At 32.7% G+C, this 144,179-nt stretch overlaps 6 protein-coding genes across 10 annotated transcripts; 4 read left to right on the plus strand and 2 right to left on the minus strand.

The window, feature by feature from the left end:
* The first annotated feature begins 7,228 nt into the window (after nt 1-7,228).
* On the plus strand, nt 7,229-9,306 carry Sc2 (trans-2,3-enoyl-CoA reductase Sc2). Its single transcript, XM_080161039.1, has one exon. The coding sequence runs from the start codon at nt 7,697-7,699 to the stop codon at nt 8,600-8,602; it is 906 nt and encodes a 301-aa protein (XP_080017165.1). The 5' UTR covers nt 7,229-7,696; the 3' UTR covers nt 8,603-9,306.
* On the plus strand, nt 9,293-13,166 carry spt4 (Transcription elongation factor subunit spt4). The gene is made up of 5 exons (XM_080161055.1): nt 9,293-9,365; nt 10,182-10,419; nt 11,235-11,429; nt 11,914-11,964; nt 12,426-13,166. The coding sequence occupies exons 2-5, from the start codon at nt 10,351-10,353 to the stop codon at nt 12,504-12,506; spliced, it is 396 nt and encodes a 131-aa protein (XP_080017181.1). The 5' UTR covers nt 9,293-9,365; nt 10,182-10,350; the 3' UTR covers nt 12,507-13,166.
* Nucleotides 13,165-29,735, plus strand: Fbxo42 (F-box protein 42). Of its 5 annotated transcripts, none has more exons than XR_013879710.1 (17): nt 13,165-13,404; nt 14,831-14,909; nt 18,700-18,742; nt 18,923-19,064; nt 19,305-19,472; nt 19,957-20,031; nt 20,872-21,021; nt 21,221-21,365; nt 21,513-21,565; nt 21,920-21,980; nt 24,149-24,259; nt 25,101-25,266; nt 27,113-27,230; nt 27,508-27,603; nt 28,216-28,298; nt 28,671-29,138; nt 29,542-29,735. XR_013879710.1 is itself a non-coding variant. In XM_080161011.1 (16 exons), exons 1-16 carry the CDS (start codon nt 13,226-13,228, stop codon nt 28,853-28,855), a joined length of 1,854 nt encoding a protein of 617 aa, XP_080017137.1. In that variant the 5' UTR covers nt 13,165-13,225; the 3' UTR covers nt 28,856-29,735. The 5 variants fall into 5 exon arrangements, 2 of the variants coding, with proteins under 2 accessions (XP_080017137.1, XP_080017150.1); XR_013879709.1 differs by having other exon boundaries at nt 28,671-29,133; XR_013879713.1 differs by having other exon boundaries at nt 27,511-27,603; nt 28,671-29,133.
* Nucleotides 29,736-33,214: 3,479 nt separating this feature from the next.
* Nucleotides 33,215-38,102, plus strand: LOC145319122 (cold shock domain-containing protein CG9705-like). Its single transcript, XM_080160986.1, has 6 exons — nt 33,215-33,427; nt 35,276-35,377; nt 35,857-35,931; nt 36,641-36,735; nt 37,321-37,484; nt 37,883-38,102. Exons 1-6 carry the CDS (start codon nt 33,384-33,386, stop codon nt 37,946-37,948), a joined length of 546 nt encoding a protein of 181 aa, XP_080017112.1. The 5' UTR covers nt 33,215-33,383; the 3' UTR covers nt 37,949-38,102.
* Nucleotides 38,103-38,830: 728 nt separating this feature from the next.
* On the minus strand, nt 38,831-65,330 carry LOC145319112 (sodium-dependent phosphate transport protein 2B-like). The gene is made up of 27 exons (XM_080160974.1): nt 65,224-65,330; nt 63,852-63,960; nt 62,991-63,030; nt 62,394-62,430; nt 60,670-60,734; nt 59,417-59,448; nt 58,268-58,291; nt 57,886-57,970; nt 57,275-57,294; nt 55,700-55,767; nt 54,963-55,054; nt 53,826-53,892; nt 53,053-53,086; nt 52,404-52,437; nt 51,385-51,451; nt 50,950-50,994; nt 49,761-49,854; nt 48,978-49,145; nt 44,934-45,034; nt 44,463-44,516; nt 43,034-43,141; nt 42,620-42,660; nt 41,931-42,046; nt 41,755-41,783; nt 41,296-41,417; nt 40,431-40,537; nt 38,831-39,281 (listed from the first exon to the last, which is right to left on the minus strand). Exons 1-27 carry the CDS (start codon nt 65,294-65,296, stop codon nt 39,170-39,172), a joined length of 1,944 nt encoding a protein of 647 aa, XP_080017100.1. The 5' UTR covers nt 65,297-65,330; the 3' UTR covers nt 38,831-39,169.
* A 1,677-nt stretch (nt 65,331-67,007) lies between these two features.
* On the minus strand, nt 67,008-82,351 carry LOC145319132 (GTP-binding protein Di-Ras2). Its single transcript, XM_080160997.1, has 7 exons — nt 82,146-82,351; nt 79,879-79,963; nt 78,655-78,755; nt 76,446-76,528; nt 73,289-73,393; nt 71,245-71,313; nt 67,008-68,262 (listed from the first exon to the last, which is right to left on the minus strand). Exons 1-7 carry the CDS (start codon nt 82,192-82,194, stop codon nt 68,164-68,166), a joined length of 591 nt encoding a protein of 196 aa, XP_080017123.1. The 5' UTR covers nt 82,195-82,351; the 3' UTR covers nt 67,008-68,163.
* Between the last annotated feature and the right edge of the window lie 61,828 nt (nt 82,352-144,179).

Genomic DNA, 144,179 nt, shown 5'->3' on the forward strand with positions numbered 1-144,179 from the left:
TAATATTGGGTTCTCAATTAGTCTACATCAAACAACCAATAATTAAAAACAAGGATTCAAATGTCCATAGATGAAAACTTTATACAAGGAAAATGACAGGTTTACAAAACAAAACAACATTCAAATCAAATCTACTAATTAATAGAACGGTAGCTTAGCTTTGTGACATTTTCAGGAATTCTAAATACTTGAACAATTTTTCGGTGTTTTCCCACGAAGTGTTGGTTGAGCACTGATTATACTCCCCCCCCCCTCTTTATTTTTAAAATACATTGAAAAAAAGGGGGTTGTTTCTTTAATTATGCCTAACCCATGTTAGCTTACATATACGTGGCTAACCTAATCTGAAGTATTTTTTCTCAAATATTTCAAAATTAGTAGGAGGTTTGCACCATAATGTCAGCACAGAAGCTGACAACTATTGAGATGCTACGCATCTAAAAATAAAATAGATTGTCTATTAGTCTATTGCATATTGGGTCATTTACATTTACATCAATTAATATCCAAATGATTTTCGATAGAATATTATTTGTCTACTTTTCAATTGGTTTCTAAAACCGCTGTACACCAAAAAAATAACTTCACAATTAAAATAATTATACTATTACAATTAGGATATGGTTTTTTGTCCATCCGCCGTTTAATTAATCCAACAAAATGAAAGATACGAAAATTATTTTGTTTACAAAGTACATCTTTCTATATCCATTTCCACAATTTCTCATACTGACCCACACTTATACCCATATAGGTCCGTACACGCATACAAATACACAATTGCTTGTTGCAAATTTTTGTCAATATGACTTTTATTAACTAATTAGCTGTATAAAACATCGACTTGTAAATATGTTATTGTATGTTTTTAAATAAACTGCACTATAGCAATATACATTTTTTTCAATTTAAGAATGTTTACGGCCCTTAGTGTTCTGTTTCATTCTATTAGTAAAATAAAATCCGTTGATCTTTTTAACTGTAGTTTTATTTTCTATTCTTTATTATTGTTTACTTGATTAAAATTGCTGTGCCGCTTTTGTATATTAAATATTCTTGTTTGGGTGCTGCAAGTTAATGTTTATTTATTTTTGTTTTTATATGATAGAAAGTATTATCAACATTATTATGTTTATTCAGGTATAAAACAAGGATGACAACATCCATAAGTAGCGAAGCAATAAAAATTCATGGAAGGAAAAATATTCAAAATGAATTATTATTAGAAAATGTTCAGTTGATAAATGTGCAATTATTATAAGAAATCACGAAACCTTATTGAAATATTAATAAAAATATTTCAATGTTTTTTATGCATGACTGACAAGCAGACGGACAAAGTAAATTATACACATAATGCTCATTGATACAGGGAATCTTCATCAAAAATTTTAGCCGTCTATATTCAATAGCAGCCGTGAAAATCGCATTTCCTCCATAGCGTTACGTACGGACTGACGGACAGGGAAGTTAATTATAGAGTAGCTTCGCTACTAAAAAATCTAATGCAATATGTACATTGTATATGTGAATTAAAGTCATATGTAAAATATGTACAATGTACATATTTTGATTGCATTTATTAAAAGTGAGGCTTTTTTGTAATTGGGCTGTGTACCTTTTTAACGTAAGTTGTAGTTGACATAAGTGAATCGCGAAGAAATTATAAACGATGCTTTCTAAACTTAAGGGTGAGGACAAGGTACGATAAATGTAGGGATGTATAGCACCCCTAATTATAATAAACAATATCACTCCTAATGTAGCTTGTTTGTTTGTTAAAAGTTTGGATACAGATAGTTCGTACAACCAATTTAAGATTAAATATATATACCCAAAATTTTAGGCCAACGAATGAGAGTCATTGTTTACATTCCACTCTCTCCCACTTGTCCTTTAAAAAAAGAAAAAAATGCTATGCTTTTTCTCCATATTTTAATCCTTGTGTAATATTCATCAAAAAAGATATTAAACAATAAAATAAATATTCCTACATAATAATAAGTGCATTCAACCTTTTTAGAAAGATTTGTTATCACTTGTTTTAATTTCAGTGAACATGTTTTAATATTTGTTTCCAGTAATAAAAATATAAACTCAAACTATTGAAAGCAAAGCTTTTCTACAACTATGATAGCATAAGTACATTCAGAAATATGTTATTTTTAATAATTCACACAATATTTCTTTTCTAATTTGGTTTAATCTGATAAAATTTTTAAAGTTTCCAATTAAATTCTTTTTTAATCAATTAAATGTTTTTTTTTTTAATTGCCCTTTCATTAAAACATTTTAGAATTACATTTGCAAATTTCTTAATGATTAATATCAGTTTTTAAAGTTTTTTTCTGTGATTTTTTATCCTTATTAATTAACCTTTTTTGATTTTAACAATAAAAAGTCATAAATTAAGAAGTAAAATAAATTGTACTTTGGATAAGTGCGTATTTCTTCCATGGCAGTCTAAACATACTTTTTATACAAAACCCATTTGCTTTCTTTTTATCTACATATCATAATTTATCATTTGAAAACATAATTTATTATTTGAGTAAGAAAATCATTGCTTGTCCTGTCCATTGATAAATGTCAAACGTTCTATATATGCTGTGTAGATATATATAATTTAAATATAAACATTAATGATTTAAATGCACAAAATGTCAGGATTAACATCACCAACCTTTTGATATTTCATTTTTTTAAACACAACAATAATATTTCCTGTCTTTTAATAACAAACATATCTTACAGTTTCTTGTTGCTTTTTAACTTTTAAAATTGTAATTTTTGTGTGCGTGGTTTAAGGCTATTGTAATGCATGTTTAAGACTGTCTCAATATTCGCAACTGTTCATGAAGTTTTCAGGGAGCATTTTCCCTTCCCTACCCTCCCCACGCTCCGAGAGGAGACATCCATCCGTGTGAGAGAGGATAGAGAGAGGCCCACCATCCTCCGGGAGCATTAAATCAGAGGGTGCCTTACTGCGGACACATATTCGTGTTGCTCACCTTCCAACACCCCTATAATGCATTACCACAGGGCCTACTTACTATTCTACCCAATTATTATTAAACTAACCATTACTCTTCTTTTTTTGTTTCGGGAAAAGGAATAACCACAGTGTAACTCTCTTTCTCTCTGATTGTTTCACCACTACCACTTTGCACTCTTCCACCTTCAATAGTTTCTTTTCATTCTAAACCTTGGTTAAACCACTTTCCAGCAAAAGATGTTTTGCCACACAGGCTCACAGTCCATTCCGCTGTCAAGTAAATGTTTGATCACTTCGAGACTTGGGGAAAGTGCAAAGGTAATTGCACAAAAGCACTGCACTGGGCCCGGCAAGGATATTGGCGAATAATTTTTATTTCGGGCCATTTTTTGGAATTATTTCTTTGAAAATTTGCAATAGCTTAAACTGTTGCAACAGTGTTTGATATTTTCGTATTTGTACATAAATACTAGTAATGGCTTGTTAGGGTTAACCTTGAAAAAATAAAGAAACCATTAAAAGAATATTATTCCTCATTACATATGAAAAACAGACAGGCTTCTTTACTAGTTATGTCTGCCCAGAACGCAGGGATCTAAAGGGATAAGACAAGGGCCGATAAATTGATGTACATCTACAATAATGATACCCCTTTTTCATATTACAATTAGTGGTTGAAACGTTTGGACATTCCACTCATTCTACCAACTAATCAAAATTCATTAAAACTCCCCAATGAATAAGAAAATGTTATTAAATATTTGGGGACTATTGTAATAAACAGCTCAATGTCCCCTTTCTCCCTGCCTAGAACATTAATATTAGAAAACTGTAAATGAATGATTATGTAGCTGTTTCTGTTTCTGCCTGATCCCAAGTTTGCCTCAGATTGGCAATAAAGATAAGCAAATCTTAAAAAGATATTGGAAATTAAAAGTTGACTTTAATCATAGCATTTTTAAAATACTTTCTCATTAATTTTAACTCATTCTCTTGCTGTTTTTAAAGATTTGAATAGAAGATTTGCTGCTAAAATAATGTGAAATAAGGGATCTTAAGGGATAAGACAATGGCCGATAAATTTATATATATCCCAAATGGTGATACACTTTCTGTATATTACAATTGGTGGTTGAAACGTTTTGACAATCAACTTAATAAACCAACCACTCAAAATTCAATAAAAGTCCATGTTGTTAAGCCAATGATTAAAAAAACGTTATCATAAAACTTTAGTGTTATAATCAGCTTAATGTCCCCTCCCTCGAATGTGTAAAAAACAGTAATACTACCATCTCTAGATACTGTTTCTTTGTTTATCATTTTTAAAACCGAATAATGTTATGCCTTTTATAGCTCAAATGAAATAAAATCAGACTAATCTAATATATATATACATAAATGTATATATTATTTTGTTGAAAGTTCCCCAATAAAGCCCATAGAAAAATGCATAAAAAGTTTAAACTCTCGTTTGGAGCTTGGCTTACCAAATTATTCTGTTTAAGCAAAGAGTGCACTAAAACAACTTTTTTTCAACAAAGAAAAGTTTAAATACAAATAAAGTGCGCATTCTTTGTACCCTTTAAACTGGCTTTAATCTCTTTTTATATGACGTGGTATGAATATATTTTAACATGAATTTTGTAATTTTAGTGTTAAAAATATTAAAACCTAATTTTTACCCATAATGAGTCCATTAAAAGTTACTAAAACCCTGTCAATTATAATTGTAATGAATATGTAATTTACATTTAGAGTGAGTTTTACTTTATGATGAAATGTAAATTACAGGTCGTTTCTTGTTATTTATGAACTATTACATATTTTGTAGCTTTAAAAAGTAATGGTTCATGCTTTTTAAAAATATAGGGATTAAGTTTGAAACGTCCATAAGGAAGCACAAATAAAACCTTTCTTGGGAAAAAATGGACAAGGTGATTTAAAGAGCAAATGTTTAAATTAAGAATAAGTTTCACGAAACCTTTTTATTTTACTTTTTCAATATTTATATTTTGTAGCCAGACTGACAGACAGGCGGACATAATAAACTACATACTATTTGCTTAAATTTGTAGAGGGAATCTTCACATAAAAATTCAGCCGACAAAATCACCATTCCCTCATATCGTTACGCACTGACGGACGGACGGACGGACACAGTAAATTATAGAGCAGCTCTAGTACTAATATGTTTTAATATAGCCTGGTGAGGGTTATTCATTACCCTTTTTCTAAATGTTATTGATCAAGTTTTAAAAATGATGGAGTTTACTTTGCTTTTGAGCGCGAATTTTTGGTATTTTTTTTATCAGAAGCTTGGGCTCTAAATCATGAAAGTTCATTTCGGTTAAAAACTCTTTCTTCTTTAATATAGGGTCTAGTGGTTTCGCCCCTAGCATCTGACTGCTTTGTGTCAAGTAATATCTCTCAAACTTATGCACTGCTCATTCTACAATTTTCTGGAAAACTTGGGTCAGAGTAGGCTTTTGGCTATAAGGATTAAGGGGTGGGATTCAAACAAGCTTGCAATTATCCTCCCCCCCCCCATAAAAAAATGATTTACACAAAGTATCTTCATATATAAATCAAACGTTTTAGAATAACACTATAGTTGTACTTAAACAAAAATTATAGACTAAGAATTGTTCAATTTACAGTCGACCCAGACAAAAAGTTTTGTTTTGTTTGAATATAAGTTGTTGGAAAACATCAAAACAAAGGACCAAACTAAATTTAGATCATGATCAATTAAAAGTCAAGTTTTATTTACCGCATTTTAATGCAGCGCAGCTACTTATAATTATCTATTTTTTTCATTTTGAAATTACGATTGTTTTATTTTACTCTTTGAAATAGTTATTACTAAAAATGAAAACAGTATTAAACACTGCAGCCAAAATTGAGTTGGATCTCCCTTCTATTTAATCGACCCGACTGTTTGAATCATAAAAAAAGATCAGCAGCATATAGCCAGTTGCCCAATTACGAATACTACTAATTAAAGTATCAGTCGCCAAATATGCCATTCTTCCAGTTGTCTTTAAAAAACAGCAGCTCTTGAACTTTCTGGAAAAGGTGGTTGTCGAGCTTTGATAATAAAATTTATGCAAATGATTAAAAATTTGCATAAATAATGATTAAAATATTTTTATGGATCTTTTGGAAGTTAACATCCTTGTTGTCAACAAGGGATGGGGGGAGGTGCATAATGGATCAGACTAAAACGTAGTGACTGGCTACGCCCTTATTTGCCGCATTAAATGATTATGTTGTTGAAATATATCCGCAGTCCCCATTTAAATCCTAATTATTGCCTTGATTTAATGGAAATAAGCATAATAGGGTGTAATAAGAGATAATACTAGCGGCTGCGCCCCTTTCATCTAGTGGACTTCAAAGGAAAAGGAAGAAAAATAGCCTAAAATCATCACAAGACTTAAATCTAGATATAAAATAGCCTAAAACCATCCAGAGCCCTAATGAAGCTTCACTGTAAAGGAGGACCATATCAGTTATGTAGTTAGCAAGATCCTTTGTTACAGACAAAAAAAGCTTGCTACTTTATATTAAGGAGGACTAGAACCATCCCTAGGATCAAATAAAAAATTAAATCTAATTTAAATATGAAATAGCCTAAAACCATCCAGGGGCCTTTATGAAGCTTCACTGTAAAGGAAAACCATATCAGTTATGTAGTTAGCAAGTTCCTTTGTTACAAACAAAAAAGCTTGCTACTTTATATTAAGAAGGACTAGAACCATCCCTACGATTAAATAAAAAAAATCAAATAGCCTAAAACCATCCCTGGAAGATTCCTTATAAAGGAGAACTCAATAAGTTTAGCAGTTATAGAAATCTTAAGCTTCAGACAAAATAAAAACCTTAGTAATTTATAAAATATGATATATTTTACCTTATCGGGCTAATGAGTTATTATTATTACAACTTTATATTAAGTCTTTTCTTCGATTTTTCTACTAAAAATATTATTTTAGAAATTAGCAAAAATGATGTAAATTCAAACGAAAAGAGTGTTCTGCAATTCTTCCACTTGTACTTTTTAAATCTTATTTATAGTTTTTCTTATCTTTGATAATAAATTATCTTCATTCTAGTCTTCATTAATCCTTATCTCAAAAGAATGTTTGTGCAATCAATCAATAACAAATGCGCGTGTGCCGCGTAGTCATATTTCCATCTATAGCAAAAGTAGTTGACTTGAAGCCTTACGGAATGCAAATATAGCGTCAAATTTCATTAAGAATTAGTAGGTTTGCATGTAATATTATACATTATTGCTTAGTAATAAGTTTCAAGCTGTCTATAATGTTGAATTTTTAACGTTTGATAGGTATTTTGTAAATGAATCCTAAAATTATATTAACATATTTATTCCCCACCAGTCCTAAATAGAAAAAATGACGATATCTTTTAGCTGATTTGTATTTTGATAATATTTTAGGTTTATACTCAGTTTTAACAATCGCTATTTAAATCACATCAAAAATATGAGATTTGGCCTTCTGTATTTCGAATATTGTTGAAAAAACTGTTATATTATTTGAATATATATTTACAAAATGAGTAGGGGGAAATAAAACGTACATTGGTATTTTTAACGTTTTTCTTTCTTTTTAAAGTTAGTGTTAAATTAGATATTTTCGATCTAATAACTCTTGTTTTTCAGAGGTGTAAAAAATGGATATTGAGATTGTACATGCCCGCTCTAATAAGCCGCTGGTCTCCTTGAATGACCAGGTCGGGACCAACACTGTTGGTGATATCAAGAGGGCCATTGCATCCAAGAAAGCAAAATATCGTGATGTTAATCGCCAAGAACTTAGAATGGAGCCTAAAGGCAAGGCCTTGAAAGATGAAGATACTCTTGCTTCTCTCAATCTCAACTCCGGTGCCATGTTATACTTTAAGGATCGTGGTGTTCAAATTGGATGGATTACCGTGTTCTTATGCGAATATGCTGGACCATTGTTTGTTTATCTGTGGTTCTACCGCAGACCTTGGCTTGCGTTTGGAGAGGTGGCTGCTGAAAGCTCTGAACAAGTTGTTCATATTGCTGCTGCCTGCTGGACGTTTCATTATGCCAAGCGTATTCTTGAGACCTTATTTGTGCACAGGTTCTCAAATGCTACTATGCCTCTGATGAATCTGTTTAAGAACTGCAGTTACTACTGGGGCTTTGCTGCCTATATTGGATACCACGTCAACCATCCTCTGTACACTGCTCCTTCCGTAGATCAAATGTATGCTGGCCTGGCAGGTTTTGCTCTGTGTGAACTTGGAAACTTTTCAATCCATCTACTACTGCGCAACCTACGTCCAGCAGGCTCTAAAGTTCGCAAGATTCCATATGCTTCTGCAAACCCTCTAACCTGGCTGTTTAAATTTGTTTCTTGCCCTAACTATACCTATGAGATTGGAGCATGGATTAGTTTCACCGTGATGACCCAATGTTTGCCTGTTGGATTTTTTACTCTAGCTGGAGGATATCAGATGGCCGTCTGGGCTCTTGGCAAGCATAGAAATTACAGAAAAGAATTCAAAGATTACCCCAACAGAAAAGCCATTATTCCATTTGTCCTCTAATTTGTAACATTTTGAATTTACATTCCATTTTTTTTTATCTGCCATATATTTGCATTTAATGAAGTTTTTTTACTATATTTTATTTCCTTTTTTATTCAAAGAGCTTTGTTCCATGACTTGAATTGTGTCATTGTCTAGTTATTGTTACATTTAATGCAGACAGAGATATATCGCAAATGAAGATAATGTGCCTCATTTTTTGCCAGTAAAAATATCTTAATCCAGTTATAGAAAAAACGTGATAACATGTATTAAATACAGATACAGACATTTAACAAAAACTGGTTTTAAATTTGAGGTTTTAGTTTTTTTTCAGTCGCTATATCTCTCTCCGTTTGAGTTTGTTTTGTTTTAGTCTTCTGAGATGTTCATTGTTTTTGTCCTTAGTCTTATTTTCAGAATTATGCTCAAAAATTCACAAGAAATAAATTGATAATTGTGCAGGTAATTAAACAAAAAATTGTATATAACTTTTATGTATTTTTTTCTCAATTATATATTTAGTTTAACAATTCAAAATAACTTAACATCTTAGACTTTAACTTTTAATATTTACCTGTATAAACAGTTTATCTAGTAATTTTATATTTCAAAAACTTGCTTGGGCATTTTAATTAAATAATACATAGATACATTTTATTAAAATTAAAACTAATTTTAATCAGTCATAAAACACAATACTCGTTTTTCAGATAATAAAGAAAGATGTAAGTTGCTTAAAGAAGAAAAATATGTTTTCATTTTGATGTAAATGTGCGTGTCCGTAAGTAAAAACTGCATTTCGTTTTTTCTTTATTCGTAACAAAGCTACTCTATAAATGTTCAGTTCGTGTCTGCCTGAACATTCTTCAGTCCTCATGCACTACCTACTAAACTACTAAAACTTAGTAATTCTTTCTCAAGGACAACCCTTAATACAGGGGTGTATATTCTCAAATTGGACTCGGCTGAGTGGGGGGGGGGGGGGATTTAAAAATTAAGAGGGTCGCCACTGTTGAACATTATCGCAGGGGTGTATATTCTACATGGGATCCCCTGCTCAGGGGGGGGGGGGGGGGAAATAAAAAATAAGTTGTTGGAGGGAAAAAAAATGTAAAAATTAAGAAAACTGAAAACATTTTTTCTATTTTCCCCCCTCCTTGGTGAAAAAAACTTTAAAAAATGTGTGGTAGGAGGGATAAAATAAATAAAATATGGAGTTCTTTAAATATTTTTCCATTTTCCCCCTACTTGGTGAGAAAAAACTAGGGGGGGGTAGAAAAATAAAAAATTTTGTAGCAGGGGAAAAAAAATCTTGTGCAGAATATACACCCCTGCATTATCGTCATTTTTTTATTCTTTTAGCTGACAGCAATAATGAATTGAAATTGGATTAAACTTAAGTTTCCTTACCTTTCTCGTCTATTACATTGTTGCCGTTTGAAAAATATTAATTATAGTTGAATTTTAAAATTCGTTTTATTGAATGAATCAAATTAATATTAATAAACAATCAGCAATATTTGTACTAATTACTGATCAGCATAATTTTCTATTGCATTTTAATATGTGTAAACAATTATTAAAAATTCTTATCTAGGTATATAAAAGATGATAAGGATTCATAAACAAAGTTCATATTAAAGAAAATAAATTACTGTTGCTATGTAATAGATTAAAGAAGGCTGTATTTTTTCTTCACTCTTCTTTATTTGATAATTGAGATGAATAGATAAAAAAGATTTTGTACTGTTTAAATATCTAGGAAAATGTTCCTTTTTCAGAGATACAAAATGGCAAACGAAGAAGTGAATGCGATGGTGGAAACTGTCCCCAAGGTTTTACCAATTTCAAAAACTTTTATTAATATTGTTCAATTGACAGGATTTAAGTAAAAGGTTTAGGCATGGGTACCTACTCTTTCTATTTATTGGTTTTGCTAACTAAGTGTATTGTTTACAATACCTACTTTAATGCCTGGAACTTATAAAATCGACGGTTACTCCGCAATTTCTTCACAGTCGCATTTTGTATTATAATATTATATTAAAGCAACCTCCACACGAAGTTATTGTTTTATAATTTATTGTCAACCTGAGTTACCTTAACGCAGGTTTCTAAAAGTGACAATATTGTCCTCCCGTTGTATGTCAATCTTTGATAATTTTGGAAATCGGGCGTTATCCTCTTAGAAAATTTTTTTTCAACTTTTTTCAATTTTGTACCCCCCCCCCCCCCCCCCCCCCCCGACTACCGACGAACAACTATTTTAGGTTAGGTTAGGTTTTAGGCTAGGGAGCCGAGCGCTGCGGCTAGGCAGGCAAGGGGGCCGAGCGCTGCGGCTAGGCAGGCAAGGGGGCCGAGCGCTGCGGCTAGGCAGGCAAGGGGGCCGAGCGCTGCGGCTAGGCAGGCTAGGGAGCCGAGCGCTGCGGCCAGAGTTCATAGTTCGCTGTCGGGGGGGGGGGGGGGTACTCAAATTTTCAATATTGAAAAAAAAAATTCTAAGAGGATAATACCGGAAATCGTGTTAGTGTTCTTTCCGAAACTTGGAATTCTTAAAAAATCTATGACTTGCCCCCCTTTTCCTAAGATCACCCGAATTCTTGTTACTAAGTAACTAGGTACCTACCTTTATATAGAATTACAATTTCAGGACATGAGACAGTTGCGTGCTTGTCTTGTATGTTCACTCGTGAAAACACCTGATCAGTTTGAAACAGATGGATGTGATAATTGTGAGAACTTCCTGCACCTGAAGCGCAACAGAGAGAATGTGATGGACTGTACGAGCTCCAAGTTTGAGGGCATGATTGCCTCCTGTAAACCTAGAGACAGTTGGGTCTGTAAGGTATTGGAATCTTCTATTTTAAACATCTACCTACTATTCTCAACCTAATAACTATGATAATTATAAAACTTACCTTTTTTGAATCGCCAATAGAAGTTACGTGATAAAAATAAAATCAGTTACATCATTGAATCATACAAATCAGTAGTTTTATAATTCATATTGCCCAAACAACAATGAAATTCAGTGATTTTAGAATATAGATATTTAAAATATGTATCTATCCAACAGATCTATAAGTATAGGTGTATATACAGATAACTAAACTACCTTCCCCCCTTTTCCAATGACCTTTTTCGTCTACCAGCAAATTGTTTTCTGCTACTTCTCTGTGTTAATATTCCAAACACCATTGGTTGATTTTCAATGACCCAATTGAGAGTCGGCACAAGGACATTGCGATAGGGAAATACAGTTATTTAACCCTTTCTCCCTATCGCGTTTTATTCTAATATATCTATCCAATAATTTATATTTGTTTTAGTGGCAGAGAATCAAAGACTTTGTACCTGGAATTTACGCCATCTCTGTTGAGGTTAGTTAATAGTCATGCGTGAATGACATTTTGTCAGGGGATGCGCGAGGCACCCGGAAAATTTCAAAATATAAAGTTGAAGTTTACTGAAATCATTTAAGGTTATGGGGAGCAGAAAATAAAAATGAAATGGATGTTTACCTTCAAAACAGCACGTATTAGGAAACAAATGCAAAAGATAACATTTTATTTGAATGGATCTTTTTTTCTATATTCAGTAAACAGCACTTGACCCGCCCAGAGCATAGTATTAGAAATTTCCTGGGTATTATTTATACCTACTGCTCTGTGAAAAAGGCATGCCTACCGATTCATTAGACTAAAAACTTAGAGCTTTTATATAGACAATCCCTAACTTTCTATGATACACTAAATCTTTATTATTTATAATAACTAAAAACTTATTTATGTCTTAGGTTTTTAAAAATGTTTGTATGATAAATATACCTATATTTTTTCAGGGTCGACTACCGAACCATATGATCAGAGATCTGAGAAGTGTTGGAATAGTTTACAGATCAAGAGACACCAGCAAGAGATAAAATAATACGACCTACTATTTATATGTTTCAATTAATTTTGTATTGTATCATAAACTTTCATTTCTTTATTGCATAAAAACCAAAAGACATCTAAACTCTTTTTTTATGAAAATTATATGATCATTTTAAATGGTTTTGACTTTTTAGAAGTAATCTCATTAAATTAAATATTTTTAATTTTTAAGGCAAAAAACTTACTTGTCAAAGTTAATAAATTGAAATGTCACCTGGAAAAAAAGAATTATTTCACCAGTCTTTTATTGGCGTTTTCTATTTGGATCATTGTTCATTTTTAAAAATTGTATTTCTGATTCTTATTTTATATTAATTTAGGTTACGTAATGGTTTAGATAGCCCTGCAGGGATATTATGCGGATGAAGAGGGCCACCGCAGAGGCTAGAAAAATGTTTTTCTTCCAGAATTGATATAAGGATGGCAAGGGGGGGAGGAGGGGGCTGGTCTAAAATTAGATATGAGTGAAAGCATTTTTTTTTCTGGCATCTTATTGTAGAATGGCGTACCTACTCTAAATATTGTTATTATAATAAGTTATGATAAGTAAATAGAATATTTTGGGGCCATTTCTTTACATTTCTAACAAATGTTTATATGGTAACTTAAAAATACCATTTTCAATCTTTTTGTTATATTTTCAGAAATGAAATAGATCAATTTAAATATAAAAGCCACAAGAGGTGGTGACGCTTGTTGGAAAAAAATGGCTGAAGAAAATAAAATAGAAACTAAAGAAAGAGAAGAATGCATAGTAGATAACACTGCCATGGAGGATGATGATAGTATTATTGATGAAGTTGGCATTGATCATTTACCAGATGAAATATTGGAATATATTTTGAAGCTTGTTTCTCCCTATCAAGATTTCAGATCTTGCTCAAGGTAAATTTATAGAAGCATTGTCTCATTGAATTATATAAAGTAGTAAGGTTTTAAGTTTGTCTTTAAATCTCTAAAACCAATAATAAGTTTTATTTCCTTGTTTTAGGGAAAGTATATAATGGTTTTAGGCTATATTACTCCTTAATTTAAGGCTAGGGTTGTTCGAAGGCAATATTAACCCTTTGATTACGGAGCCCCTTATTATGGACAGCTTTCCTTGGGTATCCAAATAAAAAATAATGACTAAAACTAGTTTTGTAAGGCCCTAGGTAACAAAACTGGTATTACTTTCATGATTTTTAGTTTAATATTATCTTGATTTACTGAAAGTACCATTTATTATTTTTCTCATTACTGATCTATTCACCAGGTTTTATAAGTAAATTAAGAAAGTTATTTTCCATAAATAGTTTTATTTATTTATTGACGAATAAAAATAATTACCCAGTTCTTGGCATGTTCAATCCAGCGTGATTATATGTTTTAATTATTTAATTATCCTGTTGCCATGTTGGTTCAACTGTCATTCTCATACTTCCCATTAATAATAGTTCTTACCATTAAAAAATGAAAATAATAGGTAATGTCATTTTATAAAAATCTTACGTTTTGACTAGGCTAAACTAACTTAGATCAAAAAAAGTGTGTAGTTTGGAACAAGCATTAAAAAAACATCTGAAATTAAACACGAAATTAGCCTTTAAATTGTTGACCAATAATATTTCCTTAGTTACTACCTACTGTCGTTTAATGAATTTAGGATAACACAAAAGTCTTAAAATATTACAAAATTAAAATTTTATGAGTACTAGGTACCTATATAATACGTTTCCTTCCACTGGTTTTTTTTTACTTACTTACTTGATACTAGGCTTGTTAATCTTCATTTTCTACTGGTGTAGCGAGTTGAAGATGTTGGTACTGATAATTTTGTTATCTTTTGCTAATTCATATATTTTTTCAATTTTGATCTAAAGCTGGCCACTGATGTGGCATGTTTGATATCACTTGGTAAACTATTCCATGGGTCGACAATTCTGAAGGAAAAGAAGTTTAGTCTGATGTCAGAATTAGCCCTTCCTTTCTTTAGGTTAAGAATATCAGAGGTTTGTCTTGTTGTGACTCTGTTTTGAGAAACATTTACAGTTTCAAGTCCACATTTAACATTTCCAATGTTATGAAGAATTTTGTAGCACTGGACAAGATCAGCAAAATTTCTCCTTTTTTCAAGAGTCCATAAATCAAGCTCTTTTAAACGTTCATGGTAATCTTGTGATTTCAGACCAGAGACCATTTTAACTGCTTTGATTTGGACAGCTTCGATGTTTTTAATGTCTGTAAGGTTCCAGGGGTTCCAGACAGATGAAGAAAACTCCAGATGTGGTCTCACATATTGTTTGTACAGCCTTAATTTGTAATTATTTAGGGTTAACCGTCGTTGGCGATGGTTATGTGAAAAGGCATGTAAATCGAAACTCTTGGCTTTCCACAACCAGATTTCTGAGGTAACAAATATTATATATGGAATATAAGAAATTAATTCTATAAAAACGCTTCATTGATTAACAATTTATATTAAAAAAAAACTAAGTTTCTCTGGTTAAAACAAAAATATTTGCGAGTTACTAATGCAACAAAAATACCTGTGACTTTGACGTAACACGTCGTGAAGGTGATAGGTTCGACACAGCGTCGGAACTTAAGAGTTAAAAATGGTTCTTTCTGCTGCTATGTCAGGTGTGCTACATAAAAAGTTAGTCGTGGGAATGCCTTGGCCTAAAACAGGCGCAACTCATAATCAAACCCCCAAGAGAAATCATCATCAACACAAAATAAAGTTAATAAGGGGGGGGGGCGTAATGACATAAGCTCTTAAACCGTGAGCAAAATGGTCTAAATATTGAGCTAGACCCTTCAAACTTGGGATATAAGCCTAGTCCTATAGGTATTACATCTAAATGGCAAAAAAATCCAAAATTTTTTATTTTTAGGTTAGGTTAGGTAAGAAAAACCCTGCGGAAATGGGGTTTTTAGGCTTTTTTTGGTCTATTTTGATGTGGAAACTTGCCTTAAATTGTTTTTTCTTAGGGTTTTAACTTAAATACACTGTATCTATTCATATGGACATTATTTAAGATGATTCAGCAAGTCGGGGACCGACCCCAGGGGGCTAGGTGGGTGGCCCGCAGGGGTTAAGTTCATTTTTCCCAATATATTTATTGTGATACATCAAATTATAGGTTTTTTAGGTCAAGAAACTCAAATTCAGAGCTAAAATAAGCATTAGACTAATCTGAAGCTAGCCCCAGCGGGCTAGGTTGGTGGCCCGCAGGGGTTAAGTGCATTTTTTCTAATATATATCTTGTTATATATCAAACTATAGGTTTTTTAGGTCAAGAAACTCAAATTCTGAGCAAAAATTAGCATTAGACTGACCTGAAGCTAACCCCCCCGGGCTAGGTTGGTTTTCTGCAGGGCTTAAGAGCATTTACCTAACCTAACCTAGAAACTTACTTATATTTTCACAGGTTTTTTTCTTGAATAAACTGTGTCTATTAATGAGGACTTTATTTAAGATGATCCAGCAAGTGGGGGACCGACCCCAGCGGGCTAGGTGGGTGGCCCGCAGGGGTTAAGTGCATTTTTCCCAATATATATGTTGTGATACATCAAATTATAAGTTTTTTAGGTCAGTTAACTAAAATTCAGAGCTAGAATTAGCATAAGACTAATCTGAAACTAGCCCCAGCGGGCTAGGTTGGTGGCCCGCAGGGGTTAAATGCATTATTTCCAATATAGATCTTGTTATATATCAAAATAAAGGTTTTTAAGGTCAAGAAACTCAAATTCAGAGCTAAAATTGGCATAAGACTTACCTGAAGCTAACCCCTGCGGGCTAGGTAGATTTTCCACAGGGCTTATGTGCATTTTACCTAACCTAACCTAGAAACTTACTTGTTCTTTTTGTTTTTTTCCTTGAATAAACTGTGTCTATTAATGAGGACATTATTTTAGATTATCCAGCAAATCGGGGACCGACCCCAGCGGGCTAGGTGGGTGGCCCACAGGGGTGTAGTGCATTTTTTCTAAAGTATGTGTTGTCATACATCAAATTATAGGTTTTTTATGTCAAGAAACTCAAATTCAGAGCTATTTTAAGCATTAGACTGACCTAAGGATAACCCCCGCGGATTAGGTGGGTGGCCTGCAGGGGTAAATTTTCCAAATTATGTGTTATTATACATCAAACTAAAAAAGCTAAAAAAAACACAATAGCAACCTGATGCTAGTCTTTTAGTGGTATGTGGTATACATTAAATGTATTAAAAAAATTGTATCCTATTAGCGTATTAAATTCTTCCACCGCTAACATTGTACTATCAAAATTGAAATTCTTTCAAATATATGCCATATAAATGTAGTTTAACCAATTAACCAGGAAAAATTATGCAGTTCACTAAATTAAGTTCAAATGCATTTCGTGAAACTACCCCTTTGAATTTCTGGACCTAAAAAACCTATAATTTTATGTATGACAACTAAAAATGTACTTAACCCCTGCGAGCCACGCACCTAGCCTGCTGGGGTCTTAAATCTTAAATAATGTTCTAATAAATAGACACAGTTTATTCCAGAAAAAAAAACCATAAAAAAAAATAAGTAAGGTTCTAGGTTAGGTTAGGTAAAATGCACTTAAGACTTGCAGGCAACCCACCTAGCCCGCTGGGGCTAGCTTCAGATTAGTCTGATGCTTTTATTAGCTGTAAATTTGAGTTTCTTGACCTTAAAAACCTATAGTTGGATGTATGACAACACATACTTTAAAAAAAAATGCATTTAACCCCTGAGGGACACCCACCTAGCCCGCTGGGGTCAGTCTTCGACTTGCTGGATCATCTGAAATAAGGTCCTCATGAATGGACAGTTTATTTGAAAAAAAAACCTAAAAAAAATATTAAATGTAAGTTTCTAGGTTAGGATAGGTAAATGCACTTAAGCCCTGTGGGCTACCTATCTAGCCCGCTGGGGTTAGCTTCAGATTAGTCTAATGCTTATTTCAGCTCTGAATTTGAGTTCTTTGACCTAAAAAACCTATAATTAGATTTATCACAACATATTATTATATTGGGGAAAATGCACTTAACCCCTGCAGGCCACCCACCTTGCCCGCTGGGGTCAGTCTTCGACTTGCTGAATCATCTGAAATAAGGTCCTCATGAATGGACAGTTTGTTCTAGAAAAAAAACCTAAAAAAATAATAAATGTAAGTTTCTAGGTTAGCTTAGGTAAAATGCACTTAAGCCCTGTGGGCAACCCAGCTAGCCCGCTGGGGTTAGCTTCAGATTATTCTAATGCTTATTTTAGCTCTGAATTTGAGTTCTTTGACCTAAAAAACATATCATTTGATGTATCACATCATATATATTGGGGAAAATGCACTTAACCCCTGCGGGCCACCCACCTAGCCCGCTGGGGTCGGTCCCCGACTTGCTGGATCATCTTAAATAAAGTCTTAATTAATAGACACAGTTTATTCAAGAAAAAAACCTGTGAAAATATAAGTAAGTTTCTAGGTTAGGTTAGGTAAATGCTCTTGAGCCCTGCAGAAAACCAACCTAGCCCGGGGGGGGTTAGCTTCATTTCAGTCTAATGCTAATTTTCGCTCAGAATTTGAGTTTCTTGACCTAAAAAACCTATGGTTTGATATATAACAAGATATATATTAGAAAAAATGCACTTTACCCCTGCGGGCCACCAACCTAGCCCGCTGGGGCTAGCTTCAGATTAGTCTAATGCTTATTTTAGCTCTGAATTTGAGTTCCTAGACCTAAAAAACCTATAATTTGATGTATCACAACAAATATATTGGGAAAAATGAACTTAACCCCTGCGGGCCACCCACCTAGCCCCCTGGGGTCGGTCCCCGACTTGCTGAATCATCTTAAATAATGTCCATATGAATAGATACAGTGTATTTAAGTTAAAACCCTAAGAAAAAACAATTTAAGGCAAGTTTCCACATCAAAATAGACCAAAAAAAGCCTAAAAACCCCATTTCCGCAGGGTTTTTCTTACCTAACCTAACCTAAAAATAAAAAATTTTGAATTTTTTTGCCATTTAGATGTAATACCTATAGGACTAGGCTTATATACCAAGTTTGAAGGGTCTAGCTCAATATTTAGACCATTTTGCTCACGGTTTAAGAGCTTATGTCATTACGCCCCCCCCCCTTTTAATTAGGTACCTAATAATAATATAACAATTAACAATAGGTAACTTTTTCAATGTTTTAGGGTGAACTTCTATGGAAAGGTGTCCTTACCGAGCAATCTCCAGGTATTTACAACTTAAAATATAAATAAAGGTATTCTCAGGGAGGGGGGGGGAGGGGGAGACATTGGGCTGTTTATTGACAATTCCCTCCCCAAAGTTTTATAACATCGATTTTTTATTCGGTGGCTCGACCATTGGAAATTAAAATAATATATCATAATGATCAAACAAAATTAATTTTAGATAACATCAGCAGACGTCACTCTCATTCTGCTGTGTACAATGACAAGTACCTGTCCATGTTTATATTTGGTGGATGTACGGCCAGTTCATCTACCTTCAATGATCTGCTTCAGTTTGATCTGTCCAACAGAACTTGGATTAGGTAAGAAATATTTGAAATTGTTTAAACTTTAAGACGACTAGGTATTCAAAGCAGTTGATAGATTTAAAATTCAGAAATTACATGAATGCTTTGAGGTTATGTATTATGTAAACTCACAGATTTAATAAGACACACATTAATATTGGTTGTGGCAAGGTATATTTTTTATTTTTCCTAGCTTTGGCTTATTATATCTGCATTCTATTTCTGAGATATTCTAATATTTTTATTTTATTTCAGGCCTCGAGCTATAGGTAGCTATCCAAGTCCGAAAGCTTTAGCTACCCTTGTAACCAATGATGATATTTTGATACTTTTTGGAGGATGGACTCATCCATCTATCTATCCTCTACACCAAACTTGGAAATTATTTTCAGAGCTGCATACTTTTAACATTGCAGAATCAAAGTAAGTTGTTTGTATTTTATTTTTCTCATCATGTAACCAAGCTGTATATACATTAAATATAAAAAAGTCTTGACATTTGGTTTTGAATATTACCTACCTACCTATTGTTTTATTTTAAAGAAGGGAAATTGGAGACCCACGGAGTTAGATCATTCGGTTCAAACAGAGAGATATAATAATACCTACCCTGACTAAAATATCCAATTGGATATAGAATACGTGGAGTGGGTGTTATGGGAGATTCTCGCATACCCTGTCCCTGATAAATTTTTACTCCCAACTGGCTAATAAAACGATACCGCCCCCTCATGACTTTATCCCGTCCCCTTCCTTTAACATGAAGGAACGCATTGATCAATATCTGAGGACTATAGTAGCAACCTAAATTGACGCCAAAAACTCCCTTGTCACAACATCCACGTATTTTATATCGATTTATATACCTGCATATAAATAATATTGATAAAAAGAATTTTAATTTTAGGTGGACTCAAATTAAATGTGATGAGAGGGACGCCTGGCCGCCACAAACCGCTGGTCACTCGGCTACGCTACACGGGTAAGTATTGTTATTGTCTAAACCACAAGTTTAGATCATATGAATAAATTAGTTATTGGTTTCCATATCTCTTTCGGTGCTGATATTATAATTAAAGGAAAAATATAAAACTGGCGTTTACAGCAACTCACCAGGGGGTTTGAAAGTATTGGAAGTCATTAAAAGGGAGGGGGGCGGAAGTGACACTTTTTGAAACCAAAACTATAAGTCAAAGGAAATAAACTAGATAAAGAGTTACAGCTCTGAGATTTAACATGGCAGATGCTTTATAGAGGTACAATATAGAAAAGTGAATAAACGGCGGTGGAATCGCTACTCCCGCCGAAAACCGCCGTTTTCCGCCGAAATTTATTTTGTCTTTTCTCGTCAAATTAGATAATTTTCAATCATCTGAGATAATTTTTTTTTCATAAAAATTTCCCTTATATTTTCACTTGACACTTGAAATATTTCAACATGTCAATACCTATTAAAATCGCAAGTGTCAAGTGCAAATATATTGACCGGCCTCATACTTCTAGTAAAACAACACTTCTCTTCTCCTGCATTAGCAGCCTTCCACTTTTTTGTCGTTCCTTATATTTGCATTTGGCGAGAAAAGTAAAAAAAAAATCAGCAAGAAACGGCGGTTTTCGGCAGGAGCGGCTGTTCCGTTTCTTCGTAGTTCCATATTATACCTTTTTAAAGCAACTGCCATTTGACTTTTCCTTCCTTTGACTTTTAGTTTTGGTTTCAAAAAGTGTCACTTCCCCCCCTGATATTTTGAAACGTTAAAAAGATTTAATTCTTCCACGGGTAGAATATCTGAATTACAATTGATATAAAACTGTATGTACCTAGGGACAAGATGGTGATATTTGGTGGACTAACAATGCAACGTGGATCTGAAAACCTAAGCTTTCAATGTTCAAGTAACCTGTGGGTGTTGAATTTAACCAGTATGACTTGGTATCTCCAACCCACGGCTGGTCAACTTACACCCAGTGGAAGGTAATATACCTAAAACTAGCAGTTTTTTTGGTAAATTAAGATACAACTTTAAAAACTTAAAATTAAACACAATTAATTATATAGATTCAGAATCGAAGCAACTTAGATCCCTTTGTCCTGTTTTATTATTTTAAAGATTTGGTCCTTTTACAAGTTTAAATTGTTTAAATCACCAATCATACCAATCAAACTTCCTTAGGTATGGCCAATCACAAATCTACCTGGACGACAGTCACCTGCTAATCCTGGGAGGGTGGCTGGGTACGAGCAATACTGATCTCACGGACGTCTGGCTCCTGCAGATGGATCATACCTCTGGTGACTGGAGGTGGCATGAACTAAAGGTATTTTAATATATGGAATTCAATTACTCCTTTACGTAGATTTTTTGACATAATGAAATGGGTGTTCAATATATATTTTGATTAAGAATTTAGGCCATATCGTAAACTATTTATAGTTAAGATAGTTTTTAAATATTTAATTTTTAGGTAGAAGGTGTTGAGCATAGACCAAAGGATATATCCAGGCATCCAGCTGCTAGGTAAGGAAAATAGATAGATTTAAATTCCACTGTAAATTTTCTAAACATCATGATAGAACACTGTATAACTACCTCAAATTAAAACACACTACCTATTTTAACTAATTCAAACCTACCTAATGGTCTAACATATAATCCATTTTTGAATATATTTTCCTGTTCTGTCACAATGTCATTCTTTAATCCTTTGAAAAGTTTTCGTGGCTAAGGACATCCAATTTTAATTTTAAGCCGTTCCGTGAAATAAAGCGTCTTTATAACTCTTAATGAAAGCTAATCTTGTCCGTGATTTTCAACCAAACCTAGGTAAATATCGATTGAGCGTTGTGTTTATTGTAAAGATATTCATTTTAGGGCAGCCAAAGATAGAGTTGTAGTGTTAGCCAAGAGTAAGATTGCTGCCAAGAAACCACAGGTCATTATTAGTAAAGTTAAATACTTTTTGGTTAAAAACAAGCGGCTGTGCTCCTAGCAACTGGGGGATCTGCATTCAAAAGGGTAAGAAAGGGGGCATAAAGAAAATTTAAAACGATTACGGGACCATCCCTATCAATGATAACTCATTTAGTTCAGTAGTTATCAAGTTTAACTTTAGAAAAACAAGGATGACAACATCCATAAAAGCGAAGCTCTGAAACGGTAGGACAAACGGACATTAACACTTGTGTAATGTCAGAACTGAATGATCATAATGCAAATGTATAAGAGTCAAAGCAAAATTGTAAGTAAATTTGTTGAAAAACTGCTTGATACAGGATAATGATTATGGACATACTTACATTTTTAGGACTTGATTATAGAGTTGCTTCGCTTATAATATTGTACTTTGTTGTCCCAGGAATCAGTATACCAAAAATCAGACCAATCAAATAATTAGGTCACATACAAATTTGTTGTTAAAAATGTAAAAAAATCAACATGTTTAAAATGGACGTACGGACATTCTGGTAATGATTATAGAGTTGCTACGCTTTCTAACTCGTACCTAACTATTACAGGAATCACCATGCAAAATTTGAAATCGATAGGACAATTCTAACATCCCTAAATTAACGAAAAAAAACTATTTAAATTTTGTAAAAAAAATCAACATGTTTAAAATGGACGTACGGACATTTTGGTAATGATTATAGAGTTGCTACGCTTTCTAAATCGTACCTAACTACTAAAGGAATCACCATGCAAAATTTGAAATCGGTAGGACAATTCTAACATGTCTAAATTAACGAAAAAAGCTATCCGTTACGGACGGACGGACGGACGTACGGACGGACCGACCCTAATTATAGAAAAGCTTCGCTTTTAAAAACTTTACTACCTTTTATCTATAATAGGATAAGGGACAAAGTAGAATTTTTAAAAATTAATCGTGAGATAACGAAACAAAGTAATTTTTAAGAAAATATACTAGGTAGGGTAAAGCGGGGCGATCTCGGTTTTGAGGCGAAGTCGGTATTTTTTTACACACCTTCATTAAATGACATTTTTCTCCATGTTCTAATCGACTGACAGAAAAAAACATAAAATCAAATTTGTTCCTTATTAAATTGCCTACAAAAAAGTATAGAATGAATTTTTAGGGTACTTATTGGGTCTTAAAGTCGGACGACAAAAAAATTTTTTTTCGATTTTTTTGCTTCGGTCGGAAAAACGGTAAGTTGGACAAAAACTGGTAAGAGCTAAGGCTTAGACGTCTTCAGGGGACTTATTAAGAATCTAATGAGCTATCCATTTCTGTTTTAAAACTTCAAAAAAGCTTGTATAGTTTTTTCTTAAATCGACTAAAAGTGAAGCGGGGCGAACTCGGTTTTTTCACTTTTTGTACTAACTTTTTCAATTTTATATAAAAAAGTGAAATTTTCGAGAGAAAAAAGTCAAATTTCTCGTACATTGAAAAAAAAAAAAAATTATTTGTAGAAAAAATTGTCCGATCTTCATAAATTTTTTTGTGAATGCTCTTTATTACATTTAGCAACTTTAACCTTTTGGGCATGCTGTAATTAAATCAATATGTTATAGGTTTTTTGAAGCTGGAAAATCGACCACAGATTTTGCCAAACTTTTCTTTTTTTCCAACTTGAATTTTTCAGGAAATTTTGCTAATAGAACTAATTTTTTTTGGCCAAATCTATTCAAAATTGCCTGAATTTTAAGGAACTGGCCTTAAAAGTCATAAAAAGTAATTTTTTCTAGTAGTATTTTTATGTTTTTTTATCAAAAAAAAATTTCGAAAAAAAAGTCAAATTTCGCGTACTTCGGATGCTGTATGCTGGGCATGCTGTAATAAAATCAATACGTCATCGATTTTTCGAAGCTTGAAAATGCCCTACCGACTTCGCCTCAAGGCGGGGCGAAGTCGGTGCCGTTTTAGAGATAAATTTTGACAAACTTCCCAAAGTCCTAGGTTTACGTCCTTTTAGGACCTGATCGACTTTTCCGAGATCTTTCTACTGGTCTTGGTCCCATTTAAAAAAAATAATTTTTACGATTTGCAGGTTCAAAAAACCGAAAAAAAACACCGAGTTCGCCCCGCTTTACCCTAGGTACTTATTTTCTCTCAATTTTATGGTAATATTACTTTAGAGCACAAAAAGTCGACCAACAATGATTGTCCGTAATGCTATTGGAGCAATACCGTCCAGCTCCAGAGGTCATCACCATCATACCAGCTCATCCAGTGAGGAAAGCGATCAGGTACAGTCATATTTCTGTGGTCTTTGTATTTGAATGCATAATGAGAAGGCTCTTTATTTGATCGGTCTTAGACAGTTGGAGCAGAATTAGTTATTCTTATTAAACTAGCGGGTATACCTCTGAGGTTTATAGGGCATATGGGGGAGGGGGGGGGTTTGGGGGTGATAATTTTATAAAGAAAAAGTAAACAAAAGAGTTTGTGGAGTTCATTTTTATACTGTTACTTTTTTTTCTGCTAGGACATACCAATGTTTTATTAAAATTTAATAGGTTTTAGAAGTGTTATGATGAGAGTTCGAGTTCTAGTCCCCAGCCCATGTGGCAACTCGAATTTCTCAGTTGAATACATTCACGCAACTTCCCCTGGTTGTGTAAGAAAGGGATTATTGAGTAAGTTTGGATACTTAATAGTCAAGTACATAATATCAGTACTACCCTTATCCCAAGCTCCTCTGCGGAGAGCGTCATTCATTACGGTGACTTAATTTGGGACACCTGCCACACTCGGCGAGGGTGAGGTAATAATGAGTAGCTCTCATGAGATAGCGGGTCAAGTCATAATGTGCTTGAACGTGGAGCTTGATAGCCCTAGTGGCTATACAAAAGTGTCTCAGCCTACTCTATGACTACTTAGGTCCAAACCCTAAGAGACTATGGCTAATCAATCAATCAAAAAAGTGTTACATTAATGACTTCGTTTGCTAACAATTTTAGTAGATAGCTGGATAGATTCCTATAATGTGAAAAAATCTTATTTTCTTAATTAGATAAGTACCTATATGAACAAAATGAGTGTTATCTTAATATTTTTTATTTTATGTTATTTATTATTTGTATAAAGGTTGAACCACGTCGGAGTAGAGCTATGCCCTCCCATCAGCAGCAAGGAGCAGCAGAACCACAACCTGGCGGCTCTGGCCTACAACAAGGGGGTGCAGTTGCACAACATCAACCAGTAGCCGGGCCATCAACCAGCAGCGGTGGCGCTCGGCTTCATCAACATCAAGGTACACATGTAAATAAAATATATAAAAAGGGAAGAGAGATATTATTTGTAGATGGAAAGAATCAGTGATGGACTGTTACTTACACTATAGTCCCCGAGGTTTTAAAATAACGTTTTCTTACTCGATACAACTTTTGGGACTTAAATTGAAATTTGATTGGTTCATGGTTAGTTCATTAAGTTGAGTGCCCAAACGTTTTAACTACTGATTGTATTATATAGAACTGGTAATTTTGTTTATCATCATTGGGGATGTACTTTAATTCATCGGCCATTGCCTTTTCCCTTAATATCCTCGGGAAGGAATAGAATGACAAATTGTAAACGAAGTAAGATAAGTTTGATGCTTTTTTAGACGCCGGGGAAAAAGAAAGATACAAATGATATAAAGTGTGTTACTTTTTTATAGGTTTCATCATTATTTTGCCACAACTCAGTCAAAAATGCTTACAAAACATAGCTTTTTCGACCTAAAGTACTCAAATAGTTCCTTTACAAGCCCCATCAATCAGTTTTGAGATATCTCCATATTTCAATGAAAATTGACAAAAAAGGCAAATTTGGGTGTTACCTTTTTATATGCTCAGATACCATAAAATCAATAAAAAAATACTTATTTATACTTTTCTCTCATTTTTAAAGTTTGCTTCTGTTAAAGTAAATATTCTTGAAGGGATTTATGCATTGATTTATACAGAAACATAATATTGGGTGGAAATAAATTGTATCCAAAAGTATTCTTTTTGGAAAATAAGAAATTTATCCTCCATCGCCCTAGAGGACAGCTGCTGACCTCTAGTGTTCATGGTTTTGTCAAATACATGTTAAAGAAAAAATTTAGCCAAAAAAGTACATAAAAAAGTATCTTAATGTGTTAGAAAATTAAATTGTTTAACTTCAAATTTGGGGATGCTGACCTTAAAGATGCTCTTACTGGTGGTGATGGTGACCAGGAAGGCATTGAAGTACATGAGCATTATGGCAACACAACTATTGATCTATGTTTGGATTTTTATATTCCTAGCAGCCTCCAATCAAGAGAAATCCCTAAATGATTTTTTTATTCTCAAATTCATAAGGTAAATACTGTGATTTTGAAAAGTTCTTGTTATATTTTTTCATTGGAGGCTGCTAGAAATTTAAAAATCAGAACATAGATCAATAGTTGTGTTGCCATAATGCTCATGTACTTCAATGCCTTCCTGGTCACCATCACCACCAGTAAGAGCATCTTTAAGGTCAGAATCCCCAAATTTGAAGTAAAACAATTTAATTTTCTTACACATTAAGATACTTTTTTATGTACTTTTTTGGCTATTTTTATTCTTTAACATGTACTTGACAAAACCATGAACACTAGAGGTCAACAGCTGTCCTCTAAGGCAATGGGGGTTGAATTTCTTTTTTTCCAAAAAAAAATGCTTTTAAAGATCATTTATTTCCACCAAATATTATGTTTCTGTAAAATCAATGCATAAATCCCTTCAAGAATATTTACTTTAACAGAATCAAACTTTAAAAATGAGAGAAAAGTAAAAATAAGTATTTTTTTATTGATTTTATGGTATCTGAGCATATAAAAAAGTAACACCCAAATTTGCATTTTTTGTAAATTTTCCTTGAAATATGGAGATATCTCAAAACTGATTGATGGGGCTTGTAAAGGAAGTATTTGAGCATCTTAGGTCGAAAAAGGTCTATTTTGTAAGCATTTTTGACTGAGTTGTGGCCAAATATTGATGAAACATATAAAAAAGTAACACACTTTACAATTAAAAACTATCTGAGTTATTTGCAGAAAAGATTTACCGATGAATTGAATAATCATTATTTTCTATATTTCGCAGATCGCGAAGGCTTTGGAGGGTTACCCAAGTCTGCTAAGCAGAGAATGCTTGAGAACAGACAACGTCAACTTGCTTCTCTCAACAGGATGGAAGAAAAACTTAATCGCATGGATCATAGGTATTCTAAATTCGTTAAAGTGGGGGGATTGGGTTGTAACTAAAGCTAAAACACAAAGAAACTACCATAAAGGATTTAATATGAAAGTTGTTGAAGATTCTTTTTTTTTAAACTTTCACTAGAACTTAACTGTTATTATTGGTCATTAGCGGTTGCGAAGTTATCAGTGCACCAGCACCTAAACCTGTCTTGAAGATAAAATTCAAAAAATGTAACCATCTTTTTAAACCATAAGACAGACATTCTAATTCTTTCATATAATGATCTTTTATTATAGTAGTATGAACAGAGTGCCCGGTGGTGCTGGTATATCACACCATAATGCTGCACCGTCCATACCAAGCTCACCATCTCCTGTGTGTCCAAACCACAGGTATTAGTTCAGTCATTTTAAGATGAACAACAAGAAAATTAATCTTATAAGCAATTAAGCTCTTAGGCAAAGGATTGTAAACAATAACACGACATTAAAAAAGCAAACAGGCAGACAACACACATCTAAAACTTGCAAAGAAGAAGATGTATTTTTGTCTGTATATTGCCACAAGATATCTTTAACTGCCATAAAAAAAGATTTGATTTGAGTAGGTAAGGTTTTATTCAGTTTCATTAAGCTATTTGCTTGACATACATACTACATAGTCTCTATTTTTTGAGAGTATCTAAGAATACTTTATTGTACGGGTAATTGTTTTGAATAACAATAATTTATTCACTATCCTAACATATGAAGTAGTAATCCTTTTTTGTCTATACCATACCTAAGATTTTAATAACTACTGAACTGATTGAGTTTTCCATTTGAGGCAAGTTTCACATAGGCCCCGAGATGGTTTAGGCTTTTTTTCTATTTAAGCCTTGTTATGACTAATGGCTATTCTTCTCATCTTTTCTAACCATTCAAATACAGAGACTCTAGAGTCCAGGGGCCCAGCCGCTAGTATAGTTCTAAGGATTAAGTAATTTAATCTAAATTATTATGTAGGATGATGATGAATATATTGGATACCTCCAGAGCAATAACTGAACACACAGTCAAGTGGCTTCCTCCTAACCCAAAACTTCCAGGTTTTTTAACAATTAACACAAGAAATATGAAATTGCTTAAAATGAACAGTTCTTTATTGTCAAAAATGTGTTTGAAAATTAGCAAGCTAGGTTTATTTTTTATAACTAATGTAAACTATTCTTTAACTGCCTTTAAAACAAAGAATCAAATAAAAGAAAAGATTTGTCAAAAAAAAAAACTACCTACTATTTTAAAAACTACGTGGTAGAAAATTGAAATTCTTTCAAATATATGCCATATAAATGTAGTTTAACCAATCAATCAGGAAAAAATATGCGGTTCACAAAATTAAGTTCAAATGCATTTCGTGGAACTATCCCTTTTTAAAAAGCTATCCTTCACTCGTTTCTTAACTTATTTTGTTTATTTAGGAGTTGATGTACCTCAAGAAGTAGACCTGTACAGCCTTGTCCAGGGACGGACAGAATTGATCCTATTCGGTGGACTGAAACGTGATATTAGCATACGAGGAGCTCCGCCAAACCACTCTACAAGAGATTCATCCAGTGTTACTAATAATCTTCATATTCTTTATCCACAAATACAAAATATTTAGAAAATATCCACGAAATAAAGATACCTATTATCAAAGGATGGTCTTATATCTTTTAATTTTTATATCAGTGGAAAACTATAATACCATAAGAGAAAAACATACACTAAATATACAATGATACATAGATGAGGGCAACTATTCTGAAAATTTGGAGATAAAAGAAAATTTCAATGATAACCTTAATAACAAAAAAATATAATATCGCATAGGTAGTTAATATTTCAATATACTTTATTTTGATGTCTTTAGAAAATTTACAACTCATTGATTTCATAAAAGTGGAGTATGTACGAACTAAAGCAAGAGATGATACGCAAACATGTCTATAGTGTAGATTTTATAAAGATAATTACCCGTCACGCTTTTTAAAGGACCATTTTCGTCTGCCAGCAAATTGTTTTATGCTATTTGGCTGTGGTAATATTCCCGACACTGTTGGTTGATTTTTAAAGACCCAATTGAGACTCAGGACAATTGAAATGTAAAAACATAGAAAGTATGGTTGGTGTATTTTGATTTTCACAGCATTTCATGATATTTTGTTGTGTTTTTTATTTTACACTCTGAACTCAACAAAACATTTGAGGACATATCGTCGAAAATTGCTTAGTATTTTAAAGTTTTTTCTTATGAAACTTATTAACTTGCTCTCGCTCATGCATCGTCCACTCTTTTTAATTTTAAAGGAAAGATTAATACAATTCAATTTAAGCTTTTAATTCTAAAATTTTATTTACTTAGGTTGCTGCTTATATTTTATGTTATGTAATTTGAATGTTATCAATTTAAGTTGATATATGTAAAAATTGAATGATAATTTATTAATAACCTAAACTGTATAAACCCTTCTATAACAAATAATAAATTTTATTTGAGATAATTTTTGTTTTTAGTAGCGAAGCTACTCTATAATTTCATTTTTTCTGTTATTCATACATATTTTGGGGGAATTTTGACTTTCTTGACTGATTTCATGTGTTACAACCAAATATCCCAGTCTTTACCTACCGTTGTCAGCTTATAGCGCTACGTGGTAATCAAATTAATTTTCATACTTTATATGTCATTCTTGTTAATTCACATCAGTATGGAAAAGATAAATTATTTTTTGTTGTCCATTGACGTTAGTCAGACTACGAGCATTAAAATAAGCTTATTTTGATTGCTGAATATAACTGCAGGGTGACCACTATGTACGTTATGTTCAATATGTTCATATTGAACACCACTTTTAGGTTTTTTGGTACGTTTTTGTTCGTTATTGATTTTTTTGTACAATATGAACATTTCAGCATACGTTATTGTACGTTTTTCTGTAATGTATGATTAGTATTAGTACCTAATCATTAATGTATTTGTATTTCATAAAAAAACTACCAACAAAATTTTTCCGCGCTACGCGCGCCATTTTACCAATTTATCCTGGGATTTATGACGTCATATTGAAGCTTCCATAAAATTTTTAAAAAATAAACTTAATCAAGCATTTCAGTAAAAATAAAAAATTCCTCCAAACTTATTACAAACCTTATCAAGACATATGAGAAGTTACACTTTAAAAGAGTATCATATTTGTATTTCATAAAAAACTACCAACAAAATTTTTCCGCGCTACGCGCGCCATTTTACCAATTTATCCTGGGATTTATGACGTCATATTGAAGCTTCCATAAAATTTTTAAAAAATAAACTTAATCAAGCATTTCAGTAAAAATAAAAAATTCCTCTAAACTTATTACAAACCTTATCAAGACATATGAGAAGTTACACTTTAAAAGAGTATCATATTTGTTCATCAGTTAGCGAGATAAATTTTTGTTGTTTTTTACTTCAAAATCTAACTTTAGAAATTGGGATATCCAATTCAATTCCCCCCTCCTAAAGTGCTCCTAGAGGCCTCTAGGGGCGTAGCCGCTAGTACTTAATTAAATGAATATAATACTCATTATTAGTTGGTACCTACTATTTACTTGATTAAATTTGGGTAAATTTTCTCAGGGGAGATAATTAAGGGGGGGGGTAATTAACACCCAAAACAGAATTCAGGGAGGTAGAAAAATTTTCGGCGCGCTTCGCGCGCCATTTAAAGATTTAATGTAGTTTACAACTTTTAATAATGTCTCCCTATATTTTTACATGATTAAATGAGAAAATTAAACAACTATGATTTTTTTCACATTGAAATGTAGAATAGGTATGATGTTGATATTTTATAGTTAAAGGGTTTTTTCCTTAAATTGATATAATGGGCTTTGCCCCAAGCGGTATTGGGAAGTCCCCATTTAGTAATTTGTAAGAAATAGCGAGAAAAAATTGAGTGGGAGACTTCTACACTGGTGTGTTATTTATTTTTGTTTACAAAAAGAAAAAAATTTCTTTTGTTTTTTTGTGAGGGGGGGAGGGTCCTTTCCCCATATAATATAGCTTAAAACCACTACAGGACCAGTAGGTATATTCCCTGAAGAATAGATCCCAATCAGTTCATCGTTTACCGAGATCTTAAGCTTCAGACAGACGGAAAGACATTGTTCTACTTTTTATTACAGATATATGTATATCATATGTGTTTTATGGTACGTTATTGTACGTTATTTTTTCAAAAAATGTACGTTATTGTGTTCATTGTAATTTTTTTTGTGGTACGTTATTTTCAATATTAATATCAAAAAGGCGGTGGTCGCCCTGTAACTGATCCGATTTGCGAGGGCTTAATTTTTTATCAGGATAGAAAATCTCTGGTTACGCTGTTACATCTTTCATCATCACTCAAAGTAACAGGATGTATAGACTGAGTGTATGCATATGTATCCGTTTGTACCGAAAGATCTCTATAACTGCTGAATCGTTATGTTTCTCCATGACAATGAGGCTTTTTAAAGTCTAGAGAAGGTTTTAAACAACTTCATTAGAGTAGAGGGGTAACTCCAACCTCCCGAGATAAAATCCCCGTTCTTTTAAAAAAATGTGTCTTTTTAAAAATATATTCAAATTGAGCGTCGACCTCCCCCCCCCCCCCTTATCTCAATCCCTTAATTACTTCTAGGGGCGTAGTCGCTGTTAACCTATAGCTCTTATCGTTAAGTTACCTACATTAGAATTGTCCTATCGGTTTCAAACTTGGTATGTTGATTTTCAGCTTTTATGTTTTAATAATTATCGAATTGATATATTTGGCAAGTCTCAGAATTTTGTAAGCAAAGCATCTCTACACTCATGTCGTAAAATATAAGTACGTCTATAAACACATTTGCAACTGATTTCTAAAGAATGTTTGTCAACCTTTCGAATTAGGGTCGGTCTGTCATAAAAATGAAAGTATCTATAATACAAAGTAGCTTGATGTCTGTCCGTCTGTCTGTCTGTCCCTTAAGATCTCGGTAACCACTGAACCGATCGGATTCTGCTCTTCAGGGAATATACCTACTGGTCCTGTGGTGGTTTTAGGCTATTTTCTTGGGGGGTGGGACACCCCCAACCCACCCAAAAATAAAAAAAAACCACCCCCCAAAATTTTTTTTTTTTTTTCATTTTTTGTAAAAGCTCAGTAACTGCTGCTCAAATTGGGCTCTACCCTTCTGGGAATATACCTACTGGTCCTCTGGTGGTTATAAGCTATTTTCTTGGGGGGTGGGACACCCCAACCCCCCCAAAAATAAAAAAATCCCCACTTCAAAAATTTATAATTTTTAAAAATTTTTGTAAACAAAAACCAGTAATTGGGGTGGGGGAACCCCACTGCAACATGGGGCGAAGCCCCCATGAATCCCCCCCCCAAAAAAAAATAAATTTTTTTTAATTTTAATTTTTGTGTATGCGAACAACATAGGTTTAATTTTTACGAATTGAAATTTTCATTTGTACAAATGAAAATATTTGTGCATAAAGCGCACAACCTGGGTTTAATTTTACCACAGAGTAAATAAACAAAGAATATTTTTTTGAATATTTCTATTAAGGAGGGTTGACTTCCCATAACTTTATAGGGCGAAGCCCCTAGAGGCTAGGGGCGAAGCCGCTAGTATCCTTTACTGCATCAGGTATTGGCACAATTTTGCAACATATTTATGTAGAATTTTGTTACAAATTAACCTTCTGCTTATTTTTATCTGACACTCCACAAGAGTTATTGTTTGTTTGTGTGGCTAATGTCAGACTTGTTGAGCTTTGCTTTTATGGATGATGACGTCCTTTTTAAATTTAAATCTGAATAATGAAACCCTTTACATGATACAATAAGAAAGCAGGTAAATCTTAACCCAAGCCGGCGAAAATAGGAGGAGGGGGGGGGTGCATAGAGGAGTTGGGAGTCAAGGGTTAATAGGACGGGTAAGGGTTAATTCAAATTGTACGTGCAATTTTAGTATTTTACCGCAATTTGTAGTGTACGTATGTCGTTCACTGATACATGTCTAATTTGTTTAAATAATGATAAGCTGTAATATTTAAGTGCAATTAGTTCAAATAGGGTATATTTAATGTTATTAAGATTAAAGGCATTTAAAATTGTTTTGATTTTAGAGTTTATAAAATGAGTACCGAAGCCTGTTTTTCTCCTCCTCCTGTATCACCCAAGTAAGTCAATTTTGTCAGCGTAGCCACCACTCTATAAACATATTGAGTACGTTCGTGTGTAGTTTTTAGCTCGTTAGGGGCCTCTCATTAGCTCTAAAATATACGTGGTCCGTGGATATAATGAGAGGGGGAAAATTGTCGTTAATTTAGGTTGCTATTTCCCCTGTAATTTATTGGTCACTTCGACGTTCATTTTATTGGAGGGGGTTGAGTTAAAGGGGGAATATCGTTGATAGAGAACTTGATAATCTGGTTTAAGATCAAAACCACAATAATTCGATTAATTTAAATTTATTCTTTTTAGATTAGTAAACATTTTTTGCTTAGTATAAGCCCTAGGTGGTCCAGATAAAATGCAAAAATAGGGCGATGGAACGGTACCCTCTTTAAACTATTTCTTTTTAAGAACTTTCCCGAACAATTAAGAAGAATGATTGTTTTTGTTAAGGAGATCCATATCTGTTAAGTGGTTAGTTTCAGACATGCGGATAATGTTTTTTTTCAAATTATAATTGATTCATATATAAAATTATACATATTTAAGCTAAAAATATTAATTTACCAGAAAAGAATGCGGATTAATTAATGTAATGACGTTGTAACATGATATGAAAAGAAAAACAAAAATGTTTTGTTTTATATAAAAATCCATTCTATATCTGTAGAGGAATTTTGTAACTTAATATCAGAAATAATTATACTTGTATATTACAGGAATTCTAAATATCTTTTTTGATCTTATCAATAGTGTCAACTCTTAAACTGTTTTTAACATATTTTTGAATGGGGGTCAAAAATATATTAGGACACCTATAGAATCAGAATGCAGAGCCCAAATTTGAATTAAGTCCCCAATAAACTTTTTTTGAGGGGATTTAAACTTTAATTTTTAATGTTGCTCTGGTCTATTTGACTAGAGCAAAAGGTCTTTTTTACTCGGGGTTATATTGTGGCTTTTAGAACAATTTATATAATTCACTTTATATTGATACAATAAAAAAAACATTACTCTGTTCAATGGAAATATTTTTTTTTCTAAAACAATTAATTTCATTTAAAAATCTAACATACAATAAAACATATAATTCTGAAGTCTGAACCAATAAGAAGTCTTCTTTCATTTCAATTCTTTACATTTTAAAAAAGAGTGTTGTAGTTAAATAATTTTTATTTAATTAAAATGAAAAGAATGAAAACCATACACATAAAAGATACATACTTTAAAAAATATTTTAAAAAATAAGTTTGAATAATCTTATATTATATCATATTTGTATATGATTAATTAAGATGAAATCAAAAGGCCTAATTTTACTTTATACCAGATTATAATATTTATGAAGCAAAACACTCTAAAAGCTATGAATTTTAACCAAATAAAAAAAGACCATTTGCTCTGATCAAAAAGGACCACAGCAACAGTAAAAATTAATTTTTAAATCCCCCCAAAAAAATTTATTGGGGACTTAATTCAAATTTAGGCTCTGCAGTTTGATTTTGCTGGTGTCATAGTATATTTTTGATATATGTTTTAAAAATAGGTTAAAAACAGTTTAAATGGAATTACAATTGGGAAGAAGGATGAATTAGGTTAAGATAGATATTTTAATGTGTATAAATTCGCAGTAATAAAAAAAAGTTAGGTTCTATGGTACAAACCATATTTAGATTTTCAGTAAACAAGTTTCTTTTCTTGGTTCATCATTATTACAGTAAAAAAGTTTTTTTTTCTTGGTTTATCATTATTACAAAACTTACAATGAAAGTTAAGTGTACGGACATACTTTAGCTGTGTTTTTCTTATATGTGGAGTTTGATAATCCTAATTTTTAATGACTTTTACTTTAGATCCCGTGAAAGGTTTGGACGCAAACGTTGTGATTCGTGCAGTGAATCTTCCTTCAACACTATTCTAGAGGAGTTTGGCGGTCAACTTGAAAGCCATGCCAGGTATAATTTTGCTTGAGTACTTTTTTGGAAGTTTTGGAACAATCCTAACTATATTATATAGAGAAAATGTAATTTACTTTACTGAAAGCTGGATTTTGTTGTTGATTGTGCTTATCTCTCATTTTAGTAAGTTGTTTAGATGTATGAGCTTCGCTATCTAACCCTGTATGTTGTCATACTTTAATTATTAAGATTTTACTGAATAATGATAGGGATCTAAATGGTTAAGACAATGGCCAATAAATTGATGTACATCCCCAATAATGAAACACAAATTATCCCTTCTGTAGATTAAAATTAGTGGTTGAAACGTTTGAGCACTCAATTAAACCAACCAATCAATCAAAATTCACTTAGGCCCCACAAGACATCGAATAAGAAAACGTTATTATAAAACCTTGGACTAGTGTTATTAACAGTCCATTGTCCTCTCTCTGGGATAATGAGCAACTAATTTAAAACCTGTTATTTTTATTAAGGCCAAAAAGATCACAATCAGTGTTGGAGAAATTGAAGAAATCCCGCCATCCTGGAACTGTTGTATACTTCTGCAGGTATCCCCTTATGTTAGTCATGCTACGACAACTTATTATACAGATTTGATAATATCTTTGCTAATATCTGCGTCGCCATTCTTGTAATAAACTTTTACTTTACCTTAAAATATCCTACAGTCTATCATTATTCATTATAAGTAGGGTTGGTAATCCGAATCCGAAATCCGCCCAATTTTTTTTTACCCATTTTGAACCCAGAATCTGAATCCGCATTTTAAATCGAGGATTTGAATGGTTAATTGTATGACTTTGTAGAATTAAAAAATTTATATTGCGGCAGAAAAAAATCAAAAAAGTATTTTATTGTATAAAAACTTCTGTTAAAATGGTTTGTAGAATTCAAATGATTTTTTTTCACGGTAGCTTTTTAATTTTTATGCTTATTTCATATTAGGTTAGGTTAAGTAGGGGTTAGTAAATGGCCGCTGTAGGGGCTAGAATTTTTTATTTGTAAAGACCTTTAAAAACATTGCTAGAATCCATAATCCGAAAATATGCAACAACAAAAAATAAGAATCCGAATTCGACCCAAAAATTGGGCGGATTGCCAACCCTAATTATAAGAAGAGTAAGAACATCTTTTATACAGTTTACTAAATCAACTAATACCCACCCATGGGTTCAGCGGTTAGCGAAATCCTTTTTTTACACACACAGACATCCTGTAAGTTTTATGTGAAGATGAACATTATTTTATTATTTTAAGATCTCGCGGACATGGTTTTATTCGTCCTGACCCGGAAGAAATTGCCAAAGGAGAAATTAAACCACAAGATATTTTTATGCATATCTCTGATATTGGTAAGTTCTTCAATGTAATTGTGCTAAGATTATCTAATAAAGGGCTACAAGTATAGAATAGGACAATCTTATTAGGTATATAAAATAGCGAGGCTGTTTTGTCTGTAGCTTAAGTTTTCGACAGCAATTGAACTGATTGAGTTCTACATTTTAGGCTTTATATGAGTGCTAGGTTGATTTTAGGCGATTATAAGACGAGTCTTGGGATGGGTTTAGTTTATTTTTCTGCCCTTTCCAACCCCTTCCTATACAAAGCACCTGAATGCTAGGTGCGCATCCGCTATTAAGTTTTGATTGATCTTTAACACAATCCTTAAACGTTAGAAACTTACGTTTAAATAAAGAAGAGTTCTTTAATCCTGAAAATGTAATATATAAATAAAAATTTTTAAAAATCTTATGCTGCACTTGAATGGAGACAGTAAATTAATTTTCCACTTGTTCCCCCATATACTTATTCAGCTTATGAATAGACGGAATTTAAGAAGTCTCTAATTTATCCATCAACCTACTGACAAAGTTAGTTTTTGAGTAGCTTCGTTACTGAAATATTTATCAGATGATTTTAAAAATATTTATTTTCAGACAGCGATTTTGCGCCTTGTGCTGGTGACAAAGTAACCTTCCAGCTCCAGCCCCTGCCGCCAAAGTTTGATAAGGCAGCGGCCGCCCACGTCCGCGTGGTCAACATGACCGACGAACCGCACAAATTCTGGAGCACGCCACAGTCGCAAGAAGAGATTAAGGAGGTATATATAGTAAATGTTAGTATGATCTGAAAATACGCTGGACAGAAATAAAATTTTAAAGAGAGTATCATATTAGTCTTAGGCATATTTAATGAGGATGACCTCTCAAAATAGAATGAATTACCCTCTACTTTCATTTTAGTTATTTGCATCGTATTATGGTCAGTTTGCCGCGGATAGTTAAATATATTAAAATGGTACTTTTGTTGTCTGCTTAGCGAAGCCACTTGACTTGAAAAATAAGAATTAATTTAAGATTTTTTGTGGAAAATTCTCGTTGAATTGGAAAGTTTTTGAACTGCCCAAAATTGGTTCTAGTCCTTCGGAAATTAATCTGATTCGGAGCATGATAGGAAATTAATTCAGTTATAGAAATTATGACTATAAAAATATTTTAGGAGCAAAAGATTGGCAGATTAGAAGGTTCTCCCACTCGTACAACTCCGGCTGCAGCTGATGTTTAGTTCTTCTATTTGTCGTACAACCTTACGAAAGTATGACGCGCGCACAATTCAATGCAATGTTTTTAATTATACCTCATGTTTTAATATATTGTAATTGGTTTTAATCTGTTTTTTTATGTATCTAAAGCTTAAATAAATTATAGACAAATTCAAATATTCTTTTTACAACGAAAAAATGCAGAATAGTTCTTTAGATATAGCATTAGGGATGGCAATCCGTCAAATTTTTGGACCGGATTCGGATTCGATCTTACAAGAATCCGTCCAAAAATGGTGGATTCCGGATTCGGAATACAAATTCTAGTAATATTTTAAAAGGAGTTTTTTAAAAATTAGGTGCTACATATGTCCTAAAAATTAATGTTCTTGGTGTTCTTTATGATTCACTTCCGAGAATCGAACCAGATTTTAAAAGATTTTATATATAATATATAATGACGATAATCTTTGCCTTCAAAAAGTGTGAGTTGAAAGAAAAACTCAAGACGCTAATTTTAGCCTACCAATTAAGAATCTGAATCCGCTATTAAAAAACGGATTCCGGATTCGGATTCCAAAATTGACCAAAATTTGGGCGGATACGGATTGCCAACTATATATAGCATGTTACTTATCTTTTCGATATTTAAATTTACATGATTCCTCTAAAAATTAGGTAAAATTTTAAAAAGACTGATTTTTAACTTTTTGGACAACATTTTTTGTTTATGATATTCTTATTAATTTCATTTCTAACATTAAGGTACAATGTTATAGCAAAGCATCTCTATCGTAAAGTCTTAAAAAGCAAGTATGTCTTGTATTTATGCAATTTTGCAAGAAATTTATTTTCAATTTAATAACTTTAATAATAACTTAATATTCTGCTCATTAGTACTGAATTCTAAAGTGTTAGTTCTCAATACCGTATAAAGCTTCACAATTTCTTGAGGTTGTCATCCTTGTTCATTTGATTTTTAATGAATGTAACAAAGTTCCTTCAGAGACAAAAAAGATAAACTAAACTAGTATTCTATATTTAAAAACTATTTTCTAATTCCTTTTTATGTGCAAATGAAATTATTTCTTTAAAAAGTTTTTAATAAATATACAAATACCATGAAGCTAAAATTGTTTATTTAAAATTGAAAATTAAAAATTAAGTAAAAGATTTACAGGGAAAAGGGATTTGATTCTGACAAACAATTCTAAGTGAAAATTTCTACTGAATAATTGAAAGGTTCATCTTGTTTCACTCTCAGCTACACTTGTGACAATATCTTTCATACCAAATGAGCTCCTGCCTTCTAAATCAATTGCATCGCAAAGATGTGGAATTCTTGTCAAACTTGTCCTATAATAAAGAGAATCTAAAATGATGATATTTAACTTGTTTGTCTTTCAAAACTTTAAAATCTCTGTAACCGCTACATCAATGTCATACTATGGTCTTGAGCGATTTTCTTATATTTCATTTTCCTTTTCTTTCAAAGATAAAGTTAAATCTAGAAGGAATCCTACCAAACCCCTCCGATTTTAGTTTTTGATAGCGGAGCTACTCTATAACTCACATTGTCTCTCCATCCTTAACACTATTTGGGAAACATGATTTTCTTGGCTCCTATTCAAGATAGCCCGCTAAAAATTTTAGTGAAGATATGCCCATCTAATTTATACATTGTTTTGTTCATCTGTGTTATTTGGGGTGCAGTGTTGGATTGATTCCTAGATTTTCAAGTTTTCGTGTTTTTTCAACTTCTTTTCAAGATAGAGGGCTGAAATTTTCAAGAATTCAGCTTTTTTTTTTAAATGGAACCTTTTTATTACATAGATGAGTTGATTAGCCACCCCATATTTCATTTTTGCACTTTACTTCTAGGGGCTTTTGGGGTAAAACCACACCCCCAAATACAAAATTTGTTTTGAGCTTACAAGCCCCTAGAGGTAAAGTGCAAAAATGAAATATGTGATGGCTTATAAACTCATTTATGCAATAAAAGCTTCCATTTAAAAAATCAGCTCGATATCTTTAAAAATAAGCTCATAACTTAAAATTTAAGTGTTTGGGGGGTGGGGGGTCTTTTGCCCAACTAGCCCCTAGAAGGAAAGTCCCAAAATTAAATTTTTAAAGTTTTACAGGTAGATCCAATCATATAAGAGAGCTTACAAAAAGAATTAGGTTGATAACTATAAAAACAAGCCTAAACGGCCAGGCCAAAATTTGATACTGAATTTTCATTTCCTATAACTGTACAAACTTCCCCCCCCCCCCTTAATTTACGTTCTACATGTTTTCAAGTTTTATTAAAATTAGTCCATTAATTGGGGTTCCATACTTAATAATCATGTATAGCATGGTAATACAGACAAATTTCCATAATTATTAAATTATAAATTAAAATCAGTTTCGGTCCCTCGTGCTAACAAAACTGGTTTTAATATTTAAATTTTTCCTTTTAATTTAATATTTGTGGAAAGCTGTCCTAAATTAAATAACTATTACCATGTTTCCATGAAGAAATTGTGAGCCGGATCAAAGCTTCTCATCCAGAGTGGTAAGAAGTTCCAGTTTTGTATCCAATATGGCAGGTACCTTCCATTCTGGTATACCTGAATATTTTAGTGGATTTCAACAACAATAGAGGGGACAAGGGGCTGTAAACTCAGGTATCCAAGGTCTAATAACCACGTTATCTTATCATAGAAACTTTGGGTACTTTTATTAGATTTCAATTGGTTGGTTCAAACTAGAAATGGCGTCTTTAGTATTAAAAAATATTCTGTTCATCTACACAAAGAGCTAGTTGGGCACTGAACCTCCCCCCCCCCTATTTTTAAAAATAAATTGAATATAATTAAAGGCCATTGCCTTATGCCTAAACCCTGGGGAGGGCTATACTTGCAGTGCCCTAAAATTTCTATGCTTCTCCGTTCTAAATATACATGCCAATTATAACTTAACTTACTTAAAATAATAAGGTACAAAAAAGCAAAGCCCCACCCTTTATTTTCAATTATCTATTATTAAAGAAATGGGGAGAGTCTCTATGCTCAACAAGGTACTAGGTGAGAAAGGTCCAAAATTTCTTAATAGTTATTTCTCGCATCGTATTATAAACGGCTTTCCGCGGATATAGAATGTACAATTATAAGATTAAAACCAGTTTTAATCTTATGATTGTACATTTTTATATTCGTAGAAAGCTGGATATAATACGATGATAGACATAGTTTTTTCGTATGGATGAGAACCGGTTCCTATCCACCGGATTCGAATGAATACGAGAAATTACATTACCTTTTTGAAATGTTAATTTTTAGAAGTCATAAAATTATTTGATATCATCACGTACTATCCTAATGCTGACCTGAAAATAGTTGATGACAAAGATGATGGCAACAAAGAAATCCCAAGCAACGTAGAATATAAAGAAGATGAGTGGAGAGGCCATGGAGAAGGGAAGGTTTATGAGGGGAAAGACAACGTAAACTATATTTTAAAATAAAAGACTTATTTTATATTTTTTTTTTTCCGTAGCATAAATGAAAATATTTAGAGAAGTTATAAAATTACATGATTTTTAATGCAAGTATTCTCTAGCAAAGCTCTTATGAAATGACGATTGTCAAGACATTTTTAAAGATGAGTGAGTAGTTTTGTGAGAGGGCATATTTGTGTTATATAAATCTGAAGCAGGTCTTGCTCCAGAAAAAAATATGAAAGTTCTTACAGGACCTGAACGTGGTTTGCAAGATCTTTAGGGACTGACAGACAATCAAAATCAAGCTTTTGAAAAAAGTTAATTTATAATAAGTCTTTTATTTGCCTAGGAGGAAAAACACTATTACCAACCATCTAAAATATTAAATGAATTATTACTAAATTTTGGGGTTAAAAATAAGCTAATTCCAGAAAAATTTTCCGTTATTTATTTTCAAATAGATTAGGTAATACCTAATCAATTTGACCTAATTGTATTTTAATATTGTTAACATATTGTACCTGTAGGCATCCACCTGGCCAGCAATGGCACGACCAATCCTGTAGGGGGCTTGGAATACAGGCAAACAGAACAGTATACAACCACATAAGTTAAATAACAGGTGTGCCATAAATATCTATCATACAATTTTATTAAATAATTTAAGGCTTTGGCAATATTTTTGGTTAAATTAGTAAAAAAATAATGCAGGATGTCCCAAGTAAATGTTTATTTTGATATCTTAGTAAAATAAAAAGAAATTTGGCAGTTAATACTGCACATTCTTTGGATAGTAGTGAAAAATCTGCAAAATTAACAGAATAAAATCTACTAGGTAAAACATAACAGGAAGATTTTGAAGAAATTTAGACTGACTCACATGAAAATATTGGCTTGGTCAAGATCCATAACCTTGCGCAATGCGGAACCTATACCGTCGTAGAACGCTAACACTGCGGGGTTAACCAAGAATCCTTACCTTAGTAAAAACACACAAAAGTAAATTACTCCCTATCTCTGAGCTGCACTACAAGTGATCAAGCTGTAAAAGCAACCACTCTGTTTGGCCATCAGCTAGTGTTAAAGTTAACTGAGCCAAGAATTTGTAGTGGTTTAGTCTTAAATTCAATTAAATCATCCTGTTATGTACTACCTCAATTGACGGGATCCCTAATCCCTCTTATGTCACTATTAATTTTTTAAATATTTCCTGGAGATATCCTTTTGAACAAGTCAAGCTCTCAATGTCCTCTAAAAAAGAAATTTATATTAAAAATTGAAACAAATAAAATATTTAAAAGCATTTGTTTTTATAATTTGGAAGATCAAGGGTCTCACTAGTTATTTTCAGCCATACTTGTTAAGGAGAATCATATCGGATCAGCGATTAGCAAGATTCTTTGGTACAAACAGACACAAAATTTAGAGACATCCTTTTACTTTTATATCAGGAATAGCGGCTCCACCCCTAGAGGCCTCCAGGTGTACTTGTTGTAAGGGAAGGGGGACGACCACCAATTTTATTTTTTTTTATTTTACAAAAACGTTTAGCGGATTGAAGATCTCTTGGTACAGACAGACAAACATACATACTGAGAAACACATAAAGATTAAGGTTTCTTACCATAGAGTTCATATGAGAAGATATCCGTGATAGTGGTGCCAAGATTCATACCAAGAATAACAAAGTAGGCATTCCTTAGGTTCAGGTATTCCTTCGCTACTGGTATCACTTACAATAATAGCGGATCATGGAAAGAAAACGAAGAAGCGGGTTTCGTCGTATTTTCACAGCAGCTTTGATTGGTTATTTTAGGTTAGGTTTAGTCAGCTATATTAAATGTTAATGACTGTCCCGTAGGGGCTAGAAATAGGAGAAAGGCAACTGTTAAAATACGACGAAACCCTCTAGTTCTTTTTCTTTCAATGATCCATAATAGCATATGTAAATTATCCTATTATATACAGTATTCTTTATTATATGTTGTATAAACACATTTAATTTTTTAACTATTTATTGGCGGAATACATATGTTTCTCTATAAAAATAGATCATCAGTTCCAATTAAGATGTATAAAATAAGAGTTAAAAAGATATATGTCCATGCATTTTGAATCTTTTTAAAAGACTAAATGAGAAAGTAGTGTAAGAAAATTGTGCCCCCTGCGGTTTTTTTTTACTGCTTGTATCCTCTTGGGGTTGGGGGAGAATTAGCATCTTTATATAAAAAGGGGGAGGTGTTTAAAGAGAATCTTTAAAGAGACAAAAATAGGTCATATTTATCATTTGCAGTTTTACAAATTAATACATATTATATAAAAATACTGCTTTGAATATGTTTCACGTCGTGCACTTTGAAAGAAGGAACTTTTCTCTGTGTGACTGTGGACACTTGCTGGAGATTTCATTTCTGGTGTTTAAAGTTTGTATGTTAGATTTGAGTAATCTTTTTTTGTCTATTGCGAAGGATCTCGCTAACCACTGAACCGATATGGTTCTCCTTAACAGTGAAGCTTCATATAGGTCCAGAGAAGGTTTTTAACTATTCTTTTAACTGCCCCCCCCCCTCATTTTTTCCCTAGAGGCCTCTATGGGCGTAGCCGTTAGTTACCTATATAGTATAACGATTTTTTTCTTTCTATCCCTTCGTTCGTCCCTAAATATCTCGCTAACTGCTGAACCGATTTGTTTGTACTTTTTCGGGAATATACCTTATGAACTTCCAAAATTTGGCCCATCCCACCATCAAAAATGAAATCATGCAAATTTTGTCTTAAGCTTAAGATCTCGGTAACTGCCACTGTTTTTCATGAATGATAAGACACACACCCTTCATACAATGAAATGAATACTATTTTATTGTTTTTAGGGGCACAGACGTGACTTATTCAAATTCTATATATGTATATAGATAAGAGAAACTATTGAAATTCATGACATCAGCGGTTAAGCTGTAGCTGCAGTTGTAAAAACTGGAACTATGAATGACTGTAGCTAAAGCTGAAAGTTATTTAGGCTACGTAGAAATTGTATTAATTCAATATTAACTAACCTAATAGAGAAGTAGCTACGGATGATGACTGCAACCCAATTGTAACAAACAAACCTAGAACATAGGATATTTGATAAATAAGATAAAAAAAATAGTAAACTTTTAAAGTCCTTTTCGTCCTTATTTTGTGTTCTTGTCTCTTAGTATTTTTTTCATGACAACATTATGAAACATCATTGTTGTTTTTTATAACTTTAACATGTTTATGCTACAAACCAAAAGGAACCCTGCAAGAAATACACCTCTTTAACTGCTGAAAGACTGCCACGAGTAGACCCAATACCCAAAATTTGAAGCCTTTAGCTTCAATAAAAAAAAAGTTACAGACATTTCAAAATGTTTTTTGGCTGATTTAGATAATGTTGCTCTACATTATCTTCATTAACCCAATTAACCTAAACAATCTACTTCATTTTTACAAATTCATAAAGAGTGTAAAGTAGCTTTGCTACTTAAAATAGTCAGACTTACCCAGCAAAAACATGATGATATTGTTTAAATGGTCATTCAGTATTATGTTGTTACAAAATCCTCGTTCTTCAAACCTTGTTTTTATAGGTAACACACATTTCCTAAATATTAATACAATCCTATAGTAACTATCCGTATAACAATATTTTTGCTGTTTGTCTGTATCTCCAACTGCTTATTATTTCTTTTCAGGAAGGGTACATCAAGAGTAGCTTTAATATTACCTCAACAAGGATGTCAACATTCATAAAAGCAAAGCTCTAAAAGCGTAAGGAAGAACAATAAGCAGAACAATAATTTCTAAGTCTAAATGTAATTTTACACTAACTTGTTGCAAAATTGCTTACTTACAGGATACAGCGTCACCAATAGGACGTACTTTTATTTATAGGATTTAATTAAAGAGATGCCTCGCCTATGACATTGTACCCTGTTTTTATAGGAATCATTATTCCAAAAATCATATGTATTGAATAACCTTATCATACAAAAACATGTTGTAAAAAATTTAAAAATAGGAATTTTCTAAAAGGACGTACAGACTTTCTGGTAAGGATTATAGAGTTGATACGCTTTCTAAATCATACCTAACTGTGATAGAAATCCTCATGCAAAGTTTGAAATCGATGTGATAATTCTAACATGTCTAAATTAACGAAAAGGGCTAACCGTTACGTACAGACGTACGGACCTATCCTAATTATAGAAAAGCTTCGCTTTTAAAAAGATTTGGTTGCATGACTAACATCCAGCCTTCACCCCCCCACAGTGGGTTTTTTGGCTTTTTTGGGGATTTTTTAACTTTACCAGTCACAAATGCTAACAAAAGCTTATTTTATCTAAAAATAAAGTTAAAACCTTTCACCTACAGGTTATTGCTTATGTAATATAACATATTACATACATAGTATTGTGATTTTAGATAAGAAAAATGTCCCTAGAACTACTCTACTCATACCGTAAAAAATTCAAAATTTCCGATAAAAAATGTTGTGAAACAAAAATGATTTTTATGCACTGACTTAAGACTTAAGACCTAATTAACACTTATTGAAAGGTTTTTAATATGTATTTTATATAATAGATTATTAAAAAGCAATATAACTTCCTTCTTTGTTGACTGATTTTAAACAATCAAAAATTGTATTGTTTTGTTTGAAGTTTATCTCAGTTTAAAGTTTTGTTTCATGTTTTTTTTTCATTTACTTTTGGATATTACCATCCATTGACCTTATTTGAAGCATACCCAAAAAGAACCCTATCGGTTCAGTAGATATTGAGAAATTAAGCTTCAGACAAAGTATACTTACTACTTTTATATAATATGATTTTTAAAAAAAATTTCAGTAGGTACTTTCTACAAAAAAATCTATTTAGTAAAATTCAAACAATTGATTGAAGTATTTTTAAAGAATCAATGTAATGCATGTCAAAATTTTGAAGCAAAAAATAATATTCTGACTAGATTTTTTCATTTAAACAGGTCTTGCAATTTCGAGGTTTCTAAATTTCTTTCTTTGTTAATTTTGCAACTTATTGTAGTGTGTCCAGCTTCATTGCAGCTTTGACACAATGGGCGACCTTTATCCCTTTCTACAGCAACTAGCGGATCTAATAATGTTAGTATTAAAGGGTATAGTATAGTTATATATATTTAAAATTTTGCAAAACAAATGACATTTTTATAAGAGAAGCTTTGCTATAATTAAAGTCGATTTGTCTGTCCCTTATCGTGTATTTAAGCAGTTTTGAAACAAATTTACTAACAATTTTGTGTTAATTTTTATATTTATATTCTACTTATTTCGTTGTGACACTCTACAAGTGTTAATATCCGTTTCAGAGCTTCGCTTTAATGAATGTTGTCATCCTTGTAATAAGTAAATTAATGAAATACAAAGATAGTTAAATTATTTTTAAAAGTATTGGAATATTAAGAATTTTATTAGTTATATGAACAATTTAAGTAAATGAAAGTGAATTCAGGAAGAACTATTAGATTTAGAAACCAAGGGCATTGAAAGGAAAGAACAATATGAATTAAGTATTTCAAACAAAGTTAAAGGACAGACAGAAAAAATAGTGGCTTAGAAATCAAATTTAATTTAAATGTTTCAGAAATACAGAAAGGAAGACATACGCACATTTATAAAAATTGAGCAGCTTTGTTACTAAAACTATTTCATAATAATCATTGTATATATGTTTTCAGTATATCCCATAATATAAAGTACTAAGCTTTTTTTGTGTGTAGCGAAGAATCTCACTCACCACTGAACCGATATGGTTCTTTAGAGGGAAGCTTCTTATAGGATGGTTTTAGGCTATTTCATTTTTATAAATAAGCCTGGGTATTGTTTTAAGCTATTTTTTTGCCCTTCTATATCCCTTCGAATATCCTAGATGCTAGGGGCGCATTACCATCAATGAGGTAAATCTTCCCCCCCCCCCCAAAAAAAAAGCTGTCTATCTAAAATTACAGCGTAGCTTTTCTATAATTAGGGTCAGTCCGTACGTCCCTGCGTCCGTAACGTTAGCTTTTTCGATAACTTAGGCATGTTAGAATTGTTCTATTGATTCCTGCATTAGTTCTGTACGATTTGGAAAGCGTATCAACCCTATAATCATTACCAGAATGTCAATACGTTTATGTTGATTTTTAACTTATATTATAAGTACAATATTATAAGCGAAGCATCTCTATAATCAATTCCTAACAATGTCCGTTTACCCTTAAACAGTATTTTATATTTAAGAACTTTTGCAACAAATTTAGGCAAAATTTTGACAAGACTTATTTATATATATTTTACATATTCACGCAGTTTGTCTGTCACCCCTTTTCAGAGCTTTGCTTTTATGAATTTTGTCATCCTTGTTCAAATATAAATCAACTGGTTGTCAGACCATTACCGATAGACTGAAGGACTTAGTAATTTATAATCTGGATGCTTCTTAGTATTGTAATAGGGTCTTTTAAATAGCAGCCGAGAAATTCACGTTTTCCCTAATAATGTTTCTAACGGACAGATGTACCGACAGCCGGACGTATCATTTACAGAATAGCTTCACTATTAAAAACGGAAAGGTAACCTTTAAAGATTAAATATGTGTGTTATTAAATTATATCAATTTTTAGTAGTTTGACTTCATAATGGTATTTAATTTATATTAATACAACTTCACAGTATCTATTTTCTAAGCTGGATTTCTCATTTGGGGCTACGAGGTGCCAAGAGTTATGAACTAATCTTGAATTATGAATACTTGAATTTAATCAGGGCCTAAATAACTTTTGGCACCTCGTAGCCCCAAGTGAGAAAAACCTTTAAACGTAAAAAATACATGTTATTTTAAGATGCAATATTAGGTGTTCTTGGATTTTAAATTACAGATTTATGACAACTTTTCTTATTTTTCTTTGCATTTTAAAGTAGAAACATCTGTATATATCAATGAAATATTGTTACATATCATTTAATCAGATTTTTACACCAATTTATTCTAGGAAAAAGTAGGAAAAGCAATGTATGATGATTTTAATGAAAAAAATCACTTTTTAAAAATATTCCTTTGACCACGTTCAGCAAAACGGCTGTATTTTGCCTAATTTTGTAGTATATAAAAAAATCTGTTGCATGGCAACTTTTGAATGGTAATACTAGCCCCTGGGACATTTAACTCAAAATTGAGGAAATTTAAAAAATGACCAAAAATCCCACTGTGCCCCTCCCCCCCTCCCTCTTGAAAGTTCTCCTAGTTGCCTCTATGGGTGTACCAATTGTAGGTTTTCAATAAAGAATTACTGATTTCTGTTTTAAATTTTCTTTGAAAATTGTTTCAATAAAAATCACACGAAATTAATAGCAGTTTGACTTTATCATAGTATTAAAATTATGAAAAGTGACTACTCAATCTGAGATCTAAATGGATAAAACAATGACGGAAAAATTGATGTACATCCACAATGATAATACACAATATTACCCCTTTTGTAGCTTAATGTCCCCTCCCTAACTGGCTCAATAAACCCAATATTGTTACCCTAGCTTGTAGAGGACAAATAAGTCCAGCATGAGTAGTATGGCAGCAATACAGAAAATAATTACACCAGCTCCTAAATCATCTCCGTATCCGTACCAATCACAGAACAAATGATTAGCTTCCTTACATTCTGCTATCATGGATTTGGTGTTTGTTAAATCTGGCACTCTGAAAAACATTTTAGAAATAAAAGATTGACAACATCCAAAAAAATAAATTTTAACAATTTAGAATGTCAGTCACACGTTACGAATATTAACAAATACAGAGTAACAATGCATTCAATTTTTAACATCATTTACAAGCATGAACAAAATTATGTATGAGTCTGTATTCAAATTACTTAAGTACAGAATGCTTAATATGGATTCTTACATTCTAGGTCTTCTTCCTATAGAGATGCTTCGCTAAAAATATTATTCCTAATGGTCCTAGAATTTGTATTCTAAAAATCAAATGAATAGGTTTCTTCTATGATTTAATTTTTTTAAAGCCAATCATCGTGTTTATAATGTATGTACATACAGACTTTCTCTGATAATAATTCATACATTGTGTCTGCGATTTCTAAATTATACCTAACTATTAAAGTAATCATCATGTAAAGTTTGAAATCTTAAAAATGTCTAAAGTTGATTTTATTGGTGAAGTTAAAATATACATTCATCACCTGTCTCAAACCAGGTTGAATCTTGTGTTTCGTACACTTAAATTCAATATTTATACCTTAGTTCATTTGTTGGTGCATAAGTATATAAGTATTAAAATTCATATAAAACTTACCTCATAGTAAATTTTACCAACGGCAAATGATATTTTTCATAGAGCGGAGCTTTCAATCCAATTCTTGTTTTGTCCAAAATACCTTCTGTTATATCTAAATATTATAAACATGGATATATTATTACTTGGATGCAGTAGTAAGACAAAGTGACACAAAAATCAGCCATGTGACGTCATACAAATGAGGGAGATGAGAGGAGAAGAGGGAAAGAAAACACCTAAAAAAGAAATGGATAATCCCTCATTTTTATGACGACGCATGTCTGATTTTTGAGTCACTTTGTCCCACTACCTTGGATGTTACACAAGATTTTCATGTTCTCTAATAAACAAAAACTCGCAATTGGCTGAAATAAAGATAACCACCGCCCCCATACATCCCCTTTACCACCTCCCCTTCCACTGATTAGCCATCTTACTAATAATCGAGTTCTATATTAGCAACCTTAATTGACTACATTTTCCCCCTACCTTAATGTCCACGTATATTCTATATCCATTGTTTATATTACATATTATTTGAAACTAGTGAACAATAATCAGGGGTTGTTACATATTATTTAAAATTAGTGAACAATAATCAGGGGTTGTTACATATTATTTGAAACTAGTGAACAATAATCAGGGGTTGTTACATATTATTTAAAATTAGTGAACAATAATCAGGGGTTGTTACATATTATTTAAAATTAGTGAACAATAATCAGGGGTTGTTACATATTATTTAAAATTAGTGAACAATAATCAGGGGTTGTTACATATTATTTGAAACTAGTGAACAATAATCAGGGGTTGAAAACTTTACAAAATGTCCCTAAACTGCTATAAGGACATACTGACATTTTCGAGAATTGATTATGGAGATCTTTCGCTAATAACTTTGTACGTTGTCGTCCTATTAATTATATTCCAAAATTAAACTGAATAGGACAAGTGTGTTATGTAAAATCATGTTGTTAAAAAAGATAAAATACCAAATTGTTTTAAATAGACGAACATGCCAATCAATTGCTCAATTGTAACATGTTTAAATTAACGAAAAGATATGAGCAATCCGTTACGGACGGATCGACCCTTATTATAGAAAGGATTCGTTTTTAATAAGATAAGACCACAGTATTTGATAGAGAAGTAGAGTATTGTTGGCTAAGCTTTACAGAACATTCTCAGCGTGTGAATAATATGTTACTTGTAACTTTTGGACATCCAGTACACGTTACATTCTTGACATAATCTACGTAAAAAAACGACAATTATTAAACAAATAGTTCTGCAATAACAATATGAAATTTTAAACGAATAAATAAAAGTTGTACTATTAGTTTAGGATAGGTTAAGTAAGATAAATGAATAATAGGTGCTATCACACAAAGTATCCACTTGAGCAATTATACCCTCCCCCCTCCTCCCTTATTATGGAAAAGTTTTTCGTTTGTTTGTTTATTAATTTAGGCCAGGTTAAGTTAGATCAAATTGGGTACTTGGTAGCCCCTCGAGATTAGGGCGCCCCTTGCATAAAGAAGCCCCCCCCCCTTGTTATTTCAAATTTTTAAAAATTGTTAAAGAGGGTGGGGCAATTATTGCTCAACCGGCCACTTTTGGGAGAGCATCCAATAATACTTACGGTCGTACCGACAGTCTTGAATTTTGTCTATAAGCATTTCAATTTCTGTATCATATAAGCCTGTTCTCTACAATAATAACTTCAAAGTAAAATGATGTCTTTCTGTCTATTTTTTTGTACCAAAGGATCTCGCTAACCGCTGAACCGTTCGGGTTCTCCTTAACAGGGTAGCTTCTCATAGGTCCCGGGAGGGTAGCACCACCCTCCCTAGAAAAAAATTACCCCCCCCCCTTCAAAAGAAAATTTTAAATATTTTTAAAAACTAAATAAAATAATGGGTTTTTGGATACAACTCCCCCCTCCTCTAGTGAACCTAGAGGCTTCTAGGGGGCGAAGCCGCTAGTTTTATTACAATGCATAAAAAATGTACAAAAAAGGTTGACAATAGATCATAAGAAGCGAAGCACAAGAAAAAATCATGAAAATACAAATGGCAAAAATAAGTTACAAAGCAGGTGTACAGTGATCATAAAAAAGAGGGAGAGGAAGGGGGCACCGTAGCTCTGTGGTAACGCACTGAGTCACGGTGATGAGAATTTGAGTTCAAACCCACTCGTGTTGCAATCACAACATGTTGTCTCAAATTCTATAATGTGGATTTACGCAACCTCCCCCAGTTGCGTTGGAAGGGAGATTGTTAGGTAGTTTGGATGCCTAATAATCAAGTGTATAATACCAACACATCCCTTAATCCCAGGCTCCATTGAGGAGAGTGTCATTCATTACGGTGACTTAATCTGGGACACCTGCCATACTCAAAATCGGCGAGGGTGAGGTAATAATGAGGAGCTCTCATGAGACAGCGTGTCAAGTTATACTTGAACGTGGAGCTTTAGCTGGCCCTGGTGGCTATACAAAAGTGTCTCAACATACTCCAGGAGTCTTAGATCCAAACTCTAAGAAACTATGGCTAATCAAAAAAAAAAAAAAAGAGGGAGAGGAAAAGAAAGAGATATACGCAGATATGCCAAATTATTTTAAGATTTTAAAAAGTGATACAATATGACAAAAAATATCACCTGTTCATTCGAATCTCTAAAACTGATCTCATCACTAAAATTAAAGATTTATTTTAAAAACAACATAAAATTATCCATAGACCAATATAACGCTCCCCTAAAATGTAGAACTCAATCGGATCAGTATTTACCGAAATATTAAACTAAAGACAAAAAACTTACCACTTTATAAAATACTAGCAATTTCGCCCACTATATTTTTTTTAATTCTCAAAATCATTTTTTAAAAAAATAAGATCCTTCGGTTCAAACAGACATCGTTCTACTTTGTATTTCAGATGATATTGCAAGGTGCATACAATCAAACAGCCAAGCAACTCTTTAATTCTTAATGTGTGTTAGAAATGTTATCTTCTTCTATTTAAGATTGCCTTCTGAATTGTTTTCGCATATTATTCGCTGTTTCTTAAAATAGGCGGCTGACATAGCTAATGAAGATTTCCTAATTAGCATCTTCTTTTAACCATATAATGTGATGAGAGCAATAAGATATCTGATATCTCACTATGCCTGTCCATCTGTTTGCAGAAAATAAATATATTTATTTATTTTATTTCACCACTTTTGGATGTTGGATTGTTAATTTTTGAAAGTTGGATTGTTGATTTTTACAGGAAATATTCTTTTAATAAGTAAATATACATTTTACCTACTTGGCTTCGTTCCATTACCAGAAATCATTTCTTAATTAAAAATTATATAATTAAAGGGGACTATCCACGAACAAGAACAAGTGATTCTAAGCACCTTCCAACATTGATCCATAGTATTTTTTTTAGTAAATATGCTAGGTTTAACTTTAATATTTGGTTTATCGACTAAAATGTTAGGTTTCACCATGGTTTTATATGAAAAAACTTTGAAATGTTAAATATTTTTAAGTGCAATATCATCAAATGTTTTGATGAGTTCAAACTGTTGTTTAAAAGCCTTGACACAAAAGTATATTATTTTGATTATTATTTTGATCAATGCTAGAAGGTGCTACGAATCACTTGCTCTTGTTCGTGGATAGTTCCCTTTAATAGCAATATTTTTAGTAGAAATGAAATAGAAATCCTAAATGATTTTATGAGATCTAACTAGAGGAATCTAAAGGCACTTAAGGTGAAAGGTTTTTTTCGATCTATTTTTTAGATTTAAAAAGAAAAAGTAGAAGATTTTTTTTTTTTTGGGGGGGGGGGAGGGGCCGAGTCGACCATCCACCATTTTTAATTTTAGTTTAAAATTATTTTTTGAAGTGGGATTTTTTGCTATGGGGCGATTTCTCTTGGGAGGGTGATGGTACCACTCAACCCCCCAAAAAACTTCACAAGATATATAAGAAGCTATTTAGTAAAGGAGAACCATATCGGTTCAGCGGTTAGCGAGATCCTTCGCCATAGACAAAAAAGCTTACTACTGTTTGTAAAAGAATAATACCTCTCGCATTATCAACAAGGATTGGATTAGTATTGATTTCTCGTGAAATCAATCTGATTGTGGCCTCCTACAAGAAGCCGCAAACATCACGTCCGCATAAGTAAAGGGGTGAGTTTTCGAGAAATCTAAGATATCTGTTTTAGGGTAGTTTCCCACAAAGTGCCTCTCAAGCACTGAACTCCGTTTTTTTAAAGATAAATTGAAAATAAAGGACAGGGTTAGTTTTCCCCCATGCTTCATCCCTGCGGGGTTACCCAGTATCCAATATAACCCCACCAAACCTGCATAAAGTAAAATTCAAACAAACAAACCCCCTGTGCACGCCATGGTTAACGCCATGGATAACCAAACTAGCGGCTACGCCCCTAGAGGCCTCTAGTGGCACTTCAAATGTTTTTGTTTGTTAAAGTCTCTCCGATAATTCTTTATATTACGATATCTATTTATGTTATTTTGAAGTCTCCCAAATGTTAAAAAAAATTTCGATTTTTTGTCATTTCTCTTGGGAGGGTGGTGGTACCTCCTCCAAAATAGTTATAAATCTTTCCGGGACCCATCAGAATCTACCCTGTTAAGGAGAACCGGATCGGTTCAGCGGTTAGCGAGATCCTTCGGTACAGACACACAAACACACAAACATCCTGTTACTTTAGTATAAATATATAAAGAATTGTTGTTCCTGGTAGACCAACCACTCAAGGTTATATCTAATATTGTTTTAGTCTAATAATAAATGAAGATTTAACTTTGACATACTTCTATCATCACTACCGTCTACGACCTAGAGGCCTTTAGGGGAACTTGAGGTTTGGGGGGGGGGGGGGTAATCGTCCCCCCCTTTCAATTTATGTTTTAAAAAGAAAAAAAAGAAAAAAATTAGGTGGGGGTAATTTTTTTCTAGAGCGATTTTTCTTGGAGGGGTGGTGTTACCCTCCCCTCAAAAAAGAAACTTCTTAGGACCTATGAGAAGGTACCCTGTAAAGGAGAACCATATCGATTCTTAGTGGATAGCGAGTTCCTTCGGTATACACAGAGATCCTTTTACTTTATCATAAGGATATACTCACCTAATATTTTGATTTTGCTTAAATATAAATTTGCCAATAATAAATAAAATATGCGGAAGTGATGTGACACCTGACAGTTTCTAAATTCACACTTTGTTACGGAATGGGTTACAACATACTCCATGGGACCTCCCAGGTTCAGAAACAAGTGTGGGAACCATTCTAAATAAGGACATATAACCTTCAACAATTATATAAAAGTAGCGCAGCAATTAAATTAAGCAAGGAGAATAATGTGTATGTAGAATTATATCAAATATTGGTGTATTTTTTTATTGTAAGTAATTCAATTTTTATTTGTTTTAATATCTGCTACGCCCCTAGAAGCCTCTAGGGTCACTCGGAAGTGGGAGGGAGAAAAGCCAACCCCCCTTTTTTAAATTCAAGTTTTAAAAAGAAAGAAAAAATATTTTGAAGGGTTGGTGATTTATCATTGGGAGGGTGGAGTTACCCTCCCCCCAAATAGTTAAAAAAAAACTTTCTTGGACTTATAGAGAGCTTCACTGTATAGGATAACCATATCGGTTCTGCGGTAAGCGAGATTTACCGGTAAGGGCAAAAAAGCTTACTACTTTATATATTAGGATAAAAAAAATTTTTCCTTCAAATAATAAAAAATACGTGAAAAACTGTCACATTTATTACTCATAGAGTAGCTTGCCCTGATAAAATATGAAAGTGCTTGCAATATCCTTAATATCAGCCATGATCTTTTTTTCCATAAAGCCTTATAGTCGATTGTAAATTGTAAATCGATACAATGTAAACAATTTTAACAGGGTAACTACATTATAACTAAAATCTTACCAACAAAAACAAGGATGAAGGCAGTGCAAAGGTTGAACAAAGTATGAAAGGAAGAAACAGCAAATGCTCTGGTTATATCAAAGATTTTAAACTTAGAGAATTTATTCTCTACATAACGTTATTCTTGCATAACCACTGCGGTTGGTAATAACACTGCAGGGATACCCAGGGTTGGTAATAACACTGCAGGGATACCCAGGGTTGGTAATAACACTGCGGGGATACCCAGGGTTGGTAATAACACTGCAGGGATACCCAGGGTTGGTAATAACACTGCAGGGATACCCAGAGTTGGTAATAACACTGCAGGGATACCCAGGGTTGGTAATAACACTGCAGGGATACCCAGGGTTGGTAATAACACTGCAGGGATACCCAGGGTTGGTAATAACACTGCAGGGATACCCAGGGTTGGTAATAACACTGCAGGGATACCCAGGGTTGGTAATAACACTGCAGGGATACCCAGGGTTGGTAATAACACTGCAGGGATACCCAGGGTTGGTAATAACACTGCAGGGATACCCAGGGTTGGTAATAACACTGCAGGGATACCCAGGGTTGGTAATAACACTGCAGGGATACCCAGGGTTGGTAATAACACTGCAGGGATACCCAGGGTTGGTAATAACACTGCAGAGATACCCAGGGTTGGTAATAACACTGCAGGGATACCCAGGGTTGGTAATAACACTGCAGGGATACCCAGGGTTGGTAATAACACTGCGGGGATACCCAGGGTTGGTAATAACACTGCAGGGATACCCAGGGTTGGTAATAACACTGCAGAGATACCCAGGGTTGGTAATAACACAGCAGGGATACCCAGGGTTGGTAATAACACTGCAGGGATACCCAGGGTTGGTAATAACACTGCGGGGATACCCAGGGTTGGTAATAACACTGCAGGGATACCCAGGGTTGGTAATAACACTGCAGGGATTCCCAGGGTTGGTAATAACACTGCAGGGATTCCCAGGGTTGGTAATAACACTGCAGGGATTCCCAGGGTTGGTAATAACACTGCAGGGATTCCCAGGGTTGGTAATAACACTGCAGGGATACCCAGGGTTGGTAATAACACTGCAGGGATTCCCAGGGTTGGTAATAACACTGCAGGGATTCCCAGGGTTGGTAATAACACTGCAGGGATTCCCAGGGTTGGTAATAACACTGCAGGGATTCCCAGGGTTGGTAATAACACTGCAGGGATTCCCAGGGTTGGTAATAACACTGCAGGGATACCCAGGGTTGGTAATAACACTGCAGGGATACCCAGGGTTGGTAATAACATTGCAGGGATACCCAGAACCCAATTTGATATTATATGACCTAAAGTAACAAACAAAAACAGTCCCCGTGCCCCTATTCTTAATTTTTTTCTGAAAGGTAGGAATGGGGGGGGGGGGGGCAAGATGGTACTTCGATTGACAGGGCCAAAAATACCTAATGGAAAGTTTCAAATTATCTCAACGGTGTCAATTTATATTCGTAGATTAATTTTTAACAATTAAATATAGTAAATAGATTATAGAAAACTTATATATGTAAATTTTACAAATTTAAAATATATTCCTTTTGAACTCCTTGGTATTCTGAAAACAATTAAAATGTAATCATATCATATTGATTTCTGTAACGATTTATAAAACATAGCAACTCTTTAACTCTAAATAATAATTATTCTATTCCCTCCATTTTGAAATATGGATTAATAAGACTATTAGGCATTTTGTTATGAGCGAAACATCTCTATTATAAAAAAAGAATATTAAATACGTTTTTTATCCTCGTCAAAACGTAGTTCAAAGATTTTAGAGGGATGTCAATTTGTGTAGTTATGTATGAGTGTGTCTATACCTTCTCTGTTTTATTTTTCAAGGAGATGTCTATCCTCCCTGTAAGGCCTAAAGGAGATAATGGTTATTTTTCGCATCGTATCGTAAATAGCTTTCCGTAGATACTAAAATAAAAAATTATGAGATAAAAAAACAAGTTTTGTTATCCCTGAGGGGCCAAAGACCCGGGATAACAACACTGGTATAAATTCTATGATTTTTGTTTCAATATTTGTGGAAAATTGTTAGAAATATGATGCAATACATGATTTTTCAGTATGGCTGAGAACCAGTTCTAATCCAGCGGATAAAAATCGGTTTTGAAGCAATACTGGAAATAAATTCTACCTTCCAGAAGAAGAATGCCATGATGTTACAAGTCATCGTGGTACCAACATTTGATCCATACACAAGAAATATTCCTGCTTGCACACTGTAACATATATCTAATTGGTGGGCATACCGTATAATCCAGGAATCTTTAGGGATAAGACAATTGACGACAAATTTATATATATCCCAATGATATGCGAAGTTCACCCCTCTGTATTTTAAAATTGTAGGTGAAAATTTTTGATACTCCAAGTAGGGAAATATCCAATCAAAATTCAACTAAAGTGCCTAAAGTTTTTTTTAGATATTTGTAATAATATTTTGGGTACTAGCGTAATTTACAGTACAATGTCCCCTCGTGCCTGGTATAATCTTATAATAAGTAGTAAAAATTTACCTTATTGAACCTTGTGAAATCAAACTTGAATTACAAATAGTTATCAATTAGTTCATTAGTTTATATAAATACATTTTATCCAATTTAGTGCAATTAAATCCTTTTCTCTTTTTACTAACCTATTTAACTGCGTGTAAACGTCTGTCATTAAAATCGCAACTATGCACAAACGCCAATTTACAGCTCAAAAATCTGTTTTTAAATCTTATTTTCTAAATGGCACTAACAGAGTACGAAAAAATTAATAGGACATTTTAAAAATTCCTTAATCAATCTTTATTTGCTACCATATTGTATCATATAAAGTACATTAAATGGTTAATAATCGCAAGCCTGGATTTAAGAAAAAAGTGAAGAATAGAATACAAATACAATACATAGAATAGCACCGCTTGGTGCATAAATATTTCATGACCACTCATCTACACAACATGGACAGTTATTCTAGTAGATTTCAATCTTGATTATATCTTTGTTTTTGGCCTATTCTTTTATTTCCTACTAGCGGCTACGCCCCTAGAGGCCTCTAGTGGCACTTTAGATGTTTTTATTTGTTATAGTCTCTACGTTACTTCTTTATGTTACGATAATTCTCTTTATGTTACGTTGAAGTCTCCCATATATTTTCAATTTTTTCGATTTTTTTGTCATTTCTTTTGGGAGGGTGGTTGTACCCTCCCCTAAAATAGTTTAAAACCTTTCCGGGACATATGAGAATCTACCCTGTTAAGGAGAACCCGATCAGTTCAGCGGTTAGCGAGATCCTTCGGTACAGACACACAGATACACTGACACACAAACAAACAGACAAACATCCTGTTACTTTAGTATAAGGATACTTAAATAACTCTTCCAATTATCATTCACCTTTTTGTATGTACAACTAGCGGATGCGCCCCTAGCATTTATTGACTCTATGGTCGAAGGTATAGGGAAGGACAAAAAGCCTATAACAAACTTAAGACTTGAAACTAAAAAATAGTCTAAAACCTGTCACGTAACCTATGCAAATCTTCCTGAAATGGAGAACTCCAATGGTTCAAAAGTTTTTAAGCTACAGACAAAAAAAATGCGAATGCAATCGAATTAGATCGTTGAATATGTGTCCCTATCTCTGGTTTATCTTATACTTAGTTGATAATTATTTTCCTTGATGTTACTGACGTCACAACTGATGAACTCTGAAAAAAATCATTAATTAATTAAAAACACAAGAATAACCTTATAATATAAAGAAACAGGATATCGCTCTGTCTATCTATATGTCCACTATAATTTTATAAACAGCTGGACTGATCAGTCCTCAGTTTTCTGGTAAATTTAGTTTTGCTACGTCCTGGAGAGATGTCCTCATTTAATATTTTTTTTGTGTTAAGTCAATTTCTAAAGCTCAACAGCCGCGCCTCAGCCGTGCATAAGCCTAAAATTTAAACTAGTTTCTATAAAAGAAAAAAACAACAAAAAGATGGGTTGTCTGTTTAGAAATATGTTTAGACACCCAGCTGAATTTTAAAGTTATAAAATGACGATTTAACTAAGGCTTACACGCGGCTGCCTAGCCCTGTTATTTTCAATCACAATATCAACTTTGTAGAAGCGAAGCTACTATAAAAACTCACTTTATCTGTCGGTCAATCGGTCAGATATGGGAAAATGAATGTAGAGTACCTAACTTTTGGTCTGTTGGTTATGTAACCTCTATTGTTATCAGAGTTTAAAAATTTAAGAAACAATGAGGAAAGTAAATTATCGAACAACTTCGAGATATTATAAGAGAAAATAACAAATGTTTTTCCTTAAATTTCGTGAGAACTATCCTAATTAATACATAAACATATGTACTACATGATTCTTAGAATTTAAAACAAAATTCTTAGTGTAATGAATTTTAACTGTAGTCAAAATAATTAGATAATTCTAATGTTTATGTACAGTTTAAAGGTAAAAATTAAAATTATTAACATATTAAATTTTTCTGATGTCATTGTCTTGTCAATTTATCCATTCAAAATCTGCAAAGGTTCTATAATCGGATCAGTCCGACGGGTTGCAAGATCTTTAGGTACAGACAAATTTCATCTTTTATTGAAATATCAATTTAACGAGGATGGCAACATACATTAGTAGAGAAGCGCTAAAAGTCATGGTTGGAGTTATAGAGCAGAGAGAAAAAAAGTATTCAAAAAATCACAAAACATTTATAAAAATAAGAATCTTTGGCTTTTGAAGCATGAACGACAGACAGACGGACTAAGTAAATCATATACTGGAGGATCAATGGTACAAACAATGATCACCCAAAATTCCAGCCATCAATCTTAATAAGTAGCCGAGAAAATCACATTTTCAGAAAGATTTACGGACTAAAAAAAAGATGTATAAAGTAATATTTTCTATCGTACCTGTGCAACGGAAGTAACTATTTGTCCCACAACAAACCAGGAGAAACCTTTCTTACCATCAGCATCTACACAAAGGAATAGAAAGTAATTGTTTAAAAGTTTGGATCTGGTCCTGTTCACTGTAAAATGTTCCTAGGATAGACTATCTCCAAAAATTAAAGTTTCTTGAAGATAATGTTCAGTAAGTAAAAGTGTAAAGCCATATTAAATATCAGAGATGTGTTCTAAAACTAAAGGATAATGCTTGAGACAGGGGCGTCCAAGCTTTTTTATTTGGAGGGGGGGTAAAATTTTGAAAATATAAATTTTGGGGGTGCCGCAGGCACCCCCAAGCTCATTTTCGGGGGGGTAATCTTTATTTCATAGAGGTATTTTTTTTATTTTGGGGAGGTAAAAATTGAAAAATCAAAATTTTGGGGGTGCCTACGGCACCCGCAAATTCATTTGGAGGGGGTAATCACCCCATTACCCCCCCCCTTGGACGTCTATGGCTTGAGAATAAAAAAAGGTTTTTAATTTTTAGACTGAGGCCTTACAGTCCTTCTGCTTTATAAGCACTTTAAAAAGTAAAGGCAGCTATAGTGTAAACCGAAGCTTTTTCACAGTTATTTTATTTATTAATTTATGTTTAGTTATATTGGAAACTAGGTAGGTAGTCTCGATGGGTTAGGGTCGTATTTGGCCTACAGAAAAAAACTAACCAGCTCCTTCTTTTTAATTTATTTCTAAAACAAGGTGGGTTATAAGTGCTCAACAGTCACTTTGTAAGAACGCACACGTATATCTCAATGGGACACATTACAAACTTTCCCGATTTTGTATTACTTTTGAGGAACAAGATTCAAGTTACGTCATATTTTTCTTTCCCGAAAAAGGGAAGGGGGAAAGACAAAAAGGGAAGGGGGGAAGAAAAAGAGATGGGAGAAAAGGGGGTTTTCCCCATCTCTTTTGAAGAGATTTTCTTCCCCCCTTCCCTTTTTCGGGAAAGAAAAATATGACGTAACTGGAATCATGTTCCTCAAAAGTAATACAAAATCGGGAAAGTTTGTAATGTGTCCTCAATGGTATACTTTAAGCAACAATTCTGAACTATCTGTAAACAATTATTGGAGCGATTAATAGACAATATCTGCAGACTTTAGTAACACTTTATATAATGACTTTTACTAGGAAATATAAAATTTGATATAAATTCTATTAAAGTTAATTGAATGACATTAATTTTGGTTTCCATTATAAATTTTATTTGATGATTTATGAATTATTTTATATGCTCTTAAGTCTTTATATATATATCTTAAGCATTTTATCTTTATTTTATTTTGATATTAATGATCAAAAGAAGCATAAAATCATACATTTTATATATACTGTTGTACAGAAATATTTTATTAAAATATTACAAAAGATCCATGATTCATTTAATTTTTTTTTTTCCTAATTCAGCAATTTATAGCAAGCAAGGTTTTCCTATAATTTCGAGTTGTAATTAAAATACATTTTAATAGACAGTTTACTAGAATCATATAATTAAGATTATCAAAGAAGTAAAAACCTTTGATGCAGGTAAAACAAATTCAGAAGCGCTTTGCGCCAAATATTACCCCTCTATTATCCCCTCTATAATGCTTAATTTTTTAAATTGTAGCAGCTCTCTAATTTCATAAAATAGCTTTGTCAATTACAATTTTGGAATGTTGTTATCCTTGTTTATTTAAACTTACCTTTGTAAAGATGATCACTTCTCTCATCACTTTTATTCTAAAATCATCAATTTATAAAAATAATAGAAAATTCTTATTTTATTCTTATCGGCGATACTCCATATTTTAACCTTTTAAAATGTATTTTTAAAATTAGAGCTAGTTCACATTAATTTTCGTTTTCATGTCAATACTTATGGCTTTTCTCTCTAGCATGAAGAAGAGGACATTGGACTGAAAATTATAATGGTCTACTAAGTTTTATAACACGTTCTATTATCTATAAGCTTAAAAACGTTGAGAACTCTTGATACACCTTGATTGAATGGTTCGAACAAACATTGTTCAAACGTTTTCTGTAATAGAATAGAGATGGCGCAATTTTGTTTATAAAAAGCTTTGGTCCATTGTCTATTAGCTTATCCCTTTAGATACCTCCTTCCCAGAAACGCAGCTACTCCTTATCCAGTAAAATGTATAACATTTCAGTAATTTCAGTTATCAAAAATCAATTGGTTGAATTTAAACTTTTTCTATGTCAATCAAGCTAAACCCGTGGGTTTTTTTTCAATTAAATTTTCGCATCTTTTAAGCTTAACTATCCTTGTTTTTACTTACAAGGTTCAACAAATTCTTGAGTACATGTGGAGCCAGCAAACTAAACATAAATTAAAACATAAAACAAGCACAACTATGTATATAAGTCAGGAAAGCTTTTAAAAAAAAGATGGAATATTTTTTCATTGCATCGTATTATTGTTACATTTCCGCGGATAGAAACATGAAAAATTAAAAGATTATTTTTAGTTATGTTGGCCCCATTCTCAAACATAAAAGGGATTGATCCTATGATTTATATTTTTTGTCGAAAGTAATGATTTTTCGGTAAAAATCAATAAAAAGAAAGAAAATATATTAAAACAGACGGAAAAAATTAATGGGTTAATTGTATAGTAATGCTGCTAGTAAAAATTATATAAAAGTGAATAAAAGTTTTTTTAACAGAATAGACTACAATTAGTAACTATTGAATATTTGATAGGTTTTCTAATTATTTCTTATAAACTTTCAGTTTATTTTCCGGCGTTTTACAATCTTGATAAGCTATTCAAAACTTTTATTTTTAATTCAAAAACTCTTTTAAAAAAACTCCAAGAATATCCAAGTTGAGTTGGTTAACGGGGATGACCTCGCCCCCCCCCCCCGGAAAAAATAATTTAACTGTCGCCTTTCTTATTCAATTTGAAATTTATTTCTGGGTGTAATATTGGCAAACCCCCTAATTCATTCTTTTTTTTAGGGAGGGGGGACGGGCGTAGTGGAGAGTATTACCCCTCTAAAAGTTAAATTATCCACTCCCACCCAAAAAAGACATAATGCTTGGACGTCTGTGTGAATGATGAATAGCCTCTCTAACATATTAACGACAAATTATTATATATTAGTGGCTGCTCAACTAAAATCATACGTTTTACTTACGTTGAGCTAGTCTTGTAAATATCTCCGATAAACATGAAGAAAAAAGTGAACAGGGCCCACAGAGCGAGTAATCCTATGAATTTGAACAAACATATTCTCACGGTACTGCCTGAAATCAAATTTTGGGTATAGTTCCTTTCATGGCAACGAACCTTAATGGGCGATTCTTCGTATTATTCACAGTAGATTTTATCATATTTCAAGCCCCTGCGGGGGGCTCTAATCCAGCAGGGCCAATAGCCTAACCCTGCGGGGCAATCACCTAACCCAATGTAACCTTACCTAAAATATCCTATTAAAAGCCATTTTAAAGATACGAGTTATCGCCTCTTAAAAGTCGTTGCCACGAAAGGAACTATTCCTAAATTTATAGCTACACCCACTCAAGCTTTTTAAAAATTACAACATTTTAAAAATCCGTTGTCTTACATTTTGAATCTAGTTATTTAGCTAAAAATAAAATAGTCAAAACCAACCCAGGACCTATAAAAAGCTTCACTAAAGAGGAGGACCATATCGGTTTAGTAGTTAGCGAGATCCTTCGCTACAGACAAAAGCCTTACTTAATGTAATAAGATACATAAGTACAAACAAAAAATATTAATCTTAAACAATGATTTGCACCTTTTGTTTAAATAGAAAGAAGATTACTAGGTAATTTGATCATGGAGTAACAGATAGCTAAATTTTTTTGTATCTTTTGACATGTGGCTTTATAAGTTATACAATTATTTTTAAGAACAATTATGTAATAAAATGTACAAAATAAAGAGAGTTTTAAAACTTTTAAAAGTAGTAATTATTTGTCCTTTACTCTCTGTAATTGTAATTTTTCTTATTTCCCTTGTGTGTAAAATTGTAAAATATAATTCATATTTAATGTCAAAATAATACTATTAATGTTTTATTACATGGATGTGACCTCATATCATAGAGAACAAAAAGTGGTTTTATCTGGTTTGTTGTTTCGAAGAGCACAGCACCTTTTCTTAGCCTACGGGGAGTCTTTCCTTACCTAACCTACTTATCCGGACCACAATATCTTACACTAACAGTAGTTTCAGCTTTCTCATATTTGTATTCAGACTGCATTGGAAATTCCGCAGCTGCAGCCAGCCAGCCGCCCTGCAAGATTATAAGCAGATGCATGCAAAACCCTGGGAATGCCACTGCTTATAAGTATCTCAAACGTAGTCGGCCCGTCTGCAAAATTTTGTACAATCATCAACCAAACTCAGATTTTAGTAAAATACAATTGTAGTATTATATATTGCATCAAGTTAAGTGTTAAGCGGGATTTATAGATTTTTAAACTTTGAATATCTAACATATGTAGACGTAGATCTATTTTTGAACAAGGACAATATATTACCATTAGTTTCAACATTTTCTTGGTTTTTCCCACTTTCTGTTTTACTCTTGGTAAAGCAAGCCATTTTAAACATGTACCATTTCACAAAAACATAAATATAATTAACCTGAAAATTGCCAAGTTTACATTTAAAAAGTTTGGAAAAACAGAATCTTTTTTTTTACAATTGTTTATAATCTTTAGGCGATTATTCAATTTGATTTGTTTATATAATATTTGATACTAGGGGCTACGCCTCTACAGGACTTTAGGGCACTTGAAGTGGAGTGGGGGAGGGGAAGTAAAAATTTAGTTTCAACAATAATTGTTTTTGAGATAGTTAATTTTTTCTAGTGGCGATTACCCTCCCCCAAAATAGCTATAACCTATCCTGTATCCTATGAGAAGCCACATTGTAAAATAGGACCATATGCTTTTAGCGTTCAGCGAGATCCTTTGGTACAGACATACCCACAGATATCCTGTTGTTTTTTATTTGCGAAATTGAGAGCTCACCAAAATTCTTCATTGGTTTTTTACCGATGATACTAATATTGCAACTAACTAATTACTAGAGGCAATAGAAATATTATCAAACCTTGATAAAAATAGACTTCCTTGATAACAAAAAAATTATATATGATAATAGTTATTTCTCGCATAGTATCATAAACATAGACGTTCAAGCTTTTTTATTTGGGAGGGGTAAAATTTTTTTTTTTGGGGGGGGAGGGGTAAATACCCCCTCCAAAATGATTGGGGTAAATTTTAAATGGGAGGGTTGAAATGAAAAATATTGTGGGGTTGACTACGGCACCCCCAGATTCGTTTGGGGGGGTAATCATCCTATTACCCCCCCCCCCCCCCCCTTGGACGTCTATGATCATAAACATAGCATTATAATCAGAGGATATAATGCTGCTAACTCGCTGAGTTAGTTTTGAATATAGCAGACAGAAAAATTTGTTATGAGATGGCTGGTTGTAAAAAAAAAATTTCTCCAAAAAATATCATTTCATATATAAAAACTTTATTTTGATATTTGTGTAATAAACAATCTAAGAACCCTTAAATTTTTGTGACATTTCAAACTTTAGGAATATGGCTTGAACGAGTTCCAGGGAGATTTTTCTAGTAATTTAATGTCTGATTTAATGGTAATCTAATTTTCAAATAAATGCTTTTTTTTGGAACTTTATTCTTATTTTATAGTTTTCTAAATTTTATTACCACACCCTTTGCAATTATCTTCAAATTTTCTGGATAAATCTGGATTTCATGGCCTTTCAGTGAAAACTCTTAAATTGAATTAATTGCCCATTGTCCCCTCCCTTACTACCTGGTAAAAATCCCAGTTTGTCTGTAACGTTTCTTGAATATCTCTTGGCTTTAGAGGATTTGAAATTATTTTGACACCCTGTTACATTTTACTCTGTTACTTGTTTATCATTACATAAAATGTGTATTAGTGGTGATATTTTTGTACATTACTCATTCATAAAAGTAATAATACTTATTAATCATAAATATGCTTGAAATTTTTTTTATCTATATATATTAAAATGTTCGTTCATTTTGTATATAATAGGAATTGTTTTAAATTTTAAAAGTATTACTTTTTACCGACTTTGTAAGTTAGTACTTTATGCACCATAATAATTGAGTTTTTAGATTTTGATTGACCAATAAAAGCCTTTTTTTGTCGGTATTCTTCAAAAGTGGATTTTTTAAAAGAATAGCCCTTCTTTAGTAAACTTAAGTCGATTCCATTTACATTGGAGATAATGTACAATATTTCAGTTGAATTATAATTCAGAGCTTTATTATATATACGTTTATTATCAGTAAAGCACATAAATATTATTTAGCAAAAAATAAACATGTAAATATTATAGTCTCAGATAGTCGATAACATTTTAGTTTCAAATAACATTCACCAATTTAAAATTATATTATTACACCAATCCCAGAAAACCGATTTTGAAAAGTGTGGGGAAAAAGTTTTGTTTCTATAAGCTAATAAAATTAGTTTGGTGTGTCAAAAATTAACCAAAAATTTTACAATTTAACAAAAACTGTCTCACTATAGGTTCTTGGCCAGTTTTCAAACTAGTATTTCGGGGAGAGGTTACTATTTTGTGTTAGCAATTAAAAAAATATATTAATCGAATAGTTTAAATATTTTATTAGACAAAATATTTAATTTTTAAAAACATCAAAAGTATAACGGTTAATTTAAAAAAAAAATATTTGTATCTTTACTGTAGAACTTTCTTTACGGGTAAAACTTTCATTTAGTTTTTTTTTAGAATTAAATTCATATTTGATAGGTATTATGTTTATGTTTTTAGAATATTCATTTTATTATTGAAAAAATATTTCTCTAATTGTGCTTTTTGTTGAGGGATTTTACTTTTATTAAAATCGTTAAGATTTATATACAAGATAGGGAAGAATATTTTCCAGTATGGCTTCGAAACCAATTAATATCCGCTGGATTAGAGCTGGTTCTCAGTAATACTGAAAAATCACGTAAAGCACCGTATTACAGACAATTTTCCACGATATAAAATGAAAATCATAAAATTACCACCAGTTTTGTAAACCCGAGACTTCAGCATCGGAACAAGCCTGGTTTAATAATTTTTCATTCTAATATTCGCGGAAAGCTGTCTATAATAATATGCTATAAATAACTATAAAGTTATATTTGAGGTTTGAAAATTGAGTATTTTCTGTAATATTACAAGCATATTAAAAATTATAACTCTTTACTTTTCAAAGAAAGTTATAAAAAACAAAGTTAAAATTTGAGTATTTTTGGTTAAAATGAGTTTTGGTTAGAAGTGAAAATTATTTTTCCAATTCTTAAAAAATGTCTAAGCGTTACTAAACTAGTAAACTCTTAGGTTAAAATTTAAAGAAATGCTGTGAACCTCCTAACTAAAAAAGACTGTCAAATTACATCAATAAACACTTTTCTTTAATTTTCTTCTTCTTTTCAGTGTCTTCAATAGGTTGCAAGGAGAGAGTTCGATTCTTTTCCAACTTTAACAGTTCCTGAAATAAACAAGGATGACAACATCCATAAGTAGCGAAGCACAAAATATCATGGATGGGATTATGTAAAAGTAGTGTATTTATTAAAATCAAGAATAGATTTATTGGAGAAAATTAACACGAAACCTTGTTTTATTTTGTATAACGATGATGGTCAAAGTAAATTACATAAAAGATGCTCATAACAATGGGAAAAATTATTTTAATACTGATATCTAAAAATGTATCAGAGATATGGAAAAATAAGGGAAAATTTTAAAAATAGCCAAAAACCTGCTGAAAGCCAGTCTGACCATTATAGTTGTTTTCTTTAAAGGACAGAAAATTAAATTTTGATATGTATAACTGAACAAATTTTGGAAATCGGACCATAAACACCAAAGATATGGAGAAAAATGTGAAAAATACAAAAATAGCCTAAAACCTGCTTAAAGGCAGTCTGACCGTCATAGTTGTTTTCTTTAAACGACAGGAAATTTAATTTTGATATCTATAACTGAAAAAATTTTGAAAATCGGACCATAAACACTGAAGATATGGAGAAAAATGTGAAAAATACAAAAATAGCCTAAAACCTGCTAAAAAGCGGTCCAACCGTCATTGATGTTTTATACTTAATTGTGCTCCTTAATGATTAGAATGTTGTCAAAAAATTTCAGCATTCTATCTTTTATAGGAGGTGAGTAAATCCCATTTCCCCCATAGCGTTACGGACTGACTGACTGACGGACTGACTGACGGACAAAGCGAATTATAGAGTAGCTTCGCTACTAAAAAGTATAGGTTAAAATATATCTCTTCGATTGATTCTAATTGTCCTTGTATAAAAATCTTTTATTCAACCACAAAAATGATATATATAATAGAATTATAGCAAGGATGACAACATCTACAAAAGCGAAGCTCTGAAACGGTAGGACAAACGGACATTAACACTTATATAGTGTCAGAACTGTAAAACAGAATAAATGTATAAGAGTCGAAGCAAAATTGTAAGTAAATTTGTTGAAAACTGCTTGATACATGATAATGTTTATGGACATACTTACATTTTTAAGGACTTGATTATAGAGTTGCTTCGCTTATAGCATTATACTTTGTTGTCCCAGGAATCAACAAACCAAAAAATCAGATCAATCGGATGATTAGATCACTTAAAAATTTGTTGTTAAAAAAGTAAAAAAATCAACATGTTTAAAATGGACGTACGGGCATTCTTGTAATGATTATAGAGTTGCTACGCTTTCTAAATCGTAACTACTAAGGAATGCAAAGTTTGAAATCGATAGGAAAATTCTAACATGCCTATATTAATGAACAAAGCTATCCATCTGTGACGAACGGACGGACGTACGGACCGACCCCAATTATAGAAAAGCTTCGCTTTTAAAAATAGTTTTAAGAAACGTACATGAGATATCGTGATCTATCGCAGATTAATTCACGTAGAGAGAAATAACTAAGTGGTGTTCAAACATTTCAGCAGAAAATGCTGTTTTTATTACAAGTTATACATAAAAATTGTTTCCTTTCCATTTTAATCGAAACCAGTTTTTATAAAAAATGTGCAATTTTATAGTTTTAAGTTGATGTTACAATAAACTTTTTTTTTTAAATGCTGGGACACCAACTATTTAAGACATTTCTTTGGAATCTCAGCCACACCAAATAAACACAATTCAACAAGAATAGGAAATTCATAGAAATACAAGGATGATTTCACACACAGGGATCTAAAGGGATAAGACATTGGCCGACAAATTAATGTCCCTCCTTAATAATGACATATAGGTTTACCCTTTCTGTAGATTACAGTTAGTGGTTCAAACGTTTTGACACTTAACCAAATGAACCAACCAATCAAAATCCAAGAAAACTCCCCAAGTTTGTTAAAACCAACCTATAAGAAAACGTTAATAAAGTTTAATAAACAAGACGTCCAAGCTTTTTGATTGGGGGGGGGGGGAGTGTAAAATTTATTTGGATGATGGGGGGTAATCACTCCTTTCCCCTTCCCCGTGGACATACTTGAGCCCAATGTCCCCTCCCTCCCTGATGATTACAGAGCTGGATCTTTAAATCGTTTCAGAGGTGCGCTGAATCGGGGCGATTCAAAGGTGAACCGGAGGTGCACTGATGGTGGCAGTCTTTCAGCAGTTAAAGCGTGGTATTTCTTGCAGGTGTCCTTTAATAATCTGATGGTGCACTGAAATGAATCGCCCCGGTTCAGCGCACCTATAAACGATTTAAAGATCCAGCTCAGCAAAGAAGAAACATATTCATAATATAATAGACCTACCCCTGTCTATTAAGCTAAAAAAAACAAACGTAAAAGAAGCTTTCGCCAATAACTTAACATTACTATATGTACTTACAGACAGAATAAATTATATGGTAGGTTTGTTAATAAAAACTAAACTACCAAGAAAAAGTAATTGTGTAAGACTATTATTTTCACATTCTCAAAAACAAAATTATATAAGAAAAAAGAAACATATGGGGTGAATTAAAGGATGGGAGAGAGAGAGAGAGAGAGAGAGAGAGAGAGAGAGAGAGAGTGAGAGAGAGAGAGAGAGAGAGAGAGAGAGAGATGAAAATGAGATAATGTTAATAAAACGTCATAAATTGATCAAGATAGAGAAATAGATAATTAGAAAGTGAGATATTGGAGATATGTAGATAGATTGATAGAAAATAGATAGATGAGATAGAGAGAAAGATATTAATTGCTAATAAACGTCAAGAACTCATCAATAGCAGAAATCAATTTGTATCGCAGCAACTCATAACAAGGTCCTATCCCTATGTTTATAAGACATAACGTCAGGACATGAAGAAAAGACTTTATTAACACAACAGCCGAGTAATTCATATTTCCCCTTTCGGACGGACATACTGACAGACAAAGTTATAGGTAGTAAGTTATGGAGCAGCTTCGCTACTTAAAAGGATATCTTCCTAGAAATTAAAACTAATTCTTACCTCAAAAAGTTCTGTGACATTGATATTGTTTTTCGCTGAAGTTTCTACATACTTGCATTTCCACATAGCCTAAAAATTATTTGACAAATTGGTTGTGGTGAGTAAAAGGTATTTTTTTTTACAGCAAATCTTTTCCATTATTTCACAAAACCATTAGGAAAGGGAAATTTTTGGAGGGTTGGGTACTCAAAAAAACCTTAGGGCGAAGCCCCCTGATTAAAAAATCCTCGGTAATATAAAACAAAAATGATATAGGAGGAGGGTGCGGAATCGGATCCATCACACCGCGGGGTGAATCCCCTAGAGACAAAGGGCACAGTCACTGATGATTTTATAATGTAATAATCATAAAAAAGTAATATGATATCAATTATTGTTTCTTTATTACTTCTTTGGGATTGTTCAGGTGAAAATTATATTATCACAAAAATAATATATTTATTATATGCTTTGCCACTTTGTTGTATGTTAGTCTGTAAATTAGATAGATGAAATTTCTTTTAAAGACTCCTATGTCTATTGTCTAATAAAAAATTTTCAGCTTTTATTCAAAATATGTGTGAATTTTTATTTATATTGTCAATAAATAAGACATCTACTATGTAACTACCTTGGGAGAATGAAGGTACCCTCCCCCAAAATAGTTATAAACCTTCTTAGGACCTATGAGGAGATACCCTGTAAAGGGGAACCAAATCGTTTCAGTGGTTAGCGAGAAACTTCGGTACAGACAGACAAATATCCTGTTACTTTATTACAAGGACTAGCGGATACGCCCCTAGAGGCCTCTAGGGGAAGTCATTCACTTTCAATAGTATTTCTATAAAGTGAAAGAATTTTTTTTTGGGGGGGGGATTTTCTAGGGGTATTTATCTTGGGATGGTGGACACACCCTTCCCCAAAATAGTTAAAAACCTTCCTTGGGTCTATAAGAAGCTACTCTGTAAAGGAGACTCATTTCAGTTCAGTGGTTAGCGAGATCCTTCGCTACAGACAAAAAAAGCTTACTCCTTTATATTATCGGATAAACAGCATACAGTGTCTCCTCTAAATAAAAAGTCAAACACATAAATGCAACCAAATCCGCTTGTACCAACAATGAATTAATTCGGAAAAAAATCACGAAACCTATAAGTGTTTTCAATTGTCGTTGGGGGGCAGCACATGGTAAAATTTACGACCTCTCCATTTGCCCCCCCAAATATTATTTTAGATTTATTTCGCTTTTTGGTTATACTTCATTCCTGTAACCAAATAAACATTCTATTACTTTACGGAAAGAATTTATTACTCCCCTTAGAGTATATACATTAGAAAATTGCAAAAGTTTTTGAGAAAGAAATCAATTGTAAAAGTTAAATTACATTTATATCAGAAAAAAGTTTGAGTTTCTGAAAACATTCAAATTTTGTAAAGTGAATGTTGACGGGGAAGTTTGGTTCTATTGAAAGTTGAAAGTAATTTGAATTTTGTACAGTTAGACTTTAACAAAACACTCGAAAGGAATTATTTTAATAAAATATGACAGAGAACCAATTCTAAATTAGATAAAATCTTGTCTTAGCTAATATAAAGTTTTCCTGATAAGAATAAACCTTATATTAGTAAGGCGCATGTCATGTAACTCAGACAGAAAAACCTACCTACTTTTTTAAAGCTTTCCTGTACAGGAAAACATAAACATTCAAGCGTACAGACAGACAGAATTTCTACCTCTTGTTTAGTAAATACTTTAGCTCCAATGCCACTAGAGGACTGTAGGGGCACTGAGGAAAAAGGGAGGGGGGGGGGGGGGGGTTAGGTCGATCTTCTACTTTACATTTAGTTTTAAAAGGAAAAGAACGAAAATAGGGTATTTTTCCAATGATGATTTCTATTGGGAGTGGGAAAATGTGTAGATTCACTCCGCTAAAATAGTTACTAACCTTTCCAGGACTAACAATAAGCTTTACTGTAAAGGAGAACCATATCGGTTCAGTGGTAAGTGAGATACTTTGCAGCAGACAATCGGACAAACGTTCAGTTGCTTTTATAGAATGATTACCTGTAGTGCTTCACCAGTTTTAGCGCTGACCTCTCTCTTGCCTGACTCCTCGTCACACTTGTTACCAACCAACATCAACGGAAATCCTTCCAGGCCACCTTTTACCTGGCAACAAAATGGCACCCTGTTTAAATTTAGTTTTGTTATTACATAAACATAACTTTAAAAGTATGTAGACATAATAGTATCGTTAATATGTCAGTCACAAACACTTTTGATTAGTATTGTCCTTAAGAAAGCATGACGATAATATGCCAGTATAATTTAATGCCACATTGCCGACACAAACCCTATAGATTGCTTGTCGATAAAATGGCAAATATATTACGGCCATTAGTAAGGAAGATTCTTTATAATGAATACAGAATAAGCTTATAGTTTTTAATACTTTCAATAATAATTTTCTGTTCTTCTTGAAAAGAAAAAAGGAAAAACTATGTTTTTTTACAATGTAAACTTTCTTTTCATACATTTACCCTCCACCAAAATGGTTATAAACCTTCGCAGGACCTATCAGAAGCTACTATATAAGGGAGAACCATATCAGTTCAGTAGTTAGCAAGATCCAGACAGACAAATATACTGATACTTTATTATAAGGATTTAACTCTTTTTTTGTTCGTATTTGAAAATAATTATGTTTTATTTCAAAATTTAGATTTAAAATAAAGTTGATGTTTAGCGCTAATTGGACAATCACAAGTAAAATGTCAAAACCTTCACTTTCATCCCTCCACTCAGCATCCAATATTGTGTGGAAAATGTCACAATTTAGCCAGTTATAAAACAAACAAGGATAATGACATTCAATAGTAGAATAGCGACTATCTGCAAAACTTAAATATTTTCATAAAGGTATGCCTGAATAAAAAGTTAAATCTAGATTTCATTTAGTGTCATCTTTTTAGGCTAGAGGGTTTTTTTGGCTTTTACTTTCTTTTTCTTTACATCACAGTTTTTACCAAATACTATTTCACATATCTTAACTGTTACTTGAGATAACAGAGTTAAAGAGAAGCTTCGCTAATAAAACTTGAAATTTTAAAAATGATATAAGCATATTACTTATACATTACACAGATACATTAAATAAATGATATTTTGTTTCTCTATATTTGCATTTATCTAATATATTTGACTTTTTCTAGATAAGCAAAGGCTTCAATAACAACATAAATTTAATTCCGTAGAACCAATTAGATTTAACATTTGTAATTCTCTATAATCGCACAGTATTTAATTATGTCATTCCAATTACAAAATTGAAAAAGAAATGAATCATTTATTATTACAATTAAAAGAATTTCAATAAATTTATAAAAGAAAGGGTTAAAAATACTTTTAAGAACAATCTATGTCTAAAGTACAAAAATGAACGATGAATGGTCCAATATGGATTTGTATGCTCCATTGAGGCAAGGAGCTAAAATTTTACCAGAGATAAATAACTGCATAATTCATTTAGAATTTTTTATCAGTATTAATTTCAGTTGCGAATTTTTTCCTGTCGGTAGAATAATTTCTCTTTTACTTTAAAGTATTTCTCATCATTGCAATATAATAATAAAATAAAACAACCTATGGCCAATATGAAACTTCTCGAGAAGCAAAAAATAAATCAATCAAGGTTCTACAACATGAAAACAATTTTTAAATCCAAGTAAAAATAATTTTAGCTCTAATATTAGGATTTTCTTTATAAAAATGTAATCATTGTTTCTTGATGGAATACAAATTGAACAATTTATCTTTTTAAGATTATTTTTAAAAGCTATTTACATAAAATGAAAATAGAAGCAAAATTTTACAAGAACTTAAAAAAAACAATATCAGTTTTTAAATAACAATTAAAAAAAAAACACTCAATTAAGTTAAAATGTTATGGTACTTGTCGAGTTTCTCAAAAAATATGATATCATCCAATCTAAATAGGTTACATAATTTTGAATTTTAGTAAATATCAATAATTGTTATTCTTATCAAGTTCTCGGAGCTCAACTATTCTATAGCTATAGATAATTACATCCGTCTGTCTGAAGCTTTTGTGTCTATTAGCGGGTCTATCAGACACAACCCAATCTTTCCCGATTTTGTATTATTTTTTGAGGAACACGACTCCAGTGACGTCATATTTTTCTTTTCCGAAAAAGGGAAGGGGGGAAGAAAATCTCTTCAAAAGAGATGGGGAAAACCCCCTTTTCTCCCATCTCTTTTTTTCTTCCCCCCTTCCCTTTTTAGGGAAAGAAAAATATGACGTCACTGGAGTCGTGTTCCTCAAAAAATAATACAAAATCGGGAAAGATTGGGTTGTGTCGGTCTATCAAATATATATATGTATATGAATATTTAAAAAACATAAATTGCTTCAAATTAAATAAAATAAAATTCTATAGTTATATTACCATTACTTGCCAAAATATTTATAATAAAATCGTAAATAGTACTACTTTCTTTTTCGCTGTTGTAAAAATTTGTTCCTGTTGAAAGAAAATTAATTGATTAAAAGTTTACCAGGATAATTGATTTTCCAAAAACTTATTAAATATCAACGATAATGAAAAATTAAACTGCCCCAATTATTATCACACACACATAAAAAACATGATTGAATTTTAATATTTTTCATAACTACTGGAAATTGCATTTGGTACTTTTAAAAGATTTTACCGAAGCTAATTAAGAACGGATATGTAAAGTTCTCAAAATAAAATGTTAAGTAATGTTAGGATTTAATTAAAATATACATTTACTTTGCTACTTTGGATAAAATCATAATTGATGACCTCTATGGGGCTTAGTGTCGCTTCGGGTTCTTAGTCTCTCCACGCGTCTGATAATTTCGGTGTAAAGCATCCTTTCGCCCGATAGCCAACCATTCCTTTGATTGCACGGACCTTTGTCTGAGAAGTCCTAACTGTGCATAGTAATAAGTTGCGCCTGTTTATGGGCTAAGGCATTCTACCTACTCTTACTATTGATGTTTTTCGCCTTACAAAGCAGCATTAGGTACCATTTTTAACGAATATAGTTATGACGCGGGGGGGGGGGGGCGAGATTCGAACCTATTACCTCCCCGACGACGAGTGGATGCGCTACGTGTTGAGCCACAGTCGCGGTTTAAAGTGATGCTTAGTATGTTTGTGAAAAGTTCCTTTACCTCTCCAATTAGCTCCAAAATGGGTTTCAGTTCTTCAAGGCTTTGACGAGATGAGATTGAGTAAACCAGGATGAAAGCATGACCTTAACAAAACAAGGAAGCATAAAATTTCGCCGCACAGTCATGGAAGTGTTTGCTATTGTTGTAAATCATCTTATGTATGTTCTTAAAAACAATCATCTTTCTAAAAAAACAAAGAAATATCTAAAATATTTGCTTAAGAGGATGTAAAAGTGTTATTTAGTAATAGTAATATATTTATATAATATATACAGTGTGTTTTTTTTATGAGAACTTTTTTGAAAGCAATTTTACCCCACTTATAGTTATCAGAATTTAATGATTAATGGCTTATTTTCTTCGTTTTTTATAACCATTTATAGAACATCAAAAAAATATTTCAGTTTTAATTAAAAAAGTGCAGAAAAATCAAAAATTCAAAACTTAGGTATCAACATCTAAAAATGGTTTTAGCGCATTTTTCTCATGCTCGAATCTTCTACCCTTTGCAAGAATGGATGCAAAACGCTTCAAAGTTGATATACAGAGTTAAAAATTGATACAGATACTTTTTGGGACATGTACTAGAACATATCAAAGTTTGAAGGCCATATCTCAACCAAGGAGGGTGTACTGGCCCCCCAAAGTCGACTACTGAAAATCCAATTTTTTTCTTGCAAAGGGTAGAAGATTTGAGCTTAAGAAAAATACTTTAAAACCATTTTTAGATGTGACACCCAAGTTTTGAATTTTTGATTTTACTGTACTTTTTAAAAAAACTGAAATATTTTTTTGATGTTCTATAAATGGTTATAAAAAACGCAGAAAATAAGCCGTTAATCATTAAATTCTGATAACTATAAGTGGGATAAAATTGCTTTCAAAAAAGTTCTCATAAAAAAAACACACTGTATATATATAAATAAATATATTACTAAATCATACTTTTACATATATATATATATATGTTTATTTAGGTAGTTGGCTTTTCATTTCATACTAATTATCTTAAAAATTTAGAATTAAGATACCTGACTATTAATCTATAATTATCAATGTTTTTAGCAAAGTTTAAACAAAAACTCTTAATTAGATGATTGAACAGGATATCAGGGAGGGAGTGCAAAATTGAGCTGTTTATTACACTAGTCCTCAAAGTCTTATGATAACTTTTTTTTATTCGTCGGCTTATCGACCTTGGGGACTTTGAATTTTGATTGGTTGGTTCATTTAGTTGAGTGTCCAAACGTTGCAACCACTAATTTTAAGGGGTAATTTTGTGTATCTTAATTGGGTATGTACATAACATCATATTAGCGGCCATTGTTTAGATCCTAGTTACGATATGCCATGCGACAGTCTAATTATTCAAATGCACAAAACTCCTCGGTCCATCCATCCATCCATCAATCTGTATAATCATGGAAACTTTGTCAAACTTAAAAGTGTCGTCGAGTCTTCAGTCTATCTAGTTAGAAAGAGCATTAATTATCAGATATACAGAGATAGGGTTATGATAGATATATTTTTTCCCCAGCAATTGGAAAATAAGGATAATTTTTCAGCTTAAAAACATAAATTAATATTAACACAATAGTAAGTGGGTTTTAATGACATTCTTTTAATTTTCAAACTATTAGCGGCTGCGCACCTAGCATCTAGAGGTTCTATATTCTACGGGATATGTAAGGGCAGAAAAAAAGCCTAAAACCATACCCAGACTTATCTATAGAAATAAAATAGCCAAACACCCTCTCAGGACCTTTAAGAAGCTTCACTGTTTAGGAGAACCATTTAGGTTTAGCGGCTAGCGAGATCATTCGCTACAGACAAAAAAAAGCTTACTATTTTATATTACAGAATTATTGAAAAAGTTAGATTTATCTTTTAGTGGCATCCCTGTAACCGTGAAAAATCATGTACTTGTAGTGTACATCACATTTAAAAATAAACTGCTTTAAGGAGATGTTACTATGTGAAGCATATCAATTTTAATCTATGCGATATTTTCAGATCCTGAACTCGAAACATTCTTTTCTTCTTATAAAATAAAGATAGAAATTCAAAGAAAGAAAGAAAACCATGACTAGAGGAATTTTTCAAAAAATTATACAATAGGGATAAGGGTATATGTAGATGCAAAAGAAATAAATCTTTCATTTCCATCGTATTAATAATCCTTGTCAAAAGAACATATTTAAATCAATACCTTTTGATATGGATAATCTTTGCATGGCTGGAAATTGATGTGATCCGGTTGTGTCAGTTATTTGTAATGTACACACTGCTTTGTTACTACTGATAACTTTCCTAAAATATAAAATAGCATAATAAGTGGCAGATAAATTTCCATCATTGATGAGTTTGAGAAAATCTAATGAACTCAATATCCCCTGTTATCATTGAAGTAATTTTATTGAGTGCAATTCTCGGGTATAGTCCCTTTCGTGGCAACGCTCCTTAAGGGGTGATTCTTCGTTTTTTTTCACAGTAGCTTTTCTCCTATTTCTGGCCCCTGCGGGGGGCTCTAACACTGCGGGGTTAAATGCCTAACCCTGTGGGGCAATCACCTAATCAAATATAACCTAACCAAACCTAAAATAACCTATCAAAAGCCATTTTTAAAATACGACATTCGCTCCTTAAGGGGTGTTGCCACGAAAGGGACTATTCCCCAATTCTCTAATGTACTTGTAACGTCATGTCTATGATATACAATAAACAAAACCTTTACAAACACAAACTAAGTGTACTGTGTACATCCTCTGAAATTCAGGCATTGCAACACTCACACAAAAAAAATAGCCAAGGATTAAATGCTCTTAAAATAATGGATGAAAGTTATCTTTAAAATGTTATAAAAAAATTAAAAGCACAAGAAAATATACAGAAATAACGCATAACATCAAACGACCTACACTTCAATTTATCTCAAATTCATGATTTTAACTTTTTCAATATAGGAAACCATTGAATGCTCATATTTTAATTTTTTTTAAAAAGACATGAATATTATTTTACATTATATATTTTAAATGATAATTTATATAATTAACTTCAATCGGTATTCTTTTTTACGAAACATTTGTTGGATATTTTTTAATGTATTTTTAATGTAATTTTTTGTTTGTGTAACAAAAAAAGCTCAACAGCTAATGCAGATTGCTGACAAAAAGTAAAAGCCGGCTATTGCTACGATAAGCCGAAAACCTTATGAATCTACTACAGTTCTTGCTTCAAAAAAATTTGGAAATCACCTGAAGTTTATACACTGCAAATGCCACTGAGTCTGAGCGTTGGCAGTTGCTTTATATGTTTAAATTTATTTTTTAAAAATAATGAAATATATATGCTATCTAAACACAGCATCAAGACGATTGTAAATATACTTATTACTGAGAAGTGTATCTTCTATAAATATATTAATACACACCTGTAAGTATCTTCAATGGTGGGTATATAAGCATCACGAAATGTTCCTTCAATAAAGCGAAGTATCAGGCTCGTCTTACCAACACCTAAAGAATAATTCACTATATTTAATATTTAGCTTTTTTTTGTTTATTTATGCATGTTAGAATTGTCCTCTTAATTTAAAAATTTTAATTATGATTTCTGAAACCATTACGTATGATTGAGAGAGAAAGCGTAGCAACTCTATACTTATTGTCAGAAAGTCCGTAAGTACATTTAAAACGTACTTTTTTAAAACTTTTTTTACAACAATTTTTAATCATAATCATATAAAGATCTTGTTCACATAAGAGGATAATCCATCCATGTAATACTTATTGTGTGTGGGTTTTAATCAGATAAATGCAAATTAAATAATTAAATTTTTTGTGTGTCTGTATGTCCCTCTAGTGTATCGACCAACGGGTTAACTATAACTTGTCACTACCGAAAACAGTAAAAGTGTCTGACTATGACGTCAGAAAAAATTAACAATTAACCAATGAGAGGCCGCTATATATTTTACCATTGTAGATACTGGCTTCTCATTGGTTAATTGTTAATGACACTTTTACTGTTTTCGTCACTACCACCCTCTATAATCTAATACGCTTTCTTGTGAAAAAAGCTTTTTTAATATACTAGAGACTATGTCCCTAGAAGCCTCTTTGGTAACTTAAAGTGGTGGGTTGTTGAATTCTACTCCTTCTCATTTTGTTTAGGGGAATCGACCTCTTCAAATTTATAATTTTAGTCTTACAAAGGAAGATTTAAAAAAATATTTTGGGAGGGTATTTTTTGGTGGGTGGGGGGTGGGGGCGATTTCTCTAATGAATGCGTTGGTAAACTCAAAACCTAGGACCTATAAAAAGCTACACAGATAAGAAGAACCATATCTGTCCTGCGGTTAGCGAGATCCTTCAGAACAGAGAGATAGACACAGATCTATTACTTTCATAAGATTAAACTGAGATCATATACAGCTTGACTTTATGATCGCATTTGTTATCAAATTTACAATATAATCAAATAATTTACTTAGAAAATTAAATATTATGTAAAGAAGATATAAAATAACATGTAATGTGATCTTCATGTTAAAAGTTTGATTTATATATATTTTTTCGAATTTTAGAGGTCAGTTAATATCAAAATAACTTTAGTGAGAGGTCTTAGGACAAACGCAGGAGTGACAAACTTAACCCCTGCGTGGGGCTTAATTGTATATCTATATCTTAACCTAACCTAAACTGTACAAATAGAAATACAATACTTAAATTAACATAATATTTTTGACACTCCTCCGTTTGTCACCCCGGATTTGTCCTTTAACCAAGTAAAATATTCCTGCTTTAAGAAAATATTTGTTTGTGAGGTTATATGTCTTTAAAACTGGTGGATAGTTTAAGAATTTTTTTCCAGTATAGATTCTTATTAGTTTTAGCTAGTATCTGCCACATAAAAAATAGCCTACAGATCAAAATATATCTAGTATTATAGTTTGGGGAATCTACTCATGAAATATCGAAGTATATTTTATAAAACAACCAAGCATATTTTAAAATTTTTATTTCATATATAGATTTTCCTCTATCTTTATCTCCGCACTTAAAAAGTAAGTAAAAACTACTTATTTAAAGTAAGTTATCTTGAAAAATCTGTTTCTAAGAGCTTCCCAGAAAACTATGTTTATTAAAAATAAAACCTATGTTGTTTATTTTAAATTGCTCTCTTTCTATAACTCGTCACAAGAGTTTTTCTTGGATTCCATTTCTGTTTTTGTTAAATTTCAACTGTAAACCACTTTCAAAAGATAAACAAACAATTTATATTTATGTTTCATGTGTATAAGAGAGCAATTTTATATTTCTAGGAGCGAAGCAACTTAATAATTCAAAATATTCATCTGTCCGTCCATTAATAAGGATTGAAATGAGGGAAACGATCCATGCTTTGATGACTTATTTGGTCCGTCGGTATATCTGTGTATCATATCTACTCTATAAACTGATTAAATATCTATGTTTCATTTTGATCATATGTTTTGTGTTTACGAATTCCGGGGCTCTGTCTATTATTCAAAGCAATTAAGAATAATCACTTAAATAGAAGCAAACAAAAGAAATAACAGTTTTTGTGTGTCTGTTGGATTATCAATAAATAACATGAAAAACTATGTTACTGACAGACTAACGAACATCGAATTTATATAGAATTAGTTTGCATATAGGTAAAAAAAAATATTACCTCCCGCCCCAAATATAACCACTCTGTAATCGTTGCTTTGCTCTGGCATAATCAATTTGTTACACACCAACTTTTAATATCAGGTCTTCGATGATTAAACTTTTATATTTCACTTTATTTAGATTTTAGACGTGTGCTTTTATTCTATTGTGATTGTGCAGTCTTTTGCTCAGTCTGGTACTGTTCTACTAGGTCATTTTCAATCTGAAATTGATAACTTTTAGAATTTATTAAAATTATGATAAAAAAATAGATATATTTGAATTTGAGCACCAAATTTTATGGTTAATATTTCTTTGTATTAAAATCTTTCTATGACCCAATTACAAATTATTGAAAAGATAAAATAACTATTCATAATCAAATAACTGATTCCTTTTTATCATAAAATCTTGCTAAAATATTTACAAAATATCGTCAATTTGCATTTGGATAAAAAAACACTCGTTAATAGTACAATAATGGTTGTTCTTTGTAAAAAGGAGACAAAAATAGCAGTAAATCATTCCGGGACCTATGAAATCTTTCTAAAAACAAAACAAAAACTATAACAGTTTAGTGGTTAGCAATATTTTAAAGGACAGAAAAAAACCTTACAATTTTGTAAAATAGATTTGTAAAAACAAGTTAAAATGAATGTAAGCTTGTTAGGCAATTTATCTAATATTTAACAAAATTAAAGAATTTTACGTTGTAAATAAATCCATGTTATACAATAATTATCATGAATTTGTAAATTAGATTTTAACCACTTCAAGTAAAATTATAAAATTAAAGTTATAAAAAAAATTGAGGATAAGAGTATGAAACATTGTTGGAATTTTTTTTATTATGTGTTACATACTGTAGAGTAGATTAATTAAACAACTACCCAGTATTTTCAATTGTAGATCTATGAAGAAAGAATCCTTAATTTTGAAAAGTTTATGTTGTAAGGAAAAATTTTAGGATCTGTACTTCAAGTTAAGGTATCTTGCAGTTTGAACACATTTATTATGTTATATTAAAATATTCATGATTTGAGTATAAAAAAAGGGAAGTTAAGTCATTGTTATCATAAATATTTCATTTGAATTTCAAGCTTTATAGTAATACATTTTGTACATAATAATTTATCAAGAAGAAAAATATTTTCGTAATAAATAGAATTTATTTTAAAATTAAATCCTTAATCATATTTGACGAATTTAAAAAGAAAAACTGCTTAAGTTCACACTATTCAACTGATTACCCCAGATTGTACTATTTTACATAGAACTAATTAACTAATCTTCCTAAGTAATTAATTTATTATCAACATTACATCATTATTATTCACTAAATTAAACCACAGATCTAAAGGGATAAGACAATGGCCGATAATTTGATGTAAATCTCAAATGATAAAACAGAAATTTACCACTTTAGTAGTTAAAATTAGTTGTTGAAACGTTTGGACACTTAACTTAATTAACATACCAATAAAAATTCAATCAAAGGCCCCAGAGTTGTAGAGTCTACAAATAAGAAAACGTTATTATTACTAAGATGTTATTTTTTAATGATTTTAAAACAACTCCAAAAATCAATATTTTGATCAGTTATTTTATTTATATGGGTCAAATCCAGTAAATAGGCCAAAATTATATTATGAAGGGGGGATAGCGTGTAGGTATAGAAAAAAGAAGGAAAATGAAACCGAGTATTAAGAAGTATTTTCTCCATTTCTTTATATAACCTTTATTTAATGTATTTTGTATTTCATGGAATTAAAATCAATTACTTCGGTTATTTTTATCATTATATTTTTATATCGGTCATAGCTTTTGATAAAAGGATAAATGACACAATTTTGAAAGGAAACCTTTACTTTAGAATGCTTGTTATAAAGTCTAAGAATATTCTCCGAACTTTTAACTAATAAAATAGTAAACTGGGCTTTGTGGCGGCTTTGGCTGCAGTTTATCTGAAGACATCCTATTACTTTTATACAAGAATTAACAAAATGTCTACTTTGCAGTCAATTCAGTTTGTTGCCTTCATATGGACCTTTTTCTGTAATTACTTTAGAATAAATATTCATTGTTATGATACTACCTTGTTTCTTATGTGTAAAATGTTAATCAAAATAAATCTAATAATAATATGCTTTGCAAATATACATATTAAGTAACAAAAATAATAACTTAATTTCTTTTTACTTTTTCACAACTTTGTTTAAAAGTAATATTTTATTACATACATAAAGCTGCGTCATAACTAAACAAAAAAAAAAGAAAAAGAAATATGCACTTTTTAACTATTAATAATATATTATGCTTTTACACAAAATAAGAAACTGTGAAAGTACAATAAATAAATAATAATTTTTTTTCGTTGGAATAATGTTGATAAATAAATTATTATCAACTGCAACCAAAATTAAAATATCTAAAAATACATGACATAAAAAATACAATAAAAACCTGTTTCGATTTTTACTTCCCTTTTCCTGGCTTTCCCTCCTTGCACAGGAAATCCCTTCTAGTTTCTACCCTAAATTATATTCACCTCCAATCCGTCTTTTTTTTTCATGTGATGACGAAAAACTACCTCATTCTAATAACAAACCGAGATTTTTATTAATATAAAGTAGAAAATTTTACAATTTCTAAGAACATTATATTTATGCTAGTTTGTATTATTAACCAGTATCAATTGTAAACTAATGTTTGGTATAAAATTACGGAAAGAAAGGTAGATAAATGTGTAGGTTACTATCTCCATTGGAAATGGCCTTAGGCCTTACACTGAAGACTGAAGGCCCTCACTCATTACACCAAACCAAACAGCCTCAAAGGTTTCCCCTACTCTTTCCCCTTTTATCACCCTTACTCTGCCACTTTAATGCGCCTCCATGCATTACCTCTACTTCTGTGAAGCCTTTCTTATTTTTCCTCTTCCTCTCCTATTTGATACAGGCATGTTCTTGGCTGTTTTGCTGTATAGTCCTACCCCACATAAATGGACAACCCTCTTTCTTTATGTGCTCATATATTGACGCTAAATTTGCTGTTTTAATATGAATAACAACTCATGAATGATATTTATTTCAAGAATGAGAATCCATGAAAAAGTTTCCTTGAGAATTTTTTTTTGCAAACAAAATAGCTAAACATAATGTTGGTTATAATGTGAAATTTTATTGTTATATTGTATCTTTTCAACTTTTGCTAAATAAATAAAAAAAAGACTTTGATAGAACGTTTGGACATCTTATTTTATCCCTACACACATTGAGAAGTGTGTATATACATATAATATGTAGAACACTTCCACGAATTTACAATTCCCTGTGATCCTTATATTCCATATGGTTTCTCTCTCTCTTTTCTATATCCCATTATCTCTCTCTCTCTCTCTCTCTCTCTCTCTCTCTCTCTCTCTCTCTCTCTCTCTCTCTCTCTCTCTCTCTCTCTCTCTCTCTCCCTCACTCTCTCTTTCTCTGTAGAGAATATATTATGATCGGCCAGCAAGGGAATTCCTCAATGTTTACCTCTTATCCTTATTCTACCTCCCTAAACTTTGTCCGTCAATATCCCATAAGCAAAAAACCACCCCCCCCCCCCCTTCCCCTAGAATAAAGAATACATATTAAATAATGCACTAAATCTATGAAGCAAATTGTCATTGTATGTTTATAATATTTTGCTTTTGATTAAAGCCAAATAATGATAGAGAGAGGTTGATTATACATATACAAATGAAAAAGATTGGATATTACCCCCCCCCCCTCCCCTTCCACCCTCCTCCCCATCCTCTTACAATGGCCTCTCTACATTTTGCTCACTTGTAGAGGACATTCCTCTACACACAAACACACACTCATACACGCCCACACGAACACACACACACCCACACATACACACCACTAAGCATAATATGTCTTTATATTGGATTATTCATCTACATATCATGTTATATGTATATCTGGCCATAATAAGATTTGATTAGAAAATTTGGAATTTTTAAATTAAATTTACCTTCTTAAATTATTAATTTTACATCGATATCAGGACGTTGTTTAAACCGGTTTGATTTCGCTGAAACAGTAAAAAATTAATGTATGTATTTTGCATTATACTTACCAAGTATAAATAAGATATCATATATGGTTAGGTTAATGTTATCAATGAACCACGCATAAACAAAACAAGGATGAAATCATTTAAAGAAACGAAGAAGCCAGTAAAAGTGGCGGCACAGATTATGAAGTCAAAAAAATTAACCAATGATAGGCCACCATAAATTTTACCATTGGTCTATTACAGTGTATACTGGCCTCTCATTGGTTAATTTTTTTGACGTCATAATCTGTGCCGCCACTTTTAATATCTTTGAAACGAAGATATATATAATATAAAGTAGAATGACGTCTGTCCGTCCATCCGTCCCTTAAGATCTCTGTAACCACTGAACCGATCGGATTCTACTCTTCAGGGTATATACCTATTTGTAGTGTGGTGGTTTTAAGCTTTTTCTTTTAAGCTAGTAAAAACTGATCCTAACAGGTATAGTAGTTGGATATGATCAATACTCAGAGAACATACTAAACTCCACAAAAAAATATTTTATCTTTTATGACAATTGCGAAAAACAAATATAAAAAAATCATGTATTTCAAAGCAGTAATGATACACTTTCCGACAAATTAGTTAGTAGAGAAGTTGTGCATTGATCAGAAAAATATTCTTTTTTTTAATCAGACCTCTATGCCTAATAGCAGAAGAGAAAAATTTATTTCCCCCTTGAAAATGATATATTTTATAGACCATTAAAGGCAGACGGACGAAGTGAGTAATGGAGTAGATGCTTATTAGAATCTAAAATCTGCAATAGCGGCAAAGTAAATACAATGTTTCCTTTAGAAATCAACATCAAAGCATTATCGATAGACTGACAGACCAAGTAAATTTTTCATTTGTTTTTCTTGAATAGCAGCAGAGAAAATCACGGTTCCTCTTAGTCGTAGCCAGTCATATCGTTAGTTTCAAAAACTAATTTACGGCTTCAAAATATTAAAATTGGTGCCAAATATTGCTAAATTCCCTAATTTTCATACTGGGGGTTAAACGTGTGAAAGAAAGGGGTTAAATAGGTATATATATATTATTTCGCAGCCGGCTGTGAAAAACACTTTCAAAGCCGAAAAAAAGTGAAAATATATGTTGACACTTTTGAACCCCTTTTTACTAAAAATAAACTCCTATAAAAAAAATTGAGGATACTAAAACCCTTTTTTCCTTCCAAAATTAACCCCTTGATAAAAACTGAAAATATATGTAATTCGGCTGCAGGATATCTATCTATTAACGCTGACATTTTTTTTATGAAAGAAATATTTTTTAAGGCATAAAATCACCAAACTTTCCAAATTGAAAATCAACTTTTCTACAATTAGGTTCGGTCCGTCTGTCCTTATATTCTTTTTGCTAATATAGACTCAACAGTCGGGCACCTTGCCGCTCCTTAATAGATTTGGGGGAGAGGAGGGGGCGTTCAACGCCCATCCCCCCTATTTTCTCATATCCTGTTAGAGCAAGAGGACTAAAATTTTTATAATAAAATCTAAATCATAAAAATCTCTTGGGGCCAACAAAACTGGAATTATTCTTTTTAAAAACCTTATTATTAGCATAACTGTCGATAATACGATGTGATAAATTACTATATTACCCAATAATGTAAAGTTAAAACTTTTTGTGTTTATGTATAAAGAGCATTTTAAGAATGCTCTACCTGCACTAGATATGGAATAGATCGATAGCATGTTAGAACTGTCCTATCAATTTCGAACTTTGTATGGTAATACCTGTAGTAATTAGGTATTTAGAAAGCGTAGCAATTCTATAATCGTAACCAAAATGTCCGTACGTCCATTTTAAACATGTTGATTTTTAAAACTGTTTTAACAACAAATTTTATATGATATAATTATCTAATTGATCTGATGTTTTGGAATACTGATTCCTAGGACAACAAAGTACAAAATCATAAGCGGAGCATCTCTATAATCAAGTCCTAAAAATGTAAGTAATAAGTATGTCCTTAAACTTTATCCAGTATTTTGCAGTATTTACTTACAATTTTGTATTGACTTTTATACATCTCTATTCTGATAATTCAGTTCTTACACTCTACAAGTGTTTATGTTCGTTTGTTCTACCGCTGGAACGATTAATAAAAAAATTTCAGGGTGGTTTTAAAGGTAAATCATAGGTTTTATGCTATTTTAATAGGTGGATGCGACACTAGCTTTTTAAAATAACATATTTTTTTCTATTCACACAACGTGTCCTATTTATCAATTTATTGTTATGCATGTATGTGTGTATGTATGTCAACTAAGATCTTATTAACGGCTGGACTGATCATAACAAAATTTTCAGGGAAGTTATATGGAGTTCCAGGGTAGGTTTAAGCTATTTGGAGGAAGGATCAATACAAATTTAGATAGATAGATAGATAGATATATATATAGCCGGTGCCTTCGGCACCACGGGGCTAAAAAAACTAGTTTTAATCTTATAATTGTACATTCTATATCCGCGGAAAGCCGTTTATAATACGATACGAGAAATAACTATTCTCGTATTCATTCAAATCCGGTGGATAGGAACCGGTTCTCATCCATACGAAAAAACTATGTCTAGCATCGTATTATATCCAGCTTTCTACGAATATAAAAATGTACAATCATAAGATTAAACATTCTGTATCCGCGGAAAGCCGTTTATACTACGATGCATAAAATAACTATTATCGTTATTGAGAATGTTGTTTATAAACACATCCTCCAATATATTATCCCTTAAGGTCCAAGAAATGTTTAAAACTTATTTCTCGTATTCATTCGAATCCGGTGGACAGGAACCGGTTCTCATCAATACGAAAAAACTATGTCTAGCATTGTATTATAAACCGCTTTCTACGAATATAGAAATGTACAATCATAAGATTAAAACCATTTTTTAGCCCGTGCCTTCGGCACTTCGGAGCTAAAAAAACTGGTTTTAATCTAATAATTGTACATTCTATATCCGCGGAAAGCAGTTTATAATACGATGAAAGAAATAACTATTATAACCCTCCGTCCCCTTTCAACTTTTAAGTACTCCCCTTTTAAAAGCAAAGCTTTTCTACAATTAGGGTTGGTCCGTACGTACGTCTGGAACGGATAGCTTTTTTCGTTCATTTAGGCATGTTAGAATTGTCCTATCGATTTCAAACTTTACATGGTGTTTACTGTAGGTACGATTATGGATATTGTCATCCTTGTTTTTACAGAAAAAGAACTTTCAATAGCTAAGTGGGTGGGAGATATCTGACACCTTTTTTTCAACAAATTTTCCCTTGTTAAGTTTAACCAATTAATTATATTACTTTCAACACATATTTTCATTTTTCTAGAAATATAGATATTTTTTAAATCTGAAATAGCTAGATTTAAAAAAAATAAAATATAAAAAAGACAGCCATGTCGATAGACAAATAGAGAGATAGAGGACAATTAAAGTGTTAAAAGATAAACAGACAGATAGATAGAAAGATGGATAGACTTTTGTGATGGGAGGAGGAATGTCTTAACCTCATAAACCCCAGAATAAGTTTCTGTGACCTATTTAAAGTCACCCTGAAAAATAAAGGAATATTATTTATAAAAAGATATATTGGGTTGGAGGTAGGAAGGGAGTGGATTGGGTCAGGGGGGGGTTGGAAAGGGGGTAATCGTTATTATTAGCTCGCTGCAAGTTTCATTTTATTAGAGAACACGAAAATCTGATGTAAAAGCCAAGTAATAATATGTGCATAGTAAGGTCGGCACTGGGCAGTTTCAATTTCAAATCTTTATAGTTAAGAGTCCCTTTAAAACAACAAAATTTTAAAGCAGTATGTTCATATGAAGTATATACAAAAAATGTTTTTATTGAACTTAAAAAATCATAACCGGACATTACTGCACAAGAAATAGTTTTATTAATAGTTTTACTTAACCTAATACCAAATCATATGGGTCCTAACCATTTTCAAACAGGCCTAAAATAATGATCCAGATGTTAGGACATACATTCCCTATTTATCAAAATTTTTGCTTTGACAATGTTTCATGGTACAAAAGTTAATAGTTGTTTAAAATAGTCTAGGCATTAGACTTTATATACCACCATCCTAATAGATTTTTAAATCGAAGTTTTCTATAATTAGGGTCGGTCCGTCCTTCTGTACGTCCGGATCAGTTAGCTCTTTTTGTTCATTTAGACATTGTCCTACCGTTTTCAAACTTTGCATGATGATTCCTATGATAGTAAGGTACGATACAAGATACGTAGCAACTCTATAATTGTTACTTGAAAGTCCGTACTTCCATTTAAAACATTCAGATAATTAATTTTTAAAAGCGAAACTTTTCAATAATTAGGTTAGGTCCGTCCGTCCTTACTCCCAATCGTAACCGTTAGCTCTTTTCATTAATTTGGACATGATAAAATTGGCTTATTGTTTTTAAACTTTGCATGATGATTACGATTATGATATAGTTAGGTATGATTCAGAAAGCACAGCAACTGTATAATCGTTATCAGAATGTCTGTACGTACATTTACTTTTAATTTTTGACTACAATATTTCTTGTGATTTATTTATCCTATTCATCTGGTTTTTAGAATACTGATTCCTAGGACAACAAAATACATTGTTATAATCGAAGCATCTCTATAATCAAGTCCTAAAAATGTAAGTATGTCCTTAAGCATTATCCTGTATTTAAGCAATTTTTCTTCCAATTTTGTTTATGCTTATACATTTACACTCTACTTATACAGTTCTTGCACTTACCCCATAATGCGTAATTTTTATATGTGGCATGAGAAGACCTTTCTATAGACACCTTAACCAGGTTTCTAACACAATCCTAGCCAATTTGGCAAAAAAAAGAAAGGCCTGTCAAACATCAAGAACTAGGCAGAGCTGTCATGTCTCAGTGTATGGTGGTTCTGTCTTTTTTTTTCTTCACAAGGGCTAAATCTCGAGCTTTAGTACTCTGGAGAGGAGAGTAGATTCAAAATTCAATGTTGATTAGCTCATTGTTATTGCTTGAGCAATAGCATGAATTGTGTTACTTAAAAGCGAAGCTTTTCTATATTAAGGGTCGGTTTGTCTGTCCGTCCGTCTGTAACAGTTAGCTGTTTTCGTTAATTTAAACAGGATAGAATTTTCCTATTGATTTTTAACTTTGCAAGCTGATTCATATAACAGTTAGGTACGATTAGAAAGCGCAGCAACTCTATAAACGTTACCAGAAAGTCCGGACGTCAATCTAAAACAAGCTGATTTTTAAATTTTTTTCACAACTAATTTTTTGAATGTTAAAATCATCCTTTTCACCTATTTTTTTAATACTGATTCCTATTACAACAAGGTATATGTTATAAGCGAAACATCTTTATAATCAAGTCCTAAAAACGTCAGTATGTTCTTAAACAGTATAATGTATTTAATCAATTTTGCAACAAATATACTTACAATTTTGTATAGACATTTGTATTAATTCAGTTTATTCAGTTCTGACACTCTTCAAGTGTTAAAGTTTGTTTGTCCTTCCATTTCAGAGCTTAGATTTTATGGATGTTGTCATCCTTTTTATTGGTTTTTGACCAAAACTATAGGATTTATATTGAAAAAAGTAAAGCGATTGTTATTTTAACACCCTTTATATATTTATGTCCATCCGTCTGTATCTGTATAAAACTGGGGGGAACATAAATTTCTCGGCTGCTATTCAAGTTAAAGAGCCTAAAAATTTCATGAGAATGCCCTATACCGATGAGCTCCAGTTTATAATATTTAGCTCTGAGAGTCATTTGATTTATTTTGGAAATTTTAAATTACTTAGCTGCTATTCTAGATAGATAACCAATTTGTTTGATTAAAAATTTCTTAATCGATGAGCATCTACTCTCTACTCTACTCAGTACGTCAGTCTGTTGGAAATGCTCTGATGGTCATTTGATTTGTATTGGATTTGTAAAGTTGTTTTGTCCGATTGTCTTTACATCCTTCCTATGAAGCAGAAAGCTGCGACTAATTCTTAAACACATGATAGTTATTTCTGGCATCATATTATAAAAAGCTTTCTGCGGATTTGTAGAAAACTGGATATAGTAATGAGATAGATATTTAGATAGATAGTTAGAACGGTAGATAGAAATATAGATACATAGAAAGATAGATACATAGATAGATAGATGGATTAATCATTACTTGGACTTTTTTAACCAAATTAGTTTTTTTAGGTTATTGATAATTAAAACAACCTTCTTAAGTTAATAATTACAATAAAATACAATTTTAAAATTTATTTACTGTGTAAATATGCATAAATATGACGTTTTTACTGACAATTTGGTTGAGTTTTACTCAAAGCATATTCCATGTTGACAATAAAATGATTATAACTTAAGTTCTATTTGAGATAAATTGATGAAATAAAAAGTATATTCAATTTGATTATGCTGAGAAGTCACTTATTGGTTTTAAAAAATAATAAACCCTTTTGATTGGGGGGGGGGGGGGGGGGCGTTGAGTATCGAAATAAAGAAACTAATGTAATTTTCTTTTTTTTCTAATGGGTTTTAATGATTCATATAGCAGCAAAACTGTTTTTAGAGAATAGCCCTTTGTCTGTCTGTCCTTTTGTCTGTCTGTCCCTCCCCTTGTCTATACATCTGTCTAACTGCCTCTTTTTCGGATTTCAATGATTCATCTAGCATAGCCTAATTCTAATTAGTTAATACATGTATGAGAGCTCTATCCTGTCTCAGTAACTTTTTTTTTTCCTAAGTAAAAGTTGTACAGTACAGTTGTACAGAATAAGATTTTTTATTAAAGTCTCGAAATTGAAATTTAAAAAAACAGCTGATCATTTTTGTGGATTTTTTTTAAAATTACTTTTTTACCCAAATTTTCATAGTTTTTCCCCAAAAAAATCACAATATTCTCACATTTCCAGCTTAGGTATTCTAAATTTATGCAAAAAAAGTATAATAGATGACATCTATAAAAAGATCCATAACCTCAATTTACTATTCTAAGATTTGTAGGTAAAACATAGATCCTGGATGTGATAAAAGGATTCTCTGAGGTTCCACCAAAGAAGTTTAAACAAATTTGAATCAGCAATGATTTTGTACAATGTTTTCATTATAGTATTGACAAGTAAATCACTTCTAGATACCAAGCATATGGAGGACTGGTAAAATTATTTCATTACTGAAACCAGGGAAACCTGACAATCAGGGTTCCAGCTACTGCCCTGTCACACTTCTTTTTCCTGCCTGCATGATTCGTCCCTACCTGAATGATGCTGTTAAACTTGCAGACCAACATTATGGCTTTCACACAGGAAGGTTCACTACCACTGCCTTACAGAGTATTAAAACCTTAATCAACAATAGCCTAAACAATAAGAAACCACTTTTTAGAACAGTGCCAGTTGTCATTTATCTTTCAAAGGCTTTTGACACTGTAAACAATTAAGTTCTACTGTATAATATTAATGTACTAGACTTGACTGAGTACATGAAATGTTTTCATGTGAATACCTTAGAGGTAGGTAACAATTTGTTGTTATCAGAGGATCTAGATCTGCGTACAAATCTGCCAAACAGGCTGTCCTACAAGGAGAGGTCCTATACCCTGTACTCTTCAATCCGTAAATTACATCAATGCCAACAACTCCAACAGCATATGTCCCCTTATTGATCCTTATGTCAAGGACATTAAAGCTTACTTAGTAGTTCTTGATGATTGGTTAAAAAGTCAGAACCCATTCATTTCTCCAGCTAAATCATCTGCAATAGTCTTTACAGCCTTTTCGAATGAAGCAGGCACTGTAGTTATTGTAGAGGTCAATGTTAAAACAGTACCATAAGTCAGACATCCCAAGCTCTTAGGTGTTATATGTGACAATCTTTTCTATATTGACCATCTTGTTAAGTAGCCTAGAAACAAAATAAACTCTAAAAACAAAAAGCTTGAAGCTCTCTCCACTAGAGGGAAAGAAAAGTAAGTTATAGTAAATACATACAAAGCAATTTACCAGTCCCTGATAATCTACTGCAGTCCCATATTTAGTAATGATAGCTGGGACAGCATTCTGTTTGCTGGAAAAGCTGCTCTGAGAACAGCCATCTACTGTCACATCATGACCATCATTGAAAAACTGCATGCAAAAACCAAGATTATGCCAGTGATAGACCATTAACATCTATGCTAAGCAAGCAAGTTTCTCCTGTCAACCAAAACACAAAATCACCTCTACATGACAAATCTGATCCCACCACCCTCTAAACACCAAATGAAAAACAGGATTTCCCAACTAGATCTGTCTGAAAAGACCTACAGATCCAGACTTAAAGGAAGCCTGCAAGAAATATCACGCTTTAACTGCTAAAAGACTGCCACAAGTAGACCAAATACCCCAAATTTGAAGCCTTCAGCTTCTATAACAAAAAAGTTCTAGGCATTTTAAAATGACATTTTATGTACAATGAAAATTTTGAAAGAATTGCAATGCTCATGTTGAAAACTTTGAAATTAAACTACGTGGCCTAGAAACAAAATTATAAGCTTATTTTTGTCATAAATTTAGGTTTCCAGTAACTAATTATATTTTTACAATAAAAATACCCATTTTTATAGTCAAAATCATAAAAAAAAATTAGGTTTTACTTGCGTTGTACCGAATGTACTGTAGCCAATCAGAAGGCTGAATCATCTTAACAACCAATCACAGCTAAGCTTGTATTAGTTTACCCCTTTGTTTCCGCTATGATTTTCGTTTAAAAATGCAATTTAAATCGAATTTTTTTCATAGATTTTGACTATGAAATGTGTTGTTTTTATTGTAAAAATGTAATCAGTTACAGGCAATCTAAGTTTCTGACAAAGATAAGGTTATAATTTTGTGTCTAGGCGACGTAATTTGATATTGTTTTTTCTTTTATGAGCATTGGAAATCTTTCAAATATTTCATTGTACATAAAATGCTATTTTGAAATGCATAGAACTTTTTTGTTATTGAAGCTGAAGGCTTTAAATTTGGGGTATTGGGTCTTCTTGTGGCAGTCTTTCAGCAGTTAAAGCGTGTTATTTCTTGCAGGCGTCCTTTAAGGTGATACACACAGAATCTGTCAGAAATACCAACAGAAACTAAAATGACAATAAAGATCTAAACATACCTGCCCCATCCATCAGAAAACATGAAAACTCATTACCCAGAACAGCTACAACCACCCTGGCTCAGTACTTTCAGGTTACAATGTTTACCTGAATACCTTAAAGGCCAGAGTAAACAAGAATCTGGTGCAGTTTGTGTCTGAAACTGGCAAGAATTTTACACAACCACCATCATTTCAACTGCAACCACAACCCATCAACACCTAGATACCTTTGAAAGCAGCCACAATACTGAACTGATTGTTTCCAATGATGATGAGCAGCAACAAACAATAACAGAGGAACTATTTTTACATCAAGTCAGCAAGGAATCAATATTGAGCAAGATAACTTTTCAATATTACAAGGAAAACTTTATACAGAATCATTGCTGATTCTGAAGCATGTTAGTTTCAACTTCATTGATGGAACCTCAGAGGGACATCTTTATACAGCCAGGAACTATGCTATAACAATTCATGAGGCATGTACGAGGGACATGAAAAGTGAGTATTTTTTTGTGTTGACTACCAAAACAAACTTAAGTTTTATTTAATTGTTTAGACATTAATTCAAATAACAACTTCAAATAACTCTTACAAAACTTCTAGACTACAAATCTTAGATTAGTCAATTGATTCTGTAAGATCTTGTTATTGATGATAACATAATCTTTGGTTCAGCTGTCATCTATTATGCTTTTCTTTGCAAAAATTTAGATTAACTAAGCTGTAAATATGAGAACATTGTGATTTTTTGGGGAAAAACTATGAAAATTTGAGGAAAAAAGTAATTTTAAAAAAAATCCACAAAAATGATCAGCTGTGATTTAATGAAAGTTATGGGCTGAACTGTCATACACTCCCGGTCATAGAAATATATGTCTTGTCATACATAACTCAAAAAAAACCTGTTTCCTATCCAGGACACCGGTGCTTAGCCGTTTTTTGCCTATTTTCAGGGCAAATTCATCATTAATTATGTAGGAATCAACTTTAAAAAAAAAATGTTTTTGGTTCACTTCATGATAAATGATAGCAATAACCATTTTTAAAATTTCTAGTACCAGCCACTAAACAGCTAGAAACGGCTGAACATGGCTGGCGACGAACAAGAGTATTATGTTTAGATAGGGCTTGTGACATGTCTTTGGGTAGGTTTTTAGAGGTGCTGAGCTCAAAAATACCAACAAGAATTGTGACTGACCATCCATATGGCAACTAGGAAACGGCTGAAAACAGCTGGCAGCGATCAGGAGTATAATGTGTAGATAGGGTCTGTGACATGCCTTTGGGTAGGTTTATAGGGGTGCTGTGGCAGCTGGGATACGGCTGAAAACAGCTGGCAGCAGTCAGGAGTATTATTTGTATATAGGGCTTGTGATGTGTCTTTGGGTAGGTTTTTAGATGTGCTGAGCTCAAAAATCCCAACAGAATTTGTGACCGCCCATCCATATGGCAGCTGGGAAATTGCTGAAAACGGCTGAGCTCAAATATACCAATAAGAATTGTAACCAACTATCCATGTGGCAGCTAAGATAAGGCTAAAAACAGCTGGCAGCAGTCAGGAGTATTAATTGTAGATAGGACTTGTGATCTGTCTTTGGGTAGGTTTTTAGGAGTGCTGAGCTAAAAAATAACAATAAGAATTGTGACTGACCATCCATATGGTAGCTGGGAAACAGCTACAGCTCAGCCTGTTGCCATGTTTTGTGGAAAATTAAGGATATGTGAACATCAAAAATTTTTATAGAAAAAACTTTTTCAATTAAAATTTTAACCCTATTTTGTTGAAAATATCAATAATAGAAAAGTTAAAAGTCCTTACATAGTTGTTCTACATCCAAAACTGCTAAAAACGGCCAAAGAAACGGCTATGAAATCTAAAAATTGTACAAAACCAGCTGTAGTTATTACGAAAATGCCATATGGATGGACGGCCACAAAAATTAGTAGAATATTTGAGCTCAGCACCCATAAAAACCTACCCATTGTTATGTCACAAGCCCTATATTCAACTCATACTTTTGGCTATACCTTGCCATTGTAAGCCGTTTTCAAATATTTAACAGCTAAATATAGAATTAAACAGGTTTATAATAAGTATTCTGATGAAAAAAGCTAAAATTTCAATTGAAAAAGTGTACTTATACTGCAATATTCTATGTTTAGGTTTCCTGGAAAATACCAAAAAAATGGTTGAATAGCTGTTACCCAGCTGACATAGAGACAGGCACTCAATTTTTGGTAGCAGTACTCAAATTTTCAAAATTGAAAAAAAAAATCTAAGAGGATAACGCCAAAATTTCTTTTCAGTTTTGATGATTTTCCAGATTTTTTTACACAATTTTTTCAAAGCAACAAAAAATACATTTATGTTCATTTTATGAAAATAATTTTGATTGAGGTACTTTTCAGATACCTGTACCAATGTCGAATTAAAGAAAAATTTTAAAAAAATATTTTTTTGGTGGTGCAAATTGACATTTTGTGAGAAAATTTCACCAAAAATATTAAGATTTTTAACCCCAAAAAATCAGTTTTCTCCATTTTACCCAAAAACGGCCAGGAGGCCCCGGGTTTTGCAATAATAATATCAATATGCAACATGTATTATGTATAAAACAGTTTTCACAACCTGGGGCCTTCCGGCCGTTTTTGAGTAATTTAGTATTTTACATTGCATGGTTTGAACAATTTTGTTCTTGTTAATTTCAAATTTTTCCCCCTTTAGAGGGGGAAAAAGTCATTATAGAGCCCAAAGTCATCTCTGCAATGTTTTCAAACTTTTTGAGGCGGATCTTTCTTTACTTCTGCATAATTTGCCTTCGGCCATCCGTTACGCCATTATTTGCCGCCGTTTGCGTGATTTTTAACGATTTTTGCGTGTTCTTGCGGTTTAAATGGACATTTAAGGGTTAAAGGAGTCATTAAATAAAGATGACATAAAAATACTTTTATTTTTGCAATTAAATTTGCTAAATTTCATGTTTTCTAAAAAGATGCGTATTTATAACCGGTTTTGGTCCAGCAGAAGTTCAAATTTAGGAAATAATTATAATATTTGCAAATCTTATATATGCGTAATTATGTTTATATTCTTATACAAACTTTAAATGAAGATAGCTAGACTTAGAGTAAAGGTATTAACACAAAATCAAAAGTTTATAAAAAATTATGTTATTGTTGTTTATATCTGTAAAAAAAATGCCTTTGAAAACATGCCTTACAAGTGTCCTATTTTACTTATACTGGACCTACCTAAAAATGCCAGGACTCGAACTGGGTGCACCTGACGCAATATTCTTTTTCACAAACATTGTTTGCATTGAAAAAATATTTACATGGACGTTGATTTTGTTAAAATATTCAAATCCTAACTAAAGTTATGAAGGTTTATAGATTTTTTAAAAATAGGGTAGCTTCGCTCTTCCAATACCGACAGACATACTTACCAAATGCACATTAGAAGTCAACAGGAGCAAAATTTAAGTTATTTCCTAGCTAAAGCAAAAAAAATTACATCATTTTCTTAAAAACAAGCCTATTTATTGAAGTTTACTTTTGTTTACTTTTAATGTCCCGTTTTTAGGCAAAAGATCGCACTGTGTACCACGTAGCTCCTAAACTATACGTAGCACAGGAATATTTCTTAAACACCCAAAAACTAGAGTTTATGACGATTCTAACAATATGCATAACATTTTTCTACTATTAACACAAGCCGCGCAATTTGAATTTTAAAAATATACACATTTTTGCACATTCTTTAAATTGTTCATGATCCAAAAATCTTCCAATAAAAGGTACTTTGGAAAAACCAGTTTTTAAGGCATAATTTGTTTAAAATCGCTAAATATTTTTTTCTTATACAAATTGCCCCAACCCAGTAAAGAAATTAAGATATAGATCATTAATTTCTGTCAATGGCAAATGGGTTATATTAAGCAATACTTTTGTCCTATAAAAAAAACACCCTGTATAGTTAAAAGATAGATTGGTAGATAGATAGCCTAGATAGGTATTTTGATTGATTTGGTTAAATCCCAGCTATAATTTTCGTTCTACAGAAAAGGGAATTTAGTCCATTGTCTTATCCCTTGAGATCCATAGATATATCAACTTAAAGGGATAGTTGCATCAAGTGCATTTCAAAAAATTTATTGCAAGCAAAAGTTACAAGTATACCATCAAACATATATGATATTGTATTACAGTAAATAACAAACAATTAGACATAACGAAATTAGTAGTCACGCTGTTATTTTTTATGAATATAGCCAGTTATATAAATAACATATATCACAAAAATACTATTTTAAGTCCTAATATTTTTAAACTACATGGTAGAATATTGAAATTCTTTCAAATGTATGCCCTATAAATGTAAAGGGGTAGTTTCACGAAATGCATTTGAACTTAATTTAGTGAACCGCATATTTTTTCCTAGTTAATGGGTGAAGCTACATTTAAATAGCATATATTTCAAATGAATTCAATTTTCTACCTCGTAGTTTTTAAAATATCAAGACTTGAAAATTGTCGTTTTGTGATAGATGCAATTTAAAAAGACGATTTTCTAGTCTTGATATTTTAAAAACTACGTGGTAGAAAATTGAAATTCTTTCAAATATATGCCATATAAATGTAGTTTAAACATTTAACCAGGATAAAATATGCGGTTCACTAAATTAAGTTTAAATGCATTTCATGAAACTACCCCTTTAAACCATTGAACAGGAAAAATTATGCAGTTCACTAAATTCAAATTTAAAGGCATTTCGTGCAACTACCCCTTTAAAAAAAGAATTATATTTATCTCCATGCAGAACCAGAGATTCTGTTGGACCAAAATATAGATATATAGATAGTAGATAGTTAGACATGTAGCTAAATAAATAGATAGACAGAAACAAAGCATATTCTATAGGTTTTCATTATAACAAGGATGACAACATTCATTAAAGTGAAGCACTGAAATGGTAGGACAAACGGACATTAATGCTTGTATAGTGTCTGAACTGAATAATCAAAATATAAATGAATAAGAGTCGAACCAAAATTTAAATAAATTTGTTGAAAAACGGCTTGATACAGGATAATTTTTATGGACATACTTACATTTTTATAGAGTTGCTTCGCTTATGATATTGTACTTTGTTGTCCCGGGAATCAGTATACCAAAAATCAGATCAATCGGATACTTAGATCACATAAAAGATTGTTGTTAAAAAAGTAAAAAAATCAACATGTTTAAAATGGACGTACGGACATTCTGGTAGTGATTATAGAGTTGCCTAACTACTACAGGAATAAATAGGACAATTCTAACATGCCTAAATTAACGAAAACAGCTATCTGTTACGGACGGATGGACCGACCCTAATTATAGAAAAGCTTCGCTTTTAACAATTTTACTTTGTTGGTAACTATTCTTAAATTAGATTAGAGTAACATTGTGACTGTGCGTATGAGTTTGTCTTTCTGCCTGTGTGTACCAAGAATCTCGCTAACCACTGGACCATTAGTTCTCTTTCACATTGTTGCTTTTATAGGTCTTTTCTGAATGGAACCACAACCCTCCAAAGAGAAGGGGGGGGGGGGGGGTAAAGGAGTTATTACGCTCAAAATTATCCATAATTTCAAAACTTCTATTCTTACAGTTTGTTTAAGGCTATAACCCACTTGAAGTTATATCTTAATCTTTTAAAAATATATTTAGTCTTAGATAATTAGATAATAAACAAAGGTAAGTGGAAATAGTTGGATCTGCAGCAAAAGTTTTTAGTAGCTGCGCTTCTTTAATAAGAAATTAAATCTCTAGATGTAGGGAAGACTGTACTGAGTATGTATGGCCACTATTTGAATAAAGCTGAAATAAAGTAGGGTTGCTGCGCTACTTTACTTCAAAAAAAGTATCCTATAATTGGATGATAATATAAATGTTTAAGTTAAGTTCAAATAGAAATAAAAATTTAACAAATATGGAACAATTTTAGCTGGAAAATAAAGATAAATAAATGATTTTAAAATTAGATGTTTTATAAATACAAATTATACAACTTTTTATTATAATAATTAAATGTGATTTTTTTGTATGTATACTATAACAATGGTTTAATGCTTTTTTAAACACAATCTCTCAAAAGTACAGGTTCTATTGGCTATGACCCATAAGATAAGAAATTAAAGTTTTTTTGTTTGAAGCAAAATATCTTGGAAATGGGATATCAAACTTCATAATCCATTTTTGTAACGTAACAAAAATTTCATAGCTAAAACATACAGATACTATATTACTTTTTACTTTATTTTTAGAATATAGTTTTTAGAAATGTGCTTTGGCCCCATGTATTGATATTTCAGGGATGATGTGGACGATAGGCTACATTTTCACTGGTACCCTAAGCTTTCTAACTACGTTATTTGTTTATTGATTCGAAACTTTTGGGTGTTTTTATTGATTTTTTATATAATTGTATCAAACTTTTTAACAATTTATTTTAATGTGCAGAAGGGGTAATTTAGTTTATCATTATTGGAAATGTTGTTTGTAAATGTTGAGGATTATTATATCCTCCCTATCCCTTTTTTCACACGTTTCATTTTGTGTTTTAGTATCAAATAATTCAGGAAAAAAGGAAAAAAATACAAAAGAAAGATTTTGGTATCTTTATGAAAAAAGGTATAAACTATATTTTATTTCATAAATCTTTAATTTAGACCAAAACAGGTTTAAGGCTATTTTACCTAGAAATATAGATACATACTTCTTCTTTTCAAATGTTAATTCTTAAAAATTTAACTAATTGTAATAAAAATGTTGTTACTAAGTAATGGATATTTATTCCTGGTCACTTTACTGTTAACTTCATCCATGAATATCTTTTAGGAAAAGTTTTTCAATTTTAGCCCCCCCGGGGAGTGTGTGAAATGTTTTTTTGACCTTTTTTCCCACGTAATTAATTAAAGCATAATACTCATTTTTTTGTATTTATTTAAATATTGATTTTTATTTATTTTTAACAGATTTTGAAAAGTTTTTTATGTATGAAAAATCGTTAAAGATATGTTTTTAAAAGGGATAGGGAAACATTTACTTTAGGATAATACATTTACTTTCTTAAGCATATAATTGTTGAATTAAAAATACATTTGTATCATTGCCATGCATAGTTAAGACTTTCAGACAAAGGTCTAAGGGAGTCAAAGGGAGTGGGAAGTCAGTAATCAAAACCACTCAATGACATCATTAAGATTCCTTGAAAATAATATTTGATAGAAATATTTATAGATATTTCTATTATTATAAGAAACACTTTTGTGTAAGAATATTTTTTATTGGGTAACAGGAAACATTGGACGATTAAACTTGACATTTGTTGTGTGTCTTTAAAACTTTAAAACAGTGTGGTTGACAAAACAGCACAAACGTACACAACTTTTTGCTTCACTCCTATTATTTCACATACCCACTTTGGCAATTATATTTTTATGCGTTAGCACTTAGCCTTTCCATGTTCTTTCTATAACACAAGAAACCAAAATATTTCTTTTCAGTGTACCCTTTTTATTATTTTACAACAGCTAAAAGTTTTGTAGTTATGAAGGAACACTTGGCAATAAATATTTGAGTTTAAAACAACAATTTGTTAAATATCTTACTTTCAATTTCTTATTAACTTATTAAACTTATATTTGTTTAGCAGTTATCGAGATCTTATGCTACACACTAACAGACATATGTTACTTTCTTAAAAAGATTTAGCATTTTACAATTATCCCGGGGCCTGTGAGAGATAGAAAAATAGAAATATAGATACATAGAAAGTAGATAGTCCGTTTAATGGATAAATAGATAGTTAGAAAGCTAGCTAGATAGATATATAGTCCGTTAGATAGATAGATAGATAGATAGTCCGTTAGATAGATAGATAGTCCGTTAGATAAATAGATAGCCCGTTAGATAGATAGATAGTCCGTTAGATAGATAGATAGATAGATAGTCCGTTAGATAGATAGATAGTCCGTTAGATAAATAGATAGTCCGTTAGATAGATAGATAGTCCGTTAGATAGATAGATATATAGTCTGTTAGATAGATAGACAGATAGATAGTCCGTTAGATAGATAGATAGTCCGTTAGATAGATAGATAGATAGTCCGTTGGATAGATAGATAGCTCAGATAGCTCGTTAGATAGATAGATAGATAGTCCGTTAGATAGATAGATAGATAGATAGATAGATAGATAGATAGATAGATAGATAGATAGATAGATAGATAGATAGATAGATAGATAGATAGATAGTCCGTTAGATAGATAGATAGATAGATAGATAGATAAATAGATAGATAGATAGATAGATAGATAGATAGATAGATAGATAGATAGATAGATAGATAGATAGATAGATAGATAGATAGATAGTCCGTTAGATAGATAGATAGATAGATAGTCCGTTAGATAGATAGATAGATAGATAGATAGATAGATAGATAGATAGATAGATAGATAGATAGATAGATAGATAGATAGATAGATAGATAGATAGATAGATAGATAGATAGATAGATAGATAGATAGATAGATAGATAGATAGATAGATAGATAGATAGATAGATAGATAGATAGATAGATAGATAGATAGATAGATAGATAGATAGATAGATAGATAGATAGATAGATAGATAGATAGATAGATAGATAGATAGATAGATAGATAGATAGATAGATAGATAGATAGATAGATAGATAGATAGATAGATAGATAGATAGATAGATAGATAGATAGATAGATAGATAGATAGATAGATAGATAGATAGATAGATAGATAGATAGATAGATAGATAGATAGATAGATAGATAGATAGATAGATAGATAGATAGATAGATAGATAGATAGATAGATAGATAGATAGATAGATAGATAGATAGATAGATAGATAGATAGATAGATAGATCGTTTGATAGATAGATAGCTCAGATAGCTCGTTAGATAGATAGATAGATAGATAGATAGATAGATAGATAGATAGATAGATAGATAGATAGATAGATAGATAGATAGATAGATAGATAGATAGATAGATAGATAGATAGATAGATAGATAGATAGATAGATAGATAGATAGATAGATAGATAGATATATAGATAGATAGATAGATAGATAGATAGATAGATAGATAGATAGTCCGTTAGATAGATAGATAGATAGAATGATAGATAGATAGATAGATAGATAGATAGATAGATAGATAGTCCGTTAGATAGATAGATAGTCCGTTAGATAAATAGATAGTCCGTTAGATAGATAGATAGTCCGTTAGATAGATAGATATATAGTCCGTTAGATAGATAGACAGATAGATAGTCCGTTAGATAGATAGATAGTCTGTTAGATAGATAGATAGATAGTCCGTTGGATAGATAGATAGCTCAGATAGCTTGTTAGATAGATAGATAGTCCGTTAGATAGGTAGTCCGTTAGATAGATAGATAGTCCGTTAGATAGATAGATAGTCCGTTAGATAGATAGATAGTCCGTTAGATAGATAGATAGATAGATAGATAGATAGATAGATTGTCCGTTAGATAGATAGATAGTCCGTTAGCTAGATAGATAGTCCGTTAGATAGATAGATAGATAGATAGATTGTCCGTTAGATAGATAGATAGTCCGTTAGATAGATAGATAGTCCGTTAGATAGATGATTTTCTTTGTGAAAGAAATTTTTTTGTTTAAATCAGTCCATTAACAAAGAAGTTGAGTTTAGTGGTTCAGAGAGTCATTCTAGGTAAACTACGATATCAGATTTGTAATCTCCAATTAATATCCAGGTGAAAGGGAAAAAATTGGTTGAAATTGGTAAATAAACAAAAAAGTTGGATTTAATGGTTCAAATAGTCATTTTAGGTAAAGTACGATATCAGATTTGGAATATCCAATGAATATCCAGGTGAAAGAAAAAAAAATGGTTGAAATTGGTCAATAATCAAGAAAGTTAGGTTTAATGGTTCAAAGATTCCTTTTAGGTAAATTACAACCAAACTAGAAGCGATCATGACAAGTTTAGTGATTTTTTAACTTAATAATTTGAAAAATTTATTTTTATTGATTTTCCCTTATTTAAAAAAAATTTCATTTTCCTCGAAATCTGAGAATGGTAATTAATCAAAGGAATTTATTGAAAAATATATGTGAAAAAATCACTAAAATTTCAAAAAATATTGAAGCCGGCTGCAATTTTATATATGGAGTTTTACTATATAAATACTAAGAAATTTTACTTAATAGCATATATTCTCTCTTTTTCGAAGCCACTTTTTTTCACAGCCGGCTTCAAAATAATATATGTATTTGATAAATATTGAAATAGCTATACATTTTCATACGGCCAGGATATCGTTGTAAATCACTAATTATCCCTTTCAAAAACTTAGCTAGACCGTTTAATTTTATTGGGCAATTTGAGTTTTTTAAAAAATATTGGATTTCTCAAATAAATTAGCATGTTCATATGATCACGGAACCTTCGCATATTACAAAAAAAATTTTCTAGCTAAAGTTTTTTTTTGTTGAAATGTACATGAAAAAATTTAAATAGATATAAAATTTGTATAATAGATAAGATTTTTAACACTGAAAGGTTTTTTTACTTAATATGCACGTCATTATAAAGTATAAACATTGTTTACTGAAGCAAAATGTTGTCCAGATTAAATAGTGATTGTCAAAGAACCACTTTATCTTGTTTGACTTGTAATTTTACAGTTCGTATTTGTAAAGTAGCGGCACTGCAGAAAAAAAATTTATCTTCAGTTAAAATTTCCCTCCTTTTTATGAGGTTCTTATGATAATACTCCACTGTAACTTAAGAAGGGGTCATCTTAAACGGGTCAACATATGGGAGAGGGAGAGGATTAAGAATAAAATGAGAGATAAAAAACAAGGATGATAACTTCCTTAAAAGCAAAATAGTAGTACAAACAAACATTAACACTTGTATTTTGTCTGTTGTTATAACTGAATAATCAGAATATAAATGTTTAAGTAAAAACAAAATTATAAGTGAATATTTGGAGTTGCTATGCTTTCTAAATTGTACAATAGAAAAATACTAACATGCCTAAATTCTAAAAAATCTATCAGTTCCAGATGTACAGACGGACGGACGTGCAACCAACCCCAATTATAGAAAAGAAAATTATGATAAGAGATATCAGTAAAGGACGGAGCGGCCTTGATTATAGAAAAGCTTCGCTTTTAAAAATTGGTCCTTAGAAACACATTCTTACAAAGGTATATCTAACATTGTCTCACAAAAAAGTTAATTTTTAAAAGCGAAGCTTTTCTATAATTAGGGTCGGTCCGTCCATACGTCCGTCCGTCACTCCGTACGTCCGTCCGTAACAGATAGCTTTTTTCGTTAATTTAGGCATGTTAGAACTGTCCTATCGATTTCAAACTTTGCATATTGATTCCTGCAGTAATTAGGTAAGATTTAGAAAGCGTAGCAACTCTATAATCAATTTTACATCGACTCTTATACATTTATAATCTGATTATTCAATTTTGACACTATACAAGTGTTAATGTCCGTTTGTCCTACCAGTTCAGCGCTTCGCTTTTATGGATGTTGTCATCCTTGTTGTTTCTATAAATGCTCATATTTAAACTTCCTATTGTATAGGATTATGGGGGGTGGGGTGTGTTCACAGGGTTTTTTAACCCCCCCCCCCCTCCCATATTCAATTGAATATGATTTACTTTACAAGGCATAGGAAAAAAACAAGCCGTTCTTATTTTCTCTGCTCCCTTCCTGAACTACAAATGAATTCTTAAGAGCAACTTTTTTTATGGGGGGGGGGGGGAGGGAGATTAGAATATAGAATTAGTTTTTTTCTTCGGCACCTCGGGGCCAAAAAAACTGGTTTTAATCTTATAATTGTACATTCTATATCCGCGGAAAGCCGTTTATAATACAATGAAAGAAATAACTATTATTGTCCATGTTTTACCTTTTACCTTTATTTTGGCAGAAAATAGTAGTAAATCATATTCAATTGGATATGGGGGGGGGGGGGCAACTCTGTTTAACTTTAGCCAAATAAAGGAAATCAGAGGGTTTATCAACAAGGATGACAACATCCATAAAAGCGAATCAGTAGTACAAACAAACAGTAACACTTGTAGATTGTCAGAACTGAATAATCAGAATAAAGTATAAACAGAATTATAAGTTAATATTATAAAGTTGTTCCACTTTCTTAATCTATCAGTTCTAGATGTACAGACGGACAGATGTGAAACCAACCCCAATTATAGAAAAGCTTTGTTTTTAACAGCAGTAGATATAATTAACACCCCTTCCCATAAATCTTTACAATAGGAGCAGTTTTAAAAGTTAAAAGAAACAAAATTTAACTTTCACTTTTAATTAAGAAGCTTTATTGTTCATTGGTTCAGCGGTTAGTGAGATCCTTAGTTAGAGCATGACCTGGACCTTTCTAGGGAATAGGTAGAAAGCAATCAATTACAAATCTGCAAAATTAATCTTTTTTTTTAAAATAGAATCTGTTTGTTTTGTATTGATTCTCTGCTTGTAAAACTTATATAATAAGCTTTTTTTTAAAGCGAAGCTTTCTATGATTAGGATCGTTCCGTCCGTTCAGAACAAATAGCTATTTTTTGTTAGCTAAAATTCAAATTAGATAGGGAAATGGGCGGAGATATGTTATATATAGAATCTGTACTTATACTTTTGTCTTTCCAACCCCTTCAGTATTCTCATGCAATAATTTTTGTATGCCTTAAAACAGCTATTTTTTTTAGAAAAATAAAATATCATTTTGTATGTAATAAAATAGTAATAAAATGTTTAAAATAGTTGTACGGACATTCTGGTAATGATTATAGAGTTGTTACGCTTTCTAAATTTTAATTTTAATTTGAGCATTTATAAAAGTTATAAAAACAGAATGACAACATCCATGAAAGGGAAGCTCTGAAATAGTAGGACAAACAAACATTAACACCTGTAGAGTGTCAGAACTGAATAACATTATACATTGTTGTTCTAGGAATCTGTATTCCAAAAATCATATCATTCAGATAATTATAATGCATAAAAATTTGATGTTGAAAAACTTGAAAATCAACATGTTTGAAATGGACATACGACCATTCTGATAACGAAAAGAGCTAACTGTTACAGACGTACGGACCGACTCTTATAATAGAAAAGAAGTTGAGGTTTTGATTTGAGCAAGGGGTCGAACTTGAAACCTTACTTTTAATAAAGCAGAGCTTTTCTATGATTAGAGTCGGTATGTCCGTCAATTACGGTTAGGTATGTCCTTTAAACAGTATTCTGTATTTAACAATTTTACAAAAAAAAATGACGTATGATTTTGTCAAAAATAATACATTTATAAGTCCAAGCAAACGAATGAGAAAACGTGATTATAAAACGTTGGGTACCAGTATAATTTACACTTTACAGTCCATTCAATCCCTACTTGCCTTCCGGGTTTTTAAAAATGGACAAACAATGAAATAATATGAAATATATACATGGATATACTGAGAAAGAAAATTTGTAGTTAATTTAGCTTGCTAACACAGAACTCGTTTATTGTTCATTAGTTCATCTAGTAGAAGGGGAGTGGGTAGATTGGGGGGTGGGGGGTATGGTTATTTTAGCCAGCTATGAGTTTCACTTTATCAGAATACATGAAAATATGATGCAGCATCCAAGTAATAATATTTCCGTTGTAGTAGCGCCTCTAAAATGGAATGGACACACACACAAATAATCTATGATTCATACCCAGGAATCTGAGGGGATTAGAAAATGGACCTTGCATTGATGTACATCACCAAAAATTATAAATAAAAATCTATACAATATAAAACATTGGTTAAAAAGATTGGGCACTACAAGTTCGGACCCTACCAATCACAATTCAATTTTTTTAACCTACGAGTAAAAAAACTTATTAATAAAACTTTGAGTACTTGTGTCATTAATTATCAAATGTCCTTAACAGTGCAGTGGTCCTTTTTTGGGATAGTATCGACTTTAAAATGGATTTATAATTACTTAGACATTACATCAGATTTTCCTGTTCTATTAAAAAGTGAACTATTTGGCGGGCTAAAATTTATATCTCCCCCATTCCTCTTCTTTACCCCTTCCCTTCCATCCCGACCAACAAATGTGAGGGGATATTGCAACCTAAATTTTTCTCTTCTTGTAGTCGATATAAACCAATAAAATTGCATGTTGACAAGGATATTGATCAGAGATCTAAATTGATAAGACAATGGCCGATAAATTGATGTACATCGCTAATATTAATACACAAATTTACCCTTTTTTTTACTACTATAGTGGTTGAAACGTTGGACACCCAACTTAATGAACAAACCAATCAAAATTCAAAACTTAATAAAAGTCCCCAAATTTGTAAAGCCAACGAATATATGATTAGTGAGATGAACAGCCCATTGTCCCCTCCCTCCCTGGATATTGATAGAGCTATATTATAAAATACTTATGTTGCATGTTTCAGTTGTTTACTCAGCTGGGCCCAGGAAGGGAACTTTGATGATAAACAAAAATACCCCTCATTAGATTACAATTTAAGTTTAAAATGTCTGGACACTTAACTTTATTGTGTTTTAAATTGTCACATAATCTTTAAGCAACGATCACAGAGTTGATAAATACATTTTATACCCAAAGTTTTTAAGCTAATATAATTTACAGTCCAATGTCCACCCCCTCCGTGACTCTGCTAGTTCAATAAGCTTAGTACTCAGATTTCATACATTTTCAACCCCCCCCCCCCCCCCATAAAATAGGGTTAAAATCATATCGATCCAAAGAAACAATAAGTTATAAAGACATCCTGTTACTTTTTTTTACAAGAAATACTGGTTAACTTCAAGCGTAGTTTGTAGTATATTTAGAATTGAAAACAAAACCATATGTTAAAAATAACCTCCCATTAAAAAAATATTTACCCTCCCCCCCCCCCCAAAAAAAAAAATAAGCTTGGATGCCCCTGGTACATCCCCAGTAATGATAAACAAAATTACCCCATATGTAGATTAAGATTATTGGTTGAAAAGTGTGGACACTGATAGTCTTAAACCAACCAATGAAAATACAATAAAAGTACCCAAAGTTTTGCGCCAACCAATAAAATAAAGTAATTTTAAAACTTTGGGTACCAATTTAATTTACAGTCTAATACACCCTCCTCCCTGGGGACAGTAAAGAATTTCTGTTATGATCTTTATGTAAGAATGTTAAAAAATATTGAGAGGGTTTTACCTATTAGAAGCTAACCTGTAAAGTTCAGCTAGATCAAAACAGACGCACACATTCAACGGCAAAATTTGTGCTGTGTTGTTAATTTTTTTTTTTTTGGGTCAGTAGCTTAAAAATATCTGAACTAGTATCCTATTATATGTATACTAGCAGCTACGCCCCTAGCATCTAGAGGCTCTTTATTCGAAGGGGCAAAAAAAGAACTAAAGAATAGCTTAAAACCATCGTAAACCTTAAATATGAAAATATAACAGCATAAAACCATCACAAAAATTATGTGAAGCTTACCTAGAATAGAGAACCCAATCTGTTTAGCAGTTATTGAAATCTAAAGCTTAAGACAAAAAACTCCAACTTCTTTATATAATAGGATGTTATTTTTTTCTAAATACTTATACTCTTTTTATATTTATTTAAGTCTCGTTGTAAGTAAAAGATCCCTCCCCTCCCCCTATTATGATGTATGATATATGATGAATGATCATCGGTCAACTTTTGCTAAAAGAGATGGGGGGGGGGGGGGAGTTCAATATAGGTCAAGTGAAAGTTAAATCCTAAAGGGTATTATTTTCTTCCATCCAAAGTTGTAAGTCAAATATAAATATGAAGGGGGGGGGGGGGGTGAGGAATATTTTTAAGGTTTAATTATATCAACAAGGATCACAACATCCATAAAAGCGAAATGGTAGTAGTAAAGAGGAGGGAGGGGACTCGAGTATTATTATTATAAAGTCTTCTCCTGTATTTATTTAAATGTATGATTTATGGGGATTAACCCTCGGAATATGGGGGGGGGGGGGTGGTGGTAAGTAACTGGTAACATGATATTACGGTCAGCCAAGGTGTTCGTACAGAAATGTTGTAAGAATTATTCTTTAGAAAATTCAAGCTATATTTTAAATTTGAGAACTTAAGTAACTGATATAGATATTATATTAATTATTATAAAAAAAAATTTTGTTTGGTATATTAGATAAATAAATAGCTATTTCTGATCATTGATACATCAAAGTCAAGCAATATTTTGAAAAATTAAGTATCACATATAGATATTATAAAAAAACCTTTGGTTGGTATATTAGCTACTTCTGAATCTGATGCATCATTGTAACCCCCCCCCCCCCCCCCACGCCAGAATTCATTAACAATATATGTGCACCTGTTTCTCTACTTTGTGTGTGACTCACGTATAAGATATTTTAAGAAATATGATTGGGGGGGGGGGGGGTTACATAACATTTTTAAAAAATAATACATAATTAATAAATCTACAAAATCCTATTTCTTTATTTGAACTGACAAACACAACAGAACATAAAGTAACTGGAAAAGTCAAAAGATAAATTAGCAATAACAACTTTGGAGACTTTTTTTCTTTAATTGTGATTGGTTGGTTTATTAAGCATGAAATGCTGCCAAAATGGAAATAAAAAAACAAGCGAAATTAGCAATAAGAACTAAGATTAACTATCTTGATAATCTGGCTACGAGATTGCGTGATGCTATAAAAAAAAACTATTCACCAAACCTCTATTATTCAAGTCATAAAATTCTACTGAGGTCATAAACCTTATTCGTATGTTAATATTTTCCGGAATTTTTATGATTTTCTGACAATGTTTGACCGTAAAGATATGTGAACATATGTAGTATTTTACAAATACATCCCAAATCTAGCATAAGTTGACCCCTTCTCTCCGTATGAAAATGTTAACAGAGGTGTGAAGTCTCAATTTCAGGTCGTTTGAATATATCGGGGAATTTGTATATTTTTAGGGTTATTTTAGTATTTTGAAAATATTGAAAACAGTAACATTTCTCTACGAAATCACCCATCGTTTACGATTTTGAGTATGTTTTGAAAAATACTATAAACTAAAACTATCATTGGTCGTAGCTGACTGACGGCCATTTCGAATTATAGAGTAAAATCGCTACTATTAAGAGAAGTTGTATACTTATTCATGAATAATTAAATATTCTAATCTTTCTCTCTCTCCTATTACCTACCAACTACTTCCATCTTTCTTTATCTTTTTTTATCATTACTGAACATTTGCTCCTTAACTCACTGGATGATGTCATCCATGTTTAAGTTTATCTCGACTTGCTGCTTATTACCTAGCATCAAGGGACGTCTAGTGGGTTGTTTTTCTTATTCTTTAATATAGCATTAAAGCTGCCCATGAAATTCAGCAATCTATCTACATTCTACATTTAGTAGCTGGGGAAAAAACTTTCTTCTTCTACATAAGTTTGATTACATCCAGAGCATTACTTATAATCAGACGGACTAAGTAGAGTAGGTGAGCATTGACAGGCAAAATCTTCACCAAAAGTTTACTTTTAGTTTTTCTAAAATAATTAAAGATTCATATTTCCATCGTAGAATTCCGAATTCTTCATAACAGATGAACCGACCAAGTAGTTATATGGTTGATGAAAATTGGTATTAAATCTTCACAAAAAATGAGCCGTCTGTCTTGAATGGCTTCTGAGTAATTAGCGTCACGGACGCACTAAACAACAGACGAATTGCCAAAATGAGTTATGGAGTAGCTTAACTACTTAAAATTATTTAGAAATAAACAAAAATACTCTTTAACATTTCTAAATTTAACCAAATTAAAAATAAACCTAGTCAAATGTCACGCTAAAGTCAAAGATACACATAATTAATTTACAACATGACATTTATGCCACGGATTAAGACATCATTTCTTCTATAATATAAAGTAGAACGATGTTTGTCTATTTGAAGCTTAAAATCTCGGTAACTGCTTTATCGATTTTGCTCTACTCTTCAGGGAATATACCTACTGGTCCCTGGTCGTTTTTAACCATTTTCTGTTTTATATTCTTTACGATCTAATTAATTTCTTTTAAATTATATAATTCATGAGATATTTTTTTGTTCATTGTACACTGGTCGCCGGAAGGGAAAAGCAGTTTTTTGAAAGGGGCTATCTGAGATTATTACAGATTCTGATTTATACATATATAGACAAATAAAAAATGCAAAAAACGAAATCAAAAGCGTTCCTTCTTGGGAGAAAATCCGGGAAAAAGATTTTAGCTATTTTTAACCTAATATTCACATTGGAAAGCCTGCAAAAAATATAAAGACATTTTAAACATGTCATTGCTCAGCACCTAGAAGTGGTAGAAAAATGCTACGCATACCATTGGAAAGCTCATAACTTCTCGTTTTCATAAAGGTATATAACTTTTTTGTACTATTATTAATTTTGTGAGCTATCCTCTGAAGTATACACAAGTTTTAAAATGCAGTTTTTCTTGAATTTTAAGTTTGATACTTGTTACACAAACCTTTTTAAAATTATATTGCTTAGCACCTAGGAGTTATATTATTTAAACTTTAAACTTTAGTTTTACATTGACATCTGAAGAGTGCAAACATGCACGAAACAATTTGTAATGTCTCAATAAATATGTAAAATTCATATTTTGTTTGTGAGTTAACCTATTATATTATTTTATATAGGTATATTTGTATATTTAAGGTACTTTCAATTTAAGCTTTGAAATGTGTATAGTTTTTACTAAGTAAGAACCAAGGAGGGAAGGGGGGGGAGTTTATACACTTCTAAATGAAATGCAGTATAAAATTTTGCCCTGGTTGTTTTTGTTATAGTTATTGACCGGATTCTTTTTGTAAAATCTTTTATATGATTAAATTCACCAGTAAAACTCTTTTAATTGGATTTTGGCACCTTCCTTCTAGGGGCTAGTGGGGTAAAACACCCCCAAAATACAAAAATTATGAGTTCTGAGCTTATTTTCAAAGATTTCATGTTGAACTTTAATAAAAACTTATTTCACATCATAGAAAAAAAAATTTAGTCCTTAAAAGATGTGCCTAATTGAAATCTATAGTGAATATTTAGTTAAGTTATTTGAAGAAAAAAAGTTTTCATTAACAAAATCAGCCCAATATTTAAAAAAAAGCCCAGAACTTAAAGTTTTAGTAGTTTTGGGGGAAGTTTTACACCACTAGCCACTAGAAGGAAAGTGTCAAACTTAATGTTTATTGATAATTAATCATATAAAAGAGTTTACAAAAATAATCAGGTTAATAACTATACCAACTAGCCCAAACATTCAGAGCAAAAGGGTACTATCCACGAACAAGAGCAAGTGATTCTAAGCATCTTCCAGCATTGACCCTTAGTATTTTTTTAGTGAATAATTTAGGTTTCACTAAGGTTTTATAAGAAAAAAACTTTGAAATGTAAAGCAATTTTTAAAGCAATATCATCAAATGCTTTGTTGAGTTCAAAGGACAAAATAAAATAACACTGCAGAAAAGCATCAAATGTTGTAAATTGCAAAAGTACATGAATTAAACTGTTTACAAGTTACAAACCCTTTTTCTAAATATACATTTTTAATCACAATAATTTATTTTGTGTCAAAGCTTTTAAACAACAGTTTGAACTCATCAAAACATTCGATGATATTGCACCAAACAATGCTTAACATTTCAAAGTTTTTTTCACATAAAACCATGGTGAAACCTAACTTTTTTGTCAATAAAGCAAATATTAAACATAAACCTAGTATATTTACTAAAAAAATACTATCGGTCAATGCTGGAAAATGCTTAGAATCACTTGCTCTTGTTCATAGATAGTCCTCTTTTATACTAAATTTCATTTTCTCTCATTGTATAAACTCCCCCCCCCCCTTCCTTGTATTTTATAACTTAACAATTAGGGGTTGTTTCACCCCACTAGCCCTGAGAAAGAAAGTATTAAAATGAAATCTTTAGTTGCTATATAGCTCAATTATGTGATAAAGTTTACATTAAAAAATCAGCCCAATATCTCTAAAAGAAACCTCAAGTCTTAAATATAAGTGTTTTGGAGGGTGAAATAATTCACTAGCCTCAAGAAGGAAAGTGCCAATATGAAATCTTTAGTGGCTACCTAGCTAAATTATGCAAAAAAAGCTAGATATCTCTAAAAATAAGCTCAGACATTAGATTTTAGTGTCTTAGGGGCTGTTTTACCCCATTAGCCCATAGAAGGAAAGTGCTAAAATTCAATTTTCAAAGTTTTACTGGTATTTAATCATGTAAGTTTACAAAAATAATCAGGTTAATAACTATAACAACAAGCCCAAAAACATCCAGTTAGTTGCTATATAGCTCAATTATGTGATAAAGTTTACATTAAAAAATCAGCCCAATATCTCTAAAAGAAACCTCAAGTCTTAAATATAAGTGTTTTGGAGGGTGAAATAATTCACTAGCCCCAAGAAGGAAAGTGCCGGCGTTATCCTCTTAGAAATTTTTTTTCAATTTTGTAAATTTGAGTACCCCCCCCCCCCCCCTAAAAGCTAGATATCTCTAAAAATAAGCTCAGACATTAGATTTTAGTGTCTTAGGGGCTGTTTTACCCCATTAGCCCCTAGAAGGAAAGTGCTAAAATTCAATTTTCAAAGTTTTACTGGTATTTAATCATGTAAGTTTACAAAAATAATCAGGTTAATAACTATAACAACAAGCCCAAAAACATCCAGGGCAAAATTTTATACTGCATTTCATTTCTTATAAGTGTATAAACTCTGCCCTCCCTACTTGGTTCTTATGTGGTATCCGCCGAGGATAAATGGCAGACACCGGAGTTCAATTAGATTACGGCAGTGTGACAGACGTGGACACCTTACTATAGAGAAGCTACGCTTCTCTAGCATTCACTAGATAATGATCAACATCTATTTCAGTTGTCACTTTATTGAAGGTTTAAAAGATACTAAAGCTATATACAACAAACAATAATTACATGGATAGGAATAAATAATCATAACATAAAAGCATCATAATACATATACAATGGTCAGTTTGGGCAATAATGATCCCCCATCCCTGAAAAGGGTGGGGGAGAATTAAGAATACAGTTAACCATAATAAACATGACAGATTCAATCATTAATTTTAAGCATAGGGAGGGGGTTGCTAGACCCCTTCCCCAGGACTCGGGGGAGGGCCATTGACCCTCCACCGAACCCTAGATCAGGGGTGCCATAGACATGGCTCACGGTTGCCGAATACCACAACTCTCCCCTCGGAAGGCTGGGAGATGATTTCCCTACCAGACTTCCGACAGTGGTTGAGGCCTTCGGTCCGCTCCTTAGGGCTAAGATATATATATACAAACGATAATGATTCAATGGAATCCTAGTGGTGAGTGTCTTCTTAGGGTTGATGGGCTCCCAATGTGGGATAGAAGGCAGAGGCTGGCTTGGGTTGGACACGTTGGTCAGCGCCGGCAGGTATCAGGTTTGCTGGTGGCACAGTTGTTGCTGGAACGGTCAGCAGTGGGGCCTGCTGGTTGTTGTTGGCAGCGGCTGGGGCGCTGGCTGCCAGGTTAATCGTCTGAGCGGCGGCCTGTCCTCCTGAGGGGCCGCGGGGTCGGCCAGAGGGCGGTCCTGGCCTACCTGGGCGGTCATGCCCGCTGTCAGTTGATTTCATAGACACCATTTCCTCGGCTGCTTCCCTGCCGATGGGAATGGCATCCCAGTCCACTGAAAAGTCCCGGGACTTGGCATGGTTGAGCCTGGCTCTAGCCAGCGCTTTCCTATACAAAGCTGGATGATACAGGAACACTTGTGATATCGCATTCAGGGCTGCCCGGACTCCTCCTTGTGCTGCTGCCAGGGAAATGATGGTTAGGTCCCCCAGCAGTTTGAGGATCAACAACAGCAAACACAGTATGGCTGCGCCATCTCCCCACTCGTGGATGGCTTGTCTAAATCCAGCCCAGACATCCAGGGCTGCCTCTCCTTCCTCCGCCAGTCGGTCAATGTTGTAGGACACTATCCCATGGTCTCCTGTGGCCGAACAGCTGCCTTGCTGAACGCAGGAGCCATAGGATAGGCCGGTCAGCATGGCACTCTTGTATGCTGGGAACGCCAGCAGTTGTTGCCAGTCGTTCAACTCAGCCTGCGAATACAAGCCACCTGAACTGAAGTCATCTAAGGGCTCTGTCAACAATTGCTTAGGCGTATCCAGCGGGGGTGGCCTTTTCTTGGGAGCGGGGGTTAACTCTATCCAGCCTTCCTCCGCGTGCACAGTCAGGGGGTAGGTGGAGAAGCAGGGAATCTTGGTGGCGTGTTCACTATATACCCGTGTCACAGCGTCTACAAAACCTGTGGGCTCTACTGGCACTTTGTCCCAACACTCCTTGTGTTCGCGGACAACGTATTTATGACGTTGGCAGGTCAGCTGCAGCAGGATGTCTCCCCTCAGTACCGAGAACGTGCTCCCCTGGACACGCACCGGGTGGGCCGGGTCTAGTTGCTGGAGCTTCCAGCAGTTGGCCGCTACTTCTTCTGCTGCGGTGCTTTTCATGCGCGTTTCCAGGGTAAACCCAATATAACCTGCATGTATTTGGGCTTGAAGGGGAACGTCAACATCCCTGGCCGACACTCTGGGCAGCGCAGCCGCGGCTGGGTCAGCTGCCACGAACAACGCTGGATGGTTTGTGGCATGGGCCTCGAAGTCGCAGTTCACAATCGAGGTGGGGTTGGTCATGTTGATGAAAAACTGGGCCTGATGGTCAACCAGATATGCATCCATCACCAGGCTGGGCTGGAGGCTGCGGATCAGCCTCAAGGGGCAATCTCTTCCCAGGTGGTCCCACACGTAGGTTGCTTCCCCAGTGATGCAGGACAGCTCAGAATGGGGACACTCTAGGGTCAGGTGGTCAGACTGGGACTCCACCCGTCCATCCTCCACCACATAGGTCTCCTCCTTGACCAGCAGCCGTCGCTCCTGGAGCACTAATTCGTTGCGGTATAGCTGGCCCTCGAAGTGGACGTCCTCCCCTTCACAACCCACCCCCTCGGGGCTGTTGACGAGGGCGCCCACCATATCGATGGTGAAGAACAGGGGATGGTTCAGCTGGAACGTCAGTGGCTGGGTCTTGCCTGGCAACGTGTAGACTCGGTTCCTGGCCAGGTCTCGGCACGCTTCTGGGTCTATCTTGGTTGGCCTCATGAGGGTGGGGACCGAGGTCACCTTGAGGTGACCCCATACTCCACACCTGAATGTCCACTGGGACACGGTGAGCTGACAACTGTACCCGGTGGTTTCCCTCACCTTGACTTGCTGCAGGACATGTACTTCATGGCCCAGGGGCACCTCCTGGTGTAGGGGCTCCGTGTTACACATCTTTTCTTTATTGTAGGATGTGACATGGGTGGGGTTGGCACAGTCCCATCCCACCAGGACGTAGCTGGTTGTAGGCCACACGGCTGCCAGCAGGAGGCCCCACAGGACCATCCACCAATGGGAGAGGCTTCCAGGCAACCATCTTCCTCGTACACGCGGCTGGGGATCTTCAGCTCTGGTCACGGCTGCTTCTTGGGACTGGACACGGCTGGGCTGCTCCTGGCTAGATACAAGTTTCCATTGAGCGTTATCTGTATGCGGCCGAGGCACCCCAATACCCTCCCCAATGACAGACTGGCAAGCGACTGGCACTTGCCTGGGTGTCGGCTCCCCTAGCCCCAAGTGCTCCCTTCCCTTGTCCAAAGCATGCCCAGTGGCATGGGGCTGAAGTGCATGTGGCACAGGCTCGCCCTTACTCACTTCCCTCCCCTGCCCTAGGAACTCAGGTGCATGTGGCACAGGCAAGTCCTTATTTTCCCGAATTTCAATCTCCCCAGCCTCTGGTGCAGGGGGCACAGGCAAGGCTGGGTTTTTACAATATCTTGGATACAACACATTTAACAAATTCAACTTATCCTGATGTTGAGCAGCTGGGTTCCCTTGGCTGGCAGGGGCTCTGGATGGCATGTAGCTGGGCTCTCCCTGCAGGCTGGTGGCGCTGGCTGACTGGGGGTGACGGGTGTCACCCCTTCCTCTGGGACCGCTGGCTCGTTCCAGGACTCAGGTCTCTCGGTGGCGGCGACGGTTGTCGCCCCAGACATCAGGTTGGAGGCTGGCTCGTTCCAGGATCCAGGTATCTCGGTGGCGGCGACGGTTGTCGCCCCAGGCACCAGGTGGGAGGCGCTGGATAGCACCCCCCCATCATCCCAGGTGGCGACGCCGGGTGGCGTCCCATACATCGATGCAGAGGCGCTGGCTAGCACCTCCTGCCTCTCTCGTTCGGCGGCTGCCAGGGCCTCCCCATACACCGTCTCAGGGACGCTGGGCAGCGCCCCTCCACTCTTGCTGGGTAGGCTCAGTCGGGCAGGTTCCATCATGTTGAGGCTAAAATGCTGGGGCCTCAGAATCTCTGGCTCGGCGACATTGTTGGGTTGTATCAGTTCTGGCCCCAGATGGTTGAGGCTGAAGCCTAGGCCAACCCGGTTGGGTTCAGCCGCGCCGCCCAGTACGTTGATCCTAGCTGGGACAGTCCCAAACTGCGGCATCCCATCGGCTCGGTCCACAGCTTTGGGCACGGCTGCTTGCTGCGGGGGTGCTGGGGGCGCGCCCCCTTCCATGTGGGCCACTCTGCTGGGCTTCCCTGGAGGGGCGCCCTTATCGGCGGTGCGCCTGCGGCTGGCTACCTGGGCCCAGTCAGCTCTACAGTCGGCCGCCGTGTGACCGTCATAGTGACAACGCTCACACTTGGCAGAACGGTCACGGCGTGGCTGGGTACGTCTCTCCTCTAGGCTAACTTCCACAGGTGTTGGGCAGTCTCGAGCTCGGTGGCCTCTCCCCTGGCAGCGGAAGCAGCGTCCTGGAACCTTGTCATCTGGAGCGACCTTCCCCATCTGATGGAGACCCGGAGCCAAGGCGCCAATCTCCATTGGCTCCGACTCATCATAATGGGGCAACTGGATGCTGGCGGATCCAGTCAGCCCGTCGGTAGAGTCCACTAGGCACACACCTTCCTTCAGTTGCTTTGTGATCATGGTGACGGTAAACATGGCCTTACGAGTGTACTCAGGTACACTCGTAATTTCATGACCCATCATGATGCGTTTTACATTGGCGTTACGAATTCCACGATTTAATTCGTCCACCAACAACTCAAGATCCTCATGGCTATAGGCGTCCCGATACAGGGCACATTTAGTGGATATGTACGCCTGTATCGGTTCTGTCGAGTGTTGCTTGTAATCCCTAAACGCTTGTTTAAGCGTTTGGGATTCAAAAGCAGGACGAAATAACATTTCACACTCGGCCTTGACCTGCTCGTAGGTCAAGGCTTGGCCTGCCTCGCCAAACAGATGGGACGCCATTTCCGCCGCTTGCCCTACCAGTGACAGTAGGAGGGCGTTGCGGCGGTTGAGGGAATCATGAGGTGGCACGCGGTAAGCCGCCCATGACATCTCGAGTCTGCGGATATGTGACGACCAGGATTGCTTGGGCGGCCCTCTATACTCCGGCAGATTGCTCAGCATCAGCTTGCGGTACTCGGCTGGGGCCGGCTGAGGGTCATCCTGGAGCCTTCCTGGGGCTTGGTCACCTCCTGGGGCTTGCTGCTGGTCCATTGGGTCAACGGTTCAACGGCGGGGCACAAAGTTATACAGTACTAGAATGAATGGTTTGTCACTTGAGGCTTTCTAGCCTAACAGCCAACACTGTTTGTATCACTAGGTTGGTAGTTTAGTTGCAAAGATATAACTTAGCTGTACTTATCACTAGTTAGGTGCTGAGGTTGTAGGGGTAGATAGATGTTGAGGGTCTGAACTGCTGTCAGGAACTGATTGGGTTTTCCTTTATCACACTAGAGCTAGAAGGAGAGAAGCTTGTAATTCTTTATTTGCTAAAAATACCCCTGTTAAATGCTATGGAGTAGCTCCGCTCCGGTGTGTGTGTGTGTGCGTGAAATCTCCTGTCCTTGCAACGCGCGTCCGCACCGTCAAATCCGCGCACACGGGGAAAACGCGCTCTCACCCCTCAACTCGCTCTCTCATTGGTCCGCTTCGTCCGTTGAATTTATGATATTTCCCGCACTCTGTTGCGCTACCCGTGAATGGCGCTCTGTGTGTCCGATCGCTAGCCCCACACTACAGACGGACTGAGTCTAGTGTGGGTAGGAAGGGGGAAGCGCGTGAGGGGACGGGGGTAACTCCGTCCGTTTCCCCTGTGAGGGAGGGAGGTAACTGTGTGCTGGTGTAATAGTGCCTTTTCTTCTTAATCCTAGGCTTATCTATTATATCACCCTGATTGTATTTGCCTTCAATGGAGAGGGGCTCCTCCCTTTCCCTTGGAATAAGGGGTGTATTGTTGTTGTTGTGCTGTGGGCTTGAGATGTTTTGATTGTATATCAGGGTCTTTATTATATTACATCTAGCTTCTATTTTTGTCCTTATCACAATTGCATAACAGATTTGTTTACCAACTCTGTTCTATTTTTAGCTGTTATCACAATACACAATAAATCCAAGCCTGTTCTATTCTTAGATTTATCACAACACAACAATTTGTTTGCCAAGCTTTGCTCATAAATCTATTGTTTAGCCATCACACCAGGGTGGTAATCCCTGCAATGTAACATAATATCTGTTTTTCTAGATGGGTGGCTGCGTTGTAGCCTCTCAGGATACTTGGAGTTGACATAGTTTTTCTCTGTTCTGGTGCACTACACTCGTATGTTGGCTCGCAGCTTGCAGCTATGTGGCATGTTTCAGCCTATCGGCGGCAGGGAATGTCCCGTCCTGCTAGCGCCGCTGATCCAAATCCGGCTGATGGCGGCAGGGAATGTCCCGTCCTGCTAGCGCCACTGGTTCGGATCCTGCTATTTCTTGCAGTAAAGTTGGCCTATTTCCAGCCGTTTACACTTATTTGGCTTGTTTCAGCCGGTCCGCAGGCCTGTTTCAGCCCTTTGAGCGCTCAATTCTCCGTTAGATATCGGCGCTGCTCGCGGTTATTCGTCAAATTTCGCTGTCTCGCTTCCACAACTGCCGGATGCAGAGTTAAACTTTGCTGTCCAGGGTGGGTAATTCAGGTTGCTTGCGTCAGTTTTGCCAGATTCACTGCTGGGAGTACCTTAGCCTCAGATGCGCGTCTGCTCTACACTTGTGGTTCGCCGTAATCTCACACAGCTGTCACCAAAGTTGTGGTATCCGCCGAGGATAAATGGCAGACACCGGAGTTCAATTAGATTACGGCAGTGTGACAGACGTGGACACCTTACTATAGAGAAGCTACGCTTCTCTAGCATTCACTAGATAATGATCAACATCTATTTCAGTTGTCACTTTATTGAAGGTTTAAAAGATACTAAAGCTATATACAACAAACAATAATTACATGGATAGGAATAAATAATCATAACATAAAAGCATCATAATACATATACAATGGTCAGTTTGGGCAATAATGATCCCCCATCCCTGAAAAGGGTGGGGGAGAATTAAGAATACAGTTAACCATAATAAACATGACAGATTCAATCATTAATTTTAAGCATAGGGAGGGGGTTGCTAGACCCCTTCCCCAGGACTCGGGGGAGGGCCATTGACCCTCCACCGAACCCTAGATCAGGGGTGCCATAGACATGGCTCACGGTTGCCGAATACCACACTTACTACAAACTATACGCATTTCAAAGACAATTTTTAATTATGCTAAAATTGAAATTACACAAAATATTCAAATGTACCTATATAAAATAATAATATAACTAAGCAATATAATTTTAAAAAGGTTTGTGTAACTAGTTTCAAACTTAGAATTCATGAAAAAACTGCATTTTTTAAACTTGAGTATACTTTAGAGGATAGCTTAAAAACTAATAATAGGACAAAAACGTTTTATACCTTTATGAAAACTAGAGGTTATGAGCTTTCCAATGGTATACATAGCATTTTTCTACCACTTCTAAGTGCTGAGCAATGACATGTTTAATATATTTGTATATTTTTTTGCAGGATTCCCAATGTGAATTTTAGGTTAAAAATAGCTAAAATCTTTTTCTCGGATTTTCTCCCAAGAAGGAACGCTTTTGATTTTGTTTTTTGCATTTTTCAATAGTCTATAAATGTATAAATCAGAATCTGTAATAATCTCAGATAGCCCCTTTCAAAAAACTGCTTTTCCCTTCCGGCGACCAGTGTGTACTATGATTCCTAATCTTAGAATTTTAATAGACATACTTCCATTTTATAACTTAATTATTGATATGCTTTGCTTTTAACTTAGTGCTTAATTGTTTTAAAAATCATATTTCAAAAATCAGATAAACAAGGATGACAACATCCATAAAAGCAAAGCATTGAAACGGTAGGACAAACGGACATGAACACTTATAGAATATAAATGTATAAGAGTCGAAGCAAAATTGTAAGTAAATTTGTTGAAAAACTGCGTTATACAGGATAATGTTTTAGAAATACTTACATATTTAGGACTTGATTATAGAGTTGCTTTGCTTATAACATAATACTTTGTTGTCCCAGGAATCAATATACCAAAAATCAGATCAATCGGATGATTAGATCACTTAAAAATTTGTTGTTAAAAAAGTAAAAAAATCAACATGTTTAAAATGGACGTACGGAAATTTTGGTAATGATTATAGAGTTGCTACGCTTTCTAAATCGTACCTAACTACTAAAGGAATCACCATGCAAAGTTTGAAATCAATAGGACAATTCTAACATGCCTAAATTAACGAAAAAAGCTATCCGTTACGGACAGATGGACGTACGGACGGACGGACGGACAGACAGACGGACCGACCCTAATTATAGAAAAGCCTCGCTTTTAAAAATGTTGTCAAAAAGTGGAATAATAGATTAAGATATTTTGAATAGACCTACAGACTCTCTGGTAATGATTATATAGACTTGTTACGCATTTTAAATTGTGCCTATTAGTTACAGGAATCTTTATGCTAAGGTAAAAATATACATGTCAATTTTTACATGCCTGTAACAAGAGCTATCCGTGACGGACGTACGGACGCATGTAATTATAGAAAAGCTTAGATTTCATAAATTTGATATATTAACAAATATAAGTTTGTAGATGACGACTTTGTTAGACTTCTATACAAATATAAAAATAAACATTAATTTATATCATAATAAAAGGAAACATCTGAGTGTTAAAACGTTGCATACTTTTACCCAGAGGTGGATTCTTTTTAAACATTAGGGTCGTTTAGTGAGGCAAAATTATTTTTGTAGAAAATCCTCCAAAATCACATAAAAAAACTACAAAAATAAACAAAATCTTATGTTAATAACCCTTTTATGATTTTATTTAATTTTTGTAGAGTTTTTATTCGATTTTGGAGGATTTTTCAAAAATAATTTTGCCTCACTAAGCGACCCTAATTCTTTTTTTAAGAATTCACCTCAGGATAAGTCAATTTGTTTGCCCGTTCAATATTATATTTCTTATTTATTTACCCTCTAAAACAGAGACGCTTACGTTCAATAGCTGCGAAACTGTTTGCAAGTATAAGCTAAACAGTTTGGTGCCACTAAACCCATAAGTGCATGCCAGAAGGAAAAACTATATAGAGAAACTTCACTACTAAAAGAATGAAAGAATATAATTTAGAAAAGATCATTACATATTGAACGCTGCTATTAGCAGTTTTGTTAATGAATGCAGGAATAAGGAATAGCCAACAAGCGACATGAATATAAAATAATATTTAGGGGGCAGTTAAAAAGTTTGTCATTCTAATCGTAAAGGTTTCGTGATTTTTTAGAATTTAATTGATCAGTGGCTGGAATGGATGGATTTATTAACTCTTGGATCTTACACTGGGGCGTCCAACCTTTTTTTGTGAGGGGGGGGGGGGTGTAATCCCAACTTTACCCCCCCCCCCCTTGGACGTCTATGATTAACCAGATTATTATGTACTCTTATAAAGTGTCGAAACTTGTAGGTGACTTAATTAACGATCTCCTCTATAGACCCACTTTACCTCAACCCCTCCACTCCTTTTAGATGAACGAACTAGCCTATAAGTGATGTCCATGTATAAGCAACATAAATTGACGACTATTTTTCCCCTGTCATGATATCCACGTTTTTGCTATACCAATTGTGGCTGGAAATAGATTAAGGAAAAAAGAATTAAGTTGCTGATCCAATGTTTTAGATAAGATAAGGTTGGATTTGATATTAATTTAGTTGAAACATGTTACATTAATGCAAATATCATGTGTTTTTAGATTTATTTTGAGTATATAATACAAACAGGATTAGAAATATGGAATAAATGGACGAATTGTATCAATTTATAGAAAAATAACTATTTTATTGATAACCATTTGCAGCAGATTGCATATTTAATATTTTTATAAACAAAGCATTTTAGCAAGCAGATTTCAAGCTACTTTTTACTAACTTATATGTGGTATAATTATTTATTGTTTTTTTTTAATTGGATTCCTAAAAACGTTTAAGCACAATTTCTGTATTAAATCTTGAAATTGTAAGTAGATCTCAATAGGCATACACATCTTAGTATAATTTACAAATCTCATTTTTTACTGTTTTATGTTTTTTCACTTCAAGTGTATATATGTTAATGTTAGTTTGTTAGTCTTCTGTTTTGATGCGCTATGATTTTATATTACAGCGGCTACGCCCACAGAGGCCTCTTGGGGCATTTAAGGGAAGGATAAGTCGACCCTTCACTTCCAGTTTTAGTTTTAAAAAGAAAATTTTTTTTTTTTTGGGGGGGGGTGTAACTTTTTTTGAGCTACTCCTCTTGGGAGATACCAAAATAGCTGGAAACCTGTTATAAACTTTATTTAGCCTCATTATAAAGGAGAACCTTTCATTTTAGGGGTTAGAGAGAACCTTATGTAAAAGGAAGATGCCAGTCGTTTTACTTTTTCTCTTTTTTAAAAGCTAATTTTACCTACCATGTTACATTTTTATAAAAGTTAAATAATTCTATTCCTATTTTTTTTTTTATTTCATTTGAATTTATTTCTAATTACAAAATAACACATGCTCTTAATACGCAACGTAAATTATGTTACATAATCAATGAAAAAAAATTTAGTTAGTGGCGTACACGGCAATTCACCTGGGGGTTTGGAACTATAAAAAAAAAATCAGGCAGGAAGTTCTTCCCAATATCTTGTTTTAGAAAGAAATTGCACCCCCTCTCCCCCTTCCGCCCCTGCATTTATTTATAAAATATAAAAAATTTGTTGAACATGTAATATTTCATAATTTTCATAAAATAGTAAATAAAATCACAAAACCTTTCCTGACTATATAACCCACTTAAACGTGCTGCTGACTCTGCATGAAAAACTTTCACTAAATTATTTTCCCTCTTTTATAAGTCACAGTTTTTTTTTCATTTTATAATATAAAGATATATAGCAACACGTGTATTTTACACTGGATAACCTGGACAATTTTATCATTTTATTTTTGCTTAAATTTTTGTAGCTTAATTTGTGTTTGTTCTGTTTAATTTTTGACCCATTTATAGATCGTTCGATGCAAAATAGTTTGAAACGTTTTAGTTCAGTCGGTGTTAAAGTAAACTAATTTCCAGTGTGGCTTGGACGTTTAATGTCCGTTGGATTAGAACCGGTTCAAATCATGTATAGCATCGTATTATAGATAATTTTCCACGAAAATTAAAATAAAAATCATAAAATTAATACCATTTTGTTAGCTCGGGCGCTAGAACCCTCAGGGCTAAAGAAACTGTTTTTAATGATTTTTATTTTAATATTCGTGGAATGCTGTCTATCATACGATACGATAAATAATTATCCTACAATGTTTGAAGACGGAATTTTAGACCCGAAAACCCCGCTTATAAAATACCCTTTAAAACTAGAAAGTATTGTGTGTTAATTTTTAGCGTCGACTATGTGTAATTATATTCAAAAAAAATACTTGTCATATTTTGGTCGAAAGTGTCTAAAATTTACGTTGACATTATTACCAACATTATGCAATATTTTTTGGTTATATTATTTACTTTGTAACGCTAATTTTAAAAAAGTTTTTTTTATTATTATATCTGCATTGAATAAATAGAAATAGTGGATTAGTATTAATGTTTACAAAGTAAGTAAAAATTAAACAATCTAAATTTTTATGTGACTTTTTTTTTAAAGGGGACATTACCTTGAACTACATTTAAAAACCAAAACAATTCCACTCGATTTTTTTTAAATTGAAGATAATTTGATTAAAAATTCTTTCTTTTCTAGTATATATTTACTTTCTGTGACTTGCTGAAAGGGTTATGCGGTCGCGCCTTTAGCTTCAACAAATTTGCTTGGCTGAGAATGGCTTCAGCTATCACTGGCTTAAGAAATTTGATGACTGTGGCTCATGGGGGCTTAGGCTGAGTATGGCTGAAGGTTGCTGTGGTTGAGGCTTATTGGTTGGATTACATAATTAAGCTTTGTGGCTGTCTGCGGCTGAAGCAGAGAATTGCTATTTTATATAGTCGTCGACAACATAAGATTGAAAATATCTAAGATTTTTTTCAGATTAAGATTAACATAAAGACACATAGGCAAACATCCCGTTATTTTATAGTTAATATTGTTTCAGGTTTGATTATGTACAGTAACAAATAAAACTAACTTATAAAAAGATCTAAAATCTCCTATTCATTGCTTAACTAGTAAAAACCAGGGATCTAAAGGGATAAGACAATGGCCGATAAATTGATATACAATGTACATTAAGAGATATAAGTTTTCCGGAATTGTAATGTAGGGAGTAGATTTGAAATCTGCATCAAATTTTAAGGATTTTTTTTATAAAATTCGTTTTTTGTATAATTATTTATCTAAAAGCGGAAATACAAATTAAGTTAATTAATTTTGGCATCCGTGATTGGTGGATTTAAAAAATCTGCGCTCTGATTGGATGTCGTACATCATTCAACCAATTAGAGCGCAGGTAGTTTAAAATCCACCTATCCTATTGGTCAAAATTAATTAACTTAAAATGTATTTCCGCTTTTAGATAAAGAATTTTACAAAAAACGAATTTTATAAAAAATCCTTGAAATTTGATGCAGATTTCAAATCTACTCCCTACATTAAAATTCCGGAAAACTTATATCTCTTAATGTACATCCCCAATGATTACACACAAGATTACTCTTCTGTAGATTACAATTAGTGGTTGAAACGTTTGGACACTCCACTTAATAAAAAAACATTAAATATTCAATAAAAGTCCCCACTGTTGTTAAGCAAACGAATAAGAAAACGTTAATATAAAACTTTGGGGACTAGTGTAATAAGTAGTCTAATGTCCTCTCCCTCCCTGAGTAAAAACTGTTGAAGTCATAATATAAGAACACGAGTTCTGTCACGTTTAAACACATCAGACACAAAACTATTTGCACACAAATTGTGTTGTGTATATATGCAATATTAAATGTCAAATAGTAAACCCAGGAAAACTAAAAAATATTTAGATTTATGTGTCTCATAATATTTATGGCCTCCTTTTATGTATATATTTTTGTACTGGGCTTGGCAGTTGACCTTTTTTAAGTCCGGCACGGCAGCTGTGCGAGTATACGCGGCTGCTGACCCTTCAACTTTTGATAAATAAAAAATAAAATAAAAATGTGTTTTATAAAAAAATTTGCATTTACTGTTAATTAAATACTTTATTGGCCATTTCAGAACATTACAAATTATTTCTTACGCAATAAAATGCCTTGGTCTTAAGTTAAGACACGTGAACAACAAATTATTTCTTTGTCTTGGTCATCTATCAAGATTTTTTTCTTAAAATACATTGAGTACGTCGCAAAATGTTCCAAGGAACAAGGTTTTTTAATGAACTTCATAAATCTTTTTTTTAAGCACGGGAAGAAAAAACTTTTTTCTCGGAATTTTGCATTCCAATTATATACACTTTTATAAGAGGTAAAATCAACAATTTATGATACGTGTCATACAAACTGTTGTACAGAAAGGACCATAGAAGGTTGACAAGAATTAGATGTATGTAACTGATCAAAATATATTTTCCTACTTTTGAGATGTATGTTTTTTTTGTGTAAAAAATAGGTAAAAATATTAGATTTAAGCATTCTTTTTTAATAGATTTTGGTACTTTCCCTCAAAGTGCCTATCAAGTACTGAAAACCACCATCCTTATGTTTGAAATAAATTAAAAATAAGTTGTTTTTTATCCTAATGTTTAACCCCTGCGGAAAACCCTAACCATGCGGGGCCTAGTAGTGTGGTGCCCTAACCCTGCATGACTAACCTGTACCCAATATAACCTAACCTTACAAACACAAGAAAAACTAGGGTATTGTTGACCAATGAAATCTTTGTGCGTAAGTCAATATTTAATGTAAATTATAGGTAAATTGGAATATTTAGGTTTAATAGCATTTTTATTTGTTCTCATCCTTATTGTTATTGATTTTCTTGGCGTTGCTACACATTTCCCATTTAAAAAAGTTAAACTAAGTAAAAATATTCATAAAGTTGAACCTTTTATGACAAATGCTTTGCTTAAATCTAGAAAGACAAAATTTGAGTTATATGACATTAAACTTAGAGAACCAACTCAAGATAACATTTCTAAATACAATTAATATAGAAAATGCTATAACAAAGCAATTAAAACAGGGAAAAAATTGTATTTTCAAAAATCTTTTGAAGAAAATAGGAATGATTTGAGAAAAACATGGTCAATATTAAGGGAAGCAATAAGGAAGCACAATGACAAAAGTTCAGTCATAACTGAAATTTTTAGTGATGGGGTTTGCTATAAGGAGGGGAAAGATATTTCTAACAAATTTAATGAATTCTTTACAACCATTGCAGATGATATAACAACTAAAATAAATCCATCAGATAGAGACTGCACTTATTATACCACTGCATCTGACTCCATATTTTCATTTACTCATATTCAGCCTAAAGATATAGTAACAATTGTAAATGGTCTAGAGTCTAAATCAAGCCAAGACATGCTAGGTGTTTCTAATAAACTTATGAAAAAAATCATTGAAAATATTGCTATTCCTCTTACTCACATTATAAATTTATCCTTACAGTCAGGCAACATTCCAAATGAGCTCAAAATAGCCAAAGTTTTGCCAATTTTCAAACTTAAAACAAAAGAATCTGACCTTTTAAGTAACATGTCTAATTATAGACCAATAAGTCTTTTGCCAATCTTTTCAAAAATCCTTGAAAAAATAGTTGCAAATAAACTTACTGCATATCTTGATGAAAATAACCTTATTTACAAACATCAATATGGTTTCCAGAAAAAAAAGTCAACCATACAGCCCATTTTTCATCTAATAAATGAAATTGTAAAGAATAGTAATGATAAAAAGTATACAGTTGGAGTTTTTTGTGATTTACAAAAAGCTTTTGATTGCTGTTCTCATAGAATCTTGCTGGACAAACTTTCTAAGCTTGGAATCAATGGTACAGAATTGACATGGTTTAAAAATTACTTAGCAAATAGACAACAATTTGTTTACATCAACAATGAAAAGTCTAATATGAAATATATTAACAAAGGTGTACCTCAAGGATCTATTTTAGGACCCTTACTATTTTTAATTTATATCAATGACTTAGCTAAATGTACTACTCTATTTACATTACTTTTTGCTGATAATACCAGTTTTTTAATTTCGGGTAAAAACCTTCATGATATTATTGATATTCTTAATATTGAATTAAGAAAAATAACTTATTGGTTTAGAACAAATGAGTTAAACCTACATCCATCAAAAACTAAATTTATGATATTTACAAAAGATGAATCAACAATTGACTTTGATAGCATTAGTATTAATCTTGATCACAATAATGATAACCAAAATGATCCAAATTTGGTACACAAACTTTCATATGTCAACTAAAGGAGTGAAACTCCTGCAATTAAATTTCTAGGTGTTTATCTAGATCCTAAATTAAACTTTAAATATCATATTGATATGATAAATAAAAAGATTTCACGCTCATTATTTGCTATAAATGCTGCAAAACATATTATTGGTGGAAAAGCATTGCAAACTCTATACAATTCACTTGTCCGTAGTCATCTTACATATTGTGCCCCTATTTGGGGAAGTGCAGCAGCATCAACTCTTGATAAAATTGTAAAACAGCAAAAAAAAGCACTGAGAATAATTACCAACTCAAAATATAATGCACATACTACAATTTTATTTAAAAATTTAGAAATTCTTCCTGTAACTCAACAAATTGTCTATTCTAAATTACAATTTATGTTTGATTACGTTAATCATAGGCTTCCATGTTCTTTTGATAACTTATGGATTAAAAATAGCCAAGAACAACAAGAGTTCTTAGAAATAATCAACAGTACAATGTTCCATTTGTTAGACTTGAGACATTTAAAAAATTCCCTTACTCTGATCTACCAAAGTTATGGAATGAAATCATTATTCCTAATACTAATCCTAATCCTGAAAATGATAATAATAATGACGAGGTTATGTATACTTTTAGCACAGTTATGTCAAGAAAACAGTTTTGTATGAAACTTAAAGATTTTTTGTTGGAAAAACTTAATTTTATTTGTAATAGAGAAAACTGTTCTGAGTGCATAAACAGATCTTAAAAATTGATTTCATAAAAAACCTAGTGATTTTTTTAAGGAGGGGGGGGGGGGAGTTGTCTTTTTGTCGGGGAGGGGAGTGTTGTTGTTTGTTTGTTTTTTTGGCGGGGAGGGGAGGGTTGAATACAGGGCAAAGATCAAAGTGGCATTCTTTAAAAAGATATTATTTTGAATTGAGAAATTTCTGTTTTTGAAAAATAATAAAATAATAGAATGACAAAGTCTTGCAGTATTGCTTTTTTTTCCTTTTTATGTGTTTTTTTCTTTCTCCTTTCTTTTTAAATAAAAACTTTACTTATTAATCTTCAATGAAATTTTAAAACTTAAAATATGGTATTAAAATTATGATCTATCTTATAATTTTTCCTTTTATACTCTCTTTGCTTTCATAATTGATTTATTTTGTTTTATTTTTCTCTAAAATCCTTAATCTATTTTTTTTCATCCTTCTTATTATTTACTGATTTCTCTAACATAATATAAATGTTTATTTGTGTTTTTTTCTTTTTTTTACCATCCTCACAACTCAATTTAACTAAATTAAAGTTTCGATTTTCCCTTTAACATTTAATTTTTTTATGTTCTTTTTTTCTTTTTGTCTTCCTTAAAAAGGGGCTTCAGGAATCAAATACACTATCCCCATTTTGGTCAAGATAGTACTTCTGTAGCTCCTGGTGCATATCCTGAAAATTTTCCTTTTATTCCACCAATTTATATTTAGTTAATAATTAAACTCTTAGTATATATTATTTTATTTTTGTATGAGACTAAACATCATAATGTAAACTCTAAATTGTCGATAGATAGCAGCAATTTAGAGTATTGTATGTGCTATCTCCTAAGCTAGGGGGTACCTAGCAGCACCAAATAAACATTATTATTATTATTATTACAAAAGACCAACTCTACAAAAGACCAACACTACAAAAGACCAACAAGTAGTTCCTACAAAAGACCAACACTACAAAAAACCAACACCTACAAAAGACCAACACCTACAAAAATTGTAATGATGGAAGGTCTAAAGCTGCAAATGATGTACCATTATATCTGTGTTGATCAAATTAATAACATGAATGCTGTAAATAGATTATAAACACCACAATTACGAGAATAAACAGAAAATTATTTTTTTTTTGTATCAATCTAATGAAATAGTTTTATAAAAAGCTTCTAAATTTAAAAGAAAAAAATTTCAAATTTTAATGGTATCAAATATGGCGACAAAAACACAAGAACAAAATTCAAAACCGAAATTTCTTTCTTTAATAACTTTGTCCACAGGCTGAATTTTAAAATTCCGTCCGACAGTTTGTCCAAAGTCTGTTTTAGCTACGTAACGGAATAGTTTCGAACCCGATACAACCTTGCTTTTAAAAAATCGACCCTTTTGTAGTTGTTGGTCTTATGTAGGTGTTGATCTTTTGTAGGTGTTGGTCTTTTGTAGAGTTGGTCTTTTGTAGTGTTGGTCTTTTGTAGAGTTAGTCTTTTGTAGGTGTTGGTCTTTTGTAGAGTTGGTCTTTTGTAGCAACGCCATTTTCATTATAGAAAAAATATTTTTAAAAGCGAAGCTTTTCTATTATTAGGGTCGGTCCGTCCGTCCGTCTGTGACGGATAGCTTTTTTCGTTAATTTTTGCATGTTAGAATTGTCCTATCGACTTTGCATAGTGATTCCTGTAGAAGTTAGGTACGAGTTAGAAAGCGTAGCAACTCTATAATCATTACCAGAATGTCTGTACGTCCATTTTAAACATGTTGATTTTTTTAAAATTTTTAACAACGAATTTGTATGTGACTTAATTATCCGATTGGTCTGTTTTTTGGTATACTGATTACTAGGACAACAAAGTACAATATTATAAGTGAAGCAACTCTATAATAGAGTCCTAAAAATGTAAGTATGTCCATAAACATTATCCTGTATCAAGCAGTTTTTCAACAAATTTACTTACAATTTTGCTTTGACTCTTATACATTTACATTCTGATTATTCAGTTCTGACATTACACAAGTGTTAATGTCCGTTTGTCTTACCGTTTCAGAGCTTCGCTTTTATGGATGTTTTTTTAAGCCCTAGCCTTCGGCACCTTGGGGCTAAAAAACTGGCTTTAATCTTATAATTGTACATTCTATATCCGCGGAAAACTTTTTATAATACGATGCGAGAAATAACTATTCTTATAGTTATGTTTATCCCAGTCTCTCATCCCCGATAATAAAACAACCTCATTAGGAACGTGTTTTAATAAAAGGTTATATATACATAAACAAGGATGACAACATCCATAAGTAGCGAAGCATAAACAATTAAATAAGAATTTAGATATTAGTTGACAAAAGCATGCATATTAGGAAAAAATCACGAAACCTTTTCAACATTTGTTAGTTTCTTAATATTTATTTATATTTCAGTACTATGACTAACAGACTGACGGTCAAAGTAAATTACATACTGGATGCTCAGAACAACGGGAAATTTAATTTTGATATTTTTAACTACAAAAATTTAAAAAAAAGGACCATAAACACCAAAGATTTGAAGAAAAATGTGAAAAATATAAAAATAGCCCAAAACCTGCAAAAAGGCAGTCTGACCGCCATTGATGTGTTCTTGAAACGAAAGGAAATTTAATTTTGATATCTATAACTGAAAAACTTTGGAAATTGGGCCATAAACACCAAAGGTATGGAGAAAAATGTGAAAAATAAAAAAATAGCCTAAAACCTGTTTAAAGGCAGTCTGACCGTCATAGTTGTTTTCTTGAAACAACAGGAAATTTAATTTTGATTCTATAACTGAAAAAATTTTGGAAATCGGACCATAAACACCAAAGATATGGAGAAAAATGTGAAAAATACAAAAATAGCCTAAAACCTGCTTAAAGGCAGTCTGACCGTCATAGTTGTTTTCTTAAAACGACAGGAAATTTAATTTTGATTCTATAACTGAAAAAAAATTTGGAAATCGGACCATAAACACCAAAGATATGGAGAAAAATATGAAAAATACAAAAATAGCCTAAAACCTGCTAAAAAGCGGTCCTATCGACATTGATGTTTTATAGTTAATTGTGCTCCTTGATAATGGGAACGTTGTCAAAAAATTTCAGCCTTTTATCTTTTATAGGAGCCGAGAAAATCACGTTTCCCCCAAACTAAGACGGACAGACGGACAGACGGACAGACGGACATACGGACAGACGGACAGACGGACATTTCAAATTATAGAGTAGCTTCGCTACTAAAAAGTATTTTTATTCTATAAATGAATATATGTACATATATGTTTCATAATATATAATTTATATATAGGTAATTGAATAAAAACTTATCCATTGATTTTTTAAACGTGGAGGCCTAAATTTAGTTATGCATTCAAAAGTCAAGAGGGGGGAAAAATAAATAGTGGAAAGTGTCTCTCTCTCTCTCTCTCTCTCATTCTCTGGAAAAAATAAGAGAGAGAGAGAGAGAGAGGGAGAAGGAGAGAGAGAGATCGCGTATAATGTTCACGTGTAGAGCAATGCAAGGAATTAGAGTTATATAAGTGTCAAAACTTGGTCATGTGTAGTAGCAGAACTCACGGAGTTCACGTGTATCCGTGTCGAGAGAAACAATACTAACCCCCCCCCCCCCTCCCCCCCAGTATACGGATGGGGAGAAACAAGACCCCCCCCCAGTATACTGGTGGGGAGAAACAAGACTACTCCCCCTCCCCCCCATTCCTCCTCAATACTACGTTCAGAAACAAACAATTTACTATGATGTAATTTCTTTTTTTTTCTTCTTGAAAATTGATATATAGATTTATATATTATCATACAACATTATCACGGATAGAAAAACGTTGTTGTTCCTCGTTTTATCAACAAGAACTGTTAATTAAGTTTAGTAGACACGTACAAAACGATTCTGTCTTGATTTAAAGTAAGCTATGTAAATGATTTATAGTCATTTATTTGATTTATGCCATCTAAAATGATATCTTTTGCAAAGATGCTGATCTTTTCACAATGTGCATTACTGCTTGGCTTTTATACAAGAATTAATTGTTGATACGTAACTTAAGCAAACTTACATAGGCTTTGTTTGCTAATACATAATTAAATACTTGGCTAGGCCAAAAACTCCACAAAAATGTGGCACTTTTTTCCACTCAAAGTCAATAATTTAAAAAGAAATTACATGACACGTTTTTTTTAACAACTAGGGTTTGGAAACCGCATTCACAGCTGTCGTCTGTTGTAGTATTTTAACTTAATTTCATCTATGCTGGAAACCACATGACCAGTTGTCACATCTGCAGTAAGCCGTTTATTTTACAGACAACAAACAACCATTTAAGCACTGAACAATCTCAAAGTTAAATGCTATTATATACCCTCTCGCAGAAGAAATTCCTTTAAAAACCTCTCCGGCGGAACATCAATGGATATACAAGCAGCCGCAGGTATTAGTTAAAAATTTTGAGGTTGGTATGAAATGGTTGATGTAGAAAAAGTAACTGCGCACGGCTATAGTTTCCAAGTTGACTTAAACCCATATAAATTAATCCAACAATATTATTCGATAGTAAAAAAATGAGACGTCGGTATTTTTTTGAAGTGCTTTTAGAAGGCGGAAAAACTGAAAATAAAATAAATATTTGAAGGTAAACAAGCTTCACAAATTTGACAGGAATAAATAGATAGGCCAATAGTTTAGAAAGAAACAAAGAAACCTAAAAATGAGATTGCATTTTATGCGTTCACATAAATTAAAGTTCTTTTTGGGAAATATAAATTTTCTTCTAATTACCTACCCCTATATTCTTATATTTTGTACTAATATGTTTCTTAAACGTGATATTTAAAATACTTAAAAAATTTATTTCCCAAGATAAGAAGAAAACAAGTTTTGTTGGCCATAAACTGTAATCTTGTTCATTAGTTACGTAACTGTTATATATTCATGAGGCTCAGCTTATCTTTGGTCTATTTTTAATAAAACAAGGATTAACATCTGTATAAAAGCGAAGCTAAGAAATGGAAGGACAAGCGAATATCAACACTTGTAGAGAGCCGGAACTGAATAAGCAGAATATATATCAACTAGAGTTGGCTCGATATAATTATCTCCCTATTGGCTAGTTTTCTATATGCATATCTATTTCTCAATAAATCTATTTTCCTCACCCGGCATTACTATCTAAAAGAAAGTAAATATTTGATAATCTAAATGATTTTGAAAAGATTTTTTAAATTATGTTTTTTTCTTTACATTACCATCACCAAAGGATTAATGATGATGATTACAATTTTAGTTTAATATTTGAACACACAAAGTGTCGCCACAATCTAATTCTTTTAAAATAGAGTTTTCTTAAATTTATTATATTAAAAATCTAAATTTTCTTTCTTATGATTAGAAATTAAATACATTGATATAAGGTAAATAGCAACATGAAATTAAAAAAAGGAATTTATTTTTAATAAAGTAAAATAATGGGTCTTATCGTTCTGGGCAATGAGAGTTTATTATGGATTATTGGAGCACTATGAGTTTTAAACATATATTCCTTGGAAAACTTGAGCTCGTTTAAAGACATTTATTTCCTATATAGATCTGACATGGATCTTGAAGCAATTAAGCAGGCCGTTTTGTACATGTTAAAAATTGGAAGATTTCATTAAATAAAAGTTATCGCAAATATACTTAGTAAATAAGTAAGTAAATTTGTTGCAAAAACTGCTATAAATGCGAAGCTCTGAAACGGTAGTATAAACAAACATTAACACTAAAAAGTGCCAGAACTGAATAAGCAGAATATAAATGAAAAAGTCTAAATAAAGTGGTTAGTAAATTTGTTCAAAAACTGCTATAAATGCGAAGCTCTGAAACGGTAGTACAAACGAACATTAACACTTGAAAAGTGCCAGAACTGAATAAGCAGAATATAAATGAATAAGTCTAAATAAAGTAGTAGGTGAATTTGTTGCAAAAAGCATCGCTTTTTTATAATTATTCTACTTTGTATTATAAATATAAAAGCTTCGCTTGATTTTTTTTGCTTTTAAAACATAAATTATTATTAATTTCAAACTAAGAAAAATTAAAAGACAATGAACGTTGTTTTGTCAAACTTGCGATTAATGCAATTAAAATAAGATATTGGAAACAGCCGCTACTTTTCAGACTGCCGAAGTTAAGCAGACATTTAAGAAGATATGCAATGTAGCCGCTATATGCTATAAAATTGTACAATGATTAATGTATAAAGTTGCCGCAGAGCTACTTGGAATAGCCAGCTGCAATTCCCTGGTTTCATGGATATATGTATACGAATTAAAACAGCTATATGGCTACGCTATATCATAATTACTGCAAATATATGTCCTGGCAACGGCTTTAAAAATAATCCATTTGAAACTTCTTTGCTCTTATAAAATTTGAGGAAAAATTTGTTACATATTCACTAATTTAGTTTAAAATTTCTATATTTTGAAACAACACCTAAAATGCGAAATCTATTACGCATAATATGGGCAAATTCCTTTAATCCACTACTGGAGAAATCAATCACCCGCCTCCTCTTTTAATATCTTTTGTTGGAGAATTAAGGAGAATATTAATTTCATCATTTGTACCTTTATTCCTAAAGATGTCTCTTTTTACTTTTCGTTAAATGTTAGGTAAAGTATTAAGTGAAATTTTAAAGATCCCCTGCAGGTTTATAGACTTAGTCCGAATAAGTCCTTAATTTTATACTTACATAAATAAAATTTGCAAGTGTTGACTTTTTAATGGACATTAAAAACTATTGATAAAGTAAAATAATTCATAATTTATAAATGATTTATTCAGGATCCATATGCTTCATTTGTAATTATAAAAAAAACCTGGTAATTCATAATGTTATCAGTACTTTTGTATAAAACGTGATGTAACTAAAACAAGACCTGAAAGGGTTTACGGTTATGGATTGATAGATATCATCTAATTAAACCTATATAAAATTATGAAGCAATATATTTATGAAATTTGACTAGAAATAGCTTATAGACAACTCATTTTGTCACATAACCCTGCAGTGCTTCCGTGTCCCCAATATAACCTAACTTATCCTTTTCTGAAGAAAACCACCCCCCTCCCGTATTTCAATATAAATTTAAAAAGGGGCGTTTCTGTGATTAAATAAGCATTTTGAGTGAAACCGCCAAATAATTTGATTGATTTTCTAAACATATTTTGTTTTCTGGATCCAGCTAATTAAACCTTTGAATCATGGAGAGAAAAAAAGAAGTAACGGGTTTTGTCGTATTTTCACAGTAGCTTTTTTCCTATTTCTAGGCCCTGCGGGGGGCTCTATGCGTGCAGGGCAACCATTAACATTTACCTAATCTAACCCAGGAATAAATCAAAAGCTACTGTGACAATACGACAAAACTCGCTAATTCATTTTATTTCCATGATCCAAACTTTTTAATAATTTATAAATATGATTTTATATTTATAAGTCCGGTATTAAAATTATTTTTTCATAATTTGAAATAATTAAAAAGTATGATTTAATCTTTTTCCTCGTATTCATTCGAATCCGGTGGATAGAAACCGTTTCTCATCCATACAAAAAAAACTATGTCTAGCATCGTATTATATCCAGCTTTCGGCGCCTCGGGGCTAAAAAAACTAGTTTTAATCTTATAATTGTACATTCTATATCCGCGGAAAGCCGTTTATAATACGATGCGAGAAATAACTATTATACCATTCAGAGAGGGAGAGGACAATGTTGGTTTGATTAATTTACATTATTTTTTTTCCAGAATCTACCAACTATCAAATTATAATTTATACTTTTTAAGGGATTATTGATTTTTCTTTGTCCTAAGTACATGATAATTTTATGTTTTAAGTAGATTCTTTATTAGTTTTTTGACTTATTTATTAAACAAATAATTATTAACATCACCTTTTATTTTTACCGTTGACCTAAAATAACCTTTCTTTCTAGAGCAGGTTTCATATAAAAATTTTTGGTGCAGATTCCATTTCTAACTTTCCCTAAGCTGCGAAGCTCAATATTTGCACCAATGGATATAGTATACACTTGGATATAATGACAGGAGAAAATTTGTTGCTAATCTTGCTAATATGAACATCATTTATTGGTCAATTCCTTCATCAAGTAGGGAGGGGAAGGAATGGGTTGAAGGGGGTAGATGGGGAGTATCATTATTTAAGCCAGCTGTGTAAATCACTTCATCAGAGTTAATGAAAATCTAGTGCAACATCCAAGTAATAGTATATTGATTTTTGCACCAGCTCAATATGTTTTCTCACAGGGATTCAGCCTACAGGGATAACATTAAGATGATAAATTTATCTCTTTAAAATAATTATGTCATCTCTTTAACTAACATTTAAAAAAATATTTATTCTGTGTAACTGTCATTTCTGTACAAGGATGACATTGTTCATGAATCCAATTGTATAAAGTAGTCTGGTTTTTTTTTGTTTGTTCTTTTGATATCTCATTTACCACTGTAGTGATTAATTTTATGAAAGCTTCACATAGGTCCTGGAGTCTTTAATGTAAATAAAGGCTCTTACTAAAAAAAATCAAGCTTGACAATGTCCAAATAAAAGAAATAGAAAAATGATTTTAGTTAAGCCTATAATTCTTAATACTTATATAAAATTCAAACTAAATATCTTTCTTTGATATTTTAATTTAGCCCAATGGCAACTATCAAAAATAAAAGTATAAGTTTGATTCAAAAAGGAAACCAGGTTATGGTAAATAGAGCAGCCGCGGCGTTTGATATGGTTATTGTGTTCTTTTTTTTTTTAAATTATTTAAAATTATAAATACGACTTTTTACTGAATGAATTACATCATATCCGACCGACCTTATTTCTTGCAGAGCAGCTTCGCTTTTAAAATTGCTCACTGCTGCATTCGTACTTTGGTTGCAGCACAGTTGGCTTAGTGCATCCAGTTCACTGCACTCAACATGCAATTCCAACACACACATTCAAAGCTTAGTGTCAGTTTTTAAAGGATAGATGTTATGTAATATTTCAATTTAAATTTCATTAAAAGCCATTTGTAAAAATAGAGTAATAAATGGAATCTACCAGGCTTTTAAGATGGATGTCCTAGAGATTAGGGATCTTCGAACACAGTAAAAGTGTCTGACTGATTATGACGTAACAAAAAAAATTAGCCAATGAGAGGCCATAATTAACCAATGGTAAAATTTATAGTGGCCTCTCATTGGCTAATTTTTTTGTTACGTCATAATCAGTCAGACACTTTTACTGTGTTCCTTTATGCAAGTTTATAGACTTATAGTTTTATATAAAAACATGAAATCTCTTAGTAAATGCTTCTTTAATATGACGTTATTTGGAGCTAAAATCGTTTTGCTATATAATAAATACAGGTAAACAGATCAAACTAAATTTTTGATTAACTCAAAATTGGATTGATCACACGACAGTCAGACCAATTCAACAGCCCCCTGTCCACGAGGCTAAACATCAATACACATTTTAATCAAATTCTTAACAACTTTTACATTGAATAGTCTCAATTTTGAAACTCATGTAGGCTAATTAAAGTTTAACAACTGAGATTATGTTTGGTTATTATCATTACAATGCAATTAGTTGGTCTACAAGGTTTTGTTTCCCATATTCAAAACTTTAGTCGTTTACTTCAATCATCTACTACATGTATGTAAGGACCAATTGATTGTGCTTTTTATTTAAGATTTAAATGAACCTTAGTTTTACCAAACTAGGAGCCAGGAGTTTTGAAGTTTTAAAGCTTTGAAGTAGTATGATTTTTGTTGAAGACTAAAAAACTCTGAAATCGTTTGTCTTATTGGTTTGTGCTTTTAATGGAAGCTTTTTAAAGGACTTTGGAAAGATTTGTTTCATTTACGAAAGCAAGTATTGTCTATCTGGAATAGAGACTAAGGGCGAAGCTTTCAAAAGTCCATGATCTGATAAATACAAAACTAAACTGAAAAAAAAATATTCTTGTTTTAAATAAGTATTTGTTTTTTTTGACGTTTTTATTTCAATTACACATTAGGTTAAAACTTAGGTAATATAAAGTTTTTTTCATCCATTATACTTTTTCAACAATTAAAATATATTCTTTTAAAAGCCACAAATTTTACAGCAAAAATTAAGATTCACAATAATGAGGTTTAATGATATGGAACAAATTAATATGGACTATTTAATTAGTCGTATAAAAGTTTCCTTTTAGCATATAACTGTAACTTTAACCAAAGAAAAGTGAAAGAATAAATTAAAGACTGAGCCAAAAATTGAAGTTTCATAAGCCAGCACCATCCCAACCAAAACAAGACTCACGAGTAGCTTGAAAATGTGTCCCATACACTTTAGAACATAAGATGCAAGCTACAGCTGTTGGTTGGTATAATAATACCTTTCATGAAAGTACAACTACATACTGTTGTTGTCAAGAGAAATATAATAATATTTGAATAACCTCTTGTATGTACTTTCACAACATCAAGATTCAAATCTACATTCAATTTAAATTTCATGAATATGTTTGCTTGTTGGTTTGGTATTTATATGTTTTATGTAATGAATATAAAAAGATTTGAAGCCTCCAGCTTTAATAACAAAAAAGTTACAGACATTTCAAAATGTTTTTTTCGTACAATAAAAGTTTTGAAAGATTTAAATTGCTTAAGATAGAAATTTCAATATTAATTACGTCGTCTAGAAGCATATTTTTGTCAGAAACTTAGGCTGCCAGTAACTGATAACATTTTTACAACAAAAAAACCTTTTCATAGTCAAAATCTGTTTTAAAAATTCGGTTTAAATTACATTTGTAAGTGTAAAATCATAGCAGAAAAAAATGAAACTAATGTAAGTAATACAGATGCTCAGCTGTGATTGGTTGTTCAGCGCGGACTCAGCCTTCTAATTTGCTAGAAATCCTAAAGGCTGACATTCTCACACTACAGTACTCTCAGTACAATGTAAATTAAACTGATTTTTTAAAATGATTTTGACTATAAAGAAGGGTGTTTTTATTGTAAAAATGTTATCAGTTACTGGCATCCTAAGTTTCTGCCAAAAATAAGCTTATAATTTTCTTTCTAGGCGACATATTTCAATAATGAAATTTTTATTATTAGCAATAAAAAAACTTTCACAGTTTTCATTCTACTAAAAATATCAACTTGAAATGTCTATAACTTTTTGTTATTGAAGCTGGAGGCTTCAAATTTGGGGTATTGGGTCTATTCGTGGCAGTCTTTCAGTAGTTAAAGCGGTATATGCCTTGCAGGGTTCCGTTAATAAACATTCGTTTTTACTAATTTTAATGAGCGATCTTTGACCATAAGGATTAACGATCCTAGTAGTGTTAAAATGACAGGTCGACAAGGAGAATTAAATTCCAAAAGAAATCCTAAAGTCAAGCTCAGAATTGGTCTTTAGTCGTAATGACTGCCCCAACAGAAAATAGTAAGAAATTAGGATTTATTCTTAATAGTTTAATACTACAACTATATCTTACTTCCAAGTTGAACTCAATCTAAAAGAAAAAAAACACTTATTGAAAAAAAGTTGATAAATATATCTTTTATAAGTTTTAATAATCAGGTTCTTAATCTATAAAAAAAAACGTTTCTCAAAAACTGTTTTCAACTATTTTGAAAGAGTCAATTAATTGTTTTTGGTACAGTAATCATTACTACATCTTACTTCCAAGATGAACCTAAAAGAAAAAAACTATTTATTGAAAAAAGAGTATAAATATATCTTTTATAAATTTTAATAATCAGGTTTTTAATCTATAAAAAAAACGTTTCTCGAAAACTTTTTCAACTATTTTTTGAAAGAGTCAATTAATTTTTATTTCTTATTCTAATTTAGATATGTGTGTCTGTTCATATAATA

This window comes from Acartia tonsa, chromosome 1 (genome assembly GCF_053477335.1).
Source record: "Acartia tonsa isolate MP-2025a chromosome 1, ASM5347733v1, whole genome shotgun sequence".
Taxonomy (NCBI): Eukaryota; Metazoa; Arthropoda; class Copepoda; order Calanoida; family Acartiidae; genus Acartia; species Acartia tonsa.

Excerpts from the sequence above, each read along its gene's own strand:
- Sc2 (XM_080161039.1), top strand. The coding sequence starts at position 7,697 with ATGGATATTGAGATTGTACATGCCCGCTCTAATAAGCCGCTGGTCTCC.
- LOC145319132 (XM_080160997.1), bottom strand. The coding sequence starts at position 82,194 with ATGCCAGAGCAAAGCAACGATTACAGAGTGGTTATATTTGGGGCGGGA. Across the intron at positions 79,964-82,145 it reads GGTTATATTTGGGGCGGGAG|GTGTTGGTAAGACGAGCCTG; the intron begins GTAATATTTTTT and ends ATTATTCTTTAG. Across the intron at positions 68,263-71,244 it reads ATGTCACAGAACTTTTTGAG|GAACTGTTAAAGTTGGAAAA; the intron begins GTAAGAATTAGT and ends TGTTTATTTCAG.
- LOC145319112 (XM_080160974.1), bottom strand. The coding sequence starts at position 65,296 with ATGTTTAAAATGGCTTGCTTTACCAAGAGTAAAACAGAAAGTGGGAAA. Across the intron at positions 50,995-51,384 it reads TCAAGACTGTCGGTACGACC|ATTATGTCAAGAATGTAACG; the intron begins GTAAGTATTATT and ends TTTTTTACGTAG. Across the intron at positions 43,142-44,462 it reads CGTAGCTACTTCTCTATTAG|TGATACCAGTAGCGAAGGAA; the intron begins GTTAGTTAATAT and ends TATTATTGTAAG.
- spt4 (XM_080161055.1), top strand. The coding sequence starts at position 10,351 with ATGTTCCTTTTTCAGAGATACAAAATGGCAAACGAAGAAGTGAATGCG. Across the intron at positions 11,430-11,913 it reads GAGACAGTTGGGTCTGTAAG|TGGCAGAGAATCAAAGACTT; the intron begins GTATTGGAATCT and ends TATTTGTTTTAG. Across the intron at positions 11,965-12,425 it reads TTTACGCCATCTCTGTTGAG|GGTCGACTACCGAACCATAT; the intron begins GTTAGTTAATAG and ends ATATTTTTTCAG.
- Fbxo42 (XM_080161011.1), top strand. The coding sequence starts at position 13,226 with ATGGCTGAAGAAAATAAAATAGAAACTAAAGAAAGAGAAGAATGCATA. Across the intron at positions 24,260-25,100 it reads CCAGTGAGGAAAGCGATCAG|GTTGAACCACGTCGGAGTAG; the intron begins GTACAGTCATAT and ends ATTTGTATAAAG. Across the intron at positions 27,231-27,507 it reads CTTAATCGCATGGATCATAG|TAGTATGAACAGAGTGCCCG; the intron begins GTATTCTAAATT and ends CTTTTATTATAG.
- LOC145319122 (XM_080160986.1), top strand. The coding sequence starts at position 33,384 with ATGAGTACCGAAGCCTGTTTTTCTCCTCCTCCTGTATCACCCAA. Across the intron at positions 36,736-37,320 it reads TATGCATATCTCTGATATTG|ACAGCGATTTTGCGCCTTGT; the intron begins GTAAGTTCTTCA and ends ATTTATTTTCAG. Across the intron at positions 37,485-37,882 it reads CGCAAGAAGAGATTAAGGAG|GAGCAAAAGATTGGCAGATT; the intron begins GTATATATAGTA and ends AAAATATTTTAG.